Source organism: Temnothorax nylanderi, unplaced genomic scaffold (genome assembly GCF_030848795.1).
Source record: "Temnothorax nylanderi isolate EJ_2023f unplaced genomic scaffold, tnyl_v1.0 TNYL_tig0068_pilon, whole genome shotgun sequence".
NCBI lineage: Eukaryota > Metazoa > Arthropoda > Insecta > Hymenoptera > Formicidae > Temnothorax > Temnothorax nylanderi.
This window is the reverse complement of record NW_027249130.1, coordinates 687,216-813,685: the sequence shown is the minus strand read 5'-3', so window position 1 is coordinate 813,685 and position 126,470 is coordinate 687,216. Positions and strand designations below refer to the sequence as shown.

The 126,470-nt window shown below is 38.0% G+C and overlaps 2 protein-coding genes across 6 annotated transcripts; both read right to left on the bottom strand.

Moving 5' to 3' along the window:
- Positions 1-6,848: 6,848 nt before the first annotated feature.
- On the bottom strand, positions 6,849-9,770 carry LOC139773766 (uncharacterized). The gene is made up of 3 exons (XM_071708478.1): positions 9,603-9,770; positions 8,743-8,862; positions 6,849-7,571 (listed from the first exon to the last, which is right to left on the bottom strand). The coding sequence occupies exons 1-3, from the start codon at positions 9,655-9,657 to the stop codon at positions 7,447-7,449; spliced, it is 300 nt and encodes a 99-aa protein (XP_071564579.1). The 5' UTR covers positions 9,658-9,770; the 3' UTR covers positions 6,849-7,446.
- Positions 9,771-12,415: 2,645 nt separating this feature from the next.
- On the bottom strand, positions 12,416-125,928 carry LOC139773765 (discoidin domain-containing receptor 2). Of its 5 annotated transcripts, none has more exons than XM_071708473.1 (17): positions 125,911-125,928; positions 52,109-52,243; positions 34,064-34,166; positions 31,635-31,866; positions 29,005-29,152; positions 23,970-24,134; positions 23,464-23,597; positions 22,202-22,409; positions 21,330-21,425; positions 16,993-17,168; positions 16,730-16,904; positions 16,339-16,601; positions 15,954-16,091; positions 14,946-15,253; positions 14,594-14,828; positions 14,028-14,177; positions 12,416-13,740 (listed from the first exon to the last, which is right to left on the bottom strand). In XM_071708473.1, exons 2-17 carry the CDS (start codon positions 52,197-52,199, stop codon positions 13,591-13,593), a joined length of 2,772 nt encoding a protein of 923 aa, XP_071564574.1. In that variant the 5' UTR covers positions 52,200-52,243; positions 125,911-125,928; the 3' UTR covers positions 12,416-13,590. The 5 variants fall into 5 exon arrangements, with proteins under 5 accessions (XP_071564574.1, XP_071564573.1, XP_071564575.1 ...); XM_071708472.1 differs by lacking the exon at positions 125,911-125,928 and adding an exon at positions 91,263-91,658; XM_071708474.1 differs by lacking the exon at positions 125,911-125,928 and adding an exon at positions 91,263-91,658 and having other exon boundaries at positions 16,993-17,162.
- Positions 125,929-126,470: the final 542 nt, after the last annotated feature.

Below are 126,470 nucleotides of genomic sequence, written 5' to 3'. Positions count from 1 at the left end.
AAGGACATTTTACAAACAACGTGATAAAAATTAAAGCAAATTGGTAATTTTGGAAAAATTATTGAAATTTCCTGGATATATTTTAGTAAAATTAATCAAACACACTTTATATTTTAATATAATAGATATTAATATTTTATATTATGGTAGATATTAATCAGAATAGCTCGCATAAAATTCTTCGTAGTACATGTTGTCCCTACAACTATCATGATTTCAGGGTAAATTCTAAGAGAAAATTCTCTCCGTGTATTGACATTTGAAGACGTGTGAAAAGTTTATCACAACAGCAACATTTTAATTTTCATTTGCGTGCTCTTTTTTCATCATTCTTGGATGTTTAATTTTTATACTAGCGTAAAGATTTCAATACAGCACCGATGAAATTTTTCGTAAAGATATTTGACGTTATTTGAAAGACTTCGTGTAGGGGGAAACGATGTTTACACGCGCGCGCGACTACAATTTAATAAAGAAATATTCTTTACGAGTGTGGAAATTATAGTGTATTAATACAACGTTGCTTTATCGTCACCGTGGGCTATATTTCAATTCATTCAGACGGCTTTAACGAGGAGGCTTAACCGCAATTAATCTCAGGCTCTCGTCTAATAATTCTCCTATAACCACTCCATTAAGTGCCACCATGCTGACCCACCGCTGACTCCCTTACCGTGGCGGTTTTATGCCCGCTAACACTTTTACGCACCTTTCGCAAATAAGATTTACATGCGAGCGTCAAAGTTCTGCTTTTCCCTGGGTGCGTAGCATTCCGCGCAGTAAAAGTCAGCGCGCGCTCTTCGCGTACGGTAATCAAGCGAGTTCAAGCCTGAAAAGTGTTCGGTAATCTAAGCAACTCGCGCTGCCCGCGAGCGTCGCGGTGAGCAAAGCCTTTCGACGCTGGTTTATTTTTTCCCTAGTTTATCCCGAGCCGGTGATGTCGATGGTTCGTACTATTATCGCGTTCGTATATATTGCCGAAAATGTGCTATTAAGCAATGAAAGGTAATCACGGCAGGTTCATAAAGGCAAAAAGATTGCGGGCGTTGAGTGACGCGTATTACCTACCGCTTTCGATTAAGTAACGTACGAATTAATCTTACTTATTGTTAGTGTTCAAATTGCGCATGGAGAAAGATCAAATTTTCTCCGGTAATGGAAATTGTGAAAGAAATGAAATACGTTCTACCTTATAAAGCCAATGATTTTCTTCAGCGAGAGATAAAGAACGAGGGCGCGCGCTTATAGATTTAAATTAGAATTAAATTAATATTACATCTTAATTTTGTTCTTACGACCGTATCAGTTGCGGCGTATCTCGATATTATTTATATCGACGTAAAGTATCGAGAAGTGCACCCATGCGCCGTTCGTATATATCGTCGGACCGTTTTGCTTTCCTCTTTCGTCCGTTCGGTGTTCGCTCGTAGGCAACGAGTCCCGCGGCGACTCGTGAGGATCGTGAAGATCGAGCGAGACGGCGATACACGAAGAAGGTGCTGGTCCATGTTGGCTCGCGGGGGCGTTCGACCGCTTCGAAGCACACGTCCGCGCGCACGGTCGCACACGACGGAGGAGAGACACACCGAGTATCGGGCGAAGGAGAAAGAAAAAGAGAAAGAGAGAGAGAGAGGGGTCGGGGGAGAGAGAAGGGGAAACGGGAGAAGAGATGGAGAACGAAGGTGAGTACATGGTATACCGCGGAGATATACGAAGCAACGGAACGTCGAAGGTGAGAAAGAGTGAGAAGGAGAGCGCTGGAAGTATTGCTGAAAAGAACGAATAGATCACTTTTCCTCCTCCTCTCACCCGTTTCTGTCATAGTTTCTCTTTATAACTTTCTCTACCTTTCTCTCTCTTTCTCTCTCTCTCTCTCTCTCTTCCCCCTCTCTTCTTTATCTCTCTCTTTATTTCTCTTTCCTTCGTTTTATTCTCGTTTTCTCTTTCCCTCCGTTCGTTTGCCTCTCACTGCAATTAGGGAATTGCCCCGGGTATTTTCGTATTCATCGCAATGCAACCAACGCTGACATGCACCGCCGGGGCGGCGGCGTCGGCGGCGGCAAAGGTGCGCAATGGGTTATTTTCCATACATTGTTTCGCGAAAATGTGGCGCTCGAATTCCGCTGAAGGGCTGAACGCAGGCGGTGCGTTATTACCGGCCAGTTATAATCGGGATGTGATCGTTTTACCCTCGCAAGAGACGGGGCTTGAAGAGACTGTCGTAACTAGGCACATTCATAACATTCTCGTTATGCGAGTGCATAAATGCATAAATAAGTTTGATAATGATATAAGAAGTTTTAATCGATAGATTAGTAGAAGATGCAAAGATTAGTGATCTCTATGCCTAATTTTTCTTTAAATCCTCGAGGTTGAATTTGGTCCATTTCCAAAAATATATAAAATTTTTAGAATAACCCAATTGTAATAAAGTGTATTTTTCTTTATCACTGTCTCTCGTTACGTTCCTTCTCTCCTCTCTCTTTCCTCAACATAATTTAAATTAAAACATAACACAACATTTCGATCATCTTTCATTTTTGGAAGTTTTTCAAATAATTTTAATGGCAGAAATGTGACGATGAAAAAATGTTAAACGTACAAAATGAAAGAAATTAATAATAATACAATATAAAAATCCTATACCCTGTTTACCCGTTCTTTTACCGAGATAAGATTCTAGAAAATTAAAGCAATCAAGGTTTCCTCGATAAGCAGTGGTATTGTTAAATCGAAAAAAATATTGCAATCTTGATGTTACGAGGATGACGTAGCGTTTCTACTGTTCCTCTTCTATTCTCTAGCGATGATTCTTTTACTTCCGATGAGGCGGCCGACTTTTTCTTCGGCACCCGGGGCGCTGGTGGTGAGACGCCCGCGAAAAATGGACGTGCGCTCAGGTACTTCATTAATATTTCATTTCGTTGCTTATCGTTACCACGGTGCCGCGCCGCGGAGGCCCGCTCCGGGGCATCGTTACTCCCTCCAAGCGAGCGTGCACTAGGAGAGAGCGTCGCAGAGGGAGATGAAGGAGGAGGAGGCTATGTTAGGGAGGCAAGAGCGGGGCGGGCTGGCGGCAAAGAAGGACGCTTTATTGCAATTGGGGTGACATTCTAGAAATTTTACGTCGTGGAAACACGACGGAGACAGCCGCGGAGATTCAGAGAGAAGTAATGACGTGCCGGGAATGCCGAGAGAAACAAAGTGAGGACCGAATAAGGCCACCGAAAACGACGCGTAATAATCCAGCCGTATTTAGATGTGAGATTAAACGACCATGTCGTTAATAGGCAGGAATCTTGAAAGAATTTAGGGTAAATAGTGCTTGTATTCGTATTGTGTCTTCACGATCTTGCACGCAAATTAAAATAAATATCTGGTAGATTTATAAATCAATTGTTCTAATTATATGTCAAACGGTAAACGACATTTGTTTTCTCTATTCCTAACATAATCGTTTTAAAAGAGAATTAAATTTTCTAGGAATTACGTGCATCTCTGTGTATACATGCAGGGTCTGATAATAGGTGTAACACCTATCGTGGGTAGGTATAGCAGATTAAGCTAAATAGAAAAGTTCTATACCTTCTTGAAAATATGACAATAAATAATGAGAAATTAATTAATAAAGATCCGTGAATTAGCGTGCATTCGCGCTATTCGGCGAAAAGAGACAGTCTAACGTTTACAGTTGCTACGCGCGCGAAGATTTAGCGTCACACGTCATTCGTGCATAGCCGTTGTTGTTTACAGAGCACTCCTCTTATGTCCATTTCTATCAACGCAGGTTAATTTTAATCTTGGTTTAACTTAATTTGCCTTTCATCTTTTCCTAGTTCTAGGAGTTAGAAAAAGATAGAAAGTAAGTTAAACCGAGATTAAAGTTAATTGGTACATTGGTAGAAATGGACATTAGGCCCAGTTTCACAAGTGTCGGTTAACTTTTAATCTTAGATTAACTCACTCTTCGTCTCTTTCTAAGGGGGACATTAGAAAGAGACGAAGAGTGACTTAATCTAAGGTTAAAAGTTAACCGACACTTGTAAAACTGGGCCTTAATACTCCGCCGCATGCTTAGCAACCGTAAACGCTGGGCTGTCTCTTCTCGCCGAATCGCGCGGACGCACGCTGATTCGCAGATCGTTATTAATTAATTTCTCATTATTTATTGGGAAAATTACAAAACAATATAGGACTTTTCTATTCAGATTAATCCTCTCTATTTACTCACGGCGGGTGTTACACCTATATAGATATCCGGTATATTTTATAGAATAATTTCAATATCTGCAGTAAAAGTTCATGTAAGTAGCGAATGGAAAGGGCCTCGGAGCGGATGAGGAAGAGAGAGAAGCTGCCCGAGAGAAGAAAACGAGAAAGAGAGGAAGGAGAGGGAAAGAACGAGCGAGACGGAAGGGCGAAGAATCGCCAGAGGCCAGGACGGAAAGAGGGAGCAGAAAACGAGGGAGAACTACGGTCTGCCTCGGAGTCGCCCGAGGCGTCACTGAGCGCATTGTCTCGCTGGATATCTTCGGGGCAACATAGATCCCTCTCTTTCTCTCTTTCCCCTCCCTTCCCCTCCCCTGACTCGCCCTTCGACCACCTCTCTCACTGGGACACGAAGGTGGAGAGGACGAAGCTCGCCGCTATCTCCTCTCGTTTCCGCGCCCGCAGCGGAACGACCGTACCACCACCGCACCACTTCACTGTAGTGGGATGTAGAGTACCGCGCGTCTACCCCCGGGGGCATCTCCTCGCGCACAACGATAGGGATGAACGCGAAAAGAAGAAAGGGGAAGACGGGCGTCTTTCTTCTTCTCCCACGTCGCGCGATCCCGCGCCTTCACCCGCGGGCCAACCGAAACGACTCGCGTATACGTATATACATATTTTAATATGTACATGTAGGGGGGCATGCATGCACGTGCATGCATGCAGGCAAGACAAGGCAAGGCAGGAGGTACGTGGGTACCATCACATCGCCGGCATTTGCCTGCATCGCTCGCGGCGGGGCTGCGCCACCTCCTCCTCCTCCTCCTCCACCTCCTCCTCCTCCCCCTTCTTCTTGAACTTCGCATTCTACTTGCTTGATGGCATCATTTATCGCAAGAAAAATAATGAGATTAGGATAATCTACCCACCGCGGGCGTTACCGTGCGCTTTGCGAAATTTACTTTCAAAGTTCTTCACCGGTACTTTCCGTTTCGCTCCTTAAAGTACTCGTATGTGTAAGTATGTATGTGTGTTTGTGTGCGCGCACACGCGCGGCAGAGATAATATGTTATCGCCGTTTCGTTATCGCAGTCTCGTTGAAGTTGCTGGTGCTTCTCGTATCTTCGGCTCCGAGTAACCCTGAGGGTGTCCTTCTCGCTGATGCTGCGGGCGGGCGAGTCGTGGAAGGGATGAGCTTCTTCTTGTTCCGCTGCGTAATATTATGCGCTTTTACCCCCGGGCCAACCGAAACGGCTCTCTTGCGCTTGTACGTGCGTGTACCGCGTCATATTGGCATCTGCCCGTAACGCCCGCGGCGACACAACTCTTGTGCTTTTTCTTTTTCCCCTTCGCATATTTTTCAATTGCGCTCGTTATAACAGAAATAGAAGGAGAAATTTCAAACAAAATTGAGTATGGCGATATTGCGGTCCGATGGAAATGTCAACGACTCTCTCGCGACCTTTTAACGTATTTCATTTTCCAACTTGTCTCCCTCATCGTCGTAATTATCGTGTTATCTACTTCAGTTTTATACCTGCTTTCTCATTTGCCACATACTCTCTAGTACGTTATAGAATGAGCTGTGTATTGAAAGGACGGAATGCGCAAAGTTATTTTTATTTTCATCTTTGCGCTGAAAGTTCGTACGGTTTCATTTTTAGATTTGGTCAATTAATATATATATTTTTTTTTATATATCCGTACGATTACATATAATTCGTCAAATTAAAAAATCTCGTCTCTTACTTTTTACAACTCATCTTCGTTCCTTCCGATTTATTATTTTTAAAAATAATTACTGCGAAAGAAAATTTAAAAAATATAAAAATGTCAATTATTCGCAAATAAAATGAGGCAAACATATTACTTTTGTATATTTTATGTTGCCTCTTCTCTTTTTCTTTCCTACATGATTCTTGATCGTCGAGGGCTAACCAATACCGTTTTGTGTGTGCAGATATATATATATATATATATATATATATATATATATATACGTATTATCCTACGTTCTGGCTGCATTGCCCATGGCGAAGCATACCCTTCCCCTCGTGCACCTTCTTCCTTCTCCTCTTTTTTTTCTCTTACTCCCCTTACTCACTTGTTTCTGTCCTTCTTTTGGCCGCCTCTCTTGTACATGTTGTTCCTTGACCGACCTCTTGTCAACCGTCTCAGCTCGTCTCCGCTCCGGGCAACTTTTCTTTCCGGATAAAACTTCGCGGTATATCCCGCTTACCTTCTCTCCTTTTCTTTGTTTTCTTGCCCTTTTCCCTTCCTGACTTACCTTTCAAATTATGATTGTTCGAGGAATGTAAGAGGAATATTCTACCGAAAATGGCGTCTAGTCTTTCTACTAATAACACTATCGATGAAAAGCTTAATTTGAGATTTGGCAATTTATTCAAAAATAATTGTATAAGAAGACGACGAAAAATGCAAATATTATTTCATGAATACTGTCCCCCGACATAGCTTGTTTTAATCTATAATTTAACATTATGTACAATTTCTGGATGAGTTTTCATGCGATAGAGTTTAATTCCTGACTGATTATATGCCGCTGTTGATATATTGATAATCATGATATTATCGAGGAAAAAACAGATCTAGCTGGATCAAAATAATTGTGACAATTTATTACTTATAAGAAATTTTTATTTAAAAATGCCTTACATATTCTGGATATGCATGTATTAAACTACATTTAATATATTGTAGTGTTGTATTGGGACATATAAGACACATATTATTTTGAAATCGATATATCGCAATTTCGAAGGGCTTATTATGATTCATAAAATTATGGCTTGTCACTATTTTTTAATAGTCAAATTCCATAAAAGCTTCAAAATAAGCGACTTATGTATATGTATGTGTGTGACATATGTTTCATTTTTTTATAAAATTCTTAAATCTCTCAGATCCAATCTCATTATAATTACAAATGAAATAAAATTCTTTTATATATGCAATATATGTTGCAATATATGTTGCAATATATGTTTGGATACAATACGCATTTTTATTGGGAAAAAAAAACAGGTTTTTTCCAACAAGGATTAGATGATATGTATTTCTTGTAGTATTAGAAAATTAAAAATGCTAAACGCTAAACTATTCTTTTGACATTTTGTTGTGTTATAATTAAATTAGGACTTAATAGTTGCAACTAGGGTGAGATTATACATTGGGTAGTTACTAATGTTTTAGTTATTTATCTATTAGTTATATCTAAACCAAAACGCAACAGACTTCACCGCCTGTACAGTCAACCGTATCGTGGCTCAGGGTCTCAGAACACGAGTCCATGCAGATTCCACCATGGTGACGGCAATGAGTTCTGAATTCCGATTTAACTGTAATGGTAAAGAACTTATTAATTAAAAAAATTTATTGATTAATGATAAAGAAGAAACGCTCTTTCCGTAACAGGTCAAAGGAGTGACTTTTTCATAGGCTTTATTGCTACATAACAGGAAGAATCTTTAATGTTCTTTAACGATAATTTAGTCGTTTGTTCTAAAAATCAAGATATTGCTAGAAATTAATGAATGTCACAAAGTCACGAGAGTTCTTAAAAAATAAATTTTCGAGATATGAATCTGTGTTTATATGATAAAAGATGTCATTGGATGGAAATCAAGTAGAAATGAGAAATCACGCATACGGTGTTATACATCTCGACGCGTGAAAGTGTTATATAAATTAATTTGTCAGACGTTTTCGAAATTTATAATGTGACAAAGTGAATTCCATGAAAGTATGCTGACCTGCTGACCTGTATATCATATGTCGCGAAAATATTTATTAATTAACTAATATATTGTGGCGATTATCGCCATATACTTGGCCGGCGAAACAGTCGAATCGAAAGTAATGACGAGGTCGAAAAATAGCGAAAGACGTTAGATAGAAAAAACATAAATACAGGCAACAATAAACGGGAACGTTACAGGTATAATAACATCAAACCGAGCGAAATGTGACGAACGACTTCTCGAAGGACACAAGTCCGGAGAGGAGAAAGCGAGCGCGAGATCCCGGGACAGAGAGATGGGGATTCGACACTGACAATGAGTGAGACTCGCTAGAGTAAAGACGTACCTATCCGCGTGACTGTACGACTTAGAATATTTTGTGAGCGGTATGACTTAGAATATTTCGGAACTGTAACGACTAGAATATTTCTGTGATTAAAGACGATGTTAAGAAATAAATTGGAATGGACTTCAATAAACATATCCTTGCACGCACGATCTATTCCTAAAATATTTATTGCGCTTATTTATGCGAGAGGATTGACAATAATTGTACGTTAATATAATATAAAATATAAATATAAAAGATATTGGTTTTTAAATATCATATAAAAAATACACGATACTTTGATTCATCAATTTGATCGATGTGCAGAAGTCTCTAATGATATGATCTCTGTTTCTTTTTATAAATTTAATTTTATAAATTTTGTAAATTTAATTTTGTAAATATAGCGATGTGGTAATATTCTATAAAATGCGAACTTACCTACGCTGCAGCACAATGTACCCTGTTGCTGGCATAAAGTATCACTTTTTATCAATTGCTCGCACTTGTCAGGTACAATACAGTTCTCTTGAGGACATATTTCTTTCGCATTGGCATATTCTGAAAACAAATTCGTGATTTTGTTGAAATGCGCCTAAGATTCGAACATTTTCCTTTGCACCGATGATCAAAAACTATATATAGGTCAGGTATAAAAGGTATAACAGGATATTTTGAAAGCAAACATGTATTTTATGCATTAGTGCAGTCAAATAGTATTTCTGTCATACAAGGTTAAATATTAACTGTTTGGATTAGATAAAATTTTTGCTGTAGGTATAGAAAAACACACGCGATAGATAAGGATTCAAGGCCTAAAGAAATAAATTTACATAGCAAATTTTAATTTTAATTTATCTCAATATCTATACAAGCATCTAAAAAATAATGCTACGTAATGTATTTATCAGAAAAAATAGGTTAACTATCTCTTTTATACGATTAAAAAAACATAATGTTCTAAGAATGAAAGAAATATAATAGCAAAAAGAAATTATAAAAATAAAGGACAGTAACGAGACATTCGGGTAATTTAAATATCCATCTAAAGTAATAAAATTTTACATTTTAATTTTGATATTAAACAAAAAGTTTTGAATTAATGAAAAAAAAACTTTGTTAGCATTACAATTAAATAATAGTTTTGGAGTTCAGATAATATGATTTAGTGCGTATGAAATCAATCTTCCTCTTTTTAAATCTCATGTGTATAAAAATCTATGACACATTTATATTAGTGTTTCGAAAAAATATATTATTGTGTTATAATTTTTTATTTTATATAAAAGATGATCACTTACCAATGCAGAGTAGGACGGTCGCGAGAGCGACGAATATAAGCGTGCAGGACCTCATTTTTTCGGCGAGTAGAGGTGTCGGAGTAGCGTACGATTCTGACAGCCGGCGATTCAATGGTCTCACGTTCCCGGGATGCTACCATTATATGAACGCAGGCGATAGGCGTTACGAACGCACATACACACACGTTTGAGTAAATGGCACGCACACACGGCCGGAAAGACCCGTTGTAACGCGAGCTCACTTCATTTAGTTTTGCTATCTGTCTTTATCATTACGTGATGTCAGATAACGCTGATTCAAGCCTCTACAATTCGTCATTCAATAGATAATCACATATTCTTAGGATAGGTGGAGCTGTAACGACGCTTTGAGAGACTGACTCGTATCGCCGTTTATTAATTTGTTGACATTTTCACGAGTCTAATGACATATTTGGCTTTGAGAGATTTGAATTCATTTCTCGTGCGCTTATTGCATTTACTCCATTCGTAAAAAGAGGTACCAGCATCGCAATCTTTTAACACGTTTTTGCAATATATTGATAAGTCGACTGGAGATAACAAACGAAAGTTTGTTAAGTCAATTGTGTCATAGGGGAAAGAGTTCGTTGTAGTGCACAAAACGGTGTTTGCTATATAATTATGCAATATTGGACTTTAAACTAAAGCTTACATTTTCTCTTTCTTTAATCTTACTGCCGAATTTGTAATTTAACGATGTAGTATTATTCAACTTAATTAAATACATTTTAAGAAAAAAATGCAGCCATGTTTCTAGATATAAATTCATATTTGTGTCTCATATTTAACGCTAAAAATGCCCATTACATATATCTAATAAATATAAATAATTTTTTCTTTCTTATATTAATTGTAAATGCAAGGAAGCTATTTTTTTTACAGATGTTGTTTGCTTGATATACCAAGATTAAAATCACGATGGTTGATCATATCTTTAACACGTTAAACAAATATTTTTTGTAATATTAATCCGCGGATTTGCGGAACATCACATAACAAATTTATCAATCTCATTTATCAATCTTCTACGGGTCTCATTATCTAGTATCATCAAATGACATCAGAGATTATATATCAGAATTTTACTCGTGGAAATTTTTGCGCGTATTATGTGCAAAATTATAAAATTTAATTTATAGTAAGTACTATATAGCGTAATATATATAGTATGTAAATAATGAACATATCCTGTGCTGCTGCTCTAAATAATAATTTTAAATAATAATTAATTAATTACATCGGCAAATTCACCGTATCTTTATATCGCAGATAAAAATATGAATTAGTTATTTAAGGAGGTTGGTTATAGCGTCCCGCTGCGGGACAGGCGGCGCGGCAGGGGGAAAGCATGTAGGTTAGATTTTCGTCGCGTGAAATAAACGAATTTTAGCAAATAAATATGTGGAATGCATTCAATTACTGTTTCTTAAGGTCTAAAAAGAGTTGTTTGTACAATTGAAACCCAAATACGTTATTATCCACGTTGAAATGTGGAAATAATAAATGTGGTCCTGTTTTATTTTTACAATTTCTTGATAACTATAAAGACGAATTATTTCAGTCTTCGAGAAAGTTCTTCCTAAATATGTAAAGAATTATTTGCACCTATTTTCATTAAATTCTTATCATTTTTAATATGCTTTCAAGAGTTACGTTACAGGTTAGGTAACATTTTTGCTGTGTCGCCCGTGTATAAGAGAGAGACAAGAATATAACTTAATTAATTACTCGACAACCATGCAGACAATTATCTTCAACTTTGGCATGGACGAGAGATTTCCATAGACGAATATTTTCCATAAATTTGAACTAATTCTTATCAAATTGATTTGAGCAACCACCCTCCTTAATAAACAGGTAAAGAGGAAGCATCTGTAAAAACAGAGAAAAATTTTTAGAGTGTGCAAAATAGGAATATACCAGCTGTATATTACGTTACTGATTACAGGAGATTTTTTAATACATGGACATAATTTCAGAGCAAATTTAGTATGAAAAAATAATATAGTAAATCTTTATATAAACGTTTGTCTTATCTATTTCAGAGTTTAGTATATTTTACATTTGTTTTACAAAAAAGTACTTAAAATGATCATCTTGAAATTAAATATAAGTCGGCAAATAAATTATTATTAACCTTTCAAACTATTAGAAAATGTTTATCGTTATTTTCAACAACTTTTTTTCAAGATAGTGGTAGAATATGTTAATAACTATTAATATACATAATTAAGATGTTTCTACAAGTAAGAGAGCCGAAAAGATTTAAACTTCACAATTAAAAGATTAAAACTTAACCAAATCAGGTAATCAGATAAAATAGATTTTTCCATTACATCTTTCATCAGATGGATCAATTCAGATCAATTTATTATTGAAAAGATTGATTCATTATCAAGCACTCTACGAATAAGCACTCTACAAACGATTTTATCATCCATCGAGATTGATATCAACCTTGCTCTTTTTTACATAATCGACAAACAATTATAGCGATAAAGATTACCTGGAAACTTATTTAGTCCTTTTAAGTTTGTAAAGTAAGGGATAGGACGTTTGAACGTTTCTACTTTTTTTGTGAAAATTATTTATGAATCGAAAATATAGTAAAGATGATTATAACAGATATTATTTAATTGTAGAAATAAATAAGATTATTTTGTAGTAATAAAATAAATATACATATATATATATTAATTATGTCATTATTCTTTATCTCTTTATTAACATTTTTATTTTGTATTGCTATCGATACGCTCAAGCGTCCGTAATTTGAAATTCCAACAAACATATGGCGTTGTTTAAATTTTTATTAATTCCTTCCAAAGCACGATACTCATTGCTAGATGTTTTTAGCATCATTTTCTGTTTCTTAAATAAAAACGGTCGAAGATATGTTCACATTACGTCCTTGGAAAGAACATATTTGAGATCTACACCTCTTAGCGTAGTACAGCTTCAACTTAAACGAACGATGGAATAATAAGTACTTACTACTGATGGGCTTCGAATGTACAAGTTGACTAAGCCGAAATTTTTAGGGCGTAGTAAGACGGTAAGCTAATAAAATTATGTCACGCTAATATTTAATCGACTGAACTCCTAACTTCTTTTCAAATTGCGCGATTCTGTTTTTACGGATATTTTTGTTACATTTGAGCCAACTTCATTAATTTTGTTTAAGACTCAAAATAAAAATAAATTTATTAGCGCCATTTCCGTATATCGTCTGGCTTGCAGAAGAATTAGACATAATAATTTAAAGTATGGAGATGAAAGGAAAGAAAAAGCAGCCGTCGTGACACTTACTGCCGTAAAAATTTCCCATTTACCTAGCGTTAAAACCTAAATTTGTAGTATGTACAAATGGATAGACTTTATCAGTACTGAGCATAGTAGCGTACATTACACGTTATTAATATTAGAATACTGTACACGATAGCACTTTCGTGAGAATTAAAGATTCGTATTGACTAGAAAATGAAATCTTAATTAAACGTCCAGACAAAAGTGACGCGATTATACACTCGAGTTGAAGAGCGAAATTATCGATCTTGATTATCTGAAGAAAACAAACCTAACACTTATACGTCAATTATACATCTCTCTCCTCGTGCTCGTTTGGCATTCGCTCCGAGACGTCCGTTATCGCCATTGCTCTCGTCTGAAAAACAGATTACGCGCGATATAGAGTCCGCGGGGGATATCATTTCCGATCGCTACTGAGCTTTGCGCTCAGCGTGCCATTTTTCATTTGTCGAGTTTTTCTGCGCAAGGTAGGAGACACGAGATCTATGCGCCTCCGATACACATATGTCTAAAACTAACGATTGTACATTCTCTGGAGAATCTGATTTCGCGCGAGGCGTCATGCCGTCGGCTTTGTTCCTACTCGGAATATTTCCGACAACGTCGTTCACATCCCAGGGGATTCGCGCCATTCCGTATCACAGTTAATCAAGATTATTTATGCACCAGGTCGATAGTCCGCTATTATATTCTTCAGGAACATGTAGATATCCTTGAAAGTTGGTCGCGATGTTTCATCTCTTCTCCAGCATGAGCACATCATCCGATAGACCTCCTCCGGACACATCATTGGTTTCGGTAGAAATATCTAAAATACAGGTATTCGAAGTTAAACAGCAAATAATAAGCAAAAAGTTTTGTCGAACTTTTATTCGCGGCTTTTGTGAAGTACAAATATTTCAATTATATAATTACTCCGTGGAGTTATTTTTAATAAGTATACGACTACATGCAATATGTACGAAGTTGGATTGCGTAAGATTTGACTGATTTGTAATATATTAACATTCTATATTATCAAGCAAAATTTAATGATAAATCGATGGACTCGGAAATGATTAATTGATGAATAAAGTGATCAAATAAGATGCTTACTTGTAGCTCCGCTCCGTAATACATATGCTCGGCATTCTGAATAACTTGATCATTTGACAGATGTTGAAAGGGCTTTTCCCTAGCCAGACTCATTACCTCCCAGAGTGTCACGGCAAAAGACCATATGCTACTCGAACATGTATACCTATCCTGAAATTAAAATATTGTTGCTGTTTACTCTCGACACGCTACTAAGATTTATCACATATATAAATATATACATTTATTTCACAAAGTACGATTTTAATTTTATAGCAACAGATTCTTTAAAATTGAATCCGAAATCAACTTTTTTTAAATGAAAATGTTGAGCCTCGAATAATATTTGTTTTATAAATAATAGAAGAAATAGATTTCACGATTTTATGTGAAAAATTTGCTTTATTTGATTTTTAGTTTAAACTTTGTATGTGCGTTACAAAAATATTGGAAACCGGAATTAAATAGTAATCTTTTTCAATTTTCGTAAATTGATAAAAAAATCTATAATTACAATTAAGGATCTAAATTATAGTATAGAATATTGCGGCTTGAAAAAAAAAACATAAAATTTTAAATATACTTACCAATAAAATGCTTTCCCACGGTAACCATCTAATCGGCGCGGGTGGTCTACCTCCTATATCGCTGTAATCTTTCTTGTAAAGATCGCTGCACATGGCTATATCGGTCACTTTCACGGTGTAAGAACGACCTACCAGACAATTCCTAGCCGCCAAGTCCTTGTGCACCAGATTCTTCGATTCAAGGAATCTCATTCCCGATGCTATCTGTGTCCCCATATACAGTAGACAACTTTGACTAAAAACAGTCAAACAGATTATTTTATATACGAGAAATTTTTGTAAAGCAAGCAATGCAGATGATATTTAAGCTTAGTTAATTGTCAGATAAAGATCATTTCAAAGAAGATTTTACCTAAGAGCTTTTAGATTGCAGTTTGGCCTGAGCGTTCCCGTGAGCGGTACACTATATTGAAGATAATGAGCGAGATCACCGAGTTCCGTGTACTCGATGATCGTCCACGGCACTGGCTCGACAGTGCAGACCCCTAAAACACGTGCCACATTCGGGTCGGATAGACACGATAGAAATTGCACTTCCCTCATCTGGTCTACTGCGTTGTTAGTTCGAATGTCGCTGGTACACAGGGGTACGCGAGCAACGACTAATCTGGGAGCGCCAGATATGATCTCGTCTAGACCAACAGCTTCGCATATTATAGCCTGCAAATCGTACAAACAATACTTTCAGCATACATATGTCTAACGTGTGATAGGTATCGCGAATTTATTCAGTGATTTTTTTTTATCTTTTCCATTGGAATAATTCTTTATCTCAATGGCTATATTTTTCAAGTCGATATTTTGTTCAAGTCAAGTTTAAAGTTTGGCGATAGTAAATAATTGTCCTTATCAGTTCAAAAACATTCAAGAGATACGGATAAAAATATGTTGACAATGTTATTTATACATGTTCGAGAAATTGCACAGTATTGTCAGAAAGAAAAGCAAATATATATATCAGGATACATACATGTCGTTTAGATAAATATGTAAATTACATTTCGTCACCGCCCGCAGCTGCCATTAAGTGCGAGCGAAACGGTCACAACGCGCATCCGTCACAAGCTGCGGGCATATTTATACATGTATCTCAAGTGCGTAATTAATTAAGACCATACTTTCCCGTGGGTTTTTCTCTCGGTTTTTCTTTAATATTTAAATTCCTTTTTATTACGATATACGATACGTGTGAAGAAGATGCATATTTTGTAGCAATGGATGTCCACATACATAAGAAAGTAGAAACGTAACGTTTATTGAATAGCTTCTATTGTTTTTTGAATTGTTTTTTTTTGCATAACTTCAATTGGATTTTTACATATTACTTATATAATAGACGTTTTCGTAAGAGATATTGTACCTCTCCTATAGTTCTCGAGCCAAGTTTCTCTGTCGTTCGTAGGCACTGACGTGGTATATTGGTTGGCTCTATTTCCTTGCACTTGTACGGCTTGTTCATGCTGGGTGCGATGTTCCAACTGACGACAGGTGCTGGTATCTGTAATTGAGTAATTTTTTTTAAAACTTTTCGTGATTCTTCCCCATCTTCCTCTCGCTCTCAAAACAAGTTCTTTGCAACAAGATAGAGGAGTCGACGTAAATTGCGCTTTCATGTCGAAAAATTAAAGTTTGAAATAGCGGCAAGTTTGATTTCCCGTCCCGTGATGTACTTTTCCTTTGCCCTCGCGCGCGGCGCAATCAGTCAAATGCACCGACAAATTGTACGATATACAACTAATATGTACCTTGTGCTTCTCCTTTGGCGCTGTATGCCAGCGTTTCGAGTGAACCTGATCGACGTCCCTTTGGTGATTGGGCGTAACCGCGATATTGAGTTTCCTAGTTGGACTGCTATAACTTTGAAGGGTTCTGTAATGTTGGGAGTGACGAGCCGGCGAGTTAGTCGGCGACGAGGAACAGCTGGATGGACCGACCGCGGATTCCGGTCTTGCGTCTAGCCGTACATTCTCTTCCGAAACTTCTATGTTCTTGAAATCTTTCGGGGTCTCTGAAAAACGGCACCGTTGTTGTTCATTCTCCATTTTTCCCGATAGCAACGGCCATTTTTAGCATGGCAGCGCGTTATTATTAGTTGCGATTAGTATGACAATTAGCATGACACTAATGCTTACTCACCGGAATTGGCTACGATCGCATACGTGGATTTGTATTGGGGACTGACGAGCGGCGAATTAAATTGCTCCATCGTAAGTGACTCGTGCATACTGACGTCTTCCGGCATGTCAGGTGAAACGTGATTGGCAGTTTCCGCTGTCAGCATCCCACCGGGTGTTAGATTTAACAGAAGACCCTATAATAAATCGTAAAACTTCAGTTTATTTCAATTCATCTCAAGTTAGTTATTTCTGAATCTCGAATAAAACGTGATTTTTCTCTACCTTCATATTTATGGCAAAACCAAATGGATTTTTTAACACCGTCGGGGAACTCTGTAGTTTTTGTCGTCGATTTAAAAATAGGATGATGAAGAAGACCAGCAGGAGCAGCAGTATAATGGCAGTGAGGACACCTATCAGTACCTCCAGATATTCTTGGCCATCTCCTGGTGCTGTAACTATACAAATTTATAGGGATACACGGAATACGTGACATCATTGCTACATCGAACAACGTGACAAGATATATTTTTTGTTAGCACACATTTATCTATTTTCAAAAATTCGGACTATATTTTTCTCTCTAAACTAATGACTAGAATTTAAAAACTTTTTACGGAAAACTATTTTATTTTTCATAAAAGAAGCTAAATTCCCTTTCCTAACAACCGTTATTAATTTACATCGCAAAAACGGTGCTTATCCTTTGTCGTACACTGTCCGTGCCAAGTGTCCCGAAGCTACGGCAGGACGACTGCGCGGATTTTTTTGCAATGGAAAAAAATAAGTTCGTCGAAAGTGATGATCAAAATTGTTCGACGATTATTCTACGATCAAGTGCAGAATAGGCCAATAAAGATTTAAAAAACCGTAAAACCAAAACCGATCGAATGACTGTTAAAATGCCAATTTTGCACTTAATTCAAGAAAGAATCGCTGTACGAGTGCCAATGTGAATGAGGAAATAATCTGGATTTCAAATGACGTTTCCTCGGTCGTACAACGTATAGAAAAAGAAAATTGCCCCAAGAGAAGTGCAGAAACGCTTTTAATTCCCACTTTTATGCTCACGCGTACCTCCTTCGCTCGTGCTCCCATTTTCCTCGTTTCTTGCTCCTTTCGCGGTTTTATCCTTTGTTTTTGAGAGAACAACGGATAACGGTATTAAGAGAGAAAACTGTGTGCCGTGAAAACTGTGAATCCAGCATTATGCACATGTATAGCGTTTAAGTCTGTTAGTATCGTCTACTTTTTTTTCTTACAATTTTTGGTTTTGCTTTTTCAACGTGACGCATTTGTTTGCCTACATATCTACGGCCTATTATATTTTTTCGATCGAGCAATGACAGACAGCTTATCGTTGCTTACCGTTGCTTTATTTGCAACCGCACATCGAACCGGATTTCATATTTAGCGGATTTCATATCGCCCGTATTGGATGATAGGATTTTCGAGCGCTATTTTGGTGCGATGCTATTGCATCCGAATCGATTATTTTCGTCCGGCTCTCATATTTTTTTTTATTTATCTTGTTTAATTTCGTATTCCTTCGTTTATTTTGTTTAAGCCATTCACACGGAGATGGGTAGGTTGAAATTTTAAAGAAGCTACTTTTAGCAAAACTATTTCAAAAATGTTTTCAGTCTGTCACTAAAATAAAGCGGAAGATAAAAATATCTGCTCTTTGGTATCTGTCTTGTGTTTCTTTTATCATAAAAATTTTCGGAGTAGTACATTTAAAATTATCCCCTTTTTGATCTCATAAGCGAAACATTGGCCTAGTTTACACCGTGCGTTTAGGCCGCGACCTATACCTTATATTCAACCCAAACACGATAGGTCGCGACGATGTAAACAGTTGCGACCTCGCTTGGGTCAGGTCTCTTTTTCGCGTGCCCTGACCTAAATTAGGCCACATGACGTAACGCGTGTAAATGACGTAACGCGCAGGTGACCTAAAGATCGCCTAAAGTGCAGAGACTGTACCAATAGATACCAATAGATAATTTTTACCTATATTCGACCCAAAAGTATCATAGGTCTACATGGTGTAAACGTTTTATTTAGAAGCCTATTTTAGGTCAGGGCATAGGTCAGGTCGCGATCAGGTCGCACGGTGTAAACTAGGCCATTAGTGTCATAATATTCGTTTTAATATTCATGTACTGTTAATATTTGCGAGGTACAAATGTAAACGGATAATGTTTTAAGTGCGACAATAAACAGGAAGGTTTTTACATAGTTTTTAAACAATTTTATATAATGTATGCGTCTATGTATATCTTCTTTTATTTCCTCAAATGAATAATTACATTTGCCTCTTTATTTGCAGCTGACTATAGAGAAAATATCTGAAAATTGCGAGAGGAAGATGAAGAATTAAGTTCGGCATTTGCACAGTCTATCAGAGATATGTAATTACGGAGTCGACTGCTTTCTCTGCCCGGGCTTCTCTCTCTCTTGGCTGCCTTATTTCGCTCGTGCCTTTTATGACTCTAATCCTCTCGCTTCCGCTCTGTCGAATCAAATATTGACCAATCCGCATAATCGATCGCGCGAATATCGACACTTGAATTATGAAAGCGCTGTGCTTTCTTTAGTTTTCCCCACTCGTAAACTATGTAAAAAATTGCGTGCAAGAACTATAATATTAGGTACCAGCACGACCGACGGCCGCCGTTCTTTTGAATTCAGACCACCGTAAAGCGGACGCTCGGTTTACATGTTGTTTTTAGTTACTCTGTTTTTTACCCTTTGTCGCCCTTCCCTCGCGTCGTGGCCGTCTTTTTTAGCGCGCGCGTGCTGCATTTGCGCGGTCGGGCGATTTCGCGGCTGCTTTATTTAAGGACCCGTTCGCGTTTCCTTTATTTATAATGGAGAACCGGGAGAGTGCTCAGTCTATTTTTTTCGACTGGGGTAGGAGGATAGGATTCGCAGGCGGCGGGGTATATCAGAGAGCCGTAATTATGCCGTAGTAGTCGAGTATTCTTCCCAACATCCTCCCGCGTCCTCATTTATCTGCTGCACTTCCTGTTATCTGTATCTTCCTCGCTGTCCCCCCCCCCCCCTCCCACCGGTCTCTCTGTGTTATAAGTTTTTATCATTTTTTTATTCTCATTTCTCGTCCTCCTTTCGTAACGCAATTTACCTCTCCGTATTCACGCACGCTCCTCTATCTATTCCGGCGACAAATTATGTTCTATTTATTTCTTGTTCCAACGGTCGACGCGTGCACTTTTATCATACGTTTTGGGGCATATCGCGTGAAGGGAAAAAAGACCTAAAGTATTTATGTTCGTGGTTAGTATCGGAAAACTGTGGTTTAGATTAAAACTGCTATACATAGAAACACGGGTGTTTCCACTAAAAATACTTCAATATATCAACATAGAGTTTGCCGCCTACACATAATATGGTTGTCGATATTCCTTACTCTTCCATTTACTCTTCTTTGCGCCGCGGCTTTTAATTTTTCATCCGGATAGGCAATTTCTTTTGATTATACTCAATGATTCAAGTGGAAAATGCATATTTTTAATTTGTTTTGCGGCCCGGAAAATGCAGCGTAGGATTTGTTGTTGGCACAAACTATGAGATATACGTAATTATGTTAGAGTCGACCTTACTTTTCTCCTCCTGTTTTCTTTTCTTCTTGCCTCAAATGCGCTGCCTCTTAACCCGACTAATTGTTTACGTTACGAGAAAGTTGCTACGTGAATTATAAAGTGCAACCGCATCTCTTTCTCTGCTATGCCGGACAATGACTTTTCCTAATCGCATCTTCTTCTTGGCAAAGAATAACGGCCCTATTTCGCCAACAAAGTTAGCTGAATAAATGTCGCGCATTTTCAAAGTGGACTGAATACGTACGTTACGGAAAATTTAAAGATCACGCTATTTTAAATATTATATCTACATCAAAAACCAACATCGGACAGATTAAAACATATTATCAAGAATATAAGAAAATACTCATTTAAAATAATAATGTTATTACAACTCAAACATATTTTCTTATAAAATGAAATTCTTTACGGTATAAAATGTTCAATTAAGTTAATAGACTGTTATTGAATAATTAAATTTATTTAATGAGTAAAAACTTATCTCCATTATTGACTTTTTAATCGTTAATTAAGATTTAAATTTTCAAATGTAATTATAAGTTGAATGTAATTATGAGTTGATAAAAGAAACGTATAATATAATATTGCTAATAAATGTTAAAATGGAAGCGACGGGGCGAATAGAAGAAACGATCATTGCTTTTACTTGTAATTATTTATACAATAATGTGTCCAATAATTAGAGATGGAATCAACTTTATCAGATAGAGATGGAATCAACTTTATCAACTGGCTGGTTTAAAGTCGGAATTAAGTGATGTCTAAAATAAGCGCTTGTGTGCGAGTAAAGTATTATTACGTAACTAGGTGAGAGATGCTCAGGACTGGTGAGCAAATAAAACGTAAAATATTAAATGTAATATGAAGTACTCTTATGAATCTGGAGATGTCCTACTTACAGACATGGTACGGAGAAATAAAAATTTTCTAGTAGCCGATGCTTAATTAGAACGAGATTGATACGAATTAAATGCCACTCGGCAAGTTACTTACTCGTTTGTAAGTTGAGATCCACTTCGGGGTTGACTGGAATCTCCCGGTTGCTGAACTCGGACGCCGCTTCTTCCGTAGTGTTTTCGTAGGGATTTGCTGAAAGCGGAAAATAGCTGTAGCTAACTCGAATCCACATGGACAATTTCCAAGATTTATGAGTGAGATGTTTTTATACGCGAATTATTAAAAGGACAAAAGCTATTATAATATTTACTGTTTATATTTTGAAATCAGTTTTAGATATTAAAATCATATTTCATGAAATAGAAAAAGAGAAACGCGAATATAAGCGTTTTCACATAATTTCTGCGATAGCATTAAAAGTGAAGAATAGTAAAAAATTTTATGCCGGTTATTACCGCATGTTTCTGCAGCTGAAGAATATTACATACTTTGTGCGCGCATTCGCATAAAGATTTAAATGGAATTATCGTATGCGTTCGATATCGTTAACTCAAACGGCCATTAGTGCGATAAAATTAAAGAAATGTGGTCGTAGATATTTGAGACAAAGACGTGATGGTTATTAAGAGATAATTAAAGCCGGCGGACGCATGCGGAGCAGAGGGAGATAATTCATTGGATAATTATATAACTTCGTTCATTACAATATTTCTTGAAGCATTACGATCCGCGAATTACAGTCAAGTATGCGCTCATCTATATTTGCGCAAAAGTTTTCCTTGTCGTTCAGGTCAGTATTTAGGTCAGGGCAATATGCAAGATGTCCAAAGAAACCCGCGGGAAATCTAAAAGAAACGCGACAACATGTTTTTTCGTGGAATAAACATCGAAAGGGGTAATGTAAGAAACCAAATGCGAAAAGAAAAGATCCATCTCCGCTGGTGGAAAATGAGATACGGGAAGCTCACTTGCGTCGAATGTCACTTCGCCAATTATGATCCATCGTGCGGCGAAGTACAAATGCAATTTGAGAAGTCTTCCGCGCCGTCCGTGTAGACCGATCGAAACGTTCCGGGCGTTTTCCAGCACGACATCCGGTATATAGGAATAAGGCAAGAACTCGTCTTCGTAGGTCTCGCCATCGGTGCTGAACCATATCTCCGCCTTTGAAAATACCTATTGTGCAAATCAAACTCGCATTGAAATATGTATATGTATATGTTCCGGTTGAAGCTTAAAGTGAGCATCAAGAAAGATCCAATTTATTGTTTGTTAAATGTTCAAGTTATTTAGAAACAAAATTAACGCGAAAGATATTTTAAAGGGACTAAATTTTAAATAAAATACAACGCTATGAAAGAACAATAACAACTGTCGTATAATAAATATTAATATTATTCTGCTTCTAAATCTAAAATGCACAATAAGAGAAATAGAATAAATTTTATATGCTATTTCCGTATAAAAGAGGACAATGTCTGTCATATTACGAAAAAATGGAGACTCGCGATGCGCTTAAGCTTATTTTTATTGTGCAGTTACATTCGTTTTTATCGTGTGGTCAATGCACTTTGATACATAGGCAAAAACTCTTTTGTGTTGTAAACTGTATGAGGGCATTGACATCAAAGAAATGTACATACATGATAACTATCGCTATATAATCAGCAAATCGTTAATCATGTCATTTATGATACATTTTGCGGACTGATATCTACAAATGACATCTGTAATATAGAAGAGACAATATTTCTTGTCATGGATATTCCGTTTCATCTTCGTTTCATCTTCTATTTGATTGGCAGTTCATAATAATATCCAGCGCATTTATTTCGTTTTGACATACAGTTTGACCAAAAACAGTAATTATTTTTTAAATCCTGTTAACGGTATTGCTTTCAGTACAATTGATAGAATGTGTCTTGATAAATGTTTCAAATTTTGATCATGTCTCGAAAATGTTTCATCTGTTCGTACCGTGCGTCACGCTCTCGGTGCATTTAGTTCACGATTAGAAATTAAACAAAAAGATACGCAGGCAGCTTTCAAAATATGTTTAAATATTTCTCACGTCAATCAACAAAAATGTGCATTGTTATGAAATAAATGATTTATCTTATTATAGATAATCGTGATTAAATGTTTAATTTCTTCTGTTTTACACAAAGGAAGGATTTATGAAAGTACGTGAGTGGAAAATACGTTGCGCAAAAGTTGAGTTGAAGATTACCTGAACGTCCCGTGAGAAATAATTGTTGGTATAGATGTGTACCGCTTCGAAGACCATTATAGCTTCAAACTCGAAGATGAGCTCCACGAAGTTCTCTTGGAAAGTGTCACGAAGCCAGGCAACCCAACCCGTGCCTGCAGCCAACGGAGAAGGAACTTTCATACAAAACGCAATGAATTGCACTACTTTGCCGCGGTTCTCTATCGCAGCGCAAACAAATATATTATAATTGTTACGAAGGTTTATACGTGGTGGTAATTTCAGAGGTTTATTTTTTGTCGAAGGTAGAATGTGGAAGGATAAAGTTTCCGAAGAAATTTATAATCGCGAAAGACAAACTCTTTTTATTTCAATATCTCGCGATATTGTTACGAAACACGATTATATATAACGAAGTGAGAGCGATATTGTTACGAAACACGATTGCCTGACAATATTTTACTAGCAAAAATTACTATAAGATATCTTAAATGTTTCGCTCCCGCACGTGTTCACCCACCGATTACCTTTTCCATTTCCCATGTCCAGTCTGTAATTATCCGCGCCGACCTCGCCATCGATTAGACAACCTAAACCATCGGTCAGCAAGTTGTCCTGCTTTTTACCGTCGTACGAGATGTCACTAAACTCCGGTAGAGAAGCATCTGGTATAGTGTAGCTCATGACACCGCCTGAAACAGACGAAAGTTTTCGCGTGACGAAACTACTACTACTACTACTATTGTGTAAGAGTAGTTTTCTTTTAAAACACACTCGTCTCTCAAACTTCTACGTTACACCTGACTTTGTAGTACTATTAGCTCTGTTTTGTCTCTAGCTAGTACTTCTTTTCTTTTCTCTTATTTTTAAATAATTGCGTTGCTCTCAGATTTTCAAGTAAAAGTGTATAAAGTATAAAGGTAGTTTGTTGTAACAAACGAAAGCTTTTACTGAAATAGGAAATATCTCGGTGAAAAATAATTTCCGAAAATGTTTACGATGTCGCGTGCATCTTCAATCATGTATTTTTTTCTCATACAGACGTATCATTATTAATTATTATTATAACGGTTGAGAGTAAAAATTATTTCGTGAGTTTTCATATTATATCTCGCCGAAATTTACCGTGTATTTCGCAAACTGCAGCACTTTGCTCCAGTTCCTCGGATACACTTCGAAAATGAAGTGGCGTTGCTTAATAACATGCCGTGAAGGGCGGTGGCGGAGAAGGCGCTTAGTTAAAATTAATCAATTAAAATTAATTAAAACGACTTGGTCGGTGGCGGGCGGACGGCGCGGCGCGGCGTCCGCAAGGGACGGACGGCTGGATTTTCGTATAGCGAGGAAATTAATAACGGACCGCAAAAATGGCGCGGTGCGCCCACTTTGCCATGTCGTGTTCAAAATCGCTTAACTACTCTTAATATTTCACGGTATATACGGTCCGCGCGGCCGGCCGTCGTTGTCACGCGATGTGGTCAAGCCAGTTTTGGTCAACGTACCTTTGCCTGATTCCGTGTCACGTGGATGACGCCGAGGTAATAATTTTACTTAGAACAACGTAACGCCTCGTCGCCACGCGGTTGTTCTCTGCAACTGGCATCTACCACACACCGCACACAGGAACTGTACGATCGTACATAGTATACATATCAAAATAAGGGAGGCCGACCCCATTCTCGAATAAATGGTCGTCCCTTTAATCAAGATATTTGAGCGCGCTCCCAAGAAAAATAGAGAAAAATACGTAAGTTAAAGGGCGTGATAAGATTTTAGCGCACACGGCTCGCTATAAAGTATATTGCGTTCGTTAAAGAAAACATGCAGTTGGGATATGTAGATACGTTCGGAATTGTACGTGATGGTGCCGTGCAAAACAACGTTCGCAATAAGGGAATAAATGGCGAGTCAAATTAATCCGCAATTGAAGCAACCAAGTCACCTCGACTGGCGTGCCACTCTTTACGTGCTCGAGAATCGTTCGTGTAAACTGGTGAACATTTCAGCGATGTGTCGCTGATATTCCTGCCATTTTTTGAAGGTACGCATTAAAGGACGTCGTATTTCAGCACGCGTCAGAAACATTGCTCTTACAGGGACTCTACTCTGTAATCTGGCAATCCGCTAATCTAATCTACACTGGCAATCTCCGTCCCGTCTGCGGCTTGAAATTATTGCGAATTTTCATTGGAATTGTTAGAGCAATTTCCCAGCAGAGAGAGTGCAATTCTTAACAAGTCTCGCGTTAATATAACTTTTCGCAGGCACGTGTGAAGAAATATTAACGATTAGAATATAGACTCTATTATTAGCAGAGTGACTTTTATCTGTTGTACAGGTCAAAATATATAATTAATTTCTTATATATTATATTTAGTATACACGATGTCTTATAACTTCCGACTTTAATTTGAATATGATAGATCTTTTTATAAATAGCAACAATATCAAGGAAAATCGTTATTTACTTCACATTACCAATTTTTAACATTATTTATCTTTATAACAAGATCTCAAAATAAATTAAAGAATAATAATTCGATCAATTCGCGTCTCCCTTGAAATTAGTGAAAACTCTCTTTTTCTCAATCTGCAATTTAAGTTACGATCGCAAGCGTGTGATATTTTGTACAACGCTAAATTCGCCGCGTATAATTCTTCTTGGGATACAGATCGCTCGAACAACCATGGGTAACGTCGCGCTTTAATAAATGATACGTTGGTTCCACCGCGCTCTATCAACTGAGGCTTAGCACACTTGTATTCTGTCAGACCGCGAATGTCAATACCACGAGGACAATGTCGTGGATTCTGTATCGCGTTGACCGAGTAGGCCGTGTTGCCCGCGATCCGGGGGTAATCGTTCGTGTTCACCGGCTCGGGGCAGGGCATCAACGTTGTTTTAACCCGCTGCCGTGCACGGCCGCCATAAATCCGGCATACCCGCCCAGTCGGGCTCGATCTCACACGCTCCGAATACTTCTTATATATAACGCGAAAGCTCTCATGTCGCCGTTTTACCGGCTCCGCGCCGCAACGCTAGCCGTACATACGTCATCGCCCGAACATGTGCGGCCTCGTTGTTGTCGGACATTAGCGACCCAGAAAAATAATTCATGCAAATATTCCTTTCCTAGTCACAGAAGTTGATATTAAGGATGCGGACTTTGTCAGGATTATAGAAGTCTTCGGCTCCTGTAGTAGCTGTTTAATTGTCATCAATTGTTAATTATATATATATGCTATTTTAAGCGGTATAATCTACTCCGATAAACTTTTTCTTCTAAAGTTTAATATTAATCAATCAAAACGTTAATACATATGAGTTTTCGTGCTTAACGCTGAGCGTTTTCTTAATCATGATTAACTTGCTTTTCACATTTCGTACAGCAGAAATAACAATTTATACTTTACTTTAATAATGAAGGAGAAAACTGCTTTTTCTTTTAAAGTTTTTATGTGCTTTCCGTTTTACTTTGCTTTGTGTAATGTTACTGCTTGAGTTGATTGCACGGTTTCTTTTTCACGAAAAACACATGTCCTGACGATGCTTAGCTGTATTTCTGCTGTCAGCATTTAGCGAGAAATTCTCCATCGGACCTCTCTCTGTGTTTTATTATTATTTCAAGATAATATAGAAAAACATAATAAAAAGATACATATTCATACGTAGATAATCGATTAAACAAATATTAAGAATACATTGAACACATCTAAATATCGAGATTAAAAACTGTTTACTTAAATAGAGAATGAATTTTTATTTATTTATTTTTTTTGCTAAATATATTATAATCCGGTTAGTGAACGAATGCTTATTAGTACATATTGTTATCGTTTAATCTTTACAATCCTGCTCCTGACGCTTTGTTAGAATTTATATAAAATTATGTCTTGAGTTTAGGGGCCCGGTAAAGTAACCTAGACGAGAAAAGAAACTGTATGCAAATTTATGTAAATAGCATTGTGATGTAGCGCACAGCATGTTTGTTATACATAACGCACGCACCTGTATATAAATTATGAGAATGGTTTCGTATGCGTCACGAATACTTAACATTCGTTACTTTGTTAGATCAAAACTGGCGACGCGGAAAGAAAATAAATTGAAATGTTATAGCATACTCAAGATTTTTATCACATTTCAAGCGAAAACTGAAGATATCAGAGAAACTTGGACTAATATATACAAAGATATTAGAAAAAATCAAGAGAATTACGAGATTATTCTTGTATCTTTTTTTAATATGGTTTATCATTTCAATCTTGAAATTACATAATAAAAAGAATTATTTTATAGATAATTAATATCATTAATTATAATTAAGTATCAATGAAAATAGTAATAAAGATAATATAGTTCTTTTTATTTATATATCGTTCTCTTTTTTTGTTTATTCTCAACTTTCTCGAGGAGGTGTTTATGCATTGATAATAACACTCGAGAAAATCGAGAGAAGTCGGGGAAAATTTCAAATTTTCTCCACGAGACTGTTATTGCCTCAGCGTATATATACTGCACGAGCGCTAACAGTGCATTGATTATATAAGGGACATTAAGTACTGGAACTAGGTTGAAAACAAATGTACGAAGCCGACCTATGGAATGAGATCGTCCGTATAACGCTGTTACGAACGTTAATGGGATCTAGCACTGTAGTTAGAGTCAACGGCACCCTGCTTTCGCGTAGCCGTCTCAACAGCGTCTCGGCAAATTGAATGAAATTGCAATTTGGAAATTAATCGTCAGGTGTCCACTCGAGCAACATTGTCGTGTCATCCTCGCGTAGCCATGTGCAACGTCATTGCATACATGGTCTCGATCTCGAATACATATTCGCGATTTTGAATGTTTCTAATTAAATTGATGCGCCATATAAGCATGATGTTGAAACGAGAAATGTATTTATGGATTATTTAATGTCATTTTCGTTTTGTTCGTCGTGCTTATTGATTTGTTAGCGACGCATACACTCATATTTTAGCACTCACGAGTTAGTAATAATATTCGATGCGAATAATGTCAGTTATGTCATTTTCAATGATAATTTGATTACATAATATCCAAATGAGTTTGTTGTGAATAGCAATCGGTATACGCAAAAGTTTACCTGACGGGAGATGATGGCTAATGAAAACGTTTGCTTATCCGCGTAAGAGAATTTTCGATGAACATATTATTGACAACTGTCATCATCGCGCCAATTGTCTCTAAAATTACTCAGTTTATTTTATGAAAGATATATTATAAAACATGTTTATTTAAATAATATAAGTAAAATTGTATATGTATATAACTTTATTTTATCTATACTCTCAAAATATTAGATGCAATTAAAATTATGATATTAAAAACTAAAGAAACAAGTGATTTTTTGTGCAACGATAAATTGTATAGAAAAGTAAATTAAATTTTTTTATATTATATTATATTTTTATTTTAAATAAAACACGAAGTTTTATTTCTGAGAAAATCAATTTTGAAAATTAGAATATTAATAATAAATTGTTTAATTTTAAAAGTGCAAAATAGTTTGAATTGTAGACCTTCTTCATACTTACTCGTGTCTCGGCATCCTTTGAGTTCGATGCGAAGGCAAACCGTACGTCTGTGCTCCGAGTGTGGTAAGATCCGGATTTGACTGGCGAAGATAGGTGGAATCAAATTGTGCGATACAACGGTGGAGGTGTCGCTATTGCCGGCTAAAACCTACGGATTAGTGTCGTGCATATTAATAAAATAGTATGAAGACTGAAGAAATGAAAGAGCGACTTTTCACATGTCAATTAACGTGAGGCTCGACATTTGACTAACGACATCGTCACTTAAAACAAGGAAGTTTTTTTTTATTTAATATTGAATGACGAGAAAGAGATGGATTTTTTTTTCAAGTGACTGTAAGTTTAATGATATGACTATTATTGCGAGAACCATACAGCATTAATGCGATTTAATGGTAATGGGCATTTCGCCCGGAAATTTCCCAGTACTTATTATGGACATCTCAATTTTGAAATCAGTTAATATAATACTGGCGAATGTATGCGTGCTTAAATGTGCGGCGCCATTAATTTTCCCTGGATGGAAATATCTGAATATCCGTCTGGTATCGATGACAGTCACGTTATCTCGGCGATAATACATCGCGTTAAATACGAACTTTTCAACAAAATTCCGTTTCGGCATAAAATTTCCGGTTGAATTGACATTAACGTAACGAGACGTTCGTGTATTTCCGCGGAAGTCAATTATCTGCAAAACTTATCTGCGGTACTACGCTTCAGCTCATTTCATCTTAATTTAGTCTCATTTATCGTGCCATATGAGCATGCGATTAAACGATAAGAGATTATTCGACGTATATAAATATAACACAACGACTATATCATTAAATTAGCCGCCGCTTTATTTTACATTTTATGATCAGTCGCATTGATACCACCGCGGTGAATTATTAATAAGGGAGGATTTAACGTTTTATATAATGAAGTAAATGTTGCGCGATGTAGAGTGTACAAGCGTTAAAATATGAGAGAATACAAAAGTTATTTACGTTTGTCATGTAGTTACACATATAATTATTATCATTTACCTCATCATTTGTTTCACAATCAATATCAACTAGATTGTGAAAATAATCTAGTTAAAATTGCTGCGTGTGAGGGGGATAATCGAAAATATAATACATTTACGCAGACGTTACGTCGATCGTGATATAAACAAAGATTATATGATAGAAATAATTCCACGGTAGAGGTGCGTAATGTCGAAGGCAGCGATGCGTGGTTCAATCTTGAATACGCGACATTCGCGAGAAAAGGAGGGGTCCGATAGAGATGGGAAAAGGGAGAAATTGAAAACGTCTAGCTCTCGAAAAGGGGAAGTTGCACTTTTAGCGACGCTTAACCATACGTTACGGTACGAAGACATAACGTGCAATTCCAGCACGAGAGTAGATCGCTTATCGATTGCCGCTTTCTCACTTCCCTGTTTCACGACTGGATCCCGCGAACGGTAGGAGGAGGGCTGCGCCAAATTGAACTCAAAGTTGAGAATATTGTCCGATCAACCGTGAAACAGAAGGATTTTGATATTACAGTAAAAAGATTTTCATTTAAACTGTATACTCTATTGTTTGAGAGATAGTTGCTGAATTATTATTGGTTTCCTGGTAATAAAGTATGTAAAAGAATATCCAGTTATTTTCTACTGCGTTACACAAACAAAAGTTAAATTACATATTAATTAAATTATTAATTAAATGTACAGCTTTATGAGTATTTATAATCGAATTTTGAGATAAATTGTAAAAATTGAATATTTACTTTCTCATTTTTTTTTATTTATACATATATTTTAATATATTTATACATATACTTATGCACAATTGCTGGCTTAATAATCATATAGCGCGTCATAGTGAGGCACTTATTATCTTTTGTTTTCTCTCATTATTTGAATTTTCCTAATTGTTCGTTTCTCTTTATGCCGATCTTACGAGGAACTTTAACTCGTGATAAAATTTTCCTACGGATAATTGACACGGGAAAAGTTCCATCAATTAGGCATCGTTAAGCGAGTGCCAAGTTCCAACTGGTAACTATACTAACAAGCGACTTCGAGCCCTGCGTTTCAATGGAAATAAAATTTCAATTTGACACCATGGCGCGTGATTCCGATCGGTTTTGTAGTTTTGTTCTACGTATCGTTTACGTACATTTGTTTGAGTTTGTTCCAATTGAGACACGGTGTAAACTCTCGATAGCTTGCGTACAACACTTCTACAATCGAACGTTTGTTGTAATCAAACTCCGCAATTGCTCTCTTCTATGCAACACACTATTCAAAGCATAGTTTTCGCATGTACTAATTGATATAAAAATAGACATTGACCGTATTTTATATATAGAAATTATTTACATTGTAGAATGAGTAAGAATGCTTTTTCAATAATTAAAAAATTATTTATTGAAAAAGTTATTAATGAAAATATGTTACTTTTATCCATTTTTTTAAATATAGGGACTTTTCTTTTATATTAATTAATATTTACATTGATTAATGGAAAATATCGAACCTGTCCAATACAAATTAATCGAAGAGGCAATGAAAGGGAGCGTTGAACTTGGCAAATTGCGCTGACCCCTTTCCTACAGATATCATCGACATGACCGTGCCTGTCCTGTCTTACCTCTTTGTTGTCCCAACGCTTATATCGGTGCCATCGAGTGAAGCCGGGACGTCGATACTCTACAGTGTAATCCTCGACATATTCCTGACCGCGGCCGTGATCGTAACGGCCCTGTGTCTGCACACCAGTAACAACGTGAGCGCTTTGTAGGTCAACTTGAAGCCACTCGCGAACCCCTTTCTCTATTTGGCTTTTTGGACACCAAGCACCGCCGGCGGTCTCCTTCCGAAGTCTATTTAAAATATCATTAATGTGCTTAAAGAAGTAATCTCTTTCATACAGCTGATAGTTATAATATAATTTCATAAGAAATGTGGTTTTTCTAAAAACTTTATGTCTTTTAAAATTTATAATTTTTAACGTACAAGGGTTATTCTTTTGTCATTGTAATAAATTGAATCTTATACTGTGCAATTAATACGATTTATTGACTGTCACGGTAATAGATTAAGTAGAATAATTTATGTTTCGAAATTTAACATAGCCCAGATGAAGAAAGATAAATTATTCGCAAGAGAGAGATATTTGTGAGACGACAATTTCGTAAAATTGTGGCGCATAATTTACGACCGCTAAAAGTGCGCGAAATTACTGAATCGTACGCGGTACTTTGCAAACGAAGAATGCATAAGAGAGTCGTTAGACTTTTCATTTCGAAAATGCCGCGGAATTATCGTTTTACCGAGTCTTCCCGAGCATAAAAAAGTCTGCCAATTATATTGTACAATTCAGTTACTATCCTTTCAACTAAGAAGAACAATTCACGAGACCATTTCTAGGTTTTAAGAACTTCCACCTTTTTAAAAGTGTACTTAAACAGTGAATCCGTGATTTACTCGCGCTTCTACTTCTCCGAGCCGCTCCGGTTCCGCGCTCACGTTTTCTCTTCCTCCGTCGATTATTTACGTTTGTGTTAAATGGCGTTAATGAAAGTCTTACTACCTCAATCGCTTCTGGTCGAGTGGCATCTCGTACTTAATAACAAAGTTAACTTCACCGTAGATCGACAAGAGATTCTCGCTTTTTCCGGCCACCTGACGATTGATTTCCGGGACGGCGTTCGTGCCGCGTTAATCCGTTTACCATTTTACAGTTTTTACGTAACTTCAATACAAATCCCATTGTTCCCATTGTTAAAGGAAAAAGTTCCGTGTAGCCGCGGCTGATAGAAATTTCATATTATTAAGTAAATTGCGCTCTTATGGAAACTTTGTATGCGTGAGAAGTGTCAACTAAGTACGAACAAAGCTCTCTATTAATATTGTGGAGCCGCAAACGTGTAGAATGTGGCGCTTTCTCGTGCTATTATGTGTAACATTGAACTATTTTTCGTCTCGTTAAAGATTATATTCAAAGATTTGGTGCTGCGAAACTTTAGCCAGACGATGAATATACATTGAATCTATAGATAATTGAATTTATAGTATAATCTTATTATACGCGATCTCTCCATCTATTCATGAACAATATATAGAGATTATACAATAACTGCTTTTGTGTATATGTTGTTGTATATACAAGCTATTCTTAGACCGACGAATTGACGTATTTAAACCTTCAGGCGGATAGTCATTTATCAGGCGCGTCTGACGGCTGATCAATGATCACCTTTACCACTGTTTTAATTATCCGCTGCTGAAATGTAATCTGGTGAAAGGATCCATTTCTCAATTTACATATTGTGGATATTTTGTTTAATTATGATGACAATACAGCTCAACTTGCGCAATAAATATTGCAATACATTTTTATTTTACTTTAATGGAAAAAAACCAATCTGCGAAATGGCGCAAAATATTTATTATGTGTAGCAAATGAAAAATTTAATTTCCACCTTTTTTAATTTACCCGTTTTCATCGATTGAACGAGCCGATTAAATAAATAAAATTGACATATAATACAATGCATTTTATTGTATGTTATACGCGGACATTATTATTGTAATTTTCTCAAGTAAGTTTATTTAGAAAGTATCGCTTTCAAACAGCGATTGCTTCGCAGAGATGTATCTTCTATAAAACTTGATTGCTATTTCTCGTAATCGGATTGCGCATTTGATAGTCACAAGCGTATTAGGCGTGTAACTTCAAGGAAATTAGATTTGAATAAGTTAAAATCCGGGTGCGCGTTAAATCAATATCGTCACTGCTCGGAAAAAGCAAACTTTCGCGATAGATAGATAGATTGAATAGGATCGTTGAGTTATAAACAGAACGCGCGCGACAGCTACGTAAAATATAGGAGGGGATTAGACGCGAGGGGGGACGAAAAATGACGCATGGCATATCCATAGTGGATGATGTCAGTGTGTTAAACTCGTGGCCTGATAAACGATTGGACCTACCCTTCTCCAAGTACATTAAAAAATCGTGGAATATCCTTTAACGTTGCGGAAAGCGGTGTGGGATTGTAAAAGTAATGTGCTCACCGGCCATTTCGCGGCCCGACGTTCGTCACATACGACGAGGACGCAGTGATAGCTGAATCCGGTATGTCACCCGATTCCATCCCCAAGGACTGGTTGCATGATCCTGGAACATGACCGACACTTTAATAGATGAGCTAATAATTTCATGGATATAATCTTCATTATTAAATTAATTCTGCAGTGATACTCGATTACTTTTATTCACGTTTTTGAAAATTAATTAATTAATTAGTTCGGAATTTATCTTGAATTTTTTCAAAACCGAGTAGATTGGCAATTATTGTTCGCGCTAACATTAAATATTCATTATAACAATTTTATAACTAAGCTATTTGAAACGCGATAACGTTTGTTTATGGATACATAGATCTGTCGAGGCTTTTCTGAGGCGCTCCATAAAGACAACGACGCATTGCATGATGCAATGCCTTTTAAAGACAGTGGAGTAAAAGAAACAATAGCGCGTGATATCGCGCACTATTGCGCCGGTAGGGAGAACTCTTTAAAGTTGAAGTGTATCCGCAGGAATCACGAACGTAAACAGCAATTACGACGTTCGTCGTCGCAATCGTTGTTCTCGAAGTTGGGGGATAAGTGGCAAATGGCTCGAAGCCTCGAGGCGCATCGCCGCCGGGGTATTATCCAATCACTATACTTATTAGTCTTTCAGCGATCTCATTCACGTTTCAATTCGCGTTACGTTTACTGTCATTCGGTTGTAATCTTTCCATTAAAGTTTTCGTTAGGCAACAAAAAGCTGCGGCGCGCGCGAACGAAGCTCCGTCCGACGTTGGAAAACTTCATACTGCCGCGCGAGGATCAATCGCCCTGAATAAATTTGTTCTACGAGATCGAGCGGCGATCCATCTATCTCGCGATTTTATTTGCAATTAAGAAAAGATCAATCCTGTATATACATATGTACAGTAGCGACGTTTATGTTTCACCGTACAGATTAAATCCATCCAGTTTTTCAGATCTTTTTCCCCCGAAATCGAAAACGAAAAGATTACATCATTTCTATTTATATTATGTATCAGTTAGAATTAGGATTACACTTGTTACGTCCTTACGTTTCCGATGCAACGAGTGCCAGGAAACATTACAGCCGTGCGATTTATTTTCGGACATATACAGTGGCATTTATGCGAAATAACGAATAGTTCGAGGGGAGGCGAGGAAAACGCGCGGAAAGGTATCTTCCGGTTCTCAAATCAGCGAACAGGAAGAATCGTTCGCGTACGAGCCTGTTCTTATTGGTCTCAAGCAGCGTACAATCGAACGTGAGCGCGCGTATGGTCGATTAAATCTTTTCGCATGCCTGTCAGCTCCGCGGTTTATGTTGGCTCGGCGAACCCTCTTAGAGAAACCCCCCCAAGAAGTAAACGATCGGGCTAAGCCGGCCGGGAGAGCGGAAAGGAATTTCTTCTCACGAAGGTAAAATCAGGAACTCGGGCAATAAACATTGCGATTGTCGTTATTGTCGTGGCTCGCTCGAAAGCAGGTTCTGGCTGGCTTCAGAGAGGGGTGCCTCTATCAAAATCTACTGTACGTCGTTACAGCGAAATCCACTAAAAACTTCATAGATCTTTCAGCAGCGTGGGGTCGAAAATTCGTGGGTAAGAGAGCTTTGCGGTGTTAGGAAAGCGAGGACATCAGCCGGGAGTGACAAAGGATCGCTATGAGATACGTTTTCACGAGGATTTAACCGACTAGTTTGCGAAGTCAGACGACGCTATTTACAGCGGAAGTATTTTAATAACGTCAGCCGTGATGTGGTTGACTTCATTCTTACCTGTCGCAATTGCTTTTTTAAGCAATGAAAAGTACATAGTCAATGTAATGAGACGGATAAAGCGCATCGAGCAGAGTTCTTTTTATGTACGAGGTGTAAAAATGATTATCGATTTACTCGGTCAGCATAGCTCCAAGAGAAATGACATACACAGATTAAATTGAAGATTAAATTGAAAAATTAAATTAAATTCAAGAAGATTTAAAAAGTGTGCACGATAATTTCGTACCTGATATAGCTTTACACTTTTAAGTTTTTATGGTGCTCGGATTATTGCGTTACGGTAGCAACAAGGGGCATTTTGTAACCGCTCCGCGTATACTGATAGACACACGGCGTACCTGCGAGACGCATAGAAATCGCATGGACATTTTAACTTGGAAACGTATTCATAGAATTCTCACGCTCCATCTTTCCATTCAGTTTGCGCAAATATTCTTCCGCTTCGCGCTTTGTTCCAATCCACAAATAGAGCAGATAAGAGAAAAGAAACACATGTCAAACGTTCGATAGAAAACAGTGGAAGCCGACGCACCAGTCATAAACGACGTGGAATAACGCAAACCCCGAGAGAAGCGTTGCCGCCATTTGTCGTTTATATCGTTTTCGCGCTAGCTACGAAATAGAATAAAGCAACGAAAGGATAATTTTGCAAATATAAAGAAATCGCGATGAAAATGACACGATGGGTTACAACGAAAGTGTGTAAAAACATTAGTTAAATTATGCTCAACGTTAATATGTGTGACTCGATTTTTTGTGCCTGAAATATTTAGAGTGTCGAGTGATCCTGTAAAACTGATCGATAGTCGAGGAAACACGATTTCCGGCAATTCGTTCGTTAAACCGCCTACTGTACCTTTCAAATATAATCTCCCGGAATATCACTATCTGTTTTCTATAATTCAACCTCGTCTGAATGCTCATGCGCTTCTCTCGGGTCAGTAAGTAACAACCTTCGCGCCCATTGTCCCGGGTGGAGGAGAATCCTCTGACGCGAGGTCGGTGGTATACGAGGCGTTTCGTGGATTCATTGCGACGCATTCCACGTCGAACTATTCGTCTTGCCAGGTGGCGTGCAATTTGGCGAACCCGGGGACACGACAGCCGGAAATCCGGACATCTCGGCCACAGTCAGTGCCACGAAGACACCTTCAGGACTGGCGGGTGCGAGTCTCGGCGCCTCCATAGTCTCGCAACGTTAGATCCGCATACGATGTATTGAGGCAGTTTGAACTATCGTAATATACAATTGCGTTCAAATACGCATTATTTATTTTACGAAAATTTTTTTATTTTATCGCAAACTCTCGCAACATTTTCGACAAATTTATTTTATCGCAAACTCTCGCAACTATATTTCTCGTTAACACGTTTTTCCTTTGTTCCTATTGTTTCCACGTCGGGCGCAACAGCGATGCTTTTTCGTTAATTCGTAGAAAAATGGGTTATTTTGTCTTATTTTTTAATTTTATCGTCAGTTTGTACAGCGATTACGCGAAACAGCAGATTTTCGAAAATCACGTCTCGTGCAAGTCGATTGTTTTACCAGGTGAACGCACTCGTCGAGCTAATTCCGTACGCGTGCGCACGTTAACGTTTCACACGAATATTGTAAAGCTCCCTGCGAGGTGTTCACCGCGTCACCTGGTCCACTTTGTCCCCCTGTTACTATCGAATGAAAATCCGGCTTGGAAACTTTTCTGTCGCGATGCTCTCTGCACAATCGGCTTTCTCCATTCTTCGGGTACCTACGTTTGTCCGCACGGATGAACGGCGTACGGTGACCGACGAGTCTCGTTTTTGCACGGCGATTCCTCCTGTTTGTCCTCGTTTGAAATAAGGATTCCGGATTGGAGGGGTCGATGCTACCTGTTCGAACTCAACTATGCTAGGGTGAAATCTTTTTTTCTCTCTCTGTCTCTGTCTCTCTCTCTCTCTCTCTCTCTCTCTCTCTCTCTCTCTCTCTCTCTCTCTCTCTCTCTCTCTCTCTCTCTCTCTCTCTCTCTCTCTCTCTCTCCCCTGCCCCTCTATCTTCTCTTTTTTGTTTCTGCCTGGTTCTCGATTCGTTCGGACCGATGGGAGAACGTCAGGTGTTCCGCCTATAATCCTTCGAACTAAGCACGAATGGAACTGCAGGGATAGTTGATCCTGCTCGATAGCACGGCCATGTTTCTCTGAACCGCACTTGACCTGCCTCCTATTTTTCAGAGTTATCGATTTCTATTTATAATAACGATTGAAGGGAGCGGCGTTATTTAAAGATTTAGCGCGCGAAGGATTTGCCGAACAATTTTTTTTAAAGATTTGACCGCTTTGACATATATATATATATATATATATATATATCGATTTGTTAAACATCGCGAACGATAGAACGGTTACGCTCGATGGCAACGTTCCTATTCTGTTTGCAGGCAAAATTCAGGCTTATTACAAGATAATTGGTAGTCGCTTTATCGGCTCGTTATCGCATAGTCCGAGGCGCAATTCGAAAATCGTGTTAGCGGTGGTACGTCGATGGACTGGACGATTATTCGTCCATTATCATCGCGTACATGCTCTCGTCCCGGTGTCTGGATTACAATACCAAATGATAGCCATCAGAAATGCACGACAGAACTTCGCAACAGCCCTTGGTCGCCCGGGCCGTCCCGCGTGGTAGGGGGATCGGATTTACGTGCCGTGAGATACGTAGATCGCCATCTGCGAGTGTGTTTGCGGCGACGTTAACACGAAACACGTTCACGTTTCCGTTTTCCACCCGTCGTACCCTCACCGTCGACCAATTCGACGGGAAGACAGGCACTGCGTGGCACTGCGAGAGGGGTGGCCCGTTCGTACGAGAGTTTTCAAAGACGAAAACGCATATACGTATGTAAATATAATAATACATAAATCCGCGTTTTATGTACGCGCGCGCACATATACCCCTTGGGCTCTCACTGATGTCGCGGGACGACGCCATTCGAAAAACCATCACGCTACTAGGCTATATTTTACCTCGTAAATGGATGTGTCTGGCCGAACGTGAATTTCTTACCTGATATCAACTGCCGATCCGCGGGGATATCGATGAATAGGATGGGGGAACGCGACGTATATTCGTACAGTTCGCGGATATGCAAGCATCCGGTTCGTCAGGATTTTTATTATACCATGTACGTGCTCTACGTTTTTCACGTATGAAATATCACATGTCTCCCGTTACACACAGGCAGCGTTCTGTGCAGTTTTGCGGAATTTGCCTTTATTACCTTCCACCATTTTTATTTATTTCATCGGGTTATCATTGTATAACGCGTGTACACGCGCGATTTCAGAAACCAGCGAAGCCAAAGCCGCGAATAATGGTAATTGAGTTAAAATGCGCGAGGTACAATGAAGTGAATAAACAATCGCGTATCACGTAATAAAATAACAAGCTAATTAGAGATTTTTTTTAATGCACACGCTTAATCGATACCATTAAATATTTTATATTATTGAAAAATTGCTGCGCGAACGTAAGAGCTTGCGATGCTTTTTCGAGACTCGGATATCTTTAATGGCTAACGAATCTTCCATTAAAGCTTCAAAGCTATACGCGAAAGCAGTCGCGCACATTTTAATATGTCACCGGCGTTAGAGTCGCGCGAAATTGTTCCCGGCCACTTTGTCGGAATATTAAGGCCGGGAGTCTGTACCGGCCACTATACTATAGTGGCTTCTGAGGCGTCCATCGTAACGGCGTGTTTATTGTAATGAGCGAGTCGGAAGAACGTCGTAAAGTTAAAGACCAAACGCGGCGCTTGTGTATTACAGAGAAACTACAATAGAATTCCAGAGGCGGAGTCGTCGTACAGCAATTCCAAACCAGTTTTCAACGGGGCAGTTAAATTTAAACGGGTGACACTAATTTAGGGCTCCGTTATTAACGTTATTCGCAATTAATGTTCATGTTCTTTCACGGAGAATTGGTCCAGATTACGTTGCGCGGCAATACGTTTGCCGCGCTGCAGACGGAGATACTTTCCGACCGAATGTCACTATGTATCCGAAAAGCCCAGCTTTATTGGGGATTACTCCGAGGAAGCGACAAAAATCGAACGATATTTCACATGTATGAAGATTTTAGATCTTTCTCTGAAGCATGGAAATATAAAATTTTGCACAAGTAATTCGAGAAATTCCATACAAAATTCTACATAAAATATAAATAATTTTATATAAAAAGCGGAATGAGAAGATTATCATTTGTAACTCTCTGATTTGTTTTTCAAAAATAAACGAATTGTATAAATAAACAAGAATAAATTTTAAAAAATGAAAAAAACATTGTGACAGATGATGTCGTTCAATTAAAAAGTGTCTTCGTGCACGAATGAAATAGCTCGCGGTCCTATATAATATGTATATTAAAAAATGGTATTTTTTTTTTAAATCTTCGTATACCACACATCATGTATTGACACGTCACCCATAACACAATTTACATATTTTGCCGTGTAGCATCAGCCTTTCTGCGCCCCCCCCCCCCCCAATCTCACGCACTGTTTCTGGTTGGCAGAGCCCGTATCATATTGCGTCCCGCTATTGCTTCCCCGCGAATACGGGGAACACGCGAACGCGAGTTTACGTGTTACGTGTTCCGCACATCGTAAATCGTAAAGTTACGAAATGGACGTACGGTCCACTCCCGGAAAATGTTACGCGAAGCTTTCGCCCCGTTTACAGTTTCACGTTGAAAGGTATGCGCGCGACGCTACGAATTTTTAAGTGCTCCACAAATCTGAATTACAATTTTTTAAATAAGAAACTTTATGGTATATATGCTAATATATATAAAGTTTTATATATATTAGTCGAGATAAAAATTTAGCCTTGCTTTATGACACGAGATCTTCGATAACGAAAGAGTGGTGTCTCATCGAAGTTTTACAGAATAAATCTCCTTCAATTTACTATCCCGAAGCCGGCGATTTTGTTTAAGCACGCACGCCGTATTTCTCATCTTCTGTCTTCCCTCTTTGTGCGTGATAAGAAAAATAATCTTCGATATAATGGCTCGGCGAAACGGCAAACATCTTTTACAACGGAATCTCAGGCTAGAACTCCTATCACCAGTATCACCGACACTGTGGGGAAAATTCCTTCGATCCATACGACGGAATTCTATTAGCTAGAGCACATAAAATCTGGAAGAAGGTAAAGCGACTCGCGTTGATTAAAACGGTAAATTTACAAATCATGTAATTGCACTTTACAAATACGCCAGATATTTACGTTTCGTATTTAATTAATTAATTCAAAATATATTTTATGCACACACGTCGTTTCTTATTAGTAGTTTCATTCCTTCAGAATATGTTTTCCTTTCTCTGCTCGTGTCAAATGTTATTAACAAATCTGATGTTTCGATTCTCATTATTCATTACATTTTATTACGTTACTCTCTGTATCGGGAGCAACGAACCTACGGTCTGCGTAGTTTGCGCAGTGAGAAAAGACTCGTGATCGTAGAGTGACAGAATTCCTATCGTGTACTTTAATTAGCGGCAGCGACACCCCGGATGAAATCAGTAGCCAGGAAAATAAGGGGAGAGTATGCCGGGGAGAGAGTTTACGAACTAACAGGTATCAACGTACTGATTACGAAACAGCGAGAGACGGATATATGCGTGGCACGTAAATACCTCCGCGAGAAATAATTTTGGAAAACGCGGAGTTTAATAAAATTGTCGCGTATTAATTAATTGCGTTCTGCCGAAGTTCTAAAAGCACTAACGTTATTTTACAAAACAGATGTCTTCGAATGACGAAATGAGATTTACAAACGTAGTAGAAAGCATGGTAAAAGAGAAAAGAAAACCGAGGAGGGAAAGGAAAATGGAACAAAGAGAGGAATTATCCTCAGGTGGTTGCTTTTATAAGAGACTTAACGTATACGATGGGTCGCGGGATTGACGTGTCTCTTACGAGGTAGTATTGAAAAATGCGATGAGGGGAAATCGATCGACGCGAAGGAAGGAGCACACAAACAGGATATTCCCTCGACTATTACACCGGTATTGTGAAATAAAAAAATATATTTCGCGTTTCAGTTATCTTAAAGAAAGTTATAGAGAAAAATTTAAGAAATTCTTAAAAACTATTCTCTAAATATTTGCTTATACAAAAATTAAAACCACTTTCTTGCAAATTACTTCAATTATGATTGTCAATTTATCTGCGATCCACGTAATAAGACGATATAAATACACATATTTTTAACTAAATGTTTTTTTTGTTAAATGTTTTCTTTGTTAAATATTTTTATGATTTATCGTTCTATTTAAATCACTATTGTTGATGCACTCACGATGCAGCTAGTGTATCTCATTCCTACGTAACGCGTTCAAGATAGCATAGATTATGAATATTCCGTAAAGTGAGAAAGAGGAGGCGTTCATGCGCGCGGACGGCCCGAAGCTCGATTGTTGGCGGGGAATGAGAACGGAATAGGATGAGACTTAACGTGCACGACGGGTCGTAGGATTGACGTGTTCCTTATAAACCAGAAGGGCGAAGCGAAGATAGTAACGGAGGAACCAGACGCGAAAGAGGAGAGTGAAGGAGAACATTGCAGGTGAGGAAAGAGGGGGAGGGGAGGGGGAGGAGGAGGAAGGAAAAGGGCGGAAGGATGGTGGATGGTGGATGGGAAGGATGACGAGTAGAGAGAAGGAAGACGGGGATAAGGTAGGAAGGCACGTCGCGGCGCCTGCACGCCAGTGGAAGCCCGATTGTTCTCCGCAACCGACTGTGTCTCATTACTTCGAATTGGCTAGCCGTAGACAATGCCAGCGGGTAATACGATTATCCGGAAGATGGTTTTCAGCGGCCACCCCCCTTCGTTTCTATCGTCCCCTTTCCTCCGGCCCCCGATGTCCTTTTACGCTCTTACGTTTCAACCCCCGCGCGCCGTCGTATAAACCCTTTTTCCGGGGCATGTTGAGAAAATCGGGTCCGCGGGGGATATTGTACAAGACTTGGAAGAGAAGGCTGACGCGAAGGTGACGGCGACTGTGTGTGTGAAGAGACAATGGATCTCGTACACGTCGTGCGGAGTTCCGTCGTATCTATCACGGAGATAAGAATTGAAGATTAACCGCTTACCGCGGCTTCAAATCGAAGGACGACGAGATGGTTTCCGAATGTAGACCGCCGCCGAAACTTTGAATGCGAGAAAAGGGGGGCGAGAGTGTGCTTTTCGCGACGCAACAAATAAAACAGCTTTTCAAACGTATTCCGCTGAGCTCGGGGGGATTGCACTTCGCTCGGGTTCGGTCGCCTGAACATTTCACTGCGTTTTTATACTTACATCAGCGTATGGCGAACTCCGCTCGGTTCGAGTATATCCCCGCGTATTTCTGGCGTATTCAAGAGGCAATTCGGTTGAACCTACATTCTGCGCCTGGTTTTGAAATTTTGTGGTTAGCGAAGAGTTGAAACGTTTTTCTCGTAAGAATTACAAAGAAAGATATTCCTGGGCTACGGTAGAGGAAAGAGAAATTTTTTTGAGTTTGTAAAATTATTGTTCGTTTAACTTTGCCCTTATTCTAAATGTTGTTATAGCATGTTTTAAAGAGAGATTTTCCATACAACGAAAATAATTTGTCAATTTGAAATTTTCACCGCAGGTATTTTCGTTGGATAATATAAATGGTATTTTTTTGATGCATGAAACATGACTTACTGTGACATAGCGAACACGTTTACTTATCTCTCTCTCTCTCTCTCTCTCTCTCTCTCTCTCTCTCTCTCTCTCTCTCTCTCTCTCTCTCTCTCTCTCTCTCTCTCTCTCTCTCTCTCTCTCTCTCTCTCTCTCTCTCTCTCTCTCTCTCTCTCCTCTCTCTCTCTCTCTCTCTCTCTCTCTCTCTCTCTCTCTCTCTCTCTCTCCCCCCCTCCCTCTCTCTCTCTCTCTCTCCCCCCTCCCTCTCTCGCCTCTCTCTCTCTCTCTCTCTCTCTCTCGTATATGAAACAAAGATGTTTAATATTGCAACGGATTTCAAAGATAAACTCGGTCAAATCTTCTCGTTTTAAAGGATGACTTCAACTCTTTTTTTTTATTTGCAAGCATGCCACTGTAACTTGGCTTTCATCGTGTCGCTCATTTGAATTCCTTTTTCCAAGTTGCTTCGCCTAGGAAAGAGCTGCTGACAAAGCGTTGGATAAAGATTAGACGAGAAAGACTGGACGGTGAAAAGACAAGCAAAGATGAGTTGAAAAGACAATGAACTACTAGAAGCGTGACGTTTTCTTTCATCCATGCAAAGATAAAAGTCAAAAGGTTGATCTACGAGAAATACCCTTTTTTTTCGTTCTCTCACCGATAGGATACTTATCTGTAATGAAATCGATTTTCTATTAGAAAAATGGTATGAGATTAGCCAATTTGCTCGACATAAATAAATAAGATTTTCGAAACTAAAGTGTTTATATTATTCCCAAAATAAAGAAATTTGATAAATGAATTATGACTAATTGATAATATTGATTATAATGTCGAAAGCTTTTTAATTAAGTTTATTCAATATGAAACGTGTATTTTCTATAGTATATGAAATATGAAACACGTTATTTATGTACTTATGTCCAATTTTTTGCAATAGAATTCAGAATCACATAATTATGATTAAGTTCTAAATGATAAATATTAAATTATATTTTGTTCTACCATAACTCATTGTCAGTGTAATAAATACCAGGGAAAAAAAGATTATATATAATTATATATAATTATATATAAATATATATGATTATATGTGATTATATATGAAATTTGGTACTTTATATAAAATTATATATGGGTCCATATATCATTATATATGAGCATATATAATTCCAAATATAATTAAATATGAACAATAAATCATATATGCACTCATGTAAGGATACATATAAGATTCATATGGAAGTATATATAACCCTATATGATTATATATAATTTCATGTAGCGTTATATATAAAAAGCAACATTTTCGTACTTATATATGATATTATATATAATTTTATATAACTATATATATATATAATTATACAGGCGATTAAAATATATTTAAATATATATAATGTTTCCTATACAATTTGACATGATTATATATGAGTTCTTATAATTTATATATAAATTATATAAAGAAAGCATTTATATCCACATAGATTATATATAATTATATATAACCATATATAAACACAACACATGTGTTTATATCGGATTATCCGATAGATGGCATCCGATAGAATTCGTTTCTCGTATTTAAAATTTGACGAACAGTGGTATAAGAACGGTATCAAGAGACACGGCAGTGTCTCACGCCAAGCAGCGCCAAGTCATAATATATGGGATAAATCATTTCACTTTTGATTCTATAGCTTTTGAAAAAATATACACTTAATTTATCAATGCTTTATTATCGAAGTTAAACAGTTCTTTTTCAATATATATTGACTATATATGATCATATATGATTATATATATTTACATATATGTAATCTCATTATATATGTTCATATATGATTATATATGATTATATATAATTATATATAATTATATATAATCATATAGAGACAAAATTCATGTATAATTGCATCATATATAATCATATATATTTATATATAATTATATATCATCTTTTTTCCCGGGTAGTTTCTTCAAGTAATATCTTATTTTCTAACGAAATGCTAAAATTTTATATAAATCATATTTTAGTAATTTAACGAAAAGTGACAAAATAAATAAAATCATAATTTTTATATTTTAAATGTGGTTAACATTTTTTTCTCTTCGTTTGTATTACTTAGCGAGTAGCATATAACAAAAAAATTTCAAGCTTAAATGTGAATTTCTATCGATATGGTAAATATATTTATATTTATAAATAACTCAATAAGATTGATAGGAAGAAGAATAAAAATTGTAATCAAAATTGTTATGTTTCTACAAAGATAAAATTTTAAAATCTATTAATAATACGATCTTTTTTTAAAAAAGGCGAAAATAATATGTACTTGTTATTATTTTTCTATTTTTGTTTAATTATTAATGTCAAATGTATAAATAAATGTCTTCTTAATAACATTTATTTGAATTTTACGATATTAGAAATGCATTTCATATTTTTCTTCATTGTTTTCCATCTTTCCCGAAAGGCAAATTATAAGTGCGTTCCAACATTTGAATAATTTTCGAGGCTGTAAGATTTTTGTTAAATCCAGATTGTGATTTTAAATGTGGCATTACGGATTCTCTTTCCAATATGACTCCGGGGGTGGAATAGTTGATTTAGAAGTGAAAAGGAATGGGTACAGGTAACCGCGAATAAAGATGCCGACTAAGGAGACAATGAGCCACATCGTGGGCAAGTTTTATTTTATTTCCGAGAAGATAAGACCCAAAGATATTAACCGGCGGAGCGACTTAGACTTGGACAAGACGACGTTTCCACCTCACTGTGGGTTTTCATTCTCGAGGAAAACTGCTCTGCATTTCAAATCCGAGGAAAGCCAGGCTGCTTCTTGTCGCAGATGGTCGATTTAGCTGAGCGACGGTGGGAGAAAAGAGGACGCTCGGACAAACGGTAGTTGAGGAAATGTCTTTACTTTGACTTTGCCATATTATAGAATATATTCTATTGCTTAGGTGCCTAATTATTATGTAGCTGTGATTTCTATCGAAAAAGCTAGACATAAATATATAAATAACATATGTCATACTTTAGATATATAAAAAAAGATACTTTATGTTAAATAAACTTAATTGAGACATTGTAATAATTTTAACGTTATAATCAATTTTGTCAATCAAAAGTCTGTGTCAAAAGTCGTTTATTTTGAGACTGATACAAGTACTTCAATGTCAAAAATGTCAATTTGAAATAGATACGTCGCGTTAATCACATCAAATATTACTACTTTGAAGCAAAATGGTTAAATGTTAAATTCAATTATGCGCATGAAGATCAATATCATTGCTCTTTCCGTGCAGCTGATCTCTCATTTCAAAAATGACACGAGGCATTGACAATGGAAAGGCGATGTTACGCGCGAAAAATAGCACGCTCGAGAATTAACCGACGACAACACGATTCCGGATTTAGTCGGGAATGCTTGGAACTCTTCTGCATTTCAAATTGAAAGGCTAGGCGGAAGAATTGTCTAGTGGAAAATGGGAAAAAGGTCGGACGCGATATCGAGCTAAACGGGGTGACGTGAGAAAGCGAGGGTGGCTGCGAGAGAGGGAAAATAGGAATTTTTCTCGAGGCATCAAAGTCACCGCCAAGGTGTTACGAATTTGATCTATCGGCAATGACGTGTTAGGCGGCGAAGAAAAATTGGATTTTAATCGAAGTCGAAGGAATGCACGTGGGATAAGAGAATTGTAATACCATCTCTCTCATTATCTCTTTTTAATCTATAATCTTCTTATAATTATCGGATCTCCTCTAATTATTTGACAGTTAAATCATCCTTTGATCAGCCTCCATAATGTAATCGCGCGTGCATGAAAAATAAATGCTCGTGTTGAATATTACACAAATATGATTTCTCTGTTAACAATACCGGATAATGAAATCAATTAAATTTCACAAAGGACAATAATGGTCATAAGCGGCTAATATTAATTCGTGGAATCATTGCATTTGGTTCATATAATAATAAGTGGCTTATATAATATTGAAGAAATCATTGACAAGTAATTCTGTACTAATTAAACATACGGAACATTTTAGTATTTTAGCAAAAAATATTAATGTTAATAAAGAAAAAAACAATCTAATTAACTTCTTGTGTTTTCGATGCTGCAACAAGACTTTTCAATAAAAATTCATAATACAATTTTCCAATTTTTAAGATTAAAGACACAAGAGTTAAATTATCAACTTTGAATCCTAAGAGAGAAAACTAATTCATTATAGTCTCGTTCATGAACTGATAACACTCATTGTGATTGATTTTCTTGCAAGCTAGGTAAATTGTCACTGAACGCTATGTGTCTATATGGATAGGCCATGTAAGTAATGCGAGCGATGCCGAAATCATTACCAAGTCAAATATTGAACTTGGCTAATTTGTTATCGGCGAGAAAGTAGAACGACGTGTAGAAATCTCCTTTGCCGGCAAATTTGCCCTAGTTACCGAAGTTATAACGTTGTTAAACGCTCCTGGTCGACTTATGAGAGCTAGCCCCCGTTGAAGAAAATGTATAGATCATTCTCGAACGGATTCTCGTGCATGAAAATAGACGTTTGGAATAATAAAGGGTTTTTTCGGAAGTGCTTTGGAATGAAGTTTAAACGATCACGCTTGAGATACTGCAGTCGAATATTAAATCGGATACGAACTACGGTCTATAATGGTTTAGAAGAAAATTTGTTAAATCATTAAGCAAGAGTTTGGAGCACTTTTTCGATTTTGGTTGCCGCTTTTGTCCTTTACAACGCAAAGCATGTTCTCACGAGATTATTTTACAAGTTTACGATCGCTTACATATTTATATGAAAAAATTTTTTAATGTATTAAAGAAAACTGTGAAGAGTTTCATTAAAAAGTTTCATTACACTCTTGCATACCTTTGCTAAAATAATCCATTGTGATTTGCATATTCAAATCATGAGTTTGTATCATGAGTATCATAAGTTTCTTCCGTGAAATGACAGACCTCGTAACATAAAATATACATTATGACCAAGATGTACTGTTCTTTATCTATAGATTCTGTGATCAATTTAAAATCAATCTTTCGATATTTAATTTAAATTAATTGAATATTTAATTATTTCATTAATATTTAAATATTTGATATAAATTTACCAAAATCATTGAATTTCTGTAATAAAGGTATATAAATATATAAAAACATTAGTAACCAGAAATTGAAACTGCATGGGAAGAATTTCGATTATTTTTGCTAATAAGTTACCGAAGTCTTATGCATTAATATAAGTTTCCTATTCGCCTACATATCTCTCGTAACACTACGCCAACATTGCAAACTTTTATTAGAAGTCATGTACTCTAAAGTTAATTTAATAGTATAAGTTTAGTTGCTTCTTCTGACAGATATCCTCTACGTTCATCTCACTGCCCTGTCGGTTATGCCGAGACAGACACATCCCCGAAGTAATAACGCATCCGTGTATCCGTGCATTTTCCGCGGCGCGAAGCGGAACGATTTGCTCGCGGATAATGAGAACCTTTGTGCATCTTTAACAGTCATTCGGAGACCGGACACCTTGCAGAGAATCTCGGCTACGACAGTCACGAAACTACCGTTCGTTCAAAGGACGCAAGAACAGAGAGCAGAGGTCCTCGAAACTGTCTCGAGACAGCGACCGACTACACCCGCCTAGCACTTATCGTTGTGTAACTGTTTGCCCAACCACGAAGACAAGACCATTTACCATAACGAGGAAAACGCCGGCGGAACCTAGCACCGGCGAAAGCTCGCAACAATGGTCGCCCGTTTATCCTCCCCTTTACCCTCCAATCTTCCACTATACCTTATACCCCCTGTGTACTCCCTTCATATCAGCTTACAATCTGCCTTTTATCGGTTTTGAATCTTATTTCCGTTAATACAACGAAAGATTCAGAATAGAATAATATTAGTTTAGATTCTAACCAATCACTGTTGTGCGATTTTATTTTATTTTTGGTAGACGTATCAAGCTATCGAATATACACGCTTTAAAGTTAGGTAACTATTTTAATAGATCTAAGTGGAAAACATCCTTAAATCATGGTCAGAGCATTTGTGTCAACGGCGTTCTACGTGCTAGGTGTTCCTCGTCGTTTCCTCCGCTTCTACGACTTTTCGTCCATTAAGTCGTCTCTCGAGGAAGTCGTTACCACGAGGAAGGTGTAAGAGTAATGGCGCTGACCTTTTGTAAAATATGACGTAGTACATGTAACGCGATGACGCAAGTGTACATGCATTTTCTGTTTAGTGTGTGATCTAGGATTAGCACTTTAATTCAATTAATGAATGGTTAAAAGATATATTAGATGGCTTACGAGGATGTAAAAAAGTAGAGAAAAGAGGAAAATCTTTAACACCCAAGTGAAAATCAAGAGGCCTTTAGATAAATTCGCGTGTCCCATTTTAGATGCATAAATATTTTGGGCACGTACACCATCATATTACAGCAACGTGGAAATAGAGACACAAGCTCCTTTATTGCGGTCTTCGCGGAAACGTCAATAATCTCAGGAACTTCTTAAGCAGCTTGAACGTTCTTTCGGTAACCATAGCGCTTTATATGCCGATAATCGATTGACGAAGCAAGAATTTCGCCGAGTTTTATACCGCAAAAAAGACACGCCGCTCAAGTATCTCAACGCAAATCAACGATCGTCTTTGATAAAAATCATCGGAGCGTTTTGATTCAGATGATGTTGAATATACTCTGGAAAACTTTTCGATTTAAATTTCTTTTCAATGCCTTCGACGCGTTTAATATTTGCTTCATTGCATGTTCTTTTGGAATTTCTTATTTAAGTAAAAATATCAAATTTATGATTCTAAAGTCAAGAATCATAGCATTCATTTCAACGTTTTTGTTGATAATATTTTGTTGATAATCGGTATACGATTTTCAATGACAATTTATGCATACGATATTCTCATTATAAACAAGATGTGATTTGGACATTCTACACACAACGCAGCATAACAAAATGTTTTAAATTCACATTTATATCAATAAATACAATGAAAGAACCTGTAAATAAATAATACGGTAAATTAACGATATAGCATACTGATTCATTTAACATTATTCGTAAAAAATATAGGAGATTTAAAAGTGTAATTACTTTCTAAATTTATGTTAAAGAATGTAATAATTAGCTTCATATAGTTATAGTGCATTATATAGTCCTTAGAATTTTAATATATCCTTTACATTTTTAACACATTGAATTTCTTCTCATTATATGTGATTTTGTAGAATATTGCAAATATTCAGCATACACGAGGCAATGTATACGCGAAGCAATCGATACACGCTCTCTGACCAATTTGCACAAGCAGCAAGGCGGCCTCGGTTCGGCGTAATGAGGGAATTGTTTTCCGAAGGTGGCGCGCGCCTCTTAGCGCAAAATTGCTCCGCTTCCTTCGTCGGCGACTCGGTGGAAGGAATGGAGGAATCGAAGGAGAGAGGGTCGACGCAAGGAGACTTCCGCGGGATGCAATTTATCCTGTCGCATTAGATTCAAAATAATTGATCCCCCGGGCGGATGGAGAATAGCGAGTCATTACTTCAGAGTGATAGCACCCCCATCGTAGTGCAGGCCCGAGGAAAATAAAAACTCGGAAATCACCTGCTCCCGATGAAAAATTTGACAGCCGAGAGAAGGAACGAGCTAAGGAGATGGGGAGAGTGCCGCGGGTGCGGTATGAGGCAAGGTAAGGATAGCACCTCCGTAGAATGGGCTTTCCGCAGCTGCAACAGTCCGGAATTCGCTCGGAAACACATCGTTTGACTTCTCGCGCAGCTGACTGCACGAGACTTTCTTTGTTATTGCCTGTCACCTCGCCCGCAAGAACTACGCGGTTATTCTAGTTCGAAGAATGCTCTATCAACGTGTTTCACAGTTAAAAATACCATTTTCAATTAATATTTGCTATATCCTAAACATTATGCCATATAAAACGCGAATGCTTAAAGTATTCGAGTATATCACTGACAATTTTATTTCCAAAACAGCACTGTGTAATGTCAGTGTCCTTCTATATAAAACAGCATGCATAATTTTCAAGACATACTTACAAGGAAAGGGTCCGAAATGTCCTCCTCCGAAACTATAAGAAATAGAAAAAAAATGTTTAAACAAAAGTTAAATGGTTTGAAGAGTACTTTAAAACAATCACAAAAATGTTTAGTGGTGGGGGTATTTGCAAAAATAGAAAAAATTTTTGTTACTGTTTTAAAGTACTCTTCGAACCATTTAACTTTTGTTTAGAAAATTTTTTTTATCTCTTATAGTTTTGAAAATATTTGTTCCGAAAGAGAAAACCCCATTTTTTCAAAGGGGTGTTTCACCCCTTAAACATACATTATTTTCATCTAGAACACATATTTAAAGCTCATAAAAATCGGCGGAGAACACTTCGGACTCTTTCCTTGTTAAGTTGTTCAAATTTTGGAATAATAATTTTCTAGTTTCATGCATTTTATACTTGCAATCGTTAAATTGTGCATTTAATCATTGCTATTGCGAGTTGGACTTACGTATATCGAGTGAATGGACATCCGTGACCGGTCCAAACAGTATCAGCAACGTACAGAACCTAGCGATTATCGATAAATAATCGGTCTTCATGTTCTCCGTTGAGTGATGACTTCATCAGAGCATTCGACAAATAGCTGTAAACATAATTATAAAATATTCGTATTAAGGCGTGTATATTTCTTTTGATCTTTAATACTTGCTTAGCTAACACTTGTCGTTGCATAGCAACATTTGTCAAAACTAGTTTTCCAAAAGAGAGAGAGAGAGAGAGAGAGAGAAAGAGAAAGGAAGGGAAGGAGGAAGGGAGAGAACTCTAGTTTGATTTCGCCAATTTCCGGAATCAATATTTAAAGCGGAGAAGACGGACTTGGCTCCTCGCGCAAGGACGTGCTACGGAAGTCCACGTGATATTGCCTGCCTTCCAATTTGCTGCCATTGTTTTCGATCCGGATAAAACCTTCGATCGCTATACGGTCACGTTTCTGCACGAAGCACCCGGGAGATTTTAAAGCTGCCTCTCGAAATATTTTCCGTCCCAGCGCCTGAGGTGGAGGGTCAAGTAAAAAGGGACTTAATCGACTTAAGAGTAAAACTACACGCGTCTACGTATTCCTTTTTCTTGGCACAATCCTGGACGACCAGTCAGCCCTCGGTGGTTTCCGCGGTACGTGCGTCGCCTAGAGAAAACATAGAGAGACCTACTCGAAATCGAGTCCCCGCTCAATTAGCCCAACCTTGCGTCCGCGTGTCCTTCTCGATGGAGGACGGAAAGAAAGCGTGATAAGAGGGAATAAAAAAAAATGAACTTATTATGTTTTGAGAGAAAATGTTAGGGATACTAAAGAATAAGTCTGTATATTATCAAAATAATTTAGTTGCTAAAAATTTTTTTTAGCTAACTAGAAAGCAATATTTAAAAAAAAATAAAAACAGAAATATCACTTTTGCGTTCATTCAACTTTGAGAAAATTTAATAAGCGTTTGCTAATGATGTTAAGGATCACATTAAATTAGGTATTCCATGTCAGATGTAAGGAATTTCAGAGAAATAGATTCTATTATATTAGATCTATTATCTTATTCTATTATATATATTAGATATTCTATAATCTTCTTAGAAAAGATCTCTGACGTATCTGTCGTTAGAGGAAAATAGGGAACATACATTTTTAAAATTCATGCAGGTATTCCAAGGTGGCCCGATCCGTCGCGAGAATAAGGAGAGTAACGTATTGCTAGGAGCTAGACAAAGAGTAATTAACTGCACGAAGAGTAATTGATCGCAGATAGAAGGTTCGAAACTAAGTTGCTAGACACTATCCAGCTTCCACGGCACTGTCTGCATTTATATCGTAGCTGGGCCGTGAATGTCCACGCGAAAGGCATTTCGCATCAATCGACATTAATTAATTGCTTTCGCTCGGGAGCGACGTTACGCTGTCACGCGATTTAATATCTCTCGCGGGATAACTCAACTGGCAATTTATCCATAATAAATACCTCGAATTTTTTGGTCTAGCGAACCGACATCGGGAGACGCGACACGACCCGATTCACACACGACACAGGCGGAGACAGTGTGTTCCAGTTAGTTACCGTCATTCACCATCCGAATCTGTGTACGTCGACTTTTCTACATATCGATGCTACATTTAACGAGCGGAAATGAATAAAAACTCGAATGACGTTAGCTCTAGAGGAAGAATAAAAGTTAATCCCAGAATGAAAACAGATACAGTGTTATGTGTAGGAAATTTCTGTGGCTAAAATCGATCCGCTTATACTGGAGTTGATGTAGTCACGAAGAGGATTTTGTTTGCGAGTGTGTAGACAAACGTGTACAAATCGCGGATGTAATCGCAACTCGTTGTATTTACGTATTTACAGATATTTAATTATGTATTTCACTATTAGAGAAGCGGATATTAATGATAACACGCGAGATGAAGAATCGACGAGGTAATAAATATTAATATATGACAATTTTGCGCCATATTTTCCCACGAAAATTGTCATGACGGTTACGTTATCAAAAATAGCATTTTGATAATTATTGCGTTTCTGCATTTCGTTAAATTATAATACCAGCGGACTGTGTAACGCAAAATTTGAATCTGTATAATTTTCTGGAATTTGATTCACAATAGCATTCTGTTAACCTTTCTCTCGCAAAACATCCTTTGTTTATGGATAATTTGCAATACTTGTAGCAAATACGATTAAATTCGTTTCGCACGGTTCAATACCGCCGTAAGCGAAGATTTTGCCGCTTGTGTATAATTTCGCGACCGATTTATCGCGTTTTGATAGATTGTAAACGCAATGTGACGCCACGGTTATAGCTGTGCACCTATGTGTTTCTTGGCGTACCAGGGACATGTAGCATTGCTATCGACATAGCGTTAATTAGTGCACACTTGCGACCTGATGTTACCGAAATACCATTAACGACCCTCGCACGGAGTGCGCGCGACGCGCTATCGCCTGTTTAGATCGCGTTTTCTGCTTGCCGCAAATAATTAGCAAACGGCTGGCCCTATAACTGTACGCCGCTATAGCGATTTGGACATTGAAGGCGCAAATTAGGATGGCGTCTAACTGGACGCGTTTGCCGATAATTTAATTGATTATTGACGTATGCGTACACATACACACGTGTGCAACCATATCGATCTGTCGTAGAGAGATGCTATTTGCTCTCTTACGCTCTAAGACGTATTGCGAAGCAGCTGCTTTGTTAGAGAATTTCGATCAAAGCCGCATATGCACGCATCTGTCAATAGCAGAGGCCTGATAATTAAATCGGTGCCAATTTATATATGTAATGAGTCGCACAGCGTGCCGGACTAATAAACATATATCTCTCGAAAATCGTGATCTCGTATATTAATATATCGTGGAAGCGCCGCTAATTACTTCATAACGGTTGAAATTTACGTTCAATGCGGAAATAATTGTTATCATTATTTTGAAAGAATATTGAGCGGATATACTTAATAAAATGTGAGAGAATATTTATTATACATCCTAGAAATATATCAAGAAGGTATAGAAATAAAACTCTCTGTCCTTATTTCCTGATTGTGAGAGTTTCAGGCTTGCTCATACCATCTATTAAAGTATTTAAAAACTTAATGAGCGAAGTGATATTCGCATCACTTCTGTACGCATAATGTAGCTGTAATGTTATGTTCAGCCGTATATTATTACGTTTAGTTTATTGCGGCATAATTAGCCGCATAATGATCGTCTAATCTACACATAGGCAATTAGCAACCTAATGCTAATTTACGTTTCGACGTGATACCATAACTGCATTTATACCCGCGAGTGATTAGCCAATTTTAAATTAGCCCCGCTTGATGTTTGCTAATACGCACCTCATTCCTATTGGTTGTACACCATTATACGCGTCTACATGTATAATATATACGTTCAAAGGGATCTCTGGCAGCGGCAATATCGATCGTGTCATATGACGGCTGTGCCTCGTTATCTTGCACGTGATATGTCGATACCTTGTGATACACTTAATTGAAGACATTTTGGCTCATTAGCTATGCTGGTTGGACGTCCCGGATATCATGATTAAACATTGCCATGCCATCCATTGCGACGAATCATTACACGCGATACCTCGGTAAATGCCAGATTGCTTATAGTGAAAGAAAGAGAAAGGGGGAGGGAGGCAGGGAGAGGGGGATAGGTGCACCATCTATCTCCTTTTTATAGATAATTAATTTATAATAATAATAATAATATATGATTACTGGTTTTAATTATATCTTCGTCGTTTATTCTTTATTAGAGAGATAATTAGATTACTTAAACATCTCTTTCCTCTTTCAGATAATTTTCTATCAAATTTCTTAGCATTATATAGAATATAGAAGATGCTAATTAGTCAAAGATTTAAGGCTGTGTTATAAAATTGTTGAACTGATGTCGCAGCAAAACAGTTTAGTCGTTAGAAAATGACAAGGAGAGCCTCGTAAAATTTTTCAAGACTCAGAAGTACTTTCCAAGGACTTTCCCGTAATGACAAGAACTCTAGGAGGACAAGAATTTCTTCCTGCTGTCGTTGCAAAATACATTCGAGATTTTATGGTCCTCGATAGCTGGAGTCAGTGAAACTTGCGGATCGTACGAATGTTCGAAAATTCCGAAAGACGATTTGAAGTGAACGTTTTAAACATTTAGGAATATCAATTTGCGTATAGTTGATCACGACTATATTAATTATTGTTAAATGTACCGTTAGCTAAATTACATATGTAATTACATATTCATGGACGTTTAAATACTTTTCTATATATTATTTCTGGTATAAATATATAATATAATATAATCCGGCATAAGCCCCCTGGATTAAATAATCATTCATTGATAAATGATAAACGCTTCTGACGAGAAAGTTCAGTAAAACATGATACTAAGTCATCGTTATATAACTCGGTTGCCTACAAAATAACGAATCGCTTGTCTTAATACTGATATGAGTTTGTGCGGTAGAAAATTGTAGCGAGGATAAATTACTTAACTTTAGTTAGCCACACCAGCGCTACCTAAGGTTACCATAATTCCCATAAGAACCCCATTTAGACTTTCAGTGCTCGTTTATTCTAATGCTGCGGTATACGGAAGCCCCCCCCCCCCTCTGTCGTCCATGCAATGTCTCGATGTACACTTACGATCTTCAGCTTATTGTGCTTTCGCGCAATAAGCTAAGAAATTCCGCTTTGCAAATTTGGGCGGACAAAAATCGAAAATCTTAAATGCATTGATAAAATTATGTAAAAATCGAATAAATTTCCTAATCATCATAAATTTTTCAGTTAGAGAAAATTAGAGACAGTTAAAGATAGTTAATCGCGTTTGTTTGAAATCTATTTTTATCTCTCCGCGCGAATAAAAATAAGCAGCGTAAAAGGATATCACTCGGAGTACCCATAGTTTTGTGAAAGCTATCAGTTGTGTAAAGAAACTCTTGACGCTAGCTTCCGTAAAAGGATACTCGAATGGACTCGATCGGGAGAATAACGGAAGGTGTTTCTCGCGTGTGGAAATGGCAAGCTGGCGTACGTGCCGTGTTGCGGAGGAAATCGTAAGAATATTTTCTCCCGATATTATCGAAAGCGCGCACCATCCACCGCGCGGAATCGCGCGATCGGAACGATCGCGGAGGTGCGCAATACCCACATGTATCTCTGCATATATTGGAGGGAAACGAGTTGAATCTCGTGGTTGTCCGCAATATAAGACGCAGTCCCAAAGGAGGCTTCGTCCTGAATGGCCGGACGGAACAGCCGCCTACCTCGGTGGACCTATCGCTGACTATTATCGCATACCCTGCGGTTTTAAGCTATCGCGGCGTGTAAGAGTGCCAAGAGAACTTTTGGCCCTCCCTGATGATATTGCCCACCTAACTCTTCGCCATATATACTATATGTATATCCGAGACCACCCCGACATCGCAGGATCTTCTATCCACCGTGCCACCGTGTCGTACGGCCTTCCATCGTCTACGGTCTCGGCCGAGATAACGCCAGGCCTGTTTGTACAAGGCGTTAAGCATTTACCAATGTATGGGGCGCGGACGTATTCCAAAGACTAGCACGATGTAATATTTCACACAGCTCACCACGCTCACGGTTTAACCCTGGACTACATCCGGCTAAGACACACACACTCCAAGGCCAGTTTCGGAGATTCTGTGTATTCGCGCGCAAGATTAATCTTCGCATATCTCAGCACAAGTTAATACACGATACTAAAGTATTTAATAAGTACTCTCTAAATTTTTTCGAGTGAAATATCACTCTAATCGAGTGGAAATTCACTTGAGCAAAGAGTGAAAATGGAACATATCTTATCGAGTGAATATTGACTCGGTTTGTCGAGTGATTAGATCACTCGCGCGCTCGAGCGAAATTTGACTCGTGTATTTGAGTGAGAACTTGCACTCGATCAGAGTGCCTTCTTCAGGTGTCTGATTTTGCTGTTCGCTCGTTCTTAGAGTAAAGTTTTACTTAAAAGGCGAACATGTTTCCTAAGGCTCACCACATAGCATTTCTACCTGTTATTTTAGAACGTTGGTTAGGTTAATTTGCTAAGGCCCGGTTGTTCCAACCTATTGGTAAACTAATTAATAGTTAGTTTAAGGAAAAACGAATCGGGAAGCCGCGAGTTGCGGTCGCGCGCGATGAGGAGGCTCTTCGTCGGTATCAGGACGCGATGCACGACGATCCCGTCCACGGGGAGGCCCGTGAGGCCGTCGCGGCTACGATCTGCGCCCGCGGAATCACCACCGTGCGAGCATGACCGCGACGTCGATGACGAGCCTGACGGTGAAGCACCCGGGTATACGAGGGTGAGAACCCGGGCACCTCGGGCCTGTGGAAGGCCGTCAAGGTCTTTTAGCAGCACTACGCGGAGAACTTCGTGCAGGCGATACTGGACGCCCTGGGCGATCAGCTGACCGGCTGCACCCTCGTCGTCGGCGGCGACGGATGGTTTTACGGGAGGCATTAGCAAATTAACCTAATCAACGTTCTAAAATAACAGGTAGAAATGCCGTGTGGTGAGGTTATATCAACCTTAGGAAACATGTTCGTCTTTTAACACGATATTCACAAAATCCACGCACTAATATCCACAATTCTTCGAAATCTTTAGGTAGACGAACACAAATATACACGTAAGCCCGACACTGTAACACGTCACGTCTCTTGCGCGGGCTACTCAACTGACAATGAGTCACGTTCAAGTAAATTTTCACTCGATCCGAGCTGTTCGGAACCAGAGTGCCACAATTCACTCCAATACTTCGAGAGAATAATTAAGGATATTTTCACTCGTGTAGTTCGAGTCACAGATTTCACTCGCTTCGAGCGAAAATGAGTGTAAAGTCACTCTGTGAAGAGTTGATAGTGCATTCACTCAAGCCAAGAGTCAAATTTTCACTCGAAAAAATTTAGAGAGTACCTAATAAGATATTCCGGGAAATGGTTGCATCTATCGATTTATTGCAAAATGTCCATCTTATGTGATAAATTTTTTCGAGTAAATTTCAGATTCAACAACGTTAAACCATGTAAAACAGCTTTGAAAAAAATTGTCTGGCTGGACATTTATCGAGACTCATATTGCACAATAGTCTTCATTAGTCTGAGTGCTTCGTTATTTCATGTGATGTCGATAGCGTATTGGCACAATAGATGATCTGAATAACATCGATTTAATGCAAACCAGCTTTTTCAGAAAAAGATACGATTATCCGCAAATGTTTGCAATATCATTGCAGTAACTTGTTTTTCGAACGTCATAGATCTATCGTAAAGTAACGTGGCTAAAAAAATTTCGAACAAATACTCGTTCTTTTTGCAATTATATATTACTGATTGCGTGTAGCTTCGAATCCACGTGTCACGATATCGGTGTCCTTTCGGCTTCGCGTATCTATTTTCTGCTGCATGACACAAGCTCCGCGCTCGTTGTATATCGCGATCACATGCTGTACGATATTGTTAAACGATATGTCCGATATGTATCTTCCGGCGGCGAGACATCGCTTATATGGAACAAAGCTATCTGTCTGTCAAGCCCATTTATTTTGTCTCGCGTACAATCGGGGGGAAAAACGTTTTCTTATTTCAATGTTATATTCCTCGGAAGATTTTCAACAGGAGGAAAACACAAATGTACGTATACGCACGGCCGCGGCGTTCTACGTTACTTTTGCGGTGTTCGTTTAGCTGGCGCCAGGTATTACGTTCCGAAAGAATAATGGTGTACAAGCTCCAGCGATTTTTGCAATATTCGACGCTGTATATTCCTTGGCGTAATGCATATTTATATCGCGGTATGAATCACACGGTTTACATCGAGCACTTTTCCACGATTCGCATTAACTCTCTTACATCCCTTTTTGGCATAGCCGTGCCACTCACGCATGCAAATTTTGCATGCGAACTCACGCGGCAGTCGGAATGTTAAGGCTATTTTAAGCGATTTATTGTCGGCCACGAAATTTTTGATAGACTGTTCCATGTAATGTATCGCGTAACACACAGTAAGAGGAGCATTTGCATTTTCTAAATTGTTGTAAAAAATAAATTCAGCTTCGTAAATAAATACCGCGTCAAATATATACGGCAGACTAACACATGCACACAGAATTGCAAATATAAGTAGTTATCAAAAATTCAAAATTTTAGTTACGTATGTAGAATTTGGTTACGTATGTAGTATCGCGCTCTCTATAACTTATACACATAATTAAAATATCCAATTTTTTACAGTTTATATTTACAACTTTGTTAGAGTCTGCTTTATTTTTATAATATTACAATCTCATCGTACCGATATCGGTTAAAAATAACCAACATTTTACGTAAGAAAATATAGAACAGTCATATTTTCATGATAAATGTCAGTTAATTAATAATTGCAAAACTAAATAAAGATACCATTGATGTCATTGCGATTATTATTAATAATGCGTATTAAATTGTTGTTTAGAAATGCGATTTAATAGTATATAAGAAAATCTCAGAAATCTATACAATGTAACATATACTGGAATACGTATTGCATTACGATATCTACCGCCAAACAATTCTTTTCGATAATATCATTTATATCAACATCGATTTGTATCGGTGCCGTTTAAAAATTTGACAATTTCGATGTGAATTACATCGTATAATGTTGCGTCGATGCGATATCAGTCCGTCCCTTGCCGGTGGTTGCACCAATATATTGCGAATCAAGTTTTATGCTTCAGTGAACTGACGAGGGGTGATCGTCATTTTCTGGTAGATTAATAACGGATGAGAAGCGAGACGTCCTGCATGCACGTCGCGTACGGTCCTTTGCATCGACACGGCAAACCCGACGACGTCGGAGTATTATCGCGTACCGTTGATGCATCCCCGCATGCCCGGTGTTGAAAAGTATCGATAAACGATATCCTCGATAAGTTCCGTTGTTTCCGCTTCAACTATTGTAGCGCAAGGTGCAGCATGCGTTATTATCCGGCGCAGCGGCGAGCGGTGAGCGACGGACGGCGGGCGGCGGGGCGCGCTTGTCCGAATACGATCGGATTTTCCTCCGGGAAAAAAAGATATCATATTCCCAGCAGAATTGGACCGCCGCGTCGCCTTCGCCGCCGTCGTCGTCTCTCGCCGCGCTGCCATGCGTCCGCCAATGCGCAATGAATCATCCGCCGCGTGGCCATATAGGTACATTGCGCGCCATCGGGTAATTAATTATTCTGCAGAAAGAGTGCGAACGGTAATCCCGGTGTGCTTATAAATATTTCAGCGGAGAAGTTTGTGCATGCCGGTTTGTACGCCCGCGCGTCGAATCCCCCGGAACATTGCATTATCGTATATTGCACGTACCATTCGAGCGTTATCTGCGTAAAGCGGAAGCGCGCGAATAAAATGACTTTCTGCAAAGGAAGGCATAATGGACGCGGAACTTCATCGTGAATTCAATGCGCGAAATTTATTTAATTCGATTTCCGCGTACGCGCCCGCGGACACGAACGAAATTGCGGGCGCGGGGCGCATCTGCCCCGTTCAGATATTCAAGACGCCTTTCGCGTCATCGCGCTACATATTTTTCGGACGCGCCCGACGCGCGATCGAATTGTGCGACGCTATAGTCGCGCTACGATTTCATGAAGAAACTTCGCGAGAGAACGAACGTGACAACATAATTAAATTAGAGAAATCGTGTCACGCGCGAAAGGAATTCTCGCGTATGCCCGTTATTACGACACGTACACGCGCGTTTATTGTTGCGCGAGCCACTGAACTAACACGCGTCCCAAATGGCTAGTGTATCGTTAAACGATACCCTCGATGCGTCAGTCTGCTCTCGTTCCGTACTTGGAGCAACTCGCGCGTACCTATATAGGTTAACATATAATAAGCCGTCTGACAATACGTCATGGAATGCTTCTTGCCATTCTCGTCGTCAGTCGTGTCCTTATATCGCCAACTGAAATCGTCCTCGATTCGCGGCATTCACCCTGACATGGCCCTTAAACGTGGCTCGTACCGCCGCGCACATACAACGGCGTTTCTGCATTAAGCCGCGGTTACGAGAACTTTTTAATTGCTCGAGTTTCCGCGATTCTCTCTCAAGAGCTCGTAAAAGATTTAATATTACAGTTTAATCGACGCGTCGGCGCATCGAAACTTTTCGCGGCGCATTCGCGCGGACGAAAACGAAATCGCGAGGATGGCATCGCCGTGGCATTGTCGTCGTCGCCGCTCGCACATCACGTCTACGATACGTTCAATGCTTTCTCGCGCCGGTAACGTCGCTGCCACCAGCAGCAGAAACGACGGCATCGTTACATTGTTCAGTTAACCTCGCGTCATTTCAAGGGATACAATTTTCCTCCTCCTGTACGAAGTATGTCATTGCGATAAGAGCGCGTAATACGTTCCTCCACCACCACCACCCCACCACCACCACCACCACCACCACCACCACCACCACCACCACACCACCATCGTCAGCGTCGTCGTCCGCGTCTGTACATCGTACGTTGTTCTTCCGCGATGTCGGATATACGCCATCCCTTTATGGACCACAAAGCGCGGCTCACGTTCTCGGCGAGATCTTGTTTTCTTGCTGGTGGGCACCGCCGTGACTGTCAACGAATTTTCCGCGGCCGGAAGGTATCTAATAAATCTCTGACGGAGACGAGAGTTCCTCGTCACGGACGAGTCTGCCATGCGGAAGGAGCTTTTGGGGATTTTGCGGCGACAATATTACTTTAAAACCATCGGGCGCGGGGATCTCATCTGAGATGGCTACGTGTTGCTAATGAAAACTGCTTGTTTAATTAGCGCGTTTAAAGCAAAATGTTTTTTGCAGCCAAACGCACGTCGAAATAACCGCGTCTACTTTCGAGAGAATCGCCAAGAGAAGAACAGCAATTATGGAAATTAAAAGACATAAACGAATGTGATAATATAAATATGATAATATAAATTAAAATACGTGTAAATCAAATCAATTCAGCGCGTACGACGTAAATTGTCGACTAAAAATATATATATGCAACAGTTGGTTTCTTTATCATGGAATAATTAATTGTTTTACATTGATACGTCAGTCAGGTGTGTGCGAAAGCTTAATTTCAGAAACGTCTCGTTATTTTAATAAAACGTAAATATAGTTTATTTATTAAAGTCAGGAATATCAGAAAACATTTTTATCTCGCGTACTTAACTTCTTTCTTTAACCCTTTTACGTTTTCACTCTCTTTTGCTCTCTTTCACACATGATACCTATCTATTCGCCTGATGTTTAATATTACATCTTAAGAACATCAAAATATATTGTTAACGTTACGGGATTATCTACACGTCCACACGTTTTCCCTCGCGTATTATTTTCTTTAACCTTCGCCTTCTTTCACGTATAAAATATTCATCCTTTCCGATGGTTAATAAATTATTAAAGCCACGCGATAATCTTCTCACACCGTTAGACGAAAGAATGAGACGGTGCCTGTTTGTGTATGCGTGTACTACCTTTTCCAGCAGAAGGCAGAATCGAACGGCGGCGGCTTATCAGCGACGCCGATACGTCTGACCGCCGCCGCCGCGCCGCGCCGTATCCGACCGGCGCGTAGTCGGAAGCGGCGTGCATATGTTATCGTTCGGCCACTCGTGTACCAGCGGCACCTCTGACCGTTCGATCCCGAGTTATGATAAAGTGCGAGAAACGCGCGCGACACGTTTCGCCCACCTTGCCCGTTGCGTTTTGTCCACTTTGCTCCCCGTCGCACCCCTGACCCGCCGTGCTTTATCGCAATCGTCGGCGACCCTGGTCGTGTTAGAGCCGATCATTAAGAGATACCGGCTGCGCGTGAAAGCAAGTTATGAATTTGCGAAAGAGAACCATCAGGACCGCCAGTAGATATATATTGCCAGATTAGTAATATCACATTGCCCTCTCGAGCAACGAAAGGCAACGCGCTATCACAAATCTAGTTTTCATTTTTGTTGAATATATATATCACAAAGAGATTTATATATCAATTATTAAAAGGATATTATCTATAATTACTATCGCTATAATAGGTGCTTGGGGAGTGCGTGAAAAATATGAATCGTTGCCAGCAGCCTGCGTAATCGAGAGATATTCGTGCGTATAATACATATGAGAAACAAAATTTAAAAAATGACGCGGGATATTCCGTGCGTTGCGTTTCGTGTCATTGCGCTGTTAGACGGCAGTGCTGCCGGAAGCAACCTGTAATTTACTACAGTTACATTTAATCATTAATGTGGCGTATACGCTGAAGATGTACGAATCGGATAACACAATAACGTCGATGTGCATAAATAGTTGTAGCGAAGTTATAATATGTCACATCACTCTCGTAAACGATATCGACTGCGCAATTTACCTTTATCTTATACAAAGCGTTTGCACACCAAAATAATATTCAAAGAACTATTCTGCAAACTTGTTTAGTTGCAATGGCATGGTTTAAAAGAAGGGACAATATTCATCGTCTTGACAAATTTTCTTCCTTATATCGTACATATATGTGCACACATACATGTGTAAATAACGTTTAAATGTTTAATTAATTAATGTCGCTAAGAAACAATTATGAGCACCGCCTTAAGATCGTCATTAAGAGAAAAACTCACCATCGTAAAGAAAAGAAGAAAACTTGAAGAAAGGAATCTTACACACTACGTAAATTATTCATATACTACAGCAATTTATGCATACATTCTCTCCCAACATTATCAGATAATAGCAGTACTTTCCTTTGCGGCCAAGTCAAGTGTGAGCAAACGTCTTTTCACCGACAATGAGACGCTCTTGAAAGCTATTTCGTACCTCGTAACATCAATGAACGTCGTTGTATCTTGGCGCATCGTTAGCGTCTAACGTTGTCGAAAGTGGCGCATAAGTTATCATCCAAACAAGACGTTCGACCAGCTGTACTTTGCCCCGAACGAGCGAATTTTCCTCGGTACGAGCGACCATTACGATAAGATATGAAAAATGTGCTTGGTACGTTTGGCCACCATCTCGTTGCGCTCTCTTTTACGCCTGTTTAACTTAAATGATAGTTCTTCGCTCCTCTCGTAGGTTCTCGCGCTTTGTAAAAACATTGTTCTTTGTCTCCTTGCATTCAAGATGCTTTTTTCCATCGCGAAAAATTATCGTTCCTCTTTTCTGCACATCGACCAAACAAATGCACGCGCTGTAAACGCGAAGCCCGAGGATCGCCACTTAGCTTTCTCCCTCGTTTTCAAAATTATGATTCCGATAGGACGCGTTTAGAATATTATGTTTTGGTCTCGAAATCTTTGCCATGAGAATGATGATTAATTTGTATGTTGCATGATTATATGGCATCTCGAAATAATTTCGCTGTTGCTTTACACGCCAACCGAGATTTTCAATTTATTATTTTAATAGATTACCCCAGAGATCCTTATGAAAGAGAAGGCGAAATATTCAATCTATGAAAAATCGTTTTGTTTGACCCGCTTTGGTTTCTTTCCCGTTTTCCTCTTAAATTCGTATCGTGTTCTACGATATCATGTAACGAAGTAATCGATAAAAATGACGTTGACATCATTTCTTCGAATTTCTATCTTCATTTAAATTGATATCTTCAGAATCCTAACAAATATATTCTTTTATAATTGTTTGAACTATTAATATGGAATCTAGTATTAACAGTATAGAGAATATCTTCTCTATATCTTATATCCATTATAGTAAGTAGAATTACTATAATAAAAGTATGTGCACATACATATCGTATGAAGAAATTGAATCCTTAATTTTTCTTAAGCCACCGCGTCTCCGACTTCTTTAGATTTAGGTCGAAGTGTATGGATTTCATGCTTTAATCGTTATAATTAGCGCTTTACATCTCCTGCTACCGTTTAGAACGCCGTTTTGCCGCGGTTATGACGCGGTTACGAAACGCCTGCGCTATCATCGGAGAATTTCAGTGGCAGGTTGATTAGATGCAGGATCTAAGCTCGGAAATGAGGAAGAAGATTACGGTAAACGACGGCAGTGGTATTAATTGAGGTATAAGGAATTAACACGAATAATGTTGCCGGGATAAAATTGAGTACGGTCTAAGCATGAACGTGCTTCCTAACGCGTCTTGCGAGAGATAATTTGGGGTTGATTAAAGTTGACGTTGTACCACTTTTGCTCGCGCATCTCTACTTCATACGATGGTGCACGTGAATTTTTAAAAGGGCAAGAGTTTCTATTCGTTTTTCTTTTAAATTTCACGTTAATAAATTTACCACTTACGTTTTTCCCCTGGTCAACTGCTCTTACCTACTTTTATCCAATCTTTTTCCGAAGCTTTCATTTCATCGCTATCTGTCCGTGCTGGCAAATATTTATTTCTTCAAACCGTTCATAAGTCAACACATTAACGCGGGCGCATTGTGCGCACGTCTCACGTAGCGAGATTTTCACAAAAACGGCGACCATTTCCGCGCGATTTTTCTTTATAGAAGGTTGGATGTGTGTGTGTGTGTGTGTGTGTGTGTGTGGGCGAGAAAGAATTAAGTTCCACTGGGGTGTTTGAAGTATTCTCACGCCGAAACGAATAAACTCGTTGCAACTCTACAAAAAAGTGAGGAGCGTGAAATACGCTCGTTGTTATTTTTATCTATAAAACTGTTGCCGCGTGCTCAAGAGAGCCGCGCCGCGCGCCGGCGCCGCGCCGTGAGTAGATATGAGAATAAAACGCGCAATGCGAGTAAGACGAAGTAAGGAAATTCTAACCGACTATATTTTTACGATCTTTCAAATTGCTGTTGATCGCCGTAAACAATTGGCGTTAGAAATCGCGTTAAATTCAAGTTACAAAAAGCACTGTAACGTTTTGTCTCGTTGTATTACTTTCGTCCCACATCGCCGAGGTCCCATCTTTCTTTATTGAATTCTTTTTGAAAATAGGTCGGGCGGACGGAGAGGTATCTGTTCCAATTTAACGGCACCGGGAACAAAAACAGCATACCACTTTCCGGTGTATCTCCTTTTTCTTCCGCCTGTGTCCATTTCGTCACTTGGAGCATGCAATATGTTCGCACGGGACATACATATACGTGTAAGTGCATTTCCACTTTGAAAAAAGCGCGACGCAGGTGGCAGGGCGTGCTATACGACGGGGTAACAGGGGGAGGGAGGGAATAGGGAGAACGTAACACAAAAAAAGAGGGATAAAGAAACGGGAACGCGATTCCCCGCAATGTATTTCAGTCAGAAGCGGCTTTTGAAATTCTGACGCTTCGTCAGTTCTCTTTGGATGCATTCGCAGGAGTGGCATTATCGTCGCTGTAGTTACGAGTACATCGCGCACGCTTTTTTTCCCCCGAGTTGCAGCTGCAGTTTCGGCTTCTGACATTTCATCGTAGCAAGTGGGCATCGCGTATATGGATCTAGCTCTTTTTTAAGGACCACTCGGTGCTAAAAGTCCAATATTCCTCTTTCTCTTTCTCCGTTTTCCTTTTCTCTCTCTCTCTCTCTCTTTCTATATCGTTTTATTTCTCTGTTCTCTGATGCTTTTTCCTCTCCATCAACGTTACTCACATTTCCACATTCTACCTTCAAGAACTTTTCGTTGAAACTCTCGTGGTTGCACAGACGCACTTAGCAGTTATGGATATCGTGATTTTAAATATTATATTTCAAAAGCTTCCTCAACTATTTTCTAGAAATTTAGACTGTTTTTTGCTATGTTCTGTGCGAATTCCAGCGAATTCTGTATATAAGGGTCTAAGCGAGACTGTGCAAGAGAACGTATAATTTAGTTTTTCGTTTCGAAATAAGACAATCAACGGTCACGTATTAAGTCCGAACAATTCGACGTGTGTGACTAAAAAATTATAATCATATGAAACCGAACGGAATATTCATCTAACTAATCGTAAAAAAGCATCCTGTTATTACATCGAATAATGATAAATGTCCCGAGCTCTTTCGCAAAATGAGCGACTATTTGGCAAATGCTTCTGTGACTACGCGTCGTTCTCTTTTTCTGCCTTCACAGATGAGTTGCACGGAAAAGGTAGAAGAGAGAAATGCATATCGAATGGGGGATGCATAATCATCGACAACTATGACGACAACGACGACGACGACGACGACGGTGACGACGACGATGAGGACGAATACAGCGACGGCGGTAGGGAGTGACGAGCCACGTCGATTGAACATTGTTTACATTCGATCGAGCAAATCGGTTCGGCGCCGCTTCTTGTTTCTCGGTTCCACGCGTGAACGCGTAAGTGCGGGTGCTCACATCGTTACATTATATCCACCACGTAGAGGAACATGAACGAAAGAGGGATGGAGCGATCGACGCTTGCACGGTCAACGTTCTCCGCGTTGATCGGCGCAGCAGTGGCAGTAGCGGAGAGGAAACTCCGCTTTGCCGAGCGCTAAGGGACAGCAAAGCGTGAGCATAACCGAGAATGTTGCGACTCCGATATAGTTACCTAATAAATTCCATTTAAACTCGAATTTAAATCGCTTGCCGTTACGGAAAATCACTTAAAGGCAATTAAGTAATTAAAGAAATATCGTAAATCGCATTGCTTTTATGATTAAAATACAAATTTGCGATATATATTCAATATTACTCACAAATTAAGGTCACTTTTAAAGGTTTGCCTAATCTTTACGGCAAATAAGATATCTTCAACAGAGTTACAAAAAAAGGACCGAACATTTATATTCTTTTGATATGTACAAGATTGAATTTGATAATATACGAAAAAGTGGGAATATAGTAAGTTAGCATGGTTGAATGAATATTTCGCTATGTGCCGCTCTATTAATTCCGTATCTTGAGAGGCGAAGAGCGCAGCTGCGACCGCGATACTCTGTAACACTATCAATTCTGTGGCGTGGGAGGTTGAAATGTTTACGTACGATCGGACTGCCATTTGTTACACGATAAAGTATCAGCCACAACCCCAAACTGCGAGGAAACTTCGGTAAGCGGTCGAAGGACCACTAAATATTCCCGCTGAAAATCGACCGATATTTTCTACGTTCAGTCATATCGTTGCGGCATGCTCGACGATTAATACGGATGAACAAACTTACGAAATTAGTAAATAAACAAGATACGGTGAAAAATGTGTCGCAACGAATAAAAATACGCATAGTATTTTTTCACTTTAGAAGATATTTGAGAAAAAGGTTTGAATTGTTAAAGACGTAAAAACTGGACGAAACATTTGTATGTTAATACGAAGTGTTTAAGCTCAACGTGTTTCACTATGTTGTAATAAGTGTAAATAATTTGTTCTGGCGTAATGAAATCTTTTAATGCCGGTGTTTTGCTTGCGTGATGGCATTTTATATATATATGTACATATGTGTTTTCCTTAGAAAGGAAAAGTCGTTTATCTGCCACGTATGTCAAATCCAGCGTATAGCACTAAAGTAGGTGCTTGAATGTTAATGTCGTTTATCACGTTTTTATGATGCGCTGTTATGGCGTTTCAGATGATTAGTTTTATCGTTGATACATGGCGTATACCAGGAAATAAATTTCCCAACTCTACAAAGTAGGAATGGATATTTTTTTGTCTTAAGAACGACACGCAGCGCTTTATGCTATTTACGTCATTTACGAAATTGTTTGAGAGTAAAATATCGTAGTTGCATTATCTTTTTAATTTTATATTATCCAAAACTTATTATGAACGTATAATAAAGTAACATATTAATGTCGATTGTAGCAACAAAGCAATAGAAATTTCAAAGATTAGAGAGCTTGTTACTTGTTTTACATATATTGTAATAATATATATTGTACAAAAAGATTTTATAAACTGTTTTTAGATCAACGATGCATACATTATTATTATTACACTAGAATTTATATTAATAAATTTACGCTAAATTAAATTATTAAAAGATGTTAAAAGAGATTAATATTTTATAATTTTGCATTTAATAATTGTTACATAAATGTGAAAGCTTTGTAAAAAGCGTTTTGTTGAAATATTACGGATAAAACTCTTCAAAACAAGCATGGATATAATAAGCATTGGATATAACTGCAGGTATATTTTATTTTATTTTTTTTGCAATTTTATGTTAAATATGCTTTCCCCCGGTATTTTCTGAAAGATCTGAATATGAAAATAACAGAGCGATGATGTACAAATTATGCAATGACGTTACAAATCATGACGGTGTTTCTCATGCTTGATCGAAATAACCGATAGCGTAATAACATACAAATATAAGACATTCTATTTTCGTAACAAATAAAATGTGAAGTCGACTGGAAACAGTCGTATAAAGGGAGCTGAAAGCAAACCCACAATTGTGGTGTTGTGAGACTGGCGGAGGGTGAAATAGAGCAGGAGGAGCTTTTTTCCGGTGTCCCACTTCTCACGGCAATACAAATACAGTGATCGAGTCCGTGAGGGTTGCCAGGATCAAAGGTTCCTCCGTCCGACCTCAAGCTTCCTCTCTTTCGACTCGCTCCTGGCCGCGGTTCTTGGCGGTTAAACCCGATGGTGGGGTTGGCAGTGGTCTGCCGCTGCCAATGGTGGTGTAGCTACCACCACCACCACCACCCCACCACGTTAGTACTAAATTATGTAGCATAATGGTGAAACGAAGAGGGAAACGCCAGGAGCTGCGGAAAACGACGGAGAAAGCGAAAGAACGAGGGGCACAGAGGCGCTTCTCTCCGCTCCATTCGTCAATGTCGTGAACCGCGCTTCTTTTCAGAATATCACAATAATGGTTGAAGTGATCCCCTTAATTCAGTGCTATTTATTTTTATTCGCACGGTTTTTTTCCCGTTCAAATTTCTCACGTTCAATTATGTTGTTCTTCCAGTTTGCGAGGAATAGAAGTATACAAATGTTTTGGAGGCAATTAATAGCTCTTTAAATCAATGGCTTTTAATATTGCCATAATCGCGCGCGCGTTTGTTTCTTGTATAATATGTATAATGTATATGTTAATATTCTTTTCCTTATGTCATTCGTAAATTGTTTCAGATCAAAATTTGCTACGTATGTATCAATTACGATTTTATAAAAGCAAATATATATCTCTTATGTTATGGACATTAATAAGGATCAGCTTTTGGCGTCGCCAGCCTCGCGACTTTATTTTATGATAGGAAAGTAGGAAAGAAAAGTTACGAAGAGGTGCGAAAGAGATACCAACGAATGCAAGAATTCCTATTCTTGCGTCATTCATCAATGTCAGAAATCGTGCCCTTTCGTAAAGCACTGCTTTGATAGTGCAAATGGTGTCGCGTATACGATCCTATTTACTTCCATCTACGCATTTTCCACCCCACATTTTATCCACGTCATGTTACAAGTCCTCGCGCGATTAATTTTTTTTACCGTTACGCGGAATTGAAGCTCCAATTGCGCAGAGAGAAAAAAATGATTGTCTTTCATATTCGCGTTGCTTTCACTTTATATTTTACATTTTACAAATTATATTTCTATTTCGTTTCATTCTATTATAAGCATATGATTTAAATTATTACTTGATTTTTATTGCGTAGAAATATTAAATATTTATTCAGAAGGGACAAAGAATTTTTTTTGTACTAGCTAGAAAGAGTACAATGGCGCGATAAGGACAAGACAAGATGTAAAAGATCACAGCGGCCAGAATAGTACTTCGGTATCGCAACGTTTATTTCTTTTTAGATTCTCATCGGTTTCACGAGTTTTGCGTGCGTAATTAGCGCGATTGCCATCAGTTGAAATTCGTGTCTCGACGGGAGGATTCGTGTTGCGATGCCTCGATGTGCATGATATGCTCATTGTCAGATAAAACACCGGGTTCAGTCGAGGGGTCAACTAACCCGATTAAGCGAGGATATTCGAAACTTATACGCGAACATAAAAAGTCATTAAGATAATTTTGCATCGACTGAACACAACTGTTCAGCCGAATAGACAGAGAACGGCTGAGCGGATAGAATATGCAACAATTTATATCAGATTCCCTCATTACAATGCGCAAACTTGAATTAAACAAAAATATGTCAGTGTAATGATAACAACAATTAATCTCACTCGAAGTTCCGCAAGGAATTTTGCTAGTTATTCCGAGCATTCATGACCGAGTGGTCATTTTCTCATTATGCCAACGGAAACGTGCATGAAATTTGGGAATCTCCGGTATATAGATATTTCTAACCGTGATTAATTACGGGAATGAAATTCGGATGGAAGATGTGGCAGGCAGGAGAAGTATCCGCGGCGTCAGAGAGAAAGAGAGATAAAATATATATAACGTATTAAGACAAACTATACATTTAAAATATATATGTGCTCTTCTAACTCATACAAGAGAATATGTTTCACGCTTAAACAATGCCGTACATTATTTCATTCAACGTGATTTCTCGCTCGTGCAATTTATAATGCTTTTATACTAAAATCAGATATGAGAAAAGTTTAGTTACATTTTCTAAAACAAAAGTATACGATGAAAGATGAATAATATAAATAATTACGTAGAAGAAATAAAATTATATGCGACGTGAATTAGACTCGGTTTCATCAAAGCTACAAATGTCTGATAAAAAGTTATGTAATTATGATTTACGTGGCTTCTTAGTGCGCAAGTGGCTTCATGAATTATTCGACGTGGCAAACCGAAATACTCGCGATATTATCATATCGCGTTTTTTTTTCTTTGCTATCGGGTTTATTTTACATTGATATTTATAAAAAAGAGTACATACAAATTGACCTTTTTACAGGTGTCCAAACAGTTTTAAAAGGAATTGCAGCTGCCCTCGTTTCTCGAAATGTTGGAGATTCATTAATTTTCCCACAGTATTTTGGAAAGCCGTGCAATCTAGAAAAGCATATAGAAGTTACTTCTTTTAAAAAAGCTAATTAACTTAAAGTGCTTTAAAAAGGAATTAAAAAGGAATGCTTCTATACTGTTCACACATCTTACATTCGCACATCACATATTCTTACATGCTTTACATGGATATTTGAATTTTGTTAGAAGCCATTTTTTACGATATAGAAATATTTTATAGAACATTCAATATTGTAGAATATTATAAAAAGTAATTAATCAATAATATAATCAAAGAAAATAACATAATCTTCATTAGATATAGTAAGATCATACGTTGTACTATTTATTATAGTATTTATCCAGCCTTGACTCCATTTTACAATGTTACGCGGCAATTCATTGTTCCTGTCCGCTTCTAACCGCGTTTAACCGTCACTTGTCACTTTTTGCTCCACTTCTACTCTGCTTTTCTCACGTAATTAATTAGGGAAGTAATATCAGTAAGTATGAGCCGCGAGTTGTTTGCACCGGTTACACAAGCGCAATCGGCGAAAATCCTCATGGGAGTAGTGAAACTACATTGCTGAGTTTGCGAGAAAAATTTTCTTCGGTTTCGGTTTACATTTGAGTGCGCGTAAAGGTAACAGCTTTTTCTCCCTTTCCTCCCTTTTTTATAAACTTTTTCCTTTTTTTTTATAAATAATGGATACGGTCAGTACTACAATCTCCTTTTGTACATTATCGGTCGTTTAACGCTAGATTTTCGATGTAGCCCGTTTTCTTAAATTGACCGTCCCGTCCTTATTACAAAACTGACCTATAGCTTCAGAGGCAAAAACCGCAGATTATACCGAGGCCATTAATTTTTCCCCGCTCTCCCCGATGTTTTTCTCTCCCTCCTCCTCTGCATCGTACAATTCCCCGTTCCAGCCTGGTATAATTAATTTCGGGAATTACTTTGCTAATCGCTAGCATAAACTGTAATAGCGCGTGTCAGTGGCACGACTGTAATCAACGGAAATATTTATCTCCGGAACCTTGCGCTTCAATTTAAATTTAAAAAATAAGTAATTAGTAAAATGTTTGATTAACTGTATACTATGTGTTATTAACTGTATCACAAATTTCATATAATTAATTCTATATGACACAAATAGAATATATCTAAGAAATAATGTGTAAATATTACAAATTTTGCATATAACCTATAGTATTCTTGTTTCACTATAGTAGTTTCTATTCGTAGATTCTTTGTACGATATCAATTGCATGAAAGAAATCTTGTTCTGAGAAATAGCAATGAACACACATATATGCATGGAAGAAGCATGTCAATAACATCAAATATTTCAATATCGTAATTGAAATCAAGCCTACGTAGAACTTGATCCGTTCACTCGTTATATGAGATCTCAACATCTCGAATACTCGCAACTCGTCGCGTCGCGTAAAAGAGTCACGGTCGGTCTCGCTCCGCGCGTACTTGGCGCGAGACACTACCGTGTCTCTTGATAATACTCCAATTTGAGCAACATTGATATCAAATATAAGTATTAGTATTAAATGTAGTAGTAAATGCAAATGTATTAATTGATAATCACCGTTTCGGGGTGTATGGTAATGTCCGTCTCAAAAGATAACGTTCTCAGAATGATGATCAGCGTTGCGTTACCTAGGCACCTTTGCATCCTACGATATCACGATTGAGAGAGAAATACGAGCCGCGCTCTCGGAGGAGATAAGTATTTTCGTGAATTTTTCTAGCAGTATCGCTCTGAAAGTACCGGCTGCCGCGTCTGAAAGTATTTTCCTCCATGGTAGTAATGAACATTACGTCTTTTCAGACGTCATTATGGATCTACGAGATTAAAACCCGAGAAAGAAAGGCCGGTATATACGCCGGTGTTGAGGCGGAAGGGTCTGCATGGTTCGGCGCTCGCCAGTGCCATTAGTTCACGTCAGAAGCCGCGTAATTCGTACAAAGTATCCCGTTATGACTATTTACTTTTCCCCACGCACTTTTCCAGCGTTTCCACGTCCGTGCGCGGATGATTAATCTCGCGGGAGTTATGCACCTCTAAATATGGATCTCAATTTGTGCCCGTCACTTACAGAGGCTTAATCGTTCGAAATTTAGTCAGATAGATGATCAGCGGCAATATCGAGAAAGAATAAAAAAAAAATATCCGCGAGAGCAAAATCAAAACTATCACATATATATATTTGTATATTACAAATTATATCTCAATTTGTGAATTCTTAATGTAATTAAACGTGATTCTCTTCTACTGTATTGTTACGTTATATACTGTATAATTATTATGTACTGTATAATTGTTACGTTATATCTACTGTATAATTATTATTGTGCATTGTACATCTCATTGTACATTTAAAAATAAAATTTAAAATAATATTACATAACTTGTAATTTTAAAATGCAATTTAATGTAAAACTGATGAAAATATGCCTGGTTAAATATTTTTGTTTGATAAAAAAAATATACATGGAATGTGTTCATTATATTGTTTTACCTACATGTAATTATTTCAATGTGTTACGCGGCCACAAGTACACGCGGCGTGTTTCTTTATATCTTGAAAGTAATTATTGCACGGTAACGTTATATTATATGTAATTATAAATGTGCACATTATTATAAAAAGTACGAGTAAAATTCAACAAAATGTGTTTTGGATTTATACTAGGAGAAGATTCCATTCTTCGCGTATGTCATTTATTCATACTATTATTTTATATATGGTAGTAATATTGCAGTATTTTGTCGTTACGAGAATATGAAGATATTTATGTTTCCGAGAAACTCATGGAAATGGGGGAAACCTCGATCGATCGTTATCACGCCCGGCAGAGACCCGAGTTTGTCGAAAGACGATCGGCGAACAAATTTCGCGGTGACTAGCGTGGTTCAAATCGAGTTTAAAGTTTCGACGAGTAGTCCCACGGATGTTAAGTACGTCTAACTGGCGCTTAACTCCCGGAAGGCGCGACGGCTCTTCCTTCCGTCAGATTAGAGCTGCTATGAAACATCGAATTAGTATCCCGTCAGTTTCCGCGTTACATACTTCGCATATGATAAATACTTCATATATGTTTCCTTCGTATGTATGTTTGTTGCTAGGTGATATTTTTGTCATGAGTTTCCTACATTTTGTGTAAGAATGTTCCGAGCTCATTACACGCTCGCTTATATTTATTAAAATTTTAATTGAATCGTAAAGTTCTGGCAATCACAAATTTATGTGACAAGAAAAAACAAAAAGTTTTTTATTTTATTAGCTACTGTGTAATTGTAAGTAGATCTTTTTATAACATTTGATGTCTATGTATCCATCGTACATGTAATTTTGTTTTTTTATTCAGTTTTATAAAATAAGAAAATTCATTGGCACGCTATTTATTTTTTAATAGATTCTTCATGCGGAGTACGATTACTTAACGTAGATAAACGGAAACATCTCTGTAATATTTTATTTCGTGTACGTCCAAACATATATGCATACATCCGGATCTAAAATGATTTTTATCTGCAAGACGGTCGAGCGAGAGTATTTGCTAGGAGAATATCAAACATAAAGTTTTGAAACCATCGCTGTTTCGTCGATACATCAAATTCACGTAGTTGGCATTTTAAACTATCGTAGATTTTATTGATTTCCAGTTTAAAACTCTTGTAAATGTGGAAAATAAATACATTTTCCATTCTAGAAACTATATAAATAATATTTATAAGATTAATGGCATCATTGATATTAAAACGTGGTCATGCATTTCTTTTAATTTCTGATTGAAAGTTTAAATTAAGCTACAATTTAATGGTCGTAAATAATTAATATGTGAAATTTTTGCATCAATTTGTTTACGAAAACAGGAGCTACGTTTATCATGACTTAAATCTATTCAAACGTTTGTAAATTTCAAATAAGTTATCTTTCTAATCATGACCTACTTACGTCACTGATCACAAATAAGAAAATTATAGAAAAAAACGCAATATAAAAAGGGGCTGATATGAGAGGAAATGACGACTGAAAAGATCCTACATTAAATATAAAATTTTATTTGTATGATCAAAGACTGAGTCAATCATTTCAAATTAAGAATAATAATGAGTAGAGGAGACAAGGACAAAAGTAACGCGGGATGAACGTAACAAACGCGATTACTAAAAAAATAATATTCATGTACGAATCTATCCGCTGTTATATAATGTCTTTTAAACTCCTCCCTCACCTCAGTAGCGCTCGAAGCTCTGTCATGAGAAGTTGTGTGTCTATTGTATCGATGCCATAAAAATACGGTCAAAGTAAGTAGAGGTTTAGCAACGTCTGTTTATATATAAAATAATTAAAAATGTCCAGAACTATTTGAAAAAAAGTTTTTTATGAACTAAAACATTTTGCTACATTGATTATATGTTCATTTTTTTTATTTTACCTTGTTGAACTCAATCTTCAGCTCTGTTTCAACCAGCTCTAGGGGTAGGGACAATCGTAACAAATCTCGATCTTTGTAAAATTTGATTTTTCTACGTAATTATAAAATGTGGATAAATTTTATCTATACTGTAATGTAATCTATAATGTAAGTAAAGAATGTATTTACCTTATGAAAGAGAAAAAGTTTATATATAAACAAGCAAATCGAAGATATCAACACAAATAAGAAAAATGTTACGTTTGTCCCTGGTCTCCCCTAACTTGTCGATATATTTCTCAGAAAAGAAATCAGATCAGAAATTATTCCAAATATATACATATTTTGAAGAAATATTTCTTACTTATTTCTAACACATTTCTAATATACGGTCAAAAGTATTGCATTGCTTATGGAAAGGGAAATCGTTACTTTAATGAAGAAAAACGTGCATAAATGTTATCAAATTTTATTTAACTGTTATTAAACTTATAAAACTGTTATTTTATGCTTTGATAGTATACTTTGCGAAAAAAAAAAACAAAGATTTTAATGATTTGATTGCATTGTTTCAAATTGTCATCAACGATAATTATTCGAAGTCAATTAAATCATTAAGTTCTTTGATTTTTTCTCAAAGTATTCCTATCAAAGCATAAAATAACAGTACTGGAATAAAATTTTCTTACATTGTGTACGTCTTTCTTCATTAAAGTTAACGATTTCCCTTTCTATATATAGTGATGCAATATTTTTGACCGGTACTGTATATGTATCTTATCTAATACATTTCTTATATATATTTTCTAACTTATTTTTTATGTATAAAAGTTGAAAATAAAAGATTTATAAAACTGCGTGCTATACATTTTAAAGTATGATCGATTTCGCTTCAAGATTCATGGTACCGTAAGATTTGCGTCTTAATCTTTTCCATCGTATCGCATTTGTGGGATATCGTTCGCTACGTAATACCACATCAGGATAATCGAGATGCGAGATATAAGTTTCCCTTTCTTTATTTTTCCCTTTTTTTATTTTTCGCTTGAGAACATTCGAGGAAATTTATATCACCACCCTAACACTACGGGCGGTAGTTCGTGTCGAGCGGTTAGTCGGGGGGAACTTCGTTACTGCATATTATTACATTTTCTCGGGCGGATACTAGCAGTACATCGAATTTAAAGTTTGGAGAACTTCTCCAAATGCTAAATTCGCCTAAAGCGCCGCTTGAACTCCTGTAAGAGGCGCGACGCCAGCTCCTCGTCATCGTCCATGTCGGATTAGCAACGTTGCGAGACACCGAATTACCTTCACGTTACTTTTCGCAGCAGGCAACTTACGGTAGTGGTGCGCACTACGGGTATAATGCACACGTTTGCACGTATAAATATCTACGGATTGGCGCCTCATTGTCCGTTCGGCACGTCAGAGGCGCACAACGAACCTGTGCTTTCCAGTCAATTAGGCCGCCCGGCTATTTTTCTAAAAAAATTTATCGGGCGAATGCCCCTTTGATCGCGCGAAGCAGGATTTTGTTCTTGTCTTGATGAAATATCGCCAGTAACGCAAGAGGACACAATTTATATAAAATTTGTTTCATATACATAATTACATTTAAAAGAACGCATTTTCAGATTATTGTTTCGTTTTTCTACAATGCAAGCGGAGAGCAGGTGGCTTTTAGAACGACTTTATTTTGAAAAAAATCTGCCCAGAATTCTTGAAACGTGAAACTGCAAATATTTTCTACGGCAACATTTATATCGCTTGACGCGTATGGTACTCTCGGAAAAATGGTTGTTCTGCAGACTGGATAAGCTGTTCCATATTTGTACGATTTTGAACTCGTCTCATCGATCGGTGTCAGGGTTTATGGTAAAGCTGGTTAATATGCTTCAGTTTAAAATTTATTCAAGTTATTTGTATCATCCAAAACAGATTTTTCAATGTCCTACTTTTAAAAGCTACGCTAAGTATTTCTCTGCACTTTTTTTTAAATTATGTTATCTGAAATTATGTTATCTCGAAATGACAACCGAAAAGTACAGACGTTTTTTTCTCTTTTTGTATAATGTCCGTATCGCAGCTTGTTTTATTTGCTTTCGGTTACATCTAAATATTGGAAAGTACTAACATACGTACAAAATAGCTAACACCTTTTTGCAACGAACGTATATAACACTTCGCCGTCGTAAAATTCTTACGTTGTCGACGTATCGCGCTATCGTAATGCATAACAGATAGAATTATCTCATAATACATTAGATATCTAATGATATTTGTATATTTTGATTGTCATGAGTGTGTATTAGAGTGCACACACACCTCGTACCGGCGTACAAAATCCGACGTTCATGCCGAGGAATTTCATTCACCATTCGGTTTTTACGTTTTCCTTTATCAGATTGTTTCCGATTGCCAGTCCGCGATCGATCGTATCCGACTATCGTGATTCTTTGGCCTCAGCGGATGGATATTGGCGCCGATAAGGCCGCTGCAGATTTCGTGCCGCGGCGTGATTGCCCGAGGATGATATCGGATCCATCTTCTTTGGGCGTGAAGAACTCGGAAGAGCAACCGAAGAGCTGGCTTTTGCCCCGTATATGGAACGTTTCGCGTGAGATTTTACGAAGATTCCGCTCCAGAAACGTCTCGGAGATCATATAACGTCGAAGACGATTTATTTTGCAGAGAGAAAGGGTCACGTATTACGCCCAGTATTTTTCCACTCGCGATTTATTGAGCTACTAATTAGCTAGCATCTATGCAATTAGCAAGTTTTATGCGCAAACTGTCCAAATATTGTCCCTCTCTATGATGTGACAAACAATTTGAATTATTATCAAAGCCTGCAAACGGCATGCACTTCCAAATATTTCGTATCGCTATATTTACTGACGCAGTTGACTTAGTATTAGCGGTAAATAGATTACTTTTATTGCATTTGCTGTGGTACTGGTCTGTATTTGCCAAGCAATCGGTATATGTTCTTTATTCTTACCGGAACTATTTGAGAGAGCTCTTATAACAAGATTTAGATCTAAAAGAAAATTCTCATCAATATAAAAATTTACGTGACTTGAGAAAACTTTTCCTTTGCAAGCATATTACGTCAAAAAATGTCCATACTACACGGAGAGAATTTTCTCTTAAAATTTACCCTGAAATCATGGTAGTTGTGGGACAACATGTACCACCAAGAATTTTATGCGAGCTATTCTGATTAATATCTACCATAATAAAAAATATTAATATCTATTACAATATAAAATATGTTTGATTAATTTTACTAAAATATATCTAGGAAATTTCAATAATTTTTCAAAATTTACCAATTTGCTTGGTAATTTTTATCACGTTGTTTGTAAAATGTCTTTTGTATATTTAAAAAATTCCTTGGTGTTGCCAAGTTGTCCCAAGTTTGTAGTGAATTTAAGGGTAAAATATAACAAAAAATTCTTTCCGTGTACATACTAAATAATCTAAGTTCTACTTTGAAATAAAGATATCGAAAAACTTCAATAACACTCAATAACTGGAAATTTACAGTTTCTACAAATTTTATACCAATGATGTTAATAGCAATAAACTTTTTCGCACAAGTCAAGTTAAATTAACATAGAAAGGAGTATAATAAAAACTTAATTAGATCAGTAAAAAATAATATTCCCTTTTTGTTTTATGTATCACCGTTACTTCTTTTGGTCGTACTTTATACGTGTTGCAAGACAAAGTTTAATTGAAATAAAAACAAGAAAAGAGTCTGCGTACAAATTGTAAAATACACATTTACTTTACTTTCTCTCCGTTTGTTTTTGGAGTTCGGTTACGTATCAGGTATTTCATCTCTACCCCGACAAAACAGTTATTTTGCATGCAGTCATAACTAAAATTAAATCGGCTTTGGCGTTTAGTTAATGCAGAGATTCACGCTCACCGATTTTCGCGGCTGCGTGTGCGTTTTTGCCGGCGTGGCGTATTCTAGATTGCTAATAAAATTAAGTTCCGCCGACCAATACTTTCGCGTCAGCCGTGAAATATTTCCTTGCGCCGAGTTTCCAGCGGGGGATGGGAAAAAGGGGCATTAGCGTTGCGCGATTCACCGATATGATTCAAGCATTTTTCAGCACGAGGAATATCGAGTTAAATTTAATGCAATTTCACGTTACATTATTCCGATAATCTTATCGCGCGTCATTGCCCATTAAACTTATGAGGAAGGCTTTTATCCTTTGCTCGTCCACGTCGCGCCGACTAATTAATTTATTACATTAGCCGGTAGAAGTGAGAATTATTTATATAAGATCGTTACCGCGTACAAATATATGCTATCGATCGCATCGTTATTATTACGAGAATTGTTATTACATAATACGCAGACACTCTTCGAATCACTTATTTTATTTTTACTCATAATTTTTCTCGAGAAGATTTAAAAAAAGTGCAACTTCATTTTGTTTCGATATATCCACCGATTAAAAATATTAGAATTCAATTCGATCGAATGAAAATGTAGATGTTATTGTACATAGTTCCGAATAAAATCGTATTACGAATATTTAATAAATGCTTATAAATGGTTTTGCTTTTTAAATCGGAAACTGTTTTATTATGTATAAATTAAAATTTCTTCATTTGTATGCGTGCGTGTGCACAGCATAAGTGAAATGATATTTTTACATTTATTTATTTTGTACATTTTTGCTTTTACAGATTTACATTTTTTAAGACCTGTGTATAATTCAATTTAATTTAAAAATTTTATAAAACGTTGGGAAAATGCTCAAAAAGATTACATTTTAATTAATACGGATACACATTTCGTAAAATAATATTATCATTACGCATAAGATGCGTAACCATAATTTGCAAGCATTGAACTGTTATTTTTGATCGCACAAATCACTGTACTCAGTATCATTTGCCTTGAGAGACTCTGAATTTACATATCATTCTGCACATATCTGCAAGCAGTTGTAAGGTCAAAAATATTGGAAGCGTTGGCCATTAGCCGGATCAGACTGACGTGTATTCGAGGAACGTCATAGAAGGGAATGATCCTCCTTTATGCTATTCTATGCCAACGTCTTGCCTGAAAATGGACGCATGGACGCATGGACGCGTGTCTACGTTAGAAAGCAATTTAGCTCGAGCGACAACTATTCTACACCTATATAATTGAAAGCAGACGGTCAGGCGGTGATGGATTAAACGCTCGCAAGGGATTTGACTCATTAGGTATTTTATTCTGAAGATATTGTGTTGAGTGTTCTCATTAACGTTTTCTCTTAAATTATCTCATGAATTAATTCATGTTAACCAAATAGTAAACATTAAATAGAGTAGTAATTTTAACCCTTAAATGCCACACCTCTCAAGAATCTCGTAAATGACACATGGGGTCTAAAAGATCCCAGCATGAAAAATGTCTCCTTACTTATTGATTTTTTGATATTTAGTTATGAAAATTATTTTCAATGTTGTTCAAGGCTTAGAAAAGAGAATAAAATGCTTATATTGTTAAAATTTCAATTTCAACATAGTATAAAAAATTAAGATCGCCAACAGTTAAAATATTGGCTCCAAAATCAAAAAAATAAAAAATAATAAATAAATAAATATGAGCTCCATTTTTGGCGGGAACATTTGAAAATATATTATTCTAAAGGGTCTGGGGTCCGCTGGACCCCGGGTGGCATTTAAGGGTTAAATCAATAAAATCGATCAATCAAACAATTTTAGTAAAAGATAACAAATATTTTTTTATTATAATTAATGTAAAAATTACAGTTATAGAGAGAAAGATTGAAAGAATATTGACTGTTTAACATCGCACTCAATTTTACCGCTGAACTTTTTAATTAGTAACAAAATCAACATTTAAACTCTGGCCGCGCTCGGTAGGAATATCTAGTGATTGCTCTTTTAATTGTTATGTAATATAAGAACCTTAACGTATAATGGACGCTTGGATATCGTGAGCAGTCTAACAATCGGGATGAGTCGACAAGGGGAGAACTTTAGTACTCTTGAACGAGCTTCGAAGTCAGGTTTTAAGCTATTATTAAGAGATGCTTACCGACGACCGAATGGTATTTGACCACTCGAAAAGATTTGGCGCGATGGGCATGGCTGGGGCTGGAGTTTCGTAATTCGTTAAACAATAGATGTTATTGTGAAAATAGTTGAAATGCGATCATTTTCACGAATGCCCTAAAATAATGAATTGTTTCGAAAGGCGGTTATTTAAAGTTTTAAAGCACTATAGAATTCAAATACCGATTTTAACAACAGCTCGAAAATTGAATTCTCCGCATCGTTTTTAAAATAAACAACTCCGTATATAAACACCGTCCGCTTGATCAAAATTTGTCTATTGAAAATGATCGCGACCGATACCGCGTATTTTTCTGCATTATAAACAACTCCGACGCGAACATTTTTTGTTTTAAATTTCGCAAGCCCCTGATTCGCGCGCGGTTAACGTGCGCGCGAGTTCGCAGATCGTTTTGTGGTTACAGAGAGTGCCATTCCGTTTTCCGACATAAGTGGATACCAAGGATATCGTTGAACGACTTTAACGAGGCAGACGATCGCTGACCCGAAGTACGGAAGTTCGACATACTCGAGCGAGCCTGAAGCCTGTCTTAAGCCGCTATTACTCGATTCACCCTACCTACACGGAGCTCCCAAAGTCCACTTACGTAGAAAGTGGAGCACGAGTTGATTCCATGCAATATTCCGTCCAGAACCCGGTCTTGTCACGTGTGTGTGTGTCGCGATATTCAGCGATTGACCGTTCAAACTGTCACGATTATGATGTCGCATCGTGACACTCGGCTTTTATTTCGCGCGCAACGGCGAGATTGCGTTCGCAACAGTCTGAGATTCGCTATAACGAGCGGTGATAAGTAATAATGCGCCGAATGAATGCATCGAACGTACGTTATACGGGAAAATGATGTAGATAAGAGACCACTGGGCTAATTTCGCAGATCGTTTTACTGGAACATCGTGTTGATCTACGCGAGACCCGAATGATAGTCCGGTATCGTGGAACGGCTTTAACGAGGCAGACAGGTGCTTCTAGTTCGCAAGCTGGGAAGTTTAACAACCTCGGAGCGGGCTTCTAGCGGATCTTAAACCCTTATTACGGTACACGTACATCGGTAAGACAGCTTTCGAAAGTCTGACCTCTCGAACAAAGGCTTTATCTGTCGAGCACAGAGCAAGTTGGACGTAGATCCATCCAGTTTGCCATTATCTTACTGGCCAAATTCACCTTTGCGCCACCGTGCTATATTCACTCACGAAATTACTCTCGTTTTCTTATTATTATCATCGCGCTTAAGACGGTAATAAAATCTTCAAGAATTGAACTTTTCTACATATAAACGTAACATTCTCACAAAGATAATGTGAGAGAAAAAGCTGAACAATTAATAAATTGAAACGATTGTACATGACACATTCGCTTTTGACTAATCTACAGCGTAAATAAGCGAACAAGCACGGAAAAAGGATCGCACACGATATCTCTTCATTAACATTGTGATTTTTTTCTTCTAAAAATCGCTTAATTGTAACAATGACTGAATTATTAAATACGCAAATCTCGCATGCAACATCGCATGATAGTATTTAAAAGGCGCTGGCGTATAATGGATTTGCCGGTGCGGCAAACGGGTAAGAGGAGTTTATTAACTTTCAGCCGTCTAATCTTCTCGCACTGAACTTCTGATGAGAACTATAACGATGAATAGACCGTGGAAAATGAAAACCAACGAGGGGGTCGGCCGTACGTGTCGCGAATAATGGAAAAGCTCGACTGCTTGTTGCCTCGAAGTGGACTAATGACGCGCGAGTCGGACTAATCATCGTCGAGCCATTGTGATCGATGGATAAGGAAGTAATATATATGGACGGAAATCGAGAATCAACATAGTTATTAACTACGGGGGAACAAAACATTTCCTATTAATCATTCGCATTGGGGATGTTCCGCTACTAAAAACTTAATTATCTTAATTCATTTGAGAAACACACTGTATATAGAATATACTAAATATAAAAAAGATAAATACGTTTATTGACTCCCCTCAGGGTTGCAAGGCGTTTTGTAGGGACGTTCCCAACCCTTTATTCAATTCTCATCCAATACTACCCTTCTCCTCTCACTTAATCCTTTGGACCAACGCCAACGGCTTAACGTCTCTTTCCGAAAGACGGAGCCCAGTTTGCTCCGCACAAGAGCCTATCTTGCACGGAGGGCGCAGCTTTCGGAAAAAACATTCCATAGTTTACATGGCTCTAGTGGACTCGAACCTGGTTCTTCAGATTACGAGTCTCGAATATACTAAATATAACGTGTATTAAATTTAACTTTTACGATTTATATTACTTGCAAGGGATACTCCCGCGGTGTTATCTCTGCATTTTAAAAGTGCTTATATTTTTTAATAGTACTTATCCTGAGGATTACAATGGTATATGTCATTCGAAATGTAACCTTAAATCATAAATCGATATTCAAAATGGAATTCCGAGATGAGTTCATAAAAACCTACACAGCAGACTCTCGATATTATAATTCTTTATTTTGTTAACCTCCCGATTTTGTTAACTAATTTCAAATGTGGTATTTATCAGTACTATAATCTTATATTATAGTTTTGTTTGGAGAGTGAAAGTGAAATCTAGAAGGGAATATCCATCATAAACTTAACGTTAAAAAATTTTGTTAATTTTTTAATTAGGTCTCTTTCTAGAGCTATATTAATATTATAGTATTATGCCGCTTCCATATATAGAGGTATACATATGAAAAAATTGAGGTATAAGCAAAAACACTCGAATAGCATTAGGTCTATGGAAAAATTATTTATTACCTTTATAACTTATTAGGGAGCTAATGGCATATACTATTGTGATCCTCAGAATGTATACTATTCAAAAATGTAAGCACTATTAAAATACAGAGGTAATACTGCGAGAGTATCTCTTGTTAGGTAAAATCGCATTGTAATACATGTGATAGATCATATTTCTTTAATTACGACATTTAAATTTATATTTAAACAGTTTTTTACAGCAATCAATGATTGAATATAATTTCGCATGTAACTGTTTTTAGAACAATGTCTAAAGTTTGAAGAATAATATATTTTTTACTAATCGTATTTATTAATAATTTAAACTTTGATTTGTTTTAATGAATTAATACAACGATAACTAGCATTGTGCTATTAATAGCAATAATTCGTTCATAATAAACGATGCCGACTTCTGCACAATAAAAATAGTAATTATCTCATCGTCGATATGTTAAGAGGCGATATTAGTAATTAAGGAATAGAACCAGGTTTGCGTTCCGCATATTATATCGGCGGTCACAATATCTGGATATTTACGCTCAAGCGAAATGAACTACGTCAGTTATCGCAGTAGTTAGGGATCGTGTTTGCCAGACCGGCGGGGGTCCACTACTTAGTCACGGTCGGATAGTATTTGTTCACGTAGTTATTTACACAATCGTGAGGCTCATGTGGACGTTTCTTGTTAATTGTTGTTTTAGCGAAAATAAAAGATGCGCGATGCAATTATGCGCGAATAAAATGACATCCAGTCGATATTACACGTCGCAGCTTTGACGAATTTCGCAACGTTGTAATTATCGATTGCAGCCGGCGAACGAGATGCCGACATCGCGTCTTGAATTTTATTTACGGAGCAATAAATTTTGCACGCCAGCAATGATCGGCGGGCATTACGAATCGATAGGTGCAACAGATGACGTTATTTCGCCAAAACCGAACTGGCACGTGCACAAATTTGTTCTATGTCTATTATACGTGTAACACTTTGAGGAAATAATTACGTGACACGCCGACAATAAACTATCATGTCGCGTTGTAACCAGTTAAATGGCGATTAGTTGACAATATCGCTCTTTACCGTTAATGGCACTTAGGAAAATATAACAATCTTGATTGGTCTGCAAGTATACTCATTTACGGACATTTTCGCACTTGCAAAGTAATTAAGAAAGAAGAAATTAAATAGCATACGAAATATCATCGTGCGTAACAATAAAACTGTCACTGTATTTGTTGACAATTTTTTACTGTTACAATCTCTAATTTTCCAATTTTTCCAAATTTTCGAATCAACGTGCAGCAATATCCGGATAATCAACAACACGCGTTTACATACATCGATAAAACACACAATGCACAGGACATATGTATTTCACGTTGTGTAATTGCCGAATTGCATTTTTTCACAGGTAAAATGATATCTATGCATATCCGCGAGCAAGAGGAAATGTTTCTCATGTAAAAAACAAATTTTGTATGCTTTCTCATATGCGAGACGTATTTATGCAGGAGAATATGAATAAACGTGTAGCACACGACCCAGTTTTTTTTAAAGCAATTCCGCTGTGTGGGGCATTATGTTATCGTTGTATCTGCGTATAACGCATTCTAACAGTCACGTTTAAAAACCCGGTAAAAAACTGCGCAATCAGTCGTGTTGGTAGATGACAAAATATGATGCGATCCATATATATCCAAAAAGAGAAATAATAATAATAACAACAATCAATCATTAGACCGTGAGACCGTATAACGTTGCCTGATACAAAAAAATTCTATAAATTTCGAAATATTTATTATTACCGTCACACGCGCTACAGCCCTTTCAATGGAACTGGTTCCCTGACTTTCTGACTTGCTAAAATAGAAACCGCCATCCAATTCGCAACTGTACATGACAATAAATTGCATTCGAAACAGGCTCGGAACTTTGTGCATTCCGTGGCGTGACATTGGCATTAAACGCCATCGAAGTGTACCGCCGCCGCTCGCATATGTGTAACCTCGTGCACGAGAGAGTTACGCAGGCACCTATAGGACGCCGTGACACGGATTGAAACGTTATTTGCCGCGGTGAGGCGATGCCCTCGTAACACCGCTTTAAAGTCGTGCTCGCGGCTAAAGTAAATTTCGCGTGTCCCAAGAGCGGCACCAACTACGACTGGATGTTCAGCAATGAGTAAGCGATGCGTGAAGCTACGCCGTACAGGGCGTCGCGCCCGGGAGCAACCCCTATTTGTATTACCGTACCGCACCGCCATAGTGCATACCGCATACTAAGGCTAGACATATGTACAGTCACGAATGTACAAATGTCGCAATCTAATATCGCGTTCAAGTCTACGTGTTTCGGAAGTGCCTTTTATTCTTCGCGACGCGAATGCGACATCTTGATCACTCGCGCGCGTCTTGGTTCGCGCTCGCGCGTATCGTCGAAACGAATTATACGAATTATACGTATATATATATATGTACATGTATCTACGTGCATGCGCGTGTAATAATTTACCAGATTTGAATACTTTTGTCCGCCGCTAGACCATCGTGTCGGCTGAATTTGCAACTGGTAGTTTCGCGGCTACCCGTTTGTATCTTCTTCGCGACAATCGAGTAAACGTTTTAAACAATTTATGTGAGAACTCCCTATATGCGGAATGGACGATACAATGAAAGCCCGCGGCTTTTAATCGTAACTGCTGGCTTAACCATCCGGCGAATTCGTCGACATATCCGACACTGAAACCGTTTTCATGTAATCCTCGAAACTCCATACTCCCCCTCCGCTTATTCTATATGCACGTCCGATTACTTCCCATCGCCCTGGCGCCAGTTATTTATCGCTTACATTCATTCATTCTACATATTTTCTCTTTTCTTGAATAAATCGACGCATCTTAAAATCGATAAAATTCTTTTCGAATCCTCAATCTGTATTCCGTGACGCTAATAAAATCGTACCATTTTTCCTTTTCTTTTTTCTTGTTGAAGCTGGTACGAAATTCGATTCGGTTATTACTACCGGTTCAAATGCGGAAACGATCCCGCTGGGAATGAAAGAAGCTTCATAAGAGAGCTAATTATGTGCGTAATTAATACGTGCGATGTTGAATATTAAATGAATACTAACACATATACCCGGTTGCATTTATGAGAATCATAACAGATTCGCAACAGTTGGCAATTTTAATCATCCCTTTACGTCATATATTATGGGGATTTTTTCCAGGTCATAAACAAACTTTAATTTATAATTTCAAGATTTGCAACAAATTATTCTTAAATTAAATATTAGTCAAATTTAAATTATTCTGTTATTAATTGGGGTTTCCCTATTCTGTGTTTATATTAATAAATTTTCGTTTATATCAATGTACAGTATAATAAAACAAAATACGAAATTTTCTCTATATGGCATATGCCACTTTTCACATATTTGATAATTAACTTAAAGCTAATCTTTTCTAAGAAAAGATTTTTTTTAGAAGAAGATTGACGTTAATAGTTTTTGAGTTGTGAACGATTGAGAATAATTGTGGCTTTTTGAAAAGTAAACTTCAGACAAATATAGCTTACTTACTCTTCATTAAATTTTAATTGAATTTTATTTAGACGGACTTGTGCTATTTTAAGGTTGTTTGACAAAGACATTTTGTAACATTTCTCGGTATTTTCGTTAAAAAGTCATCTTCAAGTCGATCAATAATTTCATACGTAAAAAGTACAGACTCGTCATGTACAGGATGATCTTATATAACTTGTTTGGCTGGGAGAAATTTTTTAAGTGCTTGTCAGGTCAGTGCAGAGTCACGCCGCGTATCTGCATTGTAATACGTTTACCCAGCCGATTAGCGCACCCTCATCGAAACACAGCCGATAGGCGAACGACGCGTGCTTCGGTAACGGACTGCTCCGTTGGATCCTTACATGCGAAATCCAGAATAGCGATCAATGAGCGGCACGCTCTGCGAGGTTCTGGCTCGAAGCGGGACTGGCACCGAAGGGGGAGGGAAAACAGGCGGCTGAAGGTTGGCCGCGGCATTCAACGGGGCTAACTCTATCCTGGCAAATTACATTTCCATCCCGCTACGTGATAGGTGCAGCAAACATGCCCGTCAACGTCCGACCGAGTTTCTCGCTGATTAGTTACACTCGACGTGGATTATATTTCCGAAGCAATTAATTAACAAAGTTCCGGCGAGTCGCGTATGTCCGTATCGCACTCGTACGACCGTATCGTACTCGTGGACCCGTGGTATGGAGATCACGGGCAAAGGAAAGAGAATGTTGGGTTATATACAGAGTGGGGAGGGAAGAGAGAGAAGAGAGGAATGAAATTTCTTGCGGTGGAACGTGCGAGAGAAACCACCATGGGTAAACTTGTTGGAATATTACGGTTCGCCCTAATGGAAACTGTCACTGAAACGGTAAAACTGACCGGGCTGACCAATCACGCATTCGCCTACTTGCGACGGATAATACAACAATTTTCCTTTTATTGGTAATTATTATGCTTTATGCTAATCTGCGCAAGTAAAGCTACGGTATTTGCTACGGCAAAGCATATTCGTCTTTTGCAAGAGTTTCTTACAATTTTCTTTTCAGATTATGGAGTTTATTTTATTTAGAGAGAAATATATCTGGAAACGAAAACGCTGAGAGTATAGCAATCAGCGTACAATTCTCAAAGCGTACAATTCTAAACAGCGAAAATATTGTATCATAAGTAAAAGAAATTCGCGGATAACTCAACGTTTATACGGCAAAATATAAAATTGAACTTCGATAGAAGTGATACGTTTGACATAAGATACTACTCCGGTATCGAGATATTCTATACCTGGTGGCGATACCGGTTGCCCTTGATCACTGTTTTACATTCGTAATTAGTTCTATTATAACCTGTAGTTGTATTATAACGTTTCAAATACGCATTACGCGTCTCTCGAAACTTGGAAAGACTTTCATCGACTTTTTACTCACCGAATCAGCAGTTCTGCCGGCGTAAAAGTACAGCCCGTCCTGAGTCGTTATCCTTCGCGTCGCTGCACATCCGATCGCCTCAAGATCGCTCCGATAGCGCGCAACGGTGACGCATCTGGCGGTGGAAGATCGTCACCGACACGACATCGGCTCTCATCTTTTATCTCACCTTTAGCTCACGTTTTCTCCCCTCGCGAAAACCGTCCTTAACCGGTGCACCGGAAATTTATTTTACGCTGAACAATCCTCGCTCTTTCTCCCGACGTATAACTCAAGAACTCGCACGATGCAACATGCGACGAGCAGAAGGGGGCGGGAGAGCGAGAGCGAGAGAGAGAGGGACAAGGAAGGAACGATGTTACACGCGCGGTTGCCAGTCGCAGACTGAACTCGCGATCCGCGAGTAGCATCGATTTCGGTGGAGGGGGCAGGACTAGGGCGAGGAGGGGGGAGCACCGTGGAACGTAGTAGGGACGGACGCTTGGCGTCAGACAGGTGAATCGAAGGACGAGGAGTGCGACGAGAGGTATAGTCAGGCTGTACGCGCATCGCGCCAAGCCGAGGCGGGCTGACTTGACGCTTGTATCGTCTAGCCGGCCGGTGACTACTGCGAGTGGTAAGCGTCAGGATAAGCTACGCCGAGGCGACTGCCGCGCGGCCGCGTCGGAGCAAAAAGGGTTAATACCCCGCGTAAGCGATTCGGTCGGGTGGCTGACCAGGCACGCACGGTAGCTACTAACGCGGGGAGCGCTCCGATACTCCGATACGATTTCCGACGAAAATGCCCATTGCTTTCTATCGATTCTTTCACGCCTTGCCATTGACGCTCCTGGTTCTCCTGTGCCAGATAACGACCAACGATAAGCCGTTGCATTCCGCTATCTGCGTTCCGTATTCTTCGCAAAATTGTATTCCTCGCGTCTCGATTACCTGACGCGATTACTGCAGAACTTTCGAGACACTTTCGGATTTACTTGCGAGATGTGTTACTTTTTTTTTTTTATTGTTTCTTATGTTATGGGATTAGCTAACGTCAAACGATTTGCCTTACGTATCGGTGAGAGGAATATGTGTATGCAAATTAGTATTGATCTTTTCTGCTGCGTGTTAAAATGCACAGGAATCTGCGCAAGTATTTACATATCCTAAAATTTCATATTGAATTTGTCGATTCTGTGTATATAATATTTTTTGTTTCATTATTCAGTTATTGTAATAAGTTTCGGTTTATGTTGACATTTGTTATAAAATATTGAAAAACTGTGACTGACAATAAAATGTTGTTTTATTCACTAGCGTATATTTAAAATTTATTTGAAATACACGATATTTTACACCGGTAATATTGGTTAGCACTAAGCATCGCCGCGGTATCGAATCGAATCAATTATTTCGATTTATATCAGAACGTTAAAATTTTATGCAAAATGTTTACTACTGCAAAATATATTTGTAACAGTTTGTACTTATAATCTAATTTCATTTTATTTCAAATGCGTTCTGAAAAAGTATATACCGTAATCGATTGATCCCAAACATGCGTAGCGTTGAATGGTCCACTAATGCCAGAGTTCGTTCGTTACGATTGTCGATCGATGCATGGTGACGATAATCGTCTATCAAGGACGAATTCAATGCTGGACGTGGCTAACAACGGTAAACACAAGCCGTGTGCAGATTTACTAATGTTGCTGCGGGGATGTCGAAATTATGATTTTGCATTACAGTGGCCCTTTCTCCTCAAAAGGTCCTTTGCGACGTTCGCTTAAGCATTATTTTTTTAAATTTAATCTCCTATAGAATAACTTCTTAACTCCCATATATTAAAGATTTATCCCCTAAAATCTGGAATTATTTTCTTTGTACAATATTAATACTTCGGTTCATAATAGATAATGCTTATTTTACTTATAAATTTTTAAAAGGGCAACTTTACAGATACTCTGGCTTATACAACTTGATTTTGCATTCCATCTATCTCTTTCCTTTTTTTTGGGGAGAGGGTTGTTGGTATTGGGTATGTTATTCGCTTGATTCCCAATCGTTATGAAGAAGAATATATCGACAGGATTGCGCACGCTGCAGTTTCATCTGCCGATTGCCGCGTTTGCTAACATTCGCCGTATCCATGCGAGACGCCGAAATAACCTTGCAATAACCCAAACGCGCGCTCTGCGTTCGTTTTGCGTTACGGCACGCCGATTAAAATGGATGTAGATATATGCGAGAACGATACTGCAATGCTTTGTTCGCGATCGTGTTTACCATACGCTTTATTTTCGCCGGCTTTCAACGCTGTGCGCGTTCAATCGCAATACCGTTATACCAGCGATCCCGTTTCTCAGACAAGCCCCTCACACGCGACTATTCTTACTCGATTAATTAGATTTTACTAGTGATATCGCACCACGCGCGCGGGCATGCAAGTACAATGTAATCGGGGGGTGAATGAACAAGCAGAAAATAAAGTTACTTTGTCACACCTCTCGTAAGATCTAACTCGGCTTTGTGAGGACCGTCGTTTTTAATTACGTATTTTACTGAAAGGAGTAAAAGTAGCGACTCACGGTTTTCTTCAATTAATACGTATTCTTCAGTCAATAATGCATCAGAATAACTAGCCGAATCGCATTATTATTACGCTGGGCTGTCGATTTTCATATGATTCGAGTTAATTTTGTTCTCTCATTTCTCGAATTATACACAGACGAAATCACGAAACAATATTATGACTAATGAGTCTTTTTCATTTTCTTGTCTTCAATCTTTTATATTGACATTATCGTTATGTAATAGCACCGTAAAAATATATATGTATATATATAGCGTACTTTTCATTAATTAAGTTTATATAAGCTAGGTGGAGAGTATTTGTCCTTCAAATACATTCTTTTTGCTTTCTCTCTCTTGTCTCAGGGGCTAATGATAAATCGTTCATAAACACGCGATTTCCAGCAATGGCTAGACGCTGATATGAGCTGTATGTATGCGTGACATAAAGCGCGCAGATACGTTCAGATAACTTTTATTCGCCGGCCAATTGAATTATTTAGAGTGTCTCCGTTCGTAATCAACGGACAAAAATAAATAAATTTGTTTAAGTTTTAAACGATACCGTGTCCTTATTATATCAATTAAGCTATCTACACGGAGAGAATTTTCTCTTAAAATTTACCCTGAAATCATAGTAGTTGTGGGACAACATGTACCACCAAGAATTTTATGCGAGCTATTCTGATTAATATCTACCATAATAAAAAATATTAATATCTATTACATTAAAATATAAAATATGTTTGATTAATTTTACTAAAATATTATCTAGGAAATTTCAATAATTTTACAAAATTTACCAATCTTCTTGGTAATTTTTATCACGTTGTTTGTAAAATGTCTTTTGTATATATTAAAAATTCCTTGGTTGCCAAGTTGTCCCAAGTTTGTAGTGAATTTAAGGGTAAAATATAACAAAAAATTCTCTCCGTGCATGTATAACACCTAAATTATTTACCGAGCCACTTGGTTTCGAAAGTTTTAAACGGTGAATTTTCTATCCCGATAAGAAAAATATTCAATTGCTAAGTAAGCGCTACATTATCATGCATTATTTATCAGTTGAGACGACCGCGACGTCCGTCGACTCGTAGTAGTAATTTGGCTCCACCATCAAAACCAACAAACGAAGGGCACGGCCCTAAAATCGTGCTAGCAATATGGGTGCACCGTATAATCGCCCTATAATTCCGAGGTCGATACACGACGGAAAGAGACGGGACGCACTGACATCAGCCGGTCAATTACGTATAATGCGAAGAAAATTGTACGTAATGCCGCGGGGTCGTACAAGCCGCCGGCTAAATGCTTTACGACGCAATTGGATCTCGTCGCTAAACACGAGAATATTAAAACGTCGAAAAATCGTAGCAAAATCTATATTCCTTTTTGGTCGGTTATAAAAGATTTAAAAATTAAATAACTAAAAACACAGAGAGGAGCAGCGATGTTAAAAATAACGCATAAATAATTGCATAACAATCTCATAAGTCGATTATGTCATCTTGTAGTAGCTGCTATTATAAACTTTTTTAATTAAATGCAGCGCATTGTGTTAATAATATTGTTAATTTACTTGTGTGAGATATACATAAATGTTATAAACCCGTGTTATAACTAGTAATTAGTAGCTATGGTAATATATTTATGTCGTATAACGACAAGATGATATGGCAAATTATTTCATGGATGTAACGAAATGTTCGTAAATGACGAGGTAGTCATTATCGATATTAGATGATGCCGTCAGTAACAAAGGGCTGATATTGGTTTATGATCTGACATTGAAAATTAGCAGGAAAGTCGATTAATTTCAAAATATTATGCAAATTCTTGTCACCGGCATGCGATGGGTGTACAGAGCGTAGCCCTTTATCGATCTAAAGTGGCGCAATAATGAGCCTCTACATAATCCACGGCAATTATTTTTTAATTGATAATGCAAAATTAATCAGGACGTCCGGGTGACTTCGACATATCGCGTAAATCCTCTTAATAAATTGCGTGATAATTAATTCAAGCGGCAGATACAGGCAAGCGGTTGGTATCAAAGCTTTTAATACCATTCGTAATATGAACTGGTGAAACATTCCTGAATTGTTAATGAGATTAACATATAAATTGTTGAAATATTTCGTTACCCTCATGATTTGTTCCCTATTTTGTTTGCCGTTCGGATGAGGTGTGCATACATCGGGAGTGTGTCCTCGCGAATAATTTCTCATCCGATAGCAAAGCGGCTCATCTTACCTATCGTTGGCTTATTTACTACGAGAATGTGACACTACACTTCGTCATTAAGACTACAGGCAGTCGTTAAGCCTTGTTATGGCGTCGCGTTGCTAGTATCCGGTAAAATATTAATTATATTAATAATGCGTGATAGAAACTTGACAAAAACTACTTATACGATCGACGAATGAATGTATTTTCGCAACATAAAGCGATTCCGAAATTGCGTATTGTAATATTTTTCACAATTGGAGCTAAACTGGAGCAACAATATTTGGTCTTTTTTAAATCCTGTCGAACAAATTTAATTTGTTTCCTTAACCCCTAGCGGATTCGAGCGCGATGCTAAACAATTTTCTCTTTTATCCGGGATCCTCGTTCCTGTCAGGCGTAGGAATGACGTGAGCTGATGAGTTACCGGTGCTCGTACAAGCTCTTGGATTTCCGCGAAATTTACCTTTCTTGAAAAACAGTCGTAGTAACGTCGCATTTTTTACCATTTATTTCGAAAGATAGTCGAAGGTGTGCTGATTTAGATAAATAGAGAGCACTTCACACCGTCCAGCCCATAAAGAATGGGATAAGGATAAGGGAATCCCTGGCAATGAGTGTATCATGTATCTACAAAGAAGCCGAAGGAAATAGAGAGGGTAAGATCGGTCGTAAGGCAGGAGGGGTTTACGTGCTGGTGTGAGGACGATGGACGATGGTCCGTCGCACCATGTGCTAACTTAACTGAAGGGATTACAGGCTTAGTTAATGGATGCTCCTCGTACGGTCCAAGGTAACCACTGTGTTAGCCTATGCCGAGGTACGAGCTGCCCCTTAGCGCTCGATGGATTTCCAGAATCTTTCGTAATAAATGCCGGGTTATGTGACTAGGGTCGCTGAAGCTCTTGGGCTGTTTATGGCTTTTGGAATTAACGGCTTTTGGCTAATATCGATTTTAGATTAGTTCCTACGGACAAGCCAACATTTTCCGCGCTAGTAATTTTCGTCATTGTTTGTTGGAAAAATCGTATTGCGATAGAACATAAAGCAATATGTGTGAGTGTGATTGGCAAAGCTAAAGATATCTTAATGTAAAACGGAAGCTTTTTTGTAAAAGTTACATTGATATTAATATTCGCAAAATATAATAAAAATATAATAAAAATATAATAAAAATATTGCACCGTCCTCTTACACATTTATAACTGCAGATTACAATCAGATATCAAATAATAGAATTGAATGTCTACAAAAATCCATCTTTCTTTCAATTCTGTCAATAATAATTAAATTTTCAAAAACTCCTGGTTTTTTAAAATAGATGCTGGGATACTTTTAGAACTTAAATGCAAAAGTGCCGCGTCCTTCGTTCTACTTAGAAGAAAAAATACTTGTTCCATTCCTCTGATAAATCATATAAGACTGATACTAAATTCTACGTAAGTTTTTGCAGAATCCCGTGCGCGTTAGGCTTGATCTAGACGACCGAGAAAGTCGACGAATAATGCGCGCTCGCGTTATTTATCGCCAGCAGGTATGGTTGGTGAAAAGTTGCCGTGATATCTCGGCGAAGAGGCAAAGTAGAAGAGGCCCTCGGCACCCACAAATCTGTAGAAAGATATTGGCAGTTTGACTGGACTTGTTCTATTCAGCTCCCTTTTTTTTTTATCGCGGTTTAATTCTTGATCAGCTACTCATGTCAGATACATTTTCTCCTTGTTACTTTCTCGCGGAATTATCCTCGTAGTCCCCATGACACATAATGTACAAATACAAATGTATAAAGAGCGAAATTTCTATTACAATTTTTATTAGACTTGTTTAATCCGAACGTTTTTCGGGCCGTCAAAAAATCGAATACGAAGTTGAAAATCCAATATTAAAAATAACGAGTTTAATATGACGTACTAGAACATAGAAAAATTCTCGTATTTGCATAAAAATTGCTTACTGCGAGTTTATCCACGCTAGCAAAAGCTTTAATAAGGCTGGCTGTGTCGTTGAATGGGGTATGCATATCACGTACTGTATGCAGTGAATTACAGAGAAATATAAACCGGGAGGTACACGGTGGAAGTTCTACGATCTAAGAGACACAGAATATGATTCTGCGCGCTAGGATTCACTGAATGTTTTGCGCGAAAAGATCTCAGCTTGTTGAGACGGTCGATCGCGCGATGCGTATCACTTCAATTTCAGATCGAAATTAAAGTACGCTAGAATCGTACGATCGTACGATCGATTCATTATTTCGCACCAACATGCGCTTTTCTCTCCCGGTTTACATTTGCGTTTCGAACGGGCGCAGTTTCCATGCAAAACCGCGTTTACGTCGCGAAGTGCTTTCGAAATTGATACGTCCATCCAACCGTGGAAGCGTAACCTACTGTAATGTACACATTTTCTGGCACCCGATCACCTATATCCCGAGTTACGCAGATCAATTTTTATCATTAGTATCCGGAGCGCTCTTATAAATGTTTCATCGTCGCTCGCGTAACGGTAATAGCCACGCCGCGTTGTTGCTGCCGACCTGATGCGCGCGAATTCTTGATTTTCACTCGTATCCTCGCTGGGGATAGCTCGCCAGAAACTGACCGTGGCAGTAGGTAGCGCGCCAATGAAATCCCGCGGGTTCAATTTTTTTCCCCCGACCTCGTTTCTGTTCGATCTCTCTTTCCCAACGAGCGATTCTTCCGCATTTTACATTCTGCCGTCCACGTTGGCCGCCAACACAATACGCACGCACGACCGACCGCAAAATTGCAAATGCATCGCCATTCTCTGTATACGGCTTCCCCTTTCTCCCTCCACTTCTCTCTCTCCCTCTCTCTCTCTTACTCTACTCTTTTTTGTTTTACGCGCGTCTCTTTATCGGGAATCATAACTTTTTCAGCCAGTCGATAAACTGCGCGTAACCATGCGTGTACGCAACATCGTTTGTCGCATCGCAGGTGCAGCGATACCGCAGGTGCTACAGGCGCGACAAATCTCCGGAAAACGGCAGTCACCGTGATTAACTCGTAACAAGCCAAGAGAAAGGATACATTAATAATTGAGTCTGCAAGCGTAGGTAGTGCTAGAGTCCCGGCGATAGTTGTCGTCGGTGCAAACTTCTCATCAAGCAGGGTAATTAAAACGCTCGAATATTAAAATGATGACCTTAATTACGGAAACACACCATATATACGCTGTTGTGAATGCCACTCTGGAAAACGTCGTTTCTACAGGTTTCGCGTTAACCCAATCATAAGAATTATCGCGCGTAATCACGTATATTTAAATGTTCCCGATTATTTATTCACGATATTTATCGAGACAAGACTAATATATGATCAGCGTTAATTATCGATATGGAAACGAGCGGCACAATCAATAGCACTAATGTGCAATCTGTAATACTACCATTTGTTTGTAAAAACGTTGTCATTGGTCCGAAAACGATGTTAATTTCAGAGAAAATAATTCTGTTTGATTATTATTGGTCATATCAAAGCGAAATTGACTTCGTCAACTGACGACGCGTGTATTGTCAGAGCACATATCAAATACTTCGATCGTCGGCGCTGTTAGGCCATGGGAAATATTTTCGCGGTGAGCAGACGATTGCGTGTCCATGCGTTGGTTGCACGCGAAGAATTTTGCGGCTACTTCGTAGCCGCATGAACCGCATCGATGACGTACGGGTCGTATATTTGACGTATACCGCCGACATCGGTCGATCGATCGATCGCTTTATTATTTTATATGTCACGTCTACCGATATCATTGAGGTGTCGCAGCTGCGCGTATTTGACAGGTAATAATGATTTCGACCATCAATAAGAGCAGAGGGATATATAACTTGCGATCCGATGAATCTTTCGAAGTCAATTCTTTCCGACGCGATATGACGTTCTAATTATCAAATAAAGAAACAGGAACAAGATGATATCCTCTGTTATTTAAATCGTTATTTAAAGCTACAAGTAATTAACTACTACTCAATATTCCTATTGCTATTGATTGCTGCCCGTTTTCTTCCTGAAATTTAGATAAATATGAAATTAAAGAAGAACAGGTTTGTGAGATAACTGAATAAAATGTATCAATAGCATTAAACAAAAAGGCTTTTCTATCACGGATACAAATATTCATTTTTGTTAATTTATATGCGTGCCATGCTAATTACAAATATGACAATAAAGAAGTTCCACAACGTCACATTTTTTTAGAAATTGATATTTTAGTTTGTAAAAAGTGACCAATATTAAATCCGGTTCCTTTTTTTAATGTGCTTATTTCATACAAATAGATGGCATTTGTAAATTAGTCTAGTGTACATTGCTTTATTACCATTAATGTATGTGGTATTTATACTTTACCTCTATTATTTTTATTAAAAAAATTATTTGCTTATATTTTATTATTTTTTTTATTATTTTGTTATTAGATTGAAGTTTCTTTCATTTTAGATGTTTTTGGGAATTTTTTACTTTTACTTTCTACTATGTACGAATTGGTTAAAAACATCCTATTTTATTCATGTTATCAAAAAAGTTTAACTTTGTTGACTAGTGTAGTTTTATGGTAAATTCGCGTATTTATAAATACTTACAAACAGATAAGCTATTATACCTACTCAAAAGGCTGGTTGAATAAGATCGCCGCCCAAGCGATTATCTAACAATTTATTTCTTTATCTAATTATATTATCCAATGTAATATTCCTTTAATAAGATATTATAATAAGAAACGGGATGTCACTGACATCGGGCTATCGATCAAAACTCGTTACCTTACGCGAGAGAGGGAGGGAGAGAGGGAGGGAGGGAGGGCCGTAAAGGCACTGGCCGTCTCACACCGAGGAAATAATAATTCATCGTTTGATGCGCGATCGCGGGTGAAGCATCGACGCTTCGATGAATTAATAATAAACACGGTGCATCCGCATAGGATGTTGCTTTGCTAGGCGTGCCGATGCTCGTCGCAACTACGCTATTCCGGCCTGGCCGATCGATGATATTAACGGTTAAATGGAAAATGCACGCCGAGGTGAAACAGCAGTTACATATTTGGGTCAGTCGCGGACAGATCGTGATAATGTTATTATATTTGATAAAAGAGATCGAGATGTGAAATTCCTAATTTTTGCTTGGATTTTAACGTCATAATCTGCAATGGAAATAAAGTTAAGAGTTTCAAAATAGCCAGAGATATGTACATGTGTGACGTCAGACGTTTTTCATTTTTAATAATCTATAATAGACGTTGAATTCTGCTGATAATTGACAATGTTTAAGCGTCAAGAACAATATTAGATGTTGAACGTGAGCTGATAATCGAATTAAACATATAGCGCGGTTATTTATTAATTCCTTGATTATATTTGAATTATGAACGAGTTGTGGCTACAAATTATTGCTATATGCGATCAAAGTTAATTCACGCTTTAAACGATAATAAGAGAAGGGATGAATTTATACTGAATTTTCATAATGAGTTTGATTAATGTCAGCAGTACGTATATATTAAGCGCTCCGAGATTTATAATAAAACAATTTAACGCGCGTATCCATATCTAAAAATGGTATATATATAAATAAAAAGCGTTTGATTTGGCCGGCAACGTCACAAAACCAGCAAAAAATATTCTTCCTAGTTGAGGCTATTTTAAGTTGACATTAAGACCCACGCACTTTTGCGTCTTTTGTCTCATTATATTAAATATAGTGATATCCACGTGCGAGACAAGTATACGAATCGTTGAACATTGCAAAAGCGAGCAAAATATATATCGAACAAATAATACTAGACTGCACATGAGATATTGGATAAAAATACTGTCGTAATTCCGATAAAATTCTCCATTTTCACTGACAGTTTCCTCGCCGCCGAGTTTCTCCTTAAATCTTCATTTCTATAAATCCATTCTCTCGTTCTTAGAGGCACAATGGTGCTGTCTTGAGAGAGAGATTCGTATTAATGATCTTCCCTTTTCAAAACCGGTTGCCTTAATTTACTGACTAGATCGTGGAAAGGCGGACAAAATAATTCATGCCAATGAAAATTCTTCATAATCACATTTTAACTTATTTCGAAGTGTTGGATTTTTTTAAAAGATCTATGGAAAAGCGAGAAAAAAGTCTTATTTAAGATATTTTGTACCTCTACTTTTTAAAATAGAAAATATTGCAAACTAGTATGTCTTCCTTAATAATAATCAATATGATGTTAGTAAAATAAAACAAATATTATGCGTGTTTCTAATATCGCGCACAGCAACGATTATTCTCTCCGTAACGTTACTTTTTTAAGCTTAGGGAGAATCGTTTATCTCATTTTGTATCGCAGTCGATCGCGCGTACCTCTCAGCTTATAATGCTCGGCGAACGGAGCACCTCGAAATTTACTTCTGCGTACTTACACGTTCACGTTTGTCGCGTTTCGCCGAGCAGCTGATCGATCACACGCCCGAGATCCGGTAGAACGTGTCTTTTGTGCCCTGCCCCTTCGAAGGATATCCGGCGCCTTCGAATCATCCTCTCTGCGCCGGGCACAAAAGTGTCTGATAGGCTCCTCCAGGCTCCGCCAGGCTCCGCCATGCCTACAGGTGTAAAACCCGTAAGCAGGGCTCACCGAATCAAGATCCTGTTTAAGATTTACGAGGGTCCTCGCTTCTTCTCTCCGTCTTCTTCTGTGGTTCCCACCTTCGTCGTTTTTCTTCTTTGCATCCTGGTTTGTTTCTCTTTCGGGGAGGGGAGTTTAAAACACGCAAAATTTTCTGCACGATCATGCAAATTAATACGGCAAATAGGTAATTCCACTTCATCGTTCGGAATAAATCTACGAACGCGACAACACACCGAGAATGGTAAACCCTGCGCCACTCACCTCGTTTTACGGACGTGCTCGAAATGTCATGGTCGGAAAGTGACCTATATCATCTCTTTGTATTTGCCATCGTTTCAAGAGCTCGTTTACGGCTCTTCCGTCTTTTAGAAATAATAACGGGTTAACCGTTAACTCTTTGCCCGCCAAATTTATATATTCAAGTAGCAATTAGGGAAGTAATCGCCCGAATTATAGCGGAATGCGAGGGATGATAAAGGAGGTCAGATGGGCTGTGTCGGATATTTAAAATGAGGGAAACATGACGTACAGCCTTATTATAGTTATTACGTATAGGAATTAATTAATACCGAAATGCCCTAAATCTTTTACTTTGTAACTATATTTTTATTGAAATTTTAAACCATGCTTTTTGTAACGGACAGTTAATGAAATTTCATCGAGCTATATCTTGCTTTTTTTTATTGATTTAATAAACACAAATATTAAGCCATTTTGCGTGTAAATTGATTGTAAAGCGTTTTGTTTAAACAGAACAAAATACACGATCATACCATTGCTGTTACCATTGGACACTTGCTCTCGGTTGATCGGAGGATTTCACGTACCCCGCACTCGATCCACTCGAAATTATGGTGGCGCGTTCATCGTGTAATCCGCGTACATCGTTATGCGATTACGTAAATTCATGCTTTTGAAACATGACAAACGATCGGACCACGTGACGGAATATATTCCGCACGTTGCAAGTGTACAATTCAATTTTTATTCCCAAACGGATCCCGTTAGCCGGGTATTTCGATGAGACAACCACGATATACGATTCGGTACGGACATAATTTATGGCTTTCGCACGTTATCGCTACCGTCTAGCTCGAGAATAATACCATCTTTACAGTTATCGATGTCTCGAGGTGGTGGCTTAAACTTCGATTTCGTCCCGGTGATGTTTCTCGCGATCCGTTGTCGGCCCCCTCTTTGATAAAGGTCGGAGTTGAATGATTATTCACCATATGCTGTTTAAAATCACGGCGAAACAAAATTTTATAATGCATTTATATTACGTAAATGTCGTAAATTATAGATTATCTACTTTTTTTTTTCAGAAAACCGTTTTATTTTCTGCATCACTTTTTATATAGCAACAAAATATGAATGAGATATTTCTCTTTAAAAAAATTGAAATTTATTTTATCGGCTAATGGCATAAAATATTTAATTACGTTCCTTTTAGTTTACCAATATTTCGTTTCGCGATATTCATTTTTAATGTAACTTAATTGAAATGCGGCAAAATCGTCATAGATTACATCCAGTGTACTAGTATGTGATTTGTTTAAATCTCCTCTGATGAGAGGATTAGGGATACGAGATATTTCAGCAACATGTTGTTTCAGATTGCATCTAAATCCAAATTGATGGTTGTGAAAATTGTATATTTATACGTGTATCGCGGGCGAAAATGGTCTGTAATCGACATTGTTTACCTAAGTGTCTATCAGGGTTCTTCCTCGCTACCCAGAGATAATATATCGCGCAAATTTATGCACGATCACGCTGCGTCATGAGCAAAGTACTCTATAATTTGTCATGATACTATCATAAAATATACGATATCCTATAATAGCAATTATTGTAACTTGTCATTCGCCGATGATAGAGCGCGATGAAGTACGGAGATTATCCAAATCACGCGAGTTGATAAACTGGATTGATCGTAATTAAATTTACGGCTTATTGTTCAAGAACATAACCGAAAGTGATACGCGATTACGACATAATTTAAGATTTCGGGGTGCTTTCTAATAAATAAAAATCTGTCCCACGCGTCTCTTACTCTTCATCGTGATGTGTGTGCGATCGCAGTTTTTGATGTATCTCTGTTTTTTTTTTCAATTTTCGACGGATTTGAAAGGTTGAACGCATCAGACTCCAATCACCACGTGGATGGTAACGAGGGCCGCTATATGGCAGTTTATCGGCATCAGTGATCCGTAATTATAATTAAACGTTAATCACGTAAAACCAGAGCCAGTATGCCGCTGAATTCGATTGCCTCGTATTAGAGGATGAGGGACGGAAGGTAGGGGCCGGCCGGGTTCAATGCTGGAATACAGAAAACGATTGCCCTGCCGAACATTAATAATATAACTCAACATTGCCCATTGTATCCCTATGATCGAAGTCTCACTTAATTATCACTGATTTATCTCGCTTTGACAGTTCATAATGTAGTTTGCATGACTGATTATAATGCTTGATTAAATTCCGCTTATTATACATATAATCATAATAAATAGTTTTTAATAATTTATGCAAAAACTATAGTATGTGACATTTTAGCATTACTTACTAAAAGGTAAGAAGGAAGGCAATTATAAATTTATAACTTTAGAATTATATAAATTTATTAAATTATATCTCTCTCCTTGTTTCTTCTCATATATACCTAATGTAGAATTATCTGGTCTTATTATAATAAGATATTCATGCAATATTGAATCACTCGACTACTATATATACGGTATTCATATGAGAGAAATTTGAGCGCCCCATAGGAAACCATTTTGCACACATTACGCAAAATAATAATTGTGATTATAATTAGCAGGTAATATGTTGCCGCAGTTAATTATAATTGCGAATCGAATCGTTAATTGAAGGTATCGGGTGTAGGGCGCGCGCAAAAGCACGGAAGTAATTAAATTCGACGGATGCACGGAAAGGAAGACGAACGGCCGCGGGTAGAGAAAACATCTGTCGTTGGCTGACATTAAGTACGTACGTTCGACATCGTCCCGTTTCCAGGATCCTACGGATCCCTGGTCGTTAGAATCGAGCATCCGTCCTGTACGGGAGAAATTATGCACGGGTTCCCGAAGACGCCGCCATATATTATTCAGGATTCTGTTCGTGGGAGCGGCGGCACCGCACGAATTCATTTCACCCTTTGCTCGTCCTCCCTCGGACGGGCTTTTTAAACGTTCTCTTTTCAATCCTAGACGATAAATTAAATATTACTTTCATATTTGTGGTTACCAGCTGCGCCCGTGAAGCTATACATATCATTCGTATCCTTTTCATTAATGCCTGGAAGAATGTAAAAGCTACCATAAGCTACATATAGTGTCGCGAGTCTTTCAAAAATTCCACGGGGACGGTCGTTGACTCAGTTTTAAGTCATTTTCTTCGAACATATAGTTGCAGATTTGTGCAACGCTCGTTCGAGTTTGGAAATTCTATACTTAACCCTCAGTTACCTTACGTTTTCACTACCCTTTGTTACCTCACCAGGGTCTGAGAGACCCTGTCGTCTTCTCCAGCTTGTATCTTTAAGACAAATGCATCAATTTGACTTTTTTTTTAATCGATACATCTTTTAAAGATCTACAAAACTGTGTAAGTTAGATTATTCCAAATTAAAAAATGTAAATGTTATTTAAAAAAAAAAGAAAACTTGTTTTTCTGAAGAAGCGAAAAAATTTGCTTTTTTTCAAATTGACGTAGTACTGACTAAAAAAAGATACAAGGGTTTTATAATACATAATTCGAAGGCGCGAGTTTTAAAAACGTGCAAGGTCTCTCAGACCCTGGTGATTCGGTAACTGAGGGTTAAAATTTACTCAATTAAAAAAATTATTCCTATAACTTTATAATATATTTCATATCATAAAGCTACAAGTTCTTATCCTACTGGATTGACAAAAATATTGATAAAAATAGAATCAGCAGATCTGAATGATAATAAAAAAAATTGAATTAAAAGTCGCTGTGCACGAGGTCACATGCAAAGAGCAAGATCGGGCAATTTATGAATTATTAATAACTGAGGAAACCGACATGTGTCTATCTCACCGCAAACAGTAATAATCATTTAATTGGATTACATTATCCGCGACACTGTGACCACAATATTCCACCACTGTGCCAGATACGTGCACACACATACGAGTAACCATCGGAGAGAGTCCGGACTGCAGTGGATTCATCTGATGCAATAATCCCGAATGACGTACTTTCGCGAGTGCCTCAGAGTAAACCGATTACCACGTTGGTCCGTCCATAGAAGGGAGGAAGCGAAGGACCGGGCGAATCGAATAAAGTTATTCACGCGAACATGGGTGAGGGCACTGGCCAGGAATCACCCGCCATCCCATTCCATCCCAGAGATATACGTACGTGGGCACGTGGTATGCATCTGCCTTTATTACTAGGAAGTCTTTCCTTCGTGTATCGCGTCCGGATCGTGGACTCCATTCTTGGAAAATGCATCGACGGAAGTGATAAAAAAAAATTGCGAGCAAATATCACGTAGCGATCAATAATACGCGAGAAATCGAGAAACTCCGAAGGGAATCGATCGAATCGAACAAAGTCACTCGGACGAGAGATTACCATAGAATGATGATCCATTTCACCGTCAAGGACGATAGCGTGCGCGTACACGAGTACAAGTGTTACGCAACTTCGTTCGCGTCGTTAATTTATCAGAAAAGAGTAACCGACATTGCGGAACGATATAATTCCACGAAGGGTTATTCAGTAGTTAACAAATGGAGGGCTTACGCGGAGACAATGAAATGTCTGGAAAATGCGCAAGGGCGAGGTGACTAAAGTTATTCACGCGTAAGGGCGCCGGGAGCAGCGACCAGGAATTGCCCGCCATTCCATTTCAGAGTGGATGCCTAGATGGGCGCGCGAACATCTAGGGTGTACCGGAAATATCCTTCCATAGCGTTAAACCTTGCAGTCCTTGCAGGGCTGAGACGCCCCGGACCGGCAATTTTACACCGAGTCTTAATTACGCGTTATCAAGCGGTCCTCTTTATGCGCGACCATCACGTCGGACCGCCTCTTCATTTTGTTGCACCGTTTGTCCTTTCTAATCCAATTACAAATCTTCGTAAAAGATATCTTTATAAAGAATTTTGCTTACGTCAGTGAACAAAAATAGTATATTTTGCAGTGATAATTTGACATCGTTGCTTATTGGATTCTAATTTGGTCGATGTATACTTCGAAGCACTCTCTTTCCTATAGATAGATTATATTTCTAGTAGACAATATCATATTACGAGAAACAGGGAATCGATAAAACTGTATATTTGAGGATTTATTTCTGGAAAATACTTAGGCCGGTATTCATAGTCGAATCTTACATTTAAAACCATCTTAAAATGTTATGAACCAAAATCACATAGCCGTATTAGCATCTTAAGACATTACTTAAGACAGTCTTAAAATAAGATCCGACTATGAATACCGCCCTTATTCAATTATTTTGCTTAATATCTTTCATTTACATTATTTACAAGACTATCATATTTTCATACGCACGAAGATGATATTTCATATTTATAATTTTAGTTTAAGACTTTCTTAAAATCTTATCGTTTCTCAAACCGCTCCCCGAGTTTTCTACACACCCTATGCACGTAGCACATAGCACATATGCTCGTACAGAAGTGAACGCGCAACAACCGTTTCGTGGTTCTCGGTCAGGACAGGCATGCAGACGATGCGTCGCGGCTCAGGAGCGGTGTCCTGGAGTGCCCGCACGTCACCCAATTCGGATTCCTATATATTCCAGGGCCGAGTCAGTTGTCCCTCGCGATACTCGTTTCTACCGTCCAATAAAATGGAAATGTCCCCGCTGCTGACACGCGAAGCCTTGGTGAGGGGAAGTAAGGTATCCGGGGGGGGGGGGAAGCACGGATCGCTTTTATTGTCCTGCTGCAGTAAGCAGCATGCTGGCGTCACGCGTAACGTATATGGAAACACGCGTCAGCGTGTGGAGCGCACTCCTTTCGATGGGACGCGTCGAGTGCTTTTCATGGGGCCCGTGTCTCGTCTCGCGTACAATACTTTTGTATCGAACAAATGGGGAATGACGGTCCGGGGGAGAGTAGGGGGGGGGGAGAAGAGGAAGAACACCGTCGCATACGTGAAACAATGTTATTGCATGCACGTCGAGGAACCGAGAGACTGTAACGAATCTCGAGCCAATTTCGCGAGATGGTGAATGTTGCAAGAACGAGTTAATATGAGACTATGGTGGAATGCCGAAAATATCTCGGTGTGTAAATAGACGACAATTTGAGTGACAGAACACAATATCGCAAATACAGAATGTAGCGTGTATTTCTAAAGTTATCTTCGCAGTCGAATCCCCCTTTCTGGAGGATGAGCAACAGTGGATGACAATAGCAACAGCTTAATTGAATTACATCGACCGCAACATCGCGGCGCACCAGAAGGGACGCATTCAGCTTTTGGTGACTGCTACTGCGTCTCATTTGGTGTAATTGTCGAATCAAGCTATATACCGGATCAATAGGATATTAGAATTTTGAAATTAATTTAATGTGTTTTCCGTGTACAAACCGGCATGCATTATAGGCATTAATTCACAAGAGGATTCATTATAATTTTGCACGAAGTTATAAGATTCCTTTGGATATACGTTGCATATTTTTACGTAAAAAAGATAACGTTATATCTTTATTGTCCAAATAAACAACAAAATGTGTACGTTTGGCAAAATTCGCGCAAAACGAGTACGACACGAGAATCTGCACCTGTTTGATCACGGACTGCGCCTACCCTAAAGGGAGCAGTAAGTGGGATTAAAGGATGATATAGAGGGTTATCCATCCTATGTGTGCATGACACCATCGCTTCTTCACACACATACAGCTGTCACTTTTTTGATAAATCGAAATTGAAAGATATCCATATCTTACTTGGTAAATGTTGAACAATCAGTCAAAAGAAGAAGGGAAAAATTTTTTTCTAAAGATAGGGTGGCATCGCGAGTTGGATGAAAATAGCAACACACGATATTTTCTATTGTATACATTAGATTGATTAGATAAACCATATGCTCGATATAATAAAACAATATATTCTCCTTGTTAAAAAGAAATATTATAAAATCTTTTTTTTTCTTTGAAATACACAGTGTTGTACATTTCTAAAAAATATATAAGATAATAATATTTTAAACTTAATAACGACTTAATTGACGGTATCACTGCAGATCGCAGAAATGTAAAACGAACAATATATTATATCGGTAGCTGGTAAAAGACTTGTATTGTCCGGGTAAATGCGGAAAGAGATAAGCAGCGTTCGGTGCGACGCGAGAAGAAAGACGTATATGAAGTTACCCTATCAGAGGGAAGAGTTGGATATAAAACGTGAGCTATATACCGGCGCGGCGTTGGGAAGTAGTGGGTTATCTGGTACATGCCCATCCAGCAACCAAACAGATCCATACCGTCGACTAGTCAGCACGCGAACAGACATACGTCACTTTCCAGCCTTCCAGAACCGAGATATGTTCGTTGGTCGCGCAACGAAAGCGTGTCTTCGCATACCAATGAGAGTGCCGTGTACGTAAGGACGAGAGGCACGCCGGCGTATATATATTCGCGTTTGCGTTTGCCCGGATGAGGGGGACGATTTTACGAGTAAAACGAGGTAAATCGAATTGTGTACTCACAGTTCGAGAAACTATCGATTTTCGCGCGCGCGCGCGCGCGCCCGCGCCCGCGCCGCCGGAAAATATGGGTCACACGTGCGAACGCTAGCCTCGCGTGAAAATTTGTTTCCGGGATGTTTGCCGGGGGATCGTGAAAGCCGTCGCGCGGCGCGGCGCGAGCGTGAAAGCGTGAGGAAAGTCGATTTCGGGGGGGTTAAGCGTGGATGCACTTTCGAATACTCGTCTGACTTTATGAGTACCAGAGGGCAGAAATGCCGCCAGAGCTTTCCGTGTGGGCGCCGTGTACACATATGGATGTACGTATATGCTTTCCCGGATAGCCCGGTTATTGGCTAGCCTCCAGAAAACCTTATTGTACGTTCTTCTATTACACCGCGGTAGATAGCAATAATTTACTTTGTATGTCGCACATGTACCCTCTCCTCGGTCTTTACGAGATTCCTCGCCTGTGTGCTCTCAGCTTCGATTTCGCATGTAGAAACTTGTGCTGTCGCGGTGTGTAAGTACACGGCTACTTTTCTGTGTCAGGGATGATGAAAAACATTTAGAGCGACTTAGGAAACGTGCGATATTCCGCCTTTTTATTCGCCGGTTTTATGTTTTTACGAAACGCTTCGATAAAATTGGTACTTGAGTGAAATATTCCGAGGGTTCTTCTGTTATAAATCCGCACGGAAATATATGCGGAATTTTGGGAGGGGGAGAGTGTTTAGAATCGCATATTTTACTGGCAGATCGAAGTGTGAGCACTTGCGTCTTGGCTTCTTTCCAGGGAATATTATAACATGAGCCTGTTCTTTACAGTGCGCGGAAAAGCAAATTAGAATGCATTTTAGCGTTACTTGGTATATAAATCGTGCTCTAAGTATAAATTATACTCTTTATATTGTAGGGATAAACAGTACAGTTGTTGGCCACTCTACAATGATTGGCCACATCTTAAAAAATTAAAAATTATAAAGAAATACTATTAAAATGTTTTTAATTATAAATACACTTTTAAAAGAAACACTTTTAAACATTTTAATAGTATTTCTTCATAATCTTTAATTTTTTAGGTTGTGGTCAATCATTCTAGAGTGGCCAACAACTGTACTGCTTACCCCTATTTTGTTTCTGCTGTAACGTATTAAAACGTAGGTATCCTACGAAAGCAAAAATCAGAAATCCTAGTTAAACTACTTTTTAGTTTTTCCCCATCATACGACTAATGAAAATAAAAAGCTTCAAGCTTCCGCGGAATCATCAAAACACATTAAACCGTATTAACTTCGAGCTAGATGGACGGACAGGATAATATGCTCCACATCGAGCGGAACCACCCTTGATGCGCGAACGAAAGCGCGGCGGTATGTAATAGAACGAAAGCACGGCGGTCTCTATAGAAAATCTATAGTCTGAAGATAATGTACGCGTGTATATATGTATATATATTATATGGCAGAGTGTTGCATATAATATGGAAATATAGTCGGGCAGGAAGATTGCCGCCAGATGAGCATCGGTTCTCTACTCATTCGTAAATACGGGATAGAATTACAGACATATACAAGCGAGCTTAGTAGAGCAGATGAGACGGCAGTACATACCGAGTGCCTTCGGGTTACAGCCGTTACAGGTGAATAAATGAGCGTCATTAAGCTGCGCTGTTTTAAAGGACGGTGACTCGTTTGCACCGCGCGCCGCGCCGCCGCGCTGCCACGCCGAAGCGCATCTCGCATTCAAGCTCAAGAATACGCAGACGTTTCCACGTTTGTTCTTTGACTATCGCTCTGCTAATTGCGATTATAAATCATGCTGTTTTACGTTATGCTATAAATAAATATAACTATATAAATATGATTACGGAGGGATTATTTATAATTACGATATTATCAAAATATATTGTTCATACATTTATGTTTAACTTGTCATTTTTTAATAAAATGTTATTTCGCGAATGTAATTTATGAAGAAGATACATTCTGATTTAATTAGAAAATGCTGCGTTTGCTTTCTTTTTAAGCACGTAATTGATTTGTTAATTTACGATACTTTTCGACAAGTTAAAGCTCAGTCGGTTATAGTAACGTGCGCGATATTACTGGTTTTTTTTTATTTGACAAAGAAGAACTTACAATATATCATCAACGCTTAATAGCAAATAATTAAAATTTATTTATTCGCAAATAATTTATTGTTGGTGTTTAACAGGTGTTATCTAAAATAAAGATTTGCGAAGTTCTAATCCCATTTTAGAAACTGGAAATCTTGTAAATGTAATTACATGCAAAATGTTAAAGTTGAGTAGTGGCGAAGGTTTGCTCATCGTTACTAATGAACGGCTAAAATAATGCTACTTACTTAGAGTTAATTTAGCGATAATAATATGCGTATGCGTGTGCACGAAAGGAGTTCCGCTGAAAAGGGGTATTCCAAATTGAATTTAGTTACCGCGGCTAGAACCGGTATCGTATAATATCGCTTTAGTTACAGAACGTTGTTGCCGAGAGAGAGAGAGAGAGAGAGAGAGAGAGAGAGAGAGAGAGAGAGCGTGTGTGAGAGAGAGAGAGAGAGAGAGAGAGAGAGAGAGAGAGAGAGAGAGAGACGCGTGCGTTTGTATAATGCTACACTACTTCGTAACTGGGTACTATCTTTACGTAGTCTTCGCGCAGTATACTCATGTTATGTATGCGCTTTAAGAGTCGACCTTTTCCGTACAACTGACACGCAATTTTCCTGACTTTCCTGTCCGTAACAGCGTAATATCGTGTTACACATCGGATCAAATAAAAAGAAGATCAAATATTTTCTGACGTCAATATTACCTCATTATGCATGCCAACATAATGCATGTATTGGCGTATTAGCGCGGCTGGCAGATTAAAAATAAAATTTTATTACTTGATTCTCTCTCTCTCTCTCTCTCTCTCTCTCTCTCTCTCTCTCTCTCTCTCTCTCTCTCTCTCTCTCTCTCTCTCTATCACTCTGATTTCTCGCTTACTTTTACCTCTTTTCTTTGAGACTAAATTATAAGAGTAAAAGTTATATAATATTAATTTGGAGCAGTACTTCTTTTTCTGGAAATAAATGTGCGCTTTAACGAAAGGAACAATATTGGAAATATTAATTATGTACATTCTATTATTAAAACACTCGACGATTCCTGGAAGCTCCTGTATTTTCGAAATCGATTTTAAGTCATTCGAGAATAGGTTTGACCGCTTGCGGTGTGTTAGAATATGAGAGAGATATTATTTTTAAGAAAGCTCTGCTTTTCCTGCCTCGATTTCCTCCCTCAACAAGTGTTACGACAAAGGGGTGTACCCTGTACCACGACTCACTGAGCTTTAATCGAGCACAGCTTGCGCGCGAAGTCGCTACATATGTAGTACATGCGTTGCGGCAAAAGATGTTTTCGCCGCTTTGATTCACTCTTCTTCGGAGAGGCATTCGCCGGAACGGCAAGGATGTCGATTTATAACTCTAAATCTTAAGACATCCCGAGCTTGATCATTCACGTTTTACCCGGCGTAGCTCTCCTTACCTTTCGAGTGTTCTCTCTACGCATCTCAAACTCAAATGACGGCGAAAACCGATGGAAACGCGATACCTTACTACGGGAGAAATGGAACGAATTAAAGAAACGATGCGTCACCATCTCACGGTACAAAAACAAGCGCTTTGCCGAGACGCTGAGTGTCGTCGCCTGTGCTTTAAGGCGCTTTGCTTCTACTTTGCCTCCTTTAATGAATATAAAACGGCACGACACAAGTACGCTGCATCTCTTAAATATTCGAATCAACTTTTTCGCTTATATGCAGTTGCTTCCCGTCTTTTAGATAAATAAATTTTTCAATCGTTAAAAGGGTCCTCAGATAGTATATTTATAGTATATTTTTGTTGTAAGATAATGGCTTTTACGAAATACATGTTCGATATGTTTGTCATAATATTGAATCAACTTTCTCTTATCGTTATCGGTTTACAAAACGACAATCCTTTTTGATATCACTACCTGAAGCAGCTTTTTATACATGAGTTTGAAAACAAATTTTTTAATTTCGAAATTTTTTAATTTCGACAGATTTATGATCAAAATTTAATTTTTCTATATCCGATGCTTTGATGGAGTTATACACGGCAAAATTATATCAATAAATATTTTAAACGATAACGTTAGGCAAACTATTCCGTGTGTATAGATATATATATCTTAGTTATTTGGAATTAGCAACGCTTTATTTCTACATCCGCGTCGCTATGTCAATGATTAATACGATATGTTTCCTATAATGTTATTATGAGAATTATCAACAATGGTTATCGCACACACGGTGTATTAATATGCATTGTTAACAGGTGTCAATTAGATTACGTTTCAGCTGTGCGATACCGCGCCGACAAATACCGTTGCATTTACTGCGACAGGTAAACGGGGGAGAACAATGTTTTCATTTAGCGAAATGCTCGACGAAATATCTAACAATGTTCCTTAACTGGCCGTTCACCGGTGCGTCTGGCCTACATTGTGCGGCGTAATATATGCGCTTTGCGTTTCACATTACACGGTATTACCGCGTTACGTGCGCGCCGCGCCGCGCCGGTGCGGATTCGTAAAACAAACACATCGGTTCGAATGGCGGTAGTTACGGGTTGCACCTACGCGGCAATTCCGAAATTAAGGGGGAAGGGGTGCATGCGCGAGCGCGCGCGCGCGCGCCACATCCCGAAATTTAATAATCTCGGTAAGTACACACTTTGCGGTTGCATTATCGCGGATAGCGAGTCGGTGCCAGCTATAGCGCGCCGCGCAAAGCGTTAAAAGGCAACAATGAGCGCCGTGAGCTTTTCCTCTGGCGAGGCGAGGCGAGGCTGTGATTTAATGCGCGATCCACCGCTCTCCCCGCCGCGCCGGTTCTCACATATGTCACGCGAGCACACGCGTGCACGACGTATCACGTGACGGCACGATGAGGGTGCGAGGCGAAAAAAAAATAGGGGAGACCTACTCCGCGCGTTGGTCAGCAGTCCTCAACGAAACCCTTGCGAATGTTGTAGAGATCGGATATGTTATTGATGACCTCGTGTTCGCGCAGTGTGTTCAGTCGCTGACGAAGCGAAAGACGTTTTCGTGCTTGGGATTTAAAAAGACGTTTGATCGTTTTAAAAAATATCGTTTATCTGCGCGTGCCTTTACATAGTGATCCATTGCAAATAATCAGAAATGTATGTTCCTAGCATTAAATTTGGTACAATTATTTCTAATAATAGGATTATTCAGAGTGTATTGATCATATTGTTGCAATATTTTGCAACAATATATAATCAATAGTTATAAAAAATTCCTAAATTTGAACTAATATTTTATAATATTAGGTATAAGTAATTATGATTATTGCTATTTTTATAATAATATAATAATGAAGTTTTTACTTTATTAAAAAATATTACATGCAATGTATGCTCTGATGTTGTAATCGATCATTTATACCTACATATATTCGCTATTAAGTTAATTATCTTCTATAGTAGTTTTTAATCTACTTTTGAAATATTTCTTACAATAAAAATGGAAACATTTGATGTAATATTACTTTCCGCTAGAATATCCCTCATAATGGTACTTTTTCATTCGACACCAATATCATGAATTCAAATTTTATAAGGATGGAATCTCGAATTTCAGGTTCTCGTGATTAAGATTCAAGAATATGAAAGCGAATCGTGCCGGCGAGTCGGTCGCTTTGAGAGTAAATGCTTTCATTAGTTTTGATGGGGCAAAGCGTAAAGTGGTCGTACTATCACTGAAGTAAATTTCAAAGGTAAGGAATTACTTAGAGAATGTCCCCTCGGCAATTATTTCCGTACCGCCATTGAAAAAAAGAAGTTTTAAGGGTCGACCTAATAAAATCGCACGCGCGTGTATTACATGAAAAAAAAGAAAAACGTACGACGCAATACGACGCAAAATAATGAATGATGTATCGCGCGTAAACGCAAAGTCACAATTCATCATGTCTCGCATATAAATACGTTTTTTCTTTTCGCACTCCTTTTAGTTACGGGTCTGTGCGGGACGCGTAAAGTGTACAAAAGAGTCTTTGGGGCTGTTAAAGGATCATCTTATACATTTACAACGAAAGATCCTCTCCTCACTTGAGACCATTTAGAAGCGTGTACGCATGCTGAAAGCAAAAATCGTGCGGACGCGCGCCGTATGACGCACAGAAGGAAATGGAATTTTCGCACCTGCACCTCATTTCTCGCGGGGAGTGGGTGGACAGAGGGACGACGTTAAGAGCGTCGTCTCGATTCTCGCCCCCTTCGCTTAAAGAAAAAAAAGGTTTAGTCACGTTCGCTCGAACATCGATCGGCCCTCGGTTACGTTAGAACTCGACTCCACTTCGTCGCGTTCCTCGTCCTGTCGTTAAAAATTCCCTCTCGACCGGGATTAAATCCATGTACGCTGCGAGACTGCCGACTGCATTCACCGGTGAAAGCTGCGATTTCCCATCTTTTCATCTTTCAGCGTTTTTTCGCAACGCCCTAAGACATGGCGCGTTCAGAGATGCCGTTCAAAAATCGTCGGTCGTTTTTAGCTTAAATCATTCGGCTTAGCGATGCGTCGCGCGCGATTTCGTATCTCCCTGTCCGGGAAGACGACGAAGAAACACGGACGCTCCTGGAGAAGATTTAAATTACGAATAAACGAAAGAAAGGGACAGCATTTTCTGTACAAACGTAGCGAGTCACGAAGGATTTGTCTGCTTTTCGTTGCTTTTATCCGCATTATTTCTTCTGTGTGCTCGCGCTGTCAAGAAATTTTCCCGTCTTAAAATGAAATCGCGGTACCTACTACGCGCCCCGTGGCATTCGACGCGAATCTCTTTACGTTCCTCGCCTTTGTCGCGTGGGTTACTCTTCTATACTTCGCCGCATGGCGGGCTATTTTTGCGATTGGGGTTTGACTTGAGAAAGTCGACCGCGGGTCGACTCGCACGACTTCCTGCTCGACAGCTTCTATATAATAAAGGCACGGAGGCATTACGCGAAATAATTTTCCCGAGGATTGAGTGCGTTTAAATAAATAGATGACTTTTACGTTGAACTCATACAGCTCAATAACTAATGCTAATCATCTAGGAATTAATTTAAAAAAATACAAACTTTTTATAAATTTTAATTAAAATTCTGTTAATTAAAACTCTTTAATTTAGAACGCAGGAAGAATCTTAAAAACAGTAAAATATACTATCACATTTCTTGTATAAATGGCAGTAGCACTGGCCAAAAGAGCTTTTATGTGTACTCAGAGCTAGATAGAAAGAGAGAGAGAGAGAGAGAGAGAGAGAGGGGGGGAGGGGCGAACAGAACGATGCATAGCACGACATTGCACTCTGTGTATTTACATTACAGATAACAAATAATCGTTCGGCAAGAACACCGATACCCGCGAAAATGACAGCCCGATTTTGTTTCAGAAAATTGTAATGGCAAATTCAGTTGTCAATATTAAATGGGAATGGCGCGGAACAAATATCGATTGTCAATATATAGATCGGACAAAAATATATTACACCGTAATTAATTTTTTAGGCATACCCAATATTATCTTCTTAGAATTGTATCTCAATCGTTGAAAAATATTGGCAATAAATGTTAATCAATATTAAATGCATTTAATCTGAGAAAAATGTAACTTGGAACTAATTTATATATAATATATATGTGTATATGTATATATTTAACATATGTGTATTGAAGTTTTACTTTAAAACAGTCTTAATCATCAGGCATTATATATGAATCAAAGTGGCGTGTTATAAGGAAATTAAAATGTTTTACATCATATGCGATATCATATTTGCAATGTGTTTTTGAATACGAAATTAAATTTCAAAAATTTTGCAAGTGGTATAAACGTACACAAATATTTTCATGCAGCTCTTGTTTGATTTTAATCCGTGTAGAGTGGAGAAAAAGATTAAAATATATATTTGTAGGCTCTGAAAAGCTTCATGGTGCGCCAGAAATTCGATATGTGGCGTGTTTTTACTGTGCGCAGTTTTAAATCCGTTATATGTAATGCAGACGTTATTATAACGTAACGTTAAAAGTATCCAATTTCACACGATGGAATGATTTTAGTTCAACTGTAGTCCATAGGATTATATTCAGCTCCGTGTCATAATTATGTTTAACATGGCAATCGCACTATGTGCTATTCAGATATAAAATTAATGTCAATGTCTTTTGAAATTCTCATGTCGATTATCAGAAAATGAATATTACAGAACATACGCGAGAAGTTTGATCAAATCGAAATTAACCCGTTGCATATTAGGTGGTAGGATTTTAATACGTGATTATCTCTCTATCTGCTACACGTATAAGAGAAGATTTAATTTTGATTTCATACTTCATGTAATAATCGATAATATCGAATATGTACAAATATAAATATGTTTATAAATATAAACATATATATGCGGAGATTTTTGGGACAAAATCCGTAAATAAAAGGAGATAATTTTTTAATCATCGCGACCGACTGGTTAATTTTGATTTGGTTTTCAGTTAATGGCAATCGTAATACCTACAGCGGAACGTATATTTACTATATCATTTAATTTCGCTAATGTTTAGCACGCAACCGAGCCCAATAAATTTATTTTGCAATTCGACCTGTCTAACTTCGTGCGTGTAACTCGAGAGGTACGTTTTCCAAAATTGGTAGCGTTCAATTGCATTTACTGCAACAGTTTTACTCATACTCACATTCATGCTATAACTGAGATATTCGATTCTACGATTCTATCGCATATATGTATCGCAGACAATAATAAAAGAAGTTGATGCTTTAAGCATCGATGTAATTTAACCTTTTCAACGAACAATAGGTTTTATGTAATTATAAAATGCTGTCTCAATAACATTAGTCCGTTCAACAATATTGCGCTGCATCTATTAAGAGATAATAATTTTAATATTATAAAAATAATTTCACTTTGTAACGCGTTTTATTATAAAAAAATGTATGAGAGTGCAAATAACAAATATAAGTTGCATCACAAAGGGAAAGTTTTCTAATAATAATAAAATTAATAATGGCACAGAGCTTACGACGCGTTTCGATTTCTTTATTATTTTTAAAATAATCCAACGCTTTTCGGAAAAACTGTTACAATTCAAATTTTAAGGTGAATTTTGCCTTTCGTTACCATAGTCTGTTTCTCTTCTTCGCTTTTATACCGTCCCGCTTTTAGGTCATAACTCTATCTCTCTCTAGCGCCTCAGCTGTTCTTTCCGACTTCTCTTTAACTCTTAAATTATACGAGTATCCTACAGTCTTTATACACGTCATGGAGTATCTTCTTGGTCTTTTTGTGTGCATGTATGTCACTAACGCGAGCAGAGTCTCAAGAAAGAAATACTGTCGCGACGTACTTGCTCGCATAAAAATGACTGAAATACCTTTCAAGCCGGTTTATATATCTGTTTTTTTTTTATATTTCGAAGCTACGAAAATTGTTGAAAAAAATTATTGAAGAATTAATTGATCGGAAGATATATTAAGAATAAGAATAATAAAATTGCGAGACAACCGCTATATAAATATCTTATGTCTTGTCTCTATATATTCGCAAATAATGGAACGAACATTTTAAAAATTTTCCGTGAAAACGAATGGTTTTTAGCAATCCGATACCGCATGGCGAATTGAGTTGCTTTTAGCAGATTGGAGTTGATATTGCGTAGATCAACGTCGCTCGATCCAAAATTAATGGAACATAGTCCGCCCGCGTTCGCGTGTGCGAGAAAAAAAAACCTATCTCAGTCGGTCAGAGCGTATGAATTTCATTAAGCTACTTCCATTGGAAGTGATTTCATCTTTCATTCAGCTACATCGGCTGGCGAAAAGCAGCCATTGACAATGTTACAACTTTGTTTCGTATTCACGTGTATTATTACGTATACGGTATATACAAGCGAACAGCGCTATACGCGCGATACATTCGACTTCATTGTCGAGAGTAGCGCCGGGCTCGCTAGGAACTTTGCGAGAAGATCTCCCCGCGATCCGGGCGGATCGACGGTGAGTCTTTGTTCGCCTTTGTTATATAGGTATCGCATCTCTGGCAGCTTCGGAGATTCCTCTATAGCAACTCGCGTTACATATACACGCGATAAACGGAATTCGTGCAGCTTTCATTTTCTATGAACGACAATCGCGCGGCGAGAATACAGTTTCGTTTATTCGCGGACTACTTACCGCTTGGTCATTGAGCAACCAAAACTCCGCCGAAGCAAACAATAGCGAATACGACGTTTCGCTGATGTACGCGGTGAATCGGTGAACAGGCGCGAAACCGGTTTTTAAACTGTTTTCTTTCAAGCTGCAATGGAGATACCTGCGGACAAGGGACTCTCCATATTTGATTCCAAATAATTAACTTTCTATGTCTATACGGTTGATACATTCCATATCCTTTTTACAATAAATTATTATAAAAATTCTTTTATCGAGTGACTTTAAATGTTTCATCATGACGCGATCCGTACCTATATACATATGTTCCGAGTTGTGTAAATTTCTTATTAGCATGACGCGACTCGTTTATAGTACACAATCAATAACGTATGATGTTCGTTGGGCAATGAAGGAACAAGGTTTTCCAAGAGATAAAAGGGAAGCCACCGGCCGGCGTATGGCCGACGGATTGGGTTAATTTAATTGAGTAATCGCGAATGGGGGGTGAGGGCGGAAAACATTTCGTTGTGCGGAAACACAGGCCGCATACCCGCCTCGTTGTTTTGAGAGAATAAAACGGTCGTATGATATTTATTCGCGATATATCGTTTTAATTGAAATTTACATGAAGCAAAAAACTACGTCGTGCCCATGCAATTTTCGAATTGACGGGGATTTTATGTTACTGCTAAAATTTGCGTGTCTATCATAAAATTGTTTGTCTCATGCTTTCCTTTTTATTTCATCTTTCGCATTTTGTATTTTGCATACGTTACATATTATTTCACGACGAAAGCGCATTTTATTAACGTTGTATTGTATTTTGTATTAGATCTTAAAATCGTCTTTTATTGCTACTGTAATATCAGTCTAACATGTCAACATTGTATAAGGGGCTCAGAAAAAGTACAAAAGATAGATAAATGACAAAAGTTTTTATTCTGAATACAAAATCTAAAACGGAAAGCTCACCTGCTGCAATTATATATTATGCTACTTGAGATATTTTGAAAAATCGTATTTAGTTGTTATTATAGTGTTTTCACAAAAGCACCTCGTATATTATATAATTTTTCAAAGTCTTCTTATATACATTGACATGTTTTATATAATGCTTCAATGTCTGATGGAAAAGGGATCCTTTTATATTGCGAAAGTCGATTGGTTACGCGAATAAGATTTTTAGCGGCACGAAGAAACGCGATATTCGATCCGTTGATCATTCTCGTGACAATTCCGCAGCTTTTTAAAGTTCGGGAAATATAGCCCGAGTGGATAGCGCGGCGGAATGAGAACTTCCGTGTCTTCCGTTTATTTCTGCGGCATCGAAAGTCTGCTCACGTTCTCATCCGTTAAGCTACTTCCCCGACGAGCAAACATCCAATAATTCCGTTCGTGCTTTTTTTTTCGTACGACGAAGCGTCACGGTTAAGATAGATTCGATTGCTCTCTAACAATGTCGGGAACTTTATAGCAGATATTTCTAGGGATGCGTACGAAATACAAAAATGCGCGCAATAAGTAACAATAACGCAATAGTCAGTTAAAGCAATAATGCACTTAATGAATATATTAATATTCTATCCTCTCTCTATGTGTCTATGTATAGTATAACATACACAAGCTAAATAAAATATAAAACATACTGCGTACCTCGTACGCACCTCTTTTTCTCTATATTACTGAAGCAGCAGGTGCAAACGGCACTAGCCGCCGTTGTTACTTTCAAATTAAGAAAATTAATGTGAATACTAGTCCGGTACTTCACGAAATTCCCTCTCCCCCTTATTCTCCATATTCTCCGATACATAATAAAACCCGCGGGTGCAGTTGGCCCGCGCCGAGCTAGCTAGGGTCATTACGGATTATTATTGGGTCGGCGATGTTTAATATAATTTATATTATCGTGGGTATATATACTATTATACTAAAATATATTACCCGCGCAGCCTTCTCTCTCGCTTTTCCCCCCTTTTGCGAAATTTCTCATTTCCATTAAACGTCGAAGAGGAATGTGATGCGGGCTGCTGCTCCGTCCCTTCGATTTTTCACTCCGTACATTTGGATGCGGAAAATCGTAAAAAACCGAATGTGTGCGATGAAATATTTAGGCAGATACGTTACGTTTCTCTTTTAGTATAGGAACAGGCGCGTCAAATATTTCGTCATTCGTAGAGATTGAGCAAATAGCATTTTAGAATCTCTTCAAACAGCGAATATTCGATATGCAATATGCGAGAGCGCGCGTTTGTCTGGAAATTTTGGCTTGCCGATATTTGACCACGTCGAAATAAATTGTAAACAACATGGGGGCCGTACAATGCCGTGCAACGTCGCGTGTTACTTACTTGGCGGAGATTAGCCGAATCTAGTGCGTTTTACCGGTGACTTTCACGCGCATTTCTAACGGTCGATTGTATATTATAGCAATATATTTAACGGCGCGGGACCTCCTCGCTCCCGCTTTCTGGCGACGGGTGGAAATGAAATTTTCCAGCGTTACAACGAATTGGTTATTGCCACGAGCGATATTTCCTAACGGTACACGCGCGGGAATTTACAGCCGCTATAAACGATCGATTATCTTTCGGTATACAATGTAGCAGCAGCAACATCCGTCCGTGCAATTGTATGAGTTTGGCACTAAATATGGTCCAGGTAGATAACTAAATAATCAGGCAGGATAACTTTCCAAAGAAAGGATTTTGAGAAGCATGAAAAATTTGTAAAATTGTCAATATCAGCAACACTTTTAAATCTATTCGAGATACGTTGAGCAGTATTTTTATTTGTACCTTCTTTATTATTTGTCTCTAATTTATTATTCAATATTGTTGCGCTGCGCTCCGCTAATCTCAAGCACTCGCGTTCGCGCCGCGCACTCCCGGATTCGCGTAAGAAAGGAAGCACACTTTTAAAAGGAGGAACTCAGGTTTATTCAGGAAATACAGAGAAGGTTTGGAGAACAGGTCCGAACACGGTTCGAATCTCCAGATAAATCTGACAGGCGATAATAAATCAACCAATCCATATGTCCCGTTGTCAAGGGACGCGCTTCGGCTTGAAGCTACTCGTGAGCGAAGTTCAGGCTTCTCGTGAGCGAAGTTCAGCGCGCAACGGGTGTCTCAGCACGGGCGCAACAATATTGTGAAATGTCGTAATATTTTTTATTTTTAAGTGACTCAAGTAACTCAATTACCTGGACATTTTTATCGAGTTTCATATGACTCTGTAACTTAAATCTCATATTGCTGATGCAATATTGGAATATATATTATAGAGTATATACATGATTATCTCGGAGAATATACAAGTACTTAAATATTACAGTGTATTTGATTTAAATTGATCGACGTTGTCGATACTTTGTATTCAACGTCAGCTGATAATTTGATTTAAAAAACAATATATCAGCTACTTCTTTTTTAACGTCAATAGAATCATATATGAAAATGTAAAAAAAGAAAAGAAAAATGTTAAACAATTATATTTACCAGACTGTATATTCAGGAAATAAGAGAAATTTAATAACGAATCAGCAACACCATTGTTACGCATTTTAAGCGTTTGTATGATACTCAAAAACACGCAGCATTCGAATATATACCACGGCGAGAATCGACAAATTTGACGCAGTTTTTCCCATTTGTATGAATGTCGTTTTCAGCATGAATAACAATTCCCATTTACAAGGAATATTCGTTTGTTTGGTAGCGATAACGAGACGCGGATAATAGGAGAATAACTAGTATCACGGAAATGTAACAATTTAGCCAATCCGTCTTCGCATGAATACATTTTATCGCGTTTACCCATAATTATTTGCCATTGATACAAATGCCCGAGAATTGATTATTTGAATCGTTTACATATGTTATATTATTTTTTGGAAAAATTCGAAAAATCCACTCGCGACTGGTCAAAGTAACTTCTTTATATTTTTATTATAAAATATTTAATTATGTAGAATATTTTACAAAAGAAAGAATAATCAACCATATTACCTCTGTAATTACCGCCCGTATAAAAATTGTAACAGAACGGGGCAGTTAATAATTTACATTATCGATTGCTTTGAATTTTGATAAAAAATGGATAAATTATATACGCGAAATATTTGTTTCAATAGATAGTCGCCTCGATACGTACGAATTATTAATCGTGGGAATTAACAAATCGCTTGAATTAACAATCGCGAATTATAATAATCGTGGAGAACGGTTGCATTTAGGGGAGCAGAGATGGATAGTATACGCTTTGTTTCAAGTAATACAAGTAATAGCTAGTTATTAATAAATATAGATGGATAGATTATATGCTCAATGTGGTAAGAAGATTAGAATAAAACGGGTGCTCTAGAAGAATTGAATTGATATATACCTATTATTATAACAATTAGAATTCTTTTATAAAATAAAATTATTTTTGAAAAATTGTTTTTAAGTAAATTATTGGTTAAAATATTTTACATGATATTAAAGTATTTCCCATTTCTTTTACTCGTGCATGCGACAGGTATGAAAAAAATCTTTGAGTATTACTTTCTTGCATCAGTTTGTACGATATTTAATTCTGAAAATTCATATAGACACAGATTTCAGATTTGACTTAAAAAATATATTTGGGAGGGGGGAAAAAAGAAAGTACTAAAATACTACATCTAAATTTTTTAATAAATTTTCCCTACTCTATAAATAACAATTAATTTTTTAATCGTTTATATGATACATATTTTATTTTATTGTTCGTAAGATGAGAATACAGTGAAGAAAGATAACTTAAATAAAAGCTTTAAATTTCAAAAACGTTTAAAGTTTTATTTTTATTTATAATTATGCTCATTTCTATCTCTTTTTTTTACTTTTTGTTATTTATTTGAGCATTAAATAAATTCGAGAATGCAATCAATTTGAAATGCGTTTTATTAAAATTGATATTTATCTTTATAATGTTTTTTTGATGAAATATTTCTTGAATATTTTTCTATAGAACGTGCTTGTGTGTGGCCAAAAAGGCCGGGAACATAATAGATTTGATAAGACAACTTCTCCTTTGAAGAAATTATTATAAACTATTATTATTCATTATTTAATGCCGAGTATACTTTAGCTATGAAAACCTTTGTTGGTAAGTAAAGTGATCAAATTGATTGGAATCAACTATCGGTTCCAGAATTAAACATTTGTTTATTTATATTCTATCCATATTCCACTCAAAGCAATAGATCTACAAATCTATGACATCTATCAACAATATTTGCGGATCCATCAATTTGGATTAAAATTATATAGTTTATTACTTACCGATACGATGCACAATCGCGGAGTTGTAGCTATACGTCGATCTGCAAAATACAAATATAAAATCGAAATTATAGCAGCAGCCAAAATAAAATAAATGTTTATAATAATAACCATTGCGCTCTTCGAATTTTTTATTTACTTTTTGAATAATTAAGTAATTATTAAGTAACAATTTCTGAAAATTTTCTCTCTCTTTTTGAATATAAACTTTTATTAGAATTTTCTTATAAACAGAAGTTTCTTTATTAATTTCTATTTGAAATAATTTTGATAAACGATCTAATTAAGCGGAATGGACGATTAATTTTGCAAATAGCAAATAATATATAAATAATAAATTACTCACTCCAAGGTTGCTCCGCTGTCGCCTGATGCCTCCCAGGTCTCCTTCTCCTCTCGGTTTTCTTCGTTACATACACACACACCCACACTCGAAAACACGGTAATAACGATCGCGCGGCACTTTGTACAGCACTTCTGATATTAACCGTACTCGCAATCCTAATAAAGATACATTAAAAGGAAGTATTATTATAGTAAACGGTTGATAGAGATAGGTT

Coding starts and splice junctions, on each gene's coding strand:
- LOC139773766 (XM_071708478.1), bottom strand. CDS start 9,657: ATGAGGTCCTGCACGCTTATATTCGTCGCTCTCGCGACCGTCCTACTC. Junction 8,863..9,602: donor GACCGTCCTACTCTGCATTG/GTAAGTGATCAT, acceptor ATTTGTTTTCAG/AATATGCCAATGCGAAAGAA. Junction 7,572..8,742: donor TACATTGTGCTGCAGCGTAG/GTAAGTTCGCAT, acceptor TTACCATTACAG/TTAAATCGGAATTCAGAACT.
- LOC139773765 (XM_071708473.1), bottom strand. CDS start 52,199: ATGAAGACCGATTATTTATCGATAATCGCTAGGTTCTGTACGTTGCTG. Junction 23,598..23,969: donor GGACATGGGAAATGGAAAAG/GTAATCGGTGGG, acceptor CGTTGGCTGCAG/GCACGGGTTGGGTTGCCTGG. Junction 16,905..16,992: donor GTTTTGCCATAAATATGAAG/GTAGAGAAAAAT, acceptor GATTTATTATAG/GGTCTTCTGTTAAATCTAAC.